Raw genomic sequence first — 135,608 nt, 5'->3', positions numbered from 1 at the left:
AGGGGGAGGGGGTTGTGACCAGGTGACTTTTGACCTGGGAAGCAAGAGGAGGAGCAGGCATGTTGGGGGCCAGGAAGCTGGGAGCGGGACAGTCTCGGCTGGCTGGGGCACAGTGGGAGGGGCAGAACCCTGGCTCTGGGCTCCCCACCCCTCTCAGAGAATTTAACTGAACGCTCCTGTTCCCTGTGCTAACCAGCAACGTCCAGAAACTCCCCTCAGGGTTAGGGAGGCATCAGGAACTAACTGTTCTGGGCCCCCCACCTTGGGCCGCGCCAGTGTCACCTCTGCCCCCATGTCCCAGAATCCCTGGACACTCTTCTCCTCCATCCAATGTTCTCCCCTCGCTGGGGTCAGCTGGGCCGGGTGATGCAGGAAGTGATGCCAGTAACATCACTGGGAGCATCACATGGGTCCCCCCGCCCTAGATAAGGCATCTGCCACAACATTCTCCTTCCCTTTTATGTGGACTGTGTCCATGTCATAGTCCTGAAGGGCCAGACTCCAATTCAGCAATCGAGTTGGTGCCCTTGGCCTTGTGCAGCCAAACCAGCGGGTCAGGGTCGCTCAGCACAGTGAACCTCCTGTTGTACAGACAGGGAAAGATTAAGGCATGGGATAGCTGGGCAGCTGCCCGGGACACCAACCTATGGGAGGCACCTGATGGCAGCTATGAGAGGTGCACAGCGTCTCTTATAGCTGCCATCAGGCGCCGCGCGCCCAGCTCCCGAATTGCGGGCGGCAGCTGCTACCAGTGGCCACCCTGCAGCGGCAGCCTGAGGTGGCGCCACGTTAACCCCCGCAGTGCCATCCAGCACTGCCCTTCCCCCCGTGGCCGCAGGGCCCTGCATGGCCAGGCTTGGCACGCCCCAGGCAGCCCTGGGCTGCATGCCAGCGGCGGTAGCTGGGCTGGGCTGGGCTGGGCTGGGCACGTGCTTCCTGCCACCATCAGCTCCGTGCACCCTCCATCATGTGCCGGACGGGAGCGGGGCTGCACATGCGTCCTCTCCCAAGCGCTGGCGCGGGGGCGGGGCCATGCATGCGCCCTCCCCCAATCCAGGATGCAATTAAATTGTCTGCCCAGGGCACCGGAATGGCTCGGTCCAGCCCTGTGTACAGACACGGTTTGAGCTGCTTGACAGCCCACATTAAGGCATGACACTCCTCAATCGTAGCATAATTCCACTCTGTGGGAAACAGCTTTCTGCTGAGCTACGCCACAGGGTGTCTTTGGTCACCCACCTCGTCCTGCATCCACACCGCCCCCAGCCCGATGTTGGAAGCATCAGTGCACAACAAAAAGGGCTTGTTGAAATCTGGGCTGGCCAGCACAGGTTCCTTGGCCAAGGCATTCCTTGTGCTTTGGAACCCCTGTTCACAGGCCTCCCACCACACCCCCCACTCTGGCCTCTCCTTCTTTGTGAGATCCATGACTGGAGCTAAGAAGTTGCTGAACCCCATCACAAATCCCCTGTAGTGGTTGGCCAGGTCCATCACGACTGGACCTGTGTGGTGTAGTGTCGGTACCTTGCTGGTTGCTATGCTTGGGTGGTTGGCTGTGGGTGACCCCCACTGGCGAATATCTGTGGCATGGCCCAGCAGGACAGCTGCTGAGTCACGTAGGCAAAAGACCCCCAACCTGTCCGACCTGTTGAGGGCAGGGAGGGAGACAATCAGCAGAGGGGCAGAGACCAACTGCAGGTTTTGGGGGAATGGGGTTGCTGTCTAGGAAGCATGGAGAGAGTAGGCTAAGCTGGGGGCTGTGGGTGGTGGACCCATATCCTAGGGGACTGAGCCATCCTGGCCCTGCCCCCGGTAGCCTCAGCAGGGAGCAGCAGCAGAGGCCACAAGAGGCTCAGTGCCCCCAACTTCACCCCAGCAGACAGGGAGCCCCAGGGCAGGCTCAGCAGGGCAGTGACTCCAGAGCTCAGCAGGGAGAGGGAAGAGGTACCCACCCCCACCCAGATAGTAATGCAGTGCCCAGGGAAACTGAGGCACACACCAGGGGTTACTCCAGGACAACAGACACCCCATGTGACAGAACAGAGTGAACAGATCAGGCATCTACCTGGGATGCACAAAGTGGTGGGTTCAAATCCCAGACTAACCTTGGGCAGGACAGGCCAGAGCAGGGGCCTATGACAGTATCAGGAAATGCCCTTGAACTCTGGGGAACTGGAGAGATGATTTTTCTGTGAACGCTCCCTGTGAATTATCGGTGGGGAAATCTGCTGAAAGTGTCTGATCTGAGTTCTGGGGAACTGCACCCCCCTGGCATTGGTGACAGACAAGGGCTGTTTGCTCAGTCACAAGCCCTGAGCACTCGCCTGCCCCAGGGTTGAGGGGTGGGACCAGGGAACCTGTTCAGCGTTGGTGAGGTTGGGTTCTCTAACCCCTCACCTGTGTCAGGCCCGGGGCTGATTGGGGTGCAGGGATGCTGGGGTCTCTGTGGGGTTTTGCTTGTGAGCTTCCTGCTGGCCGGATTGGCAGCTCCAGTGCTCAGTGGGGCCGGTTTGTGACCTACATGGGAAAGGTCCCACCCATGGAGTGCACGCAGCCCTGGTTTTGAGCCATTCGCCCTCTCGGAGGTGCCCAGACCCGGCCTGTTCTATTGCTGGAGCATTGGCCCCTGAGAAAGGCGAAAGCCTCTTCCCGGGCTCTGGCGATGGAAGCTGGCGGGAGGCAGTGGGGGGGGGGGCTGTGCACTCTGGGATGAGCTGTCTACTCTTGTGGCCCTGGGTCCACAATGGTCGGGCATTCCCTGGTTGCCGTGTGCACTGTGAGCGACCCCTACTGGCCTGTGTCTGCAAGCACCGCCCAGCGGGGGTCACCCCTGAGCACAGGCACGTAGGCAATGGCCAGTGGCTTCTCTCCTGGCCAGGGACAGGGTTTAAACAAAGGGAGGGGGGTGGCGACCTGGAGGGAGGAGAGGTCTGGTTTTGAGAAGGGGCAGTCTTGGCTGGGCAAACACGAAAAGAACAGACTAAGCTGAATTCTGGGAGTTCAGGGGCCTGTATACCCCTGTGTACCCCTGCCCCAAGGGGTCTGAGGCTGCCTGCCCCCTGACTCCTATGCCCACATCGAACCCGGGCTGTCCTGTATCTCTGAGAAGCAGTAAACCCTCTCTCTTCTACTGGCTGGTGGAGTCACATCTTGCTGCAGACGGGGGTGCAGGTTTGGGGGTCCCTGACGTGCCGTCACAGCTGGCTCCCCAGGATTCACAGCACCATGGGGATGAGGTCTCTGCACAGCTACAGCATCGACTGTCTCTTAGGCTCAGTCCACACAGCTTTGGGCTTGGCTGGGTCTTTGCCAGTTTCTCTGCCCTAGAGCAGCGGGTCTCAAACTTTTTGGGCTCCAGAGCCCTTTACATGCATAAAAATTTTTGTGGCGTCCCAGCAGTCCACTGATTGTATGTGTTGTAACTATCGATGTTTCCAGTTTGTCAGCCTCGTGGAGCCCCTAGAGCTCCGCAGAGCACAGTTTGAGAAACACTGCCCTAGAGCCCTTGGAAGGAGTGGCGGGGAGGGGGGTTATTAACCCCTCCGGAAGAGCAGAGGACAGGGAGCTGCTCCACCATTTCTCCTCTGCCAGCTTCTCCTTGGAGGTCAGAGGGGAGGGTGATGGGCAAGGTGAGCTCCTCTTCTCTCCTCTCCCACCCACAGAGTACAGGGCAGGGGGCATCTCCCCTGGGGTGGGGCTGGGGAAGAAGGATCCACCTCACATCAGACTGGGCACCAGGCCAGGCAGGGCACTGATGGGGACTGGACTTGCAGTTGTTCTGTGAGGGAAAACCTGGCTGGCTGGGAGGTTGGCCTGCGTGTAGTCCTGCTCCGCAGCTTCTTGTGTGGGCCCGAGCCATGAGAGGGGACTGCACAGCCTCACTGGAGAGCCTCTCTGAGCCATTATTGGATTCTGATAGGAGCAGGTTTTCACCAGCCCTTGTACAAAGTGGGCCAAGTGAGGTGTCTGTCGGAAGCTGATGGTTCGCTGGGTCTCTTTATGCTATTCACAGGCATGTAGCACGGGTGTGCTGGAAGTTATGGGTATCAGCGCTGCACTGCTATTTCCAATGTTTGCCTCTGGGAGACCTCAGCAGGAGGCTGGGCCAGCCTATTGTGAAAGGGCTGCCAGGCAAGGGACTAGCAGCCCTTCACTGACTGTGCACCTGGAGTGGCGCCAATCCACACCTCATGAGCTTTGCTGTGAACGTTCAAACCAGCACGTGAGCCATGGCTGCTGCCTGACAAGGATGGAGTCGTGACTGGACAGGTGAGAGGCTCATGTGACAAACACCATTTTGTAGCTGTAGTTTTCCACAGAGAACAATGGGAATCCCTCCACATGGCCTAGGATACAAAAAGGGCCTCGGAGGTTCCTCCAGTTTGTCTTCAATCCAGTTTCTCACCACTGGAGGATCTTTGCTATGTACTGAAGTCATGACCCATCCTAACAGAGGACGTATGCCAGAGACTTGATCTGAAACAGCAGATTATTCCACCTCTGCTACAAGCCTGCACCAAAAAGTTTGCAACTGGTGTGTGATTTGATTCCTTTGATTTTCTTTCTTTCTTTCTTTCTTTCTTTCTTTCTTTCTTTCTTTCTTCTTTCTTTCTTTCTTTCTTTCTTTCCCCTTTAGCTTCTAAAGCACTGGAAAGAGAGTGATTTTGGTACAGTCCCAGTTACAAATTGACCTGGGAATGCGGCCGGTCCTTTGGGAGCAGAAGAATCTCTTTTGAGTTTGTCAGACCGGTTTACGTCACCTCTTGTCTGTATGGGGAGCGGTGCTCGTGGTGTCATGGGAGAACTGGAGTGTCTGAAGAAAAACGCTGCAGCTTGTATAACTTCTGGTTGGTCAGTGCAGCCAACAGAAGTGCTCTTAGTGGCTGGTTTGGTGCCTTAGAAAGGAGGACATCTGGCTCCTCCTTTCTAAGGCATTTGCCTGGATTCGACCCTTTTGGCAGTAGGGTTGCCAGATGGTTTAACAAGAAATACTGAACATCCCTCTTCCCTTCCCTTCCCCTCCCCCCCCCCCCCCCCCCCCCCAAAAAAACCACTGGGAAAAAATTCTGTTGAGGAAAAAAAAGGGGGAGACCAAAGTTGTGGAGCAAAAAGAAAAGCACGGCATGGCCCCTTTAAAAACGCTTTCCTTTTGAGGTTTTTTTGGCCCTAACAGGCTGACAGCAGCTGGCCGCCATATTACCTCCTTGTGCCAGGCCGGACAGCTCCCCTGTGGAACCCGGTAGGCACCCGAGATTTTCACCTCCTGGTCGGAAAATCTCAGAAAATACCGGACATTTTAGGTGTCTGGTATTTTCTGAATTTTTTTACCGAACAGGAGGAGACAATGAGGTTTATCTAGTTTGAACTAAGCGCTCCGTTAGTTCGAATTAAGTTCGAACTAACGGAGCGCTAGTGTAGCGCCTAGGAAAGTTAGTTCGAACTAACGTCCGTTAGTTTGAACTAACTTTGTAGTGTAGACATACCCTCAGTCTCCTTTCCTTCTTCCCAGCGTTACATAATCTGCAGTAACCCGCTCAAGGTCATTCTTAGCCATATCGTTAGTTCCCACGTGGAGAAGCAGGAAGGGGTAGCTCCCCGGCCAGGAGCATGGGGAAGATGGGCACTGGGGTCAGCAGCACGCCATTCCCAGAATGCCTAGAGCAGGAGTTCCGTGGGCGGGAGTGTGGGTGTGATTGTGCCTGGTGGTTTGGGAAGACAAAGCTTCCCCCGCTTAGGCTGCTGGACATCTATGCTACGCAACTCATCCACAGCTATTTCCCCTTTGGGGACAACTTACACACTGGAGTCAGCGGTGCGGCTATGGGCACTCGCATGGTCCCACAGCGTGCCAGCACTTTGATGGCTGACTTCAAACTATGTTTCCTCAGCTCCTGCCCCCTAGCACTTTTCCGCTACTTATGCCACATTCTCAGCATCTTCATCATATGGCCCCATGGGAAGGAGACCCTTGAAGAATTCCACAGGGATTTCAACAATTTCCACCCATCAGCCACAGCCTGGACCAGTCCACATGAGACAGTCACTTCCAGGCCACTGCAGGAGGAGACTTGTGGCTGGATATGAGTCAACAGTGTGCCCTTGTAGCCAAGAAGGCTGATGGCATATTAGGTTGCATTAAGAGGAGCATTGCCAGCAGATCCAGAGATGTCATTGTTCCCCTTTATTCAGCTCTGGGAAGGCCACATCTGGAGTATTGTGTCCAGTTCTGGCCCCCCACTACAAAAAGGATGCGGACGCATTGGAGAGGGTCCAGCGGAGGGCAACCAAAATGATTAGGGGGCTGGAACATATGACTTATGAGGAGAGGCTGAGGGACTTGGGTCTGTTTAGTCTGCAGAAGCAAAGAGTGAGGGGGGATTTGATAGCAGCCTTCAACTTCCTGAAGGGACGTTCCAAAGAGGATGGAGAAAGGCTGTTCTCAGTACTGACAGATGATGGGGCTGGCTGGGAGGAAGGGGGGGCCCGGAGGAAGGGGGAGCGGGAAGCAGAGCTGGGGGGCGATGCAGGGGGGCTGGCCAGGGAATATCAGGAGGGGAAGTAGGGGAGAACTGGCCGGCCAGGAAAGGAGACTGAGGGTATGTCTACACTACAAAGTTAGTTCAAACTAACGGACGTTAGTTCGAACTAACTTTCCTAGGCGCTACACTAGCGCTCCGTTAGTTCGAACTTAATTTGAACTAACGGAGCGCTTAGTTCAAACTAGATAAACCTCATTTTACGAGGACTAACGCCTAGTTCGAACTAGCTAGTTCGAATTAAGGGCTGTGTAGACCCTTAATTCGAACTAGTGGGAGGCTAAGGCTTCCCAGGTTTCCCTGGTGGCCACTCTGGCCAACACCAGGCAAACTCTATTGCCCCCCTCCCGGCCCCGGAGCCCTTAAAGGGCCACGGGCTGGCTACTCACTTTGTGCCAGTTGCAAGGCTGCAAGCACCCGTGCCTGCACAGCCTGCACCTGCCACAGGATGAGCCAGCCATCCGAGGGCTCCCAGCCCTCCACTGCTCCCCAGGACCAGCCTGGCGGCTCCTGGGAGCCTGCCCGGAGGCGCAAAAGGCAAGCGCCCGCTTGGTCAAGTGCGGAGATCGTGGACCTCATCGAGGTTTGGGGGGAAGCCTCCAATGTCCACGATCTCCGCACTAGACACCGGAACGCGGCCGTCTACGGACGCATGGCTGCCAGTCTGGCCGCCAGGGGCCACCAGCGCAGCCAGGAGCAGGTGCGCTGCAAAATAAAGGACTTGTGGCAGTCCTACTCCCGGGCTTGCCTGCCAGGGGCCGACCCGGAGGCCTGCCCCCACTTCCATGCCTTGGACCGCATCCTGGGGCCTCATGCCGTCCCTGCCCCCCGGGACATGATTGACCCCGGGGCAGAGGGACCGCTCCTGGAGACGGAGGAGGAGGAGGAGGGCTCTGAGAGCCAGGAGCCTGCCGCCAGCCTGCCAAGGACCCGGGACCCCCGAGGCACCCCACAGACCCGCTCGCCTGCATCGTCAGAGGCCGGGGAGGCATCCACCTGTGAGTACCTTCGTGTTCCCCTTATGTGTACGGGGGGCTGGGGCGAGAGGGAGCCCCGGGACCGTGCGCCTGGGCCTTGCCCACCACGGAGCAGCAGCTGGGGATCCTGCAGGGGCCCTGGCCTTGCAGAGGGGAGCTGGGTTTCACACACCTGGGCCCCTGGGGAAATTGACCGCTGGTCTTGTTGCACCACAGCTGCAGCACCTGGGCCTGCAGGGCGCACCACACCGCCTGCAGCAGCCGCCCGCGCCCGGGCAAGCAGGACAGCCAGGAACCAGGAGGACTACCAGAGGCGGCACCTCCGGTTCCTGGACCGACAGCTCCGTCTCCAGGACCACTGGGTCCAGGAGGACCTGAGGCTGCGCCGGAGGAGCTTGGAGGCCCTGGAGGAGCAGGGCCGTGCCCTGAGAGGCCACCTCCAGAGCCTGCTGGACCGCTTTCCATTTCCTCCTCCCCCTGCTCCCCCTCTTACTCCCCCTCTTGCTCCCCCTGCTCCTCCTGCTTCCGCTCCTGCTTCCGCTCCTGCTTCCTCCACACCCCCTGTCCCCTCTGCCCCCCCCTCCACAACCATTCCCCACCAACGCCCCCGGACCCGCAGTGTGGCGAGACGGGAGAGGCAGCCAGACTCCCACCCCTGAGCTTTCCTTTCCCTTCCTCCCTTCCCTCCCCTCCCCTTCCAGCTCCCTCGTCCCAGGTTTCCCCCTCCCTTCTCCCACCTTCATTCCTCCCTCCCCCCCCCACCCCAGTTCTGTGAAATAAACAGACGTTTTTGTTTGAAAAACAGGTGTCTTTATTTGACAGTAGGTAGGGAGGGGAAAGAGGAAGGGGGGGTAGGGTGGAAGAAGGCCCCAGTGGGGCATGCAGGGAGAGGTCAGTCCTCCTCCTCCTCCACCTGGAAGCTCTCCCGCAGGGCTTCCCGGATCCGGATGGCCCCCCGCTGGGCTTCCCGGACGGCGGCGGTGCGGGGCTGACCGTAGTATCCAGCCATGCGGTCAGCCTCAGCCATCCAGGCTGGCAGGAAAGCCTCCCCCTTCCGCTCACACAAATTGTGGAGCACACAACATGCCGCCACCACAGGAGGGATGTTGTGCTCGGCCAGGTCCAGACGGGTGAGGAGGCATCGAAAGCGGGCTTTCAGTTGCCCGAAGGCCCCCTCCACCACGATGCGGGCCCTGGTCAGCCTGGCATTGAAGGCCTGGCGGGAGGGATTGAGGTGCCCCGTGTAGGGCTTCATGAGCCACGGCTGCAGTGGGTAGGCGGCATCCCTCACCAGGCACACGGGCATGTCCACGTCCCCGACCCTGATGTGGCGGTCGGGGAAGAAGGTCCCGGCCTGCAGCCGCTGGCACACGGAGGAGTTCCAGTACACCCGTGCGTCGTGTGCTTTGCCGGACCAGCCCACATTTATGTCCGTGAACTGTCCCCCGGTGATCACACACAGCCTGCAGGAGGATGGAGAAGTACCCCTTTCTGTTGACGTACCGGGACGCCTGGTGTTCCGGGGCACGGATGGGGATGTGCGTCCCGTCGATGGCCCCCCCCGCAGTTGGGGAAGCCGAGGGCGCCGAATCCCCAGATGACGGCGTCCGGGTCGGCAAGGCGGACCACCCTGCGGAGCAGCACCCGGTTGATGGCCTTGACCACCTGCGGAGAGAGACACAGCAAAGCGCCAATCAGTGGGGCGCCCGGGTGGCTGGGAGCGTGCGTGTCCTGGCAGTGCCCCGCGCCCCACTCCCGGAAGCAACCCCCTGGCAGCGTGTAGTACCCCCGGCGGGGCGCTTTCGCCTCCTCCTGCCCCCCCCTTTGTCCCTGGGGCGGCTCATCCCCTCCTCGCAGCCCCCCTCCGCCCCGGCTCGGTGGCCGACGAGCGCCATACCTGCATGAGCACCGCTCCGACGGTGGATCTCCCCACGCCGAACTGGTTCCCGACGGATCGGTAGCTGTCCGGCGTAGAGAGCTTCCAGAGGGCGATGGCCACCCGCTTCTGGAGGGGGATGGCGGGTCTCATGCGAGTGTCCCTTCTGCGCAGGGCAGGGGCGAATCACTCGCAGAGCTCCAGGAAGGTGTCCCTCCTCATCCTGAAGTTCTGGGTCCACTGTCGGTCGTCCCAGCGCTCCAGGACGATGCGGTCCCACCAGTCGGTGCTGGTGTCCAGACGCCAGACGCGGCGGGGCACGCCGGTGCCAGGGCGCCGCCGCGGCTCCTCCACGGCCCCCAGGGCGGCCAGGCGGAGAGGCAGGGGGCTGACGTTCCCCAGGTGGTGCCAGGCAGCCTCGAGCCATTGCTGGCAGGCTTGCAGCAGCAAGTCCAGAACGTGCACCAGAAGGTGCAGGGCGAGCCGTGGCTCCATGTTGCCACCTGTGGCGGCCCCCCCCGAAGGGAAGCACCGACACAGACGGGCACAGAGACCGACGCTTTGCTGTCCCTCGGCGAGGTTGGCAAGCAAGCAGGAAAAGCTGAGAACCGGCTGTCCAGGGGGGGTCCCTTTAAGCACGAGCCTCAGATAGCCTCAGACAGCAGCCACACAAAGCAACTGCTGACCTGATGCCCTGCCAGAACCGGTTTCAGCTGCCCTTAAATGTGTCCCTGCGTCCAATCAGTGTGGACGCGCTAGTTCGAATTAGCAAAACGCTAATTCGAACTAGTTTTTAGTTCTAGATGCGTTAGTTCGAACTAGCTTAGTTTGAATTAACTAATTCGAACTAAGTTAGTTCGAACTAGCGCTGTAGTGTAGACGTACCCTGAGGGAGTTTGGTCTGTTTAGTCTTCAGAAGAGAAGAGTGAGGGGGGATTTGATAGCAGCCTTCAACTTCCTGAAGGGAGGTTCCAAAGAGGATGGAGAGAGGCTGTTCACAGTAGTGATGGATGGCAGAACAAGGAGCAATGGACTTGTTACAGTGGGAGAGGTCTAAGTCGGATATTAGGAAAAACTATTTCACTAGGAGAGTGGTGAAACACTGGAATGGGTTACCTAGGGAAGTAGTGGAGTCTCCATCCTTAGAGGCAGCAGCAGATATAGGGCAAGGCGAGTGGGGCAGCTGCCCCGAACCCCGCGCTTCAATAGGCCCCACACATGTGCCATGTCAAAGGGGGGCCCCGTGAAATTGAGCTGTCCTGGGCCCGGCAAAACCCTCATCCACCCCTGCCTAGAGGTGTTTAAGTCTCGGCTTGACAAAGCCCTGGCTGGGTTGATTTAGTTGGGATTGGTCCTGCCTAGAGCAGGGGGCTGGACTTAACCTTCCGAGGTCTCTTGCAGCTCTATGGTTCTATGATTCCATGATTCCCCCAGTGCTCCGGGGGCCGGAAAGGCTGGGGTATGTGCACACACCCCCTCCCCCAGCGTGAACCTCAAACCTACCCCAGCCCTCCCTGGCTGACCCAGGCCAGCAATCCCTGCCAGCGCACCTGTTCCTTGTGCCTGATGCTGCCCTGGGACAGGAAAGCCCCAGCGGGAGGGTTCAGCTAAAACAAGGGATCAGACCAGCTGCTGCTCCGGTACAGGCTGGCTCTGCAGCAGCTTCACATCCCGACTGATTTGCAGAGCTCAGGGCTGCCCCAGAAACCTCTCTGCTCCCGGACAGCAAAGGGCTCCTGCAGGAGGAAGCTACGGGACAGTTAGAGCATCGGACACCCCTGGGCGTCTCCTGAAGGAAGCCCCCGTCAGGCTTTGCTCTGTCTCAGAACAGCCTGGCCCGGTTCTAAAATCCTGCTGCAACACCAGCTCCCCTGGGCCTCACATGTGTTCTCACGCCCTCCCCGAACACGCACACACACCCCCACACACCCTCTGCAGAGTTCTCCCTGGCTTCTCTTTCCACCCGCTGGGCTCTGCAGACAGAGCGCTATCGCCACCTGCTGGCACAACCCTGCCATGGCTGCACCCCACAGGTTTCCCATCTCCCCAAACATGCCCTCAGCTCCCCCCTCAGACCTGCCCTCCTGTGTCCCCCCAGCCTCACACACCATCCTCCCCCTCATCCTTCCTCTGCATTCCCTGCCTCCCCCCCAACCTGCCCAGAGCCCAGCACTCAGCAGTGGCCTTGTCTAGGGTCAGGGTGGGGGTGCAGTGAGATCCTGCCACGTTCCCATGACTCAGCGTCGCTCCCGTCTATGTCTCCGGGTTAGGGCAGGGCTCCTGGGGGGTCGGTGCTTGGAGTCAGGCCTTGGGCCGTAGGGCTGCCAGGTGTCTGCTTCTCACCTGGTGGAGAAGGGACCCTGGTGGCTCCAGTCGTCTGCAACTGTGCTAAGCCGGCTCTGTCTTGGGCAGGAGAAAGCTGGCAAACCTGGGGCGAGCAGCAGCCTGCAGGTCAGGCTTACGGCACCAGCAGGGCTGGGGGCTGGACTGAGCTAGCACAGGGCTGGGATAGCCGGGGCTGCAGACCAAGGGCCGGGGTCCCCAGTTCAGTGCTGTCCCCTGTAATCACAAACCCCCTTCCCTCGTTAAACCAGTCACACCCAGGGACACTGAGTGCCCCCCTTGCAGCCCTGTCGTACCCCCAGAACTCCCCCACTTCGTCACACCAGGCACAGAAATCGTCACCCTGAGCCAGAGCCAAGCTCTGCACCCCCTCAGCGACTGCTCCGCCAGGCACTGGGAGGTGGCAGGCGCCCCCTAGTGGCCGAAAGGCAGGACCAGGCACTGGAGGGGCCCTAGTGGGTGGTGAAGGCGACTGCACCCTGGCCTCTGGGGCCAAAGGCACCTGCCCGTAGCCTTGCTGAGATCCACAGCGGTGAGGTCCTTGGCCCCTCCCAACTTGTCTAGGATCTCGGCCGTCCTAGGCATGGGGGAGTCGTTGGACGCGGCGCTGGCACTGAGCTCCCGATAGTCCGCAGAGACCTGGATTGTCCCACCTCTTGGGGGGCAGCACCACTGGGGAGGCCCAGGGGCTGGAGAATGGCTGGATCCCGCCTAAAGTCAGCACCACTCTGACTTCTCTCGCCAGGCCCTGGCCTGCTTTCCCAGGGACCCGGAACGGGGTGCACCTGATGGGGGCGGGTGGGCTCCCGTCTCCACCTGGTTAGTGAGCCTGGGCCGGGAGGAGAACAGCAGCTGGTGGGAACACAGCGCCTCTCTGATCTCTGCCTGCTGGGCCGGGGTTAGCTGGTCAGAGAGGGGAATTGACTCCAGTGAGGTACCAGACTCAGTCTCTGGGAGGAGACCCACCAGGGAATCCTCCCCCTCCCCTCCCACTGCCCACACAGCCAGCACCACCATCTCCCCGTCCCATACGGCTTCATCATGCTGACATGGTGCACCTGGCGGCTGTGCCGGTTGGGTGGTTCCACCACATAGGTCACGTCCTTTACCCATCTGATTAAAGGGGCCGTCCCAGGCGACCTGCCGCTTGTTCTTCCTCACCTGGTCCCAGTAGGCACATACAGCATGGCTGTACCAGGCTTTCTGCCTCCTCTGTGCCCTGGCCGGGTCCAGGAGCCCAGCAGATCAGTACGTGCGGCACCACTGATTCTCCATCCAAAGGGGCCTTCCCCTCTTACACATCCCTCATCAGATCCAGGAGCTCCGTCCCACGGGGGATTCCTGGGGTACTTCCCTGTGTGCAAAGAGCAGGGGGGTAAATACGTGTCCCAGTCCTATGGGTGCTAGTCCATAAAGGATTTCAGCATTCACTTTAGAATCACACTAACCCTCTCCACCAGCCCGTTGGACGGGGGTGGTACGCTGAGGCCCAGGGGAGCCGGACCCCACACCTCTCCCACAAGCACCGGAGCAGGGCCAACATGAAGTTGGACCCCTGGTCTGAAAGGACCTCCGTGGGGAGCCCCACCCTGCTGAAAATGGCCAGCAGCACATCAGCCACGGCGTCTGCCTCCCTAGAGGACAGAGCCACGGCCTCGGGGCAATGAGAAATCCACCGCCCCCGGGATGTATTTCTTCTCCAACTGGGTCACCCTGCTGAGGGGTCCCACTTAAAGGCTCCTCCCTGATGGGCAGGGACCTCAAAGCTGCTTTATGGTCATCCCGGCCCTTCCCCCACCGTCTGGCAGGAGTCCCAGGCCCTGCAGGGTTGGTGCACAGTGTCCAAGGCCCCAGGCCAGTAAAAGTTCTGCAGCGGCCTCTGCCTGATGTGCCAGGCTCCCTGATGCCCTGAAAGAGGGATATCGTGGGCCAAGTGCAGCAGCCGGCGCGGCACCTCTAGGAGTCCAGGGCATCACCAGCTGCCTCCTCACTTCCCTGGATTCATTTTACCCTGGGCCAGCTAATTTCCAGCACAGGAATCCCTTCTCCCACAGGAACCGCTCCCTGCCGTCCTCTCATGGGGACCCTGCACTGCTGTGGCCAACCAGGACCCTCAGAGTCCCCAAGGAGGGATCCCTGTGCAGCTCCATCTGGAACTGGGCTGGCGGTTCATGCCTCAGTTGCTCCGCCTTGGGCCTGAGACTCCAGCCTACCCCAGTCTAGCTCTACCCTGGGGTATGTCTACACTACATGGCTCCGTCGACGGATGAGGTTTCTAGACGTAGCAAAATGAAGCGGCAATTTAAATAATCACTGTTTCATTTACATAAAAATGGCTACCCCGCTGTGCCGATCAGCTGTTTGTCGGCACAGCGCGGGAGTCTGGACACTCGGCGGTCGACATCGGAAGCCTTTGTCGACCGCCCTGTTATGTCTCGTGGAAGGAGGTTTACCGGAGTGGTCGACAAAGGCTTCTGATGTCGCCCACCGAGTGTCCAGACTCCCGCGCTGTGCAGACAAACAGCTGATCGGCACAGCATGGTAGCCATTTTGATGTAATGAAGCGGCAATTATTTAAATTGCCGCTTCATTTTCCTATGTCTAGAAACCTCATCTTTCGACGGAGCCATGTAGTGTAGACATACCCTTGGGGCTCAGCTCCCTGCTTTTGAGAGGTCTCACACTGTTCACTGGCTCCAGCTGCGGGTAAGAACCAGGGCGCTCTGAGCATCCTCCAGCCAGTCCTCCAGCCAGTCACCCATTAGCACCTTTCTGGGTAGCTGGTCCTGCACCCCAACCTCTCTGTGGGTATGTCTACACTACAGAGTTAGTTCGAACTAACGGACGTTAGTTCGAACTAACTTTCCTAGGCGCTACACTAGCGCTCCGCTAGTTCGAATTTAATTCGAACTAGCGGAGCGCTTAGTTCGAACTAAGTAAACCTCATTTTACGAGGATTAAGCCTAGTTCGAACTAGCTAGTTCGAATTAAGGGGTGTGTAGCCCCTTAATTCGAACTAGTGGGAGGCTAGCCCTCCCCAGGTTTCCCTGGTGGCCACTCTGGCCACCACCAGGGAAACTCTATTGCCCCTCTCCCGGCCCCGGACCCCTTAAAGGGGCACAGGCTGGCTACGGTGCCCATGCCAGGTGCAAGCCTGCCAGCACCCAGCCAGCAGACCCTGCACCTGGCACAGCTCGAGGCAGCCACCCGCTTCCCCCCAGCCCTCCCCCTCTTCCCGGGACCAGGCTGGCGGCTCCCGGGAGCTTGCCCGGGACTGCAGGAGGCGGGCACCCCCCTGGGCTAGTGCGGACATCGTGGACCTCGTCCACGATCTCCGCACTAGGAACAGGAAAGTGGCCGTCTAGGGCAGGAGAGCTGCCAGCCTGGCCACCCAGGAGCAGGTGTGCATGAAAATCAAGGGGGTCCACTGAGACCCCCGACCCTGAGCCCTGAGCTTACACTGGCTGTCCTGGGTCAGACCAAAGGTCTATCTAGCCCAGTAGCCTGTCTGCCGACAGCGGCCAACCCTAGGGACCTTGGAGGGGATGGACCAAAGACAGTGACCAAGCCATTTGTCTCGTGCCATCCCTCTCCAGCCTTCCACAAACCTTGGGCAGAGACACCACTCCTACCCCCTGGCTAATACCACTTCATGGACCCAACCTCCATCACTTGATCTCACGTCCCTTTAAACTCTGTTCCAGTTCTAGCCTTCACAGCCTCCTGCAGCAAGGAGTTCCACAGGTAGACTCTTTGCTTTGTGAAGAACAACTTTCTGTTACTAGTTTGAAGCCTGCTACCCATTCCTTTCCTTTGGTGTCCTGTAGTCCTTCTTTATGGGAACTAATGAAGAACTTTTCTATATGCACCCTCTCCACCCAACTCCTGCTTTTAGAGACCTCTATCCTATCCCCCCTCCATCTCCTCTTTTCTAAGCTGAAAAGTCCCAGTCTCTTTAGCCTCTCTTCATATGGGACCTGTTCCCAACCCCTGATCATGGTAGTTGCCCTCCCCTCTTCCAGCCTTTCTCTTCCCCTCTCCCACCTCCTTTTCCCAGTCTTCCCCAGTTTTGTTCAATAAAGACAGATTCCATTTTTGAACACAATTGTCCTTTATTTTGTACATCAAGAAAAGGGGCTAGGGAAGTGTAAGTGGAAGGAGGTGAGGGAGGAATGGGGTACGAGCCCCCGATGGGGAGGACTGGGCTGGCTTTGTGAGCTTCTGGGAGTGGAAGCTCTCCTGCAGCCCCCCAATTGCCCCCTCTCCCCAGATGACAGCCTGTGGCAAGTGCAGCCGGTCTGATGGCCGAGTGCTGTGATATGCCCAGTGTGGGTACTCCGGGTACTCCAAGCCAGGACTGCTTTGCAAGCGGGGCACCCCTGAGAACTGTCTGTCCGGGGTGGGGGTCGGGTCCCTTTAAGCGCAGCCCTCGGCTAGCCTGAGACAGCATCTCCACGCTCTAAGTCCTCCTCTGATGCCCTGCCGGCACTGCTTCCGGCCATCCTTAAGCCTGGTTCAGGGTCCACTTAATGTGGACATGCTAGTTCAAATTAGCAAAACGCTAATTCGAACTAGTTTTTAGTTCTAGACGCGTTAGTTCGAATTAGCGCTGTAGTGTAGACATACCCTGGACACCTCCTTGCAGGTGTATCCTCACTACAAGCACCTTTACAGGGGCCTGAGCACTCTCCTCATGGTCAGGCAGGCATCAAGCACTAGCTGGTCTGTGCCCATCATTTCAGGCCATGCCAGTGTCACCTCCGTGCCCAGGGCCCCTGGATACTCCCCCCACTTCAATGGGGATGACGTGACGATTGTTCCTTGGGGCCTGTCCCACACTCACATGGCAGATTGGATACAGCCGCTCCAGGACTGGCGCTTCGCCCTCCCCAGCTGACCTGCCCTGCCAGTGTCCTCCCCTGGCACGGTCCTGTCAACTGCACCCACACCCCCCTCGGGCCAGGGGTGCCTCCTCAGGGGGAGCTCCCAGGCAGATGATACTCTCAGGGCCCAGCCTGGCTGCCATTTCCTTCACCCTCTGGCACTGCGCCACCTTGTGTCCCTTTTGACCACAGAAATTACAGGGTCAGTCTGGGGTGTGAATTGGGGCTCCCAGCGAGCAGCTCCCACCGGTCACTCTCCTCAAGCTGAGCCACCAGCTGCTCCTTAGTGAGCCCCCCACACCCTGCCCCTCCTTCTGCACAGACGTGCCAAGTCGCTCTTATGGGTTTGGCACAGGCCGTTTCCTCACTGGCTCCTTCAACCTCATGGAGGCTCTGAGCACTGCCCCACCCACAGGCGCTGCCCCTGCACCTCCCAATGGCCACGGTGCCTAGCACAGAAGGCAGGGCCAGGGCACAGAGTCACCTGACTGCACCTTTCTTAGGGCTGTGGTCACCAGCTGGTCGATCGTGAGGCGTTCGCCCCCCCCCCCCCACCATTTATCCCCCACCTCCCATTTTCCCCTCACCCCGGAGAAGTCCCACTAACTACCTCCTGCGTAGTGCCAGCTTCCCGAGGGGTGGACGGAAGTCCTGCCTGCACTTTGTGCCACTTCCAGGGGTTCCGGCAATGCGCTGGCTGCTCCCCTCCCTCAGCTCTGTGGTGTCGGCCCTGGAGGAGTGTGGCGGCTTCCCTGCACCACAGGAGGGGCGAGTCGAGCGCAGGGGTTTCCCGGTGCTGCGGGAGCGGGGGTCGGTCCCTGGGTTTGGCCCCAGGGTAGGCGTGCGCGGGGGTTTGGCTGCGTCACAGGAGGCACACGCCAGTCCCAGAGGAAGCACGCGCCGGCTTCCCTCGATGGGGGGGGGGAATCCTGGGAGGAGGCGGGTGTAGGGGACTCTCTGTCCCCACTGCCCCTCTGTTCCCTATCTCCAGCCCCCACTTCCCAGCCCCCTGTTCCCTCTCCCCACTCCCCAGCCTCAGAAACCTGTCCCCACTGGCACCCAATCCCCGGCCTCAGAAACCTGTGCCCACTGGCAGCATGTCCCCACTTCCCTCTCCCCACTCCTCTGTTCCCTCTCTCCACTCCCTAGCCACAGAACTCTGTCCCCACTGGTACCTTGTCCCCTGCCGAAGCTCCCACTAGCACCCTTCCCCAGTACTATGTCCCCTGCTCCCACCAACACAGCTGGGGCCACATTAGTGAAGCTTGGTGTGGGGGGGGATTGGAGGAGCGTTTTTTTACATCTCACTTGTGTGGCCCCAACTGACTTTTCTGTGGGTCAGTGACCCCTGACTCAAAGCAGGTTCCCCGCCCTGCTCAGAAACAGACAATGCAGAAACTTTTTGGCTGTGTCTAGACTGGCCAGTTTTTCCAGAAAAACAGCCGCTTTTCCGGAAAAACTTGCCAGCTGTCTACACTGGCCGCTTGAATTTCCACAAAAGCACTGACGATCTCATGTAAGATTCTCAGTGATCTTACGGAAATACTATGCTGCTCCCGTTCAGGCAAAAGTCCTTTTGCTCAAAACTTTTGCGCAAAAGGGCCTGTGTAGACAGCGCAGATTTGTTTTCCGCAAAAAAGCCCCAATCGCAAAAATGGCGATTGGGGCTTTTTTGCGGAAAAGCGCGTCTAGATTGGCCATGGACGCTTTTCTGCAAAAAGTGCTTTCACGGAAAAGAGTCTGTGCCAATCTAGACGCTCTGTTCTGAAAATGCTTTTCCGTTAAAAGCATTTCAGGAAAATCATGCCAGTCTAGACGTAGCCTACATGTTTGACATAGTATTTTATTTGAAAATGAAGCCTGGCCAACAAACCCCCAATTGGGGCCAAGCCCCCATCTGGCCACAGCATCATAACACTCCTGCACTCCCCTTTCCCCCAGACCCTACAACTGAGCCTATTATACACTGGAACCCCCTGCCTTGAGCCCCTCACATACCAACCCAAACTCCTGAACCCTCACACCCAGAAGTGTGTGGCTTGCTTAGTACCCTAACCCTACATCTGACCCCAACACTGCCCGGCCTGGAGCCCCCTCCCTGAGCCAGTGTCCCCTTCTCCACCTTCTCCTGCATCCAGATTTCCCCCCAGAGCTTGCACCGCTCACCCCTTCCCACACCCAAATCCCTCAGTCCCACCCCGGTGCCCACACATCCTGTCTCAACCCAGCGAGGGTACGGCCAGACTGCAGGAGTTTTTCAGAATTCCAGAAAAACTCTTCTGCATCCAGGGATGCGTTTGTTCTTCTGCTTCTTTTAGTGGAAGAGCAAATATGATCTTTCGGTCACCCCCATATTCCTCTTTCCACAGGAATAAAGGGGGTGCCAAAAGAAGGGGGGGGGTTCTGATATTTGGCCCAGTCTAGACAGGCCACATGTTGGGAAAACCTCTTCCTACAGAAGAACCGGGGGCAAAGCAGCAGCCTAAGGGCTGGGGACAGCAAGGGATGGAGAGGAGAATAGAGGGGGCGGGGCTTCAAGGAGGGGGCGGGGCGGTAGATCTTGGCTGGGTGCAAAGGTCGGAGACCGCTGGTCTGGGAGCTGCTGCTGGGGCTCCGTCTAGCAACCCGCCCTGGCGCTGTGGGTGCAGCGCCTGCCCCTCCCCCTCAGACTCAAGTGACGGGGGAGCGAGGGCAGCGGCGTCAGGGGGGTTACTGAGCATGCGCGGTCCGACAGGGCTCGGTGCCCATGCTGTCCGCGGCCTGTCGGCGGGGGCGGGGACTACAACTCCCAGCGTGCCGCGCGGCGGGGGCGGGGCGGCAGGCGGGAGAGGGAAGATGGCCGAGTACCTGGCCTCCATCTTCGGCACCGAGAAAGACAAGTGAGTGTGGGGGTCAAAGGTCAGATGCACAGGCCGCCTGGGTTCTCGGGGGGCAGGACTCCTGGGTTGTCTGGCGGGGGGAGGGGGCAGGACTCCTGGGGTATCTGGCGGGGGGGAGGGGCAGGACTCCTGGGTTCTCTGGCGGGGGGGAGGGGCAGGACTCCTGGGTTCTCTGGCGGGGGGAGGGGGCAGGACTCCTGGGTTCTCTGGCGGGGGGGGGAGGGGCAGGACTCCTGGGTTCTCTGGCGGGGGGGGGAGGGGCAGGACTCCTGGGTTCTCTGGCGGGGGGGGGAGGGGCAGGACTCCTGGGTTCTCTGGCGGGGGGAGGGGGCAGGACTCCTGGGGTATCTGGCGGGGAGAGGGGGCAGGACTCCTGGGTTCTCTGGCGGGGGGAGGGGGCAGGACTCCTGGGGTATCTGGCGGGGGGGGGAGGGGCAGGACTCCTGGGTTCTCTGGCGGGGGGGGGAGGGGCAGGACTCCTGGGTTCTCTGGACGGGGGGGAGGGGCAGGACTCCTGGGTTCTCTGGACGGGGGGGGGGGGAGGGGCAGGACTCCTGGGGTATCTGGCGGGGGGGAGGGGCAGGACTCCTGGGTTCTCTGGCGGGGGGGGAGGGGCAGGACTCCTGGGTTCTCTGGCGGGGGGGGAGGGGCAGGACTCCTGGGGTATCTGGCGGGGGGGGAGGGGCAGGACTCCTGGGTTCTCTGGCGGGGGGGGAGGGGCAGGACTCCTGGGTTCTCTGGCGGGGGGGGAGGGGCAGGACTCCTGGGTTCTCTGGCGGGGGGAGGAGGCAGGACTCCTGGGGTATCTGGCGGGGGGGGAAGGGGCAGGACTCCTGGGTTCTCTGGCGGGGGGGGGGAAGGGCCGGACTCCTGGGTTCTCTGGACGGGGGGGGGGAGGGGCAGGACTCCTGGGTTGTCTGGCGGGGGGGGGGAGGGGCAGGACTCCTGGGTTGTCTGGCGGGGGGAGGGAGCAGGACTCCTGGGGTATCTGGCGGGGGGGAGGGGCAGGACTCCTGGGTTCTCTGGCGGGGGGGAGGGGCAGGACTCCTGGGTTCTCTGGCGGGGGGGGAGGGGCAGGACTCCTGGGTTCTCTGGCGGGGGGAGGGGGCAGGACTCCTGGGGTATCTGGCGGGGGGAGGGGGCAGGACTCCTGGGGTATCTGGCGGGGGGGAGGGGCAGGACTCCTGGGTTCTCTGGCGGGGGGGGGAGGGGCAGGACTCCTGGGTTCTCTGGCGGGGGGAGGGGGCAGGACTCCTGGGTTCTCTGGCGGGGGGAGGGGGCAGGACTCCTGGGTTCTCTGGCGGGGGGGGAGGGGGCAGGACTCCTGGGTTCTCTGGCAGGGGGAGGGGGCAGGACTCCTGGGGTATCTGGCGGGGGGGAGGGGCAGGACTCCTGGGGTATCTGGCGGGGGGGAGGGGCAGGACTCCTGGGTTCTCTGGCGGGGGGGGGGAGGGGCAGGACTCCTGGGTTCTCTGGCGGGGGGAGGGGGCAGGACTCCTGGGGTATCTGGCGGGGGGGGAAGGGGCAGGACTCCTGGGTTCTCTGGCGGGGGGGGGAAGGGCCGGACTCCTGGGTTCTCTGGACGGGGGGGGAGGGGCAGGACTCCTGGGTTCTCTGGCGGGGGGGGGGGAGGGGCAGGACTCCTGGGGTATCTGGCGGGGGGGAGGGGCAGGACTCCTGGGTTCTCTGGCGGGGGGAGGGGGCAGGACTCCTGGGTTCTCTGGCGGGGGGGAGGGGCAGGACTCCTGGGTTCTCTGGATGGGGGGGGCAGGACTCCTGGGTTCTCTGGCGGGGGGAGGGGGCAGGACTCCTGGGGTATCTGGCGGGGGGGGAGGGGGCAGGACTCCTGGGTTCTCTGGCGGGGGGAGGGGGCAGGACTCCTGGGGTATCTGGACGGGGGGAGGGGCAGGACTCCTGGGGTCTCTGGCCGCGGGGGGCAGGACTTGGGTCCCAGGCAGTCTGGGGGCCCCTCGCTCACTAAACGTCTCTGGCCCTTTTCCAGGGTTAACTGCTCTTTTTACTTTAAGATCGGGGCTTGTCGCCATGGAGACAGGTGTTCCCGCCTCCACAACAGACCCACCTTCAGCCAGGTGAGCTGGGGGGGGCTCCCGGGCACAGAGTTGGGGAGAGGGGATCAGGATGTGACCACTTGTGGGGCGGGGCAGCTGGGGAACACGGACACCTCACTGTGTCTGCATCTCCGTTGTAGACCATCGTGCTGCTGAATCTGTACCGGAACCCCCAGAATACGGCCCAGTCGGCAGATGGCTCGCACTGTGAGTACCGGATATCCCAGTCCCTCCGGGCATGGGGACTGTCTGAGGAAGTGCACAGCCCCCCCGCCTTCCTTTCCCTTAACGCCTCAGTAGGCCCTCTGTTTGCCTACACGGGCCTGGCCACCACTCTCCTTGTGAGGAAGTTCACAGCTTCTGCCAACATCCCCGGCTCCTGGTGGGAGGAGGCCCAGCAGTGTAGTGTGCAGCTAGCCCGTTGTCCGACAGCAGGGTGTTTGTCTCTTCTCCAGGCCACGTCAGTGATGTGGAAGTGCAGGAGCATTATGACAATTTCTTTGAGGTAAGTCACTGCAGGTGGACTGGGAATAGAACACGGGTCCTGGCTCGTTACTAAGCAACTGTTCCCCAGCTGCCTCCCAGAACCAGGTGACCTGTTCCTGGGCAGTGTTATATGTGTCTGTTGCCCGCTACCCTGCCCCAGAGGTGGCTGCTCCCAGGCCTGGGTGACACGTTCCCGGGCAGTGTTGTATACAGCTGTTCCCCACTACCTTGCCTAGGGCCTAGTGAGCCACCTCGTGCGCTGTTACTGGCTCTCTACCTCATGAACCCTTGTTCTGTCCTTGCGCCAGGAGGTCTTCACGGAGCTGGAGGAGAAGTACGGAGAGATCGAGGAGATGAACATTTGTGACAACCTCGGGGACCACCTGGTTGGCAATGTCTATGTCAAGGTAACACCCAGCTCCCCACCCCTACCCTGAGCCAGCCAGTGCCTGCCCTGAGGCTGGATCGGGGCAGGCACCCCCAGCAGGCTGTCTTGACTCTCGTCCCTTGCCAGTTCCGACGGGAGGAGGATGCCGAGCGAGCCGTGGGGGAGCTGAACAATCGCTGGTTCAATGGCCAGGCTGTGCGGGCCGAGCTGTCCCCAGTCACCGACTTCCGCGAGTCCTGCTGCCGCCAGTACGAGATGGGGTAAGTGACCAGGCACGGGACTGGCTCCTCTGGGACTCTGCCTTCATTTAGCCCGCGGGGATCCCATCTCCTGGCCAGTACATGCTGAGCACGCAGGCCCCATGATCCCTTGGGGTCACCTCTCCCCGGGAAGATACCTGCCAGTCACCCCAGCTTTGAGTCTCTCCCCCCCCCCCCCCCCCTCTGGCCGGTACACACCAGATGCCCTGGCCCCGTTAGCCCTGTGGGGACCTCCCCTCCCCAGAAAATACCTGCTGGGTCCCTAGGCCCCATTAATCCTTGGGGATCCCCCTCCCTGGGCAGGTACCCCCCAAGCACCCTGTTCACCCTTCAGGGTCAGTGCCCCTAACCAGTACCAGCCGCCACAAGGTTCCAACCATCCCCCCCTTGTTCTCTGCCCCCAGGGAGTGCACGCGTGGGGGGTTCTGCAACTTCATGCACCTGCGGCCCATCTCCCGGGAGCTGCGCCGACAGCTATACGGGCGCAGCCGGCGGCGGTGAGTGGGGGGCAAGGGGCAGCTGCTCTCCTGGTGCAGGGGTCTTGGGGGCTAGGTAGGGAGGTCCCTGGGCTGTACACATGGGGTACTGGAGCAGAATGGCTGGCAGGTGTTGGGGAGGTACAGGGACTGAGGGGCAATGCCCCAAGGGGGAGATCAGGAGGGAAGAGAGGTAATTCAGGAACCTATGGGGTGAATGAGGAGCACAGCACCCCCTGAGGGGGCTGAGGGAGCTCCAGGGGCCGGGTTTGGGAAGGTTACACAGCATCTACTGGGGTCAGGCCGTGGCCCTGCTGACTCTGCTCTTTCCCCTAGGGCCCCGTCCCCCGCACGCTCCCACGACCGGCCCCGTGGCAGGAAACGACAGTGCTCACCCGACCATCGCTACGGCCGATTCTGACCCCTCCCTGGGCTCCCTGGCTCAGCCTCCCGACCTGCTACTGACCTGGCGAGGGTGCGACGGCTGGAGCCCCCAGACAAGGCCCCCCTCTCTTTACATTCTGCTAGTCTAACCCTGCAGAGCCCGAGATTATATGGGGGAAGGGCGGAGGGGACTCTCCCCAGCTGTGGGGTTGGCAGGACCCAGGCATTGGGGGACCGCTGGTCTGAATTTGGCCCCCGCCCCCGTGCGAGCTGGAATGATCAGAGCTGGAATAAACTAGCCATGGCCCCACCCTGTCTCGTTCACTCTGCGGGCAGCATGAAGTGGGATCACGCTGACGGGCTGGCAGGAGGGGCGCCGTGCTCTGGGGGAGGGCAGGGTACCAGTAGTGACACTGCTGGGGGGAGCCGGCAGGGGGCTTGGCAGAGGGTGTTGGACAGTGGGGTGAGGTCGTGGCGGGGGGGTGCCATGCTGCAGAAGGTGGGGAGAAGGGGACCGTTGTACTGCAGGGAGCGGAGGGGGGAGCTGTGCCGCATGGCAGCAGGCACCATGCTACAGGGAGTGGGATGGGGGGGCCACGCTGCAGGGCTAGAGGCAAGGGACTGGCAGGAGGTGCCGTGCCATGGGGAACAGGCACATGTCTGGTTGGGGGCAAGGGAGCAGCAGGGGTACCATGCCATGGGGTAGGGGAGCAGACCAGCAGGAGGGGCTGAGCAGGGCGGGAACCCAGCAGGGGGCACTGCTCCATGGGGCAGGGGAGCAGGGCAGGGGGCCAGCAGGAGGGGACGTGCTGCGGGGCAGGGGAGTGGGGCAGGGAGTCAGCAGGAGGGGACATGCTGAGGGGCAGGGGGCACCGCACCGTGGAGAAGGGGAGAGGGGCAGGGGGCCAGCAGGAGGGGACGCGCTGCAGGACGGGGCACCGCACCGTGGGGCAGGGAGAGCCGTGCTGCAGGGAGCACAGGAGGGGAACTGACTCTTGTTTTGCTTTTCTCCTGTCGAGTTCCCTTCCCGACGGGAGGTTCGGTCCCCGTGTCGGCTGGCAGCTACTTCCAGCCTTCTTGCCAGCCGGGGGGCTCCTTGTGGCTAAGCAGGCCACTGCCCGTCTTCGCGCCCAGCCCTAGAGCAGCCCAACCAATCAGTGTCTTCACTGTGACTTTTCAAAGAAGCTGCCGACCTGGGCCCGCTGCGTACCCTCGTTTCTGCGGCCCGGCTGCCAAGCACAGCTCCGGAGTGATGCCCCGCCCAGCCCCCCCAGGGATTCTGTCCCCCAGAACCACCCTTCCATAGGCAGCCGCCAGAAGTGGCGCAAACCCTTTGGCCTTTAAAGCACCCTACTGCAGTAGGATCCGCACTGTGGTGGCAGGGCTGACCTGAGGTGCAGCGAGGCAGCTAATTACAACCCAGCGCTTCCTCCCAGCAGCTGGTCACACGGCTCTGTCCCGCACGCGCCCACCCGCGCAGCGCCCCGCCCCGAGCCGTACTCTGCAGTTAGCTCCCCCTGAGTCCGGAACAAAGGAACACACCAGTGTCCCCAGGGAGTCCCCGGCGGCCCTTGGGCTTGGCTGGCCGGCCTGACGTCTCGGGGTCACCATGCCAGTCTGTCACTGCAGAAGCAGCGAGGAGTCCTGTGGCGCTTTGGAGATTCATTTGGGCATCAGCAGTCGTGGGTAAAACCCACTTTGGCAGAAGCATTGCTGGCTGGATCCTAGTGCTCAGTGACTCCACTGTCAGTGACCCCGCAGGAATCCCCCTCTCCGGGCTGGTACCTGCTGGGCGCCCAGCCCCCGGGGAGCACAGCTCAGACACCTGAAATTCACCACGTTCAGGCAGGGACAGATCAGCTCTCCCGAGGGCTGCTGTACCCAAGTCTATTTCCTAATTTAAAATGATCACGTGGGAGGAGGGGGAGGGAAGCTCTGGGGGAGGGAGGGAAGGGCAAAACTGAGGGGTTCAGGTTGTGGGAGGGGGCTCTAGGGTGGGGCAGTGGGGTGAGGGTGCAGGCTCTGGGGTGCAGTTGGGGTGAGAGGGATGAAGCACAGGGGGGACTTAGGGTGGGGGAGGGGCTCTGGGAGGGAGGGTGAGGGTATGGGGGGCTGGGTTTGGGGTGCAGAGCATTTAGGCAGCTCGTGGTCAGTGGCCCAGTGGGACTAAAGCAGCTCCCAGAAGCAGCCCCAGGGGGGCTCTGTAAGCAGCTGCCTTTGCCTGGGGCACTGCCCCAGCAGCTCCCATTGGCTGTGCTCCCAGCCAATGGGAGCTGCGGGGGTGGCGCCTGCAGGCGAGGGCAGCATGCGGAGCTTCCCTGGTCGTGGTCAGCGCCCAGAGCTCCAGCCCGGCGGAGGGGACCTGAGGCTCAGGGCTTGCTGTGGGCCAGATGGAGTTAGGCCAGGGGCTCTCACCCCGGCCAGAGATTTATTTTGAGGGGCCCCGCCTGGCCCTGAGCCCCGGGGTGCAGCCCCTGTAGCCCGTCTGGTGCCAGGCCTGTCAGTGCTGAGTGGTTGGGGGCCACAGGCTGTCTGGAGGGCTCCCCAGGAGCTGCAGCCGTTCCGGCCTTGCCCCGCCCAGCTGCGCGCAGCCCCAAAGCCCAGGCTGCAGCTTCCTGCAGGCCAATGGGAAAGGGGCTCACAGCTGGGAGTCACCATCGGACCTGAACAGCGACTCGGGCCGTGAGCTGTCAGGCTGGGCAGGTGCACCCGCCCGATCTCCAGTCACCCAGCCGTGGGCAGGTCTAGGGACAGGGCCTGCTTGCTGAGTTCCTCTCGGTATCTCACATGGATGCACACACGTGTACCTGTGTGTACACACTCTCCCCTCCCCCCCCCCCCCCCCAGCTCCTGCTCCAGTGCCCATCTCTGCAAAGCCGGGGCCAGGAGCACTGGGAGTGCCAGAAGGGGTGTAGGGCTGGGGAGGCTTCCCGAGCAGGCAGCTCAGTCCCTTCCACAGGCTCTGGGACACACTGGCCCGTCACACTCCCGCCCCACACATCTGGCTGGACGCCCTGTGTGCACGCTCCTCGCTGTGCGTTTCTTCTTCCCCAGAGGGTTAATTGAGGGGCCTGCTCTGTGCAGGTCGGTTTCAACTTCATTTCTCTTCTGTGTTTTTCAGGGGTAGCTGAGTTAGTCTGTTACAGAAAAAACAGCAAGCAAATGGTCTGGTAGCACTTTATAGATTAACAAAACATGAGGGCTGTGTCTAGACTGGCATGATTTGCGGAAAAACTTGCCAGCTGTCTACACTGGCCGCTTGAATTTCCGGAAAAGCACTGTCAATCTCCTGTAAAATCATCAGTGCTTTTCCGGAAATACTATGCTGCTCCCATTCGGGCAAAAGTCTGTTTCTGAAGGACTTTTGCGCGAAAGGGACAGTGTAGACAGCACAGTGCTGTTTTCCGCAAAAAAGCCCCGATGGCGAAAATGGCGATCGGTGCTTTTTTGCGGAAAACCATGTCTAGATTGGCCACAGACGCTTTTCCGTAAAAAGTGCTTTTGCGGAAAAGCATCCTGACAATCTAGACGCGATTTTTCCGAAAATGCTTTTAACGGAAAACTTTTCAATTAAAAGCATTTTCAGAAAATCATGCCCGTGTAGCCGTGGCCGTAGATGGTGGTATGAGCTTTTGTGGGCACAGCCCGCTTCTTCAGATGACTGGAGTTCTGACTAGTGGATAAGAAAACTTGAAATAAATAGGAGAAGGGAAGGGGGGGGGGAAGAAAGATGCTCTGTCGCCCACCCCCCTACCTCTATAATCAGGAGAAACAAAACAACAAATGGTCTGGTAGAACTTCATAGACTAACAAAACCTGTAGATGGGATCATGAGCAAGCTTGGAATTACAGTACATATGCAAATTCAATTCAATTACTAATAGACTTAATTAAGATATGGCATGGTGGACCTTTTATCACGGAAGGTGCTAACAGCTTTCTGAATGGAATCCTTCCTGCCTTACCAATTTATCTACTGACTATGATCTTTATCTGCTCAGGTTTAGCACCCTTTCTCCTGATACTTTATAGCTACGTCTACATTGGCATGATCTTGCGCAAATACTCTTTAACACAAGAGTTCTTGTGTTAAAGTATTTGCGCAAGAGATGTGCTTTTGAGCAAGAGCATCTGTGCCAGTGTAGACGCTCTCTTGCACAAAAAAGCTCCGATGGCCATTTTAGCCATCGGTCTTTCTTGCCCAAGAAATTCATGTTGCCTGTCTACACTGGCCTCTTGCGCAAGAACAGTTGCACAAAAGGGCTTATTCCTGAGCGGGAGCATCATAGTTCTCGCGCAAGAAGCCCTGATTTCACACGTTAAAACGTCCGTGTTCCTGTGCAAAAACTCCCCGCCAGCGTAGACAGGCAGCATGTTTTTGCGCAAAAGCAGCCGCCTTGGCACAAGATCGCACCAATGTAGACACAGCCTAAATGTAGAGATACGGGGGTGGGCGACAGAGCATCTTTCTCTCCCCCATTCCCTTTTCCTATTGATTTCCAGTTTTCTTATCCCCTACTCATAACTCTGGTCGTCTGAAGAAGTGGGCTGTGCCCACGAAAGCTCATGATCCCATCATTCTGGGAGCAGGGAGTTTGAAAATGCCCAGCCAGCCCTGGCTGGAGTCATGATCCCTCTGGGAACGGGACAGACACAGCTCAGCTCTTGGCTTTTGTTTCTACTGGTGGTGCCCATTAATGGGGAACGGCCCCATCCCCAAGCCAGCCCCTGTACCTCCTGCCCCAAACCAACCCTCCTTTCAGAGCAAGTACCTCACACCCTGCCCCCTCTGAGCCATCACCTGTACCCCTCCTGCTCCCCAACACACAGCCCAGAGCCCCTCCTACACCCAGCCTGCCTCCCAGAGCCAACACCCCCCAGCCCCTCAACCTCAGCCCAGAGCCCACATGCCCTCCTGTGCCAGTCAGTGAAAGTGAGCAGGGGCGGGGCCTCAGGGAAGTGGGTGGGGTTGACCCCAGATTGTCCGGCGCACAGGAAGGTCGGAGGCCCCCGAGTTAGAGCCTTGGGCCTGTGTAAGGCCAGCCAGCCTCCCGCGCGCACTTGTCCTGGTGACTTCCTTTGGCTCCCTTCAGCATCCACGCCCCAGCCGCGCTCCCCTGCGCAGCGCACTTCCCAGCTGGGACGGGCCTTGGATCCTTGGTCACCCGCGGGCTGGGCTGGGCGAGGAGGGGATGAGTCAGCGCAGATGTTTCCAAGTTAAACTGCAAAGTGAGCGCCTGCCCTTTGCGCCGGGAGGGCGAGAGCAGCAGAGTCCACCAGGCTAAGGCCAGTTTGAGCAAAACAAGCACCCCCATCAGCTGGTGCGCGGCTGAGAGTCCCACGGGATGTAGCTAACACCTGCCCCCGGGCAGCGCGCCAGGCGCTTACCTTGGGAGCCTGTGAAACACCCCGTGGCGACAGCCGGCTCCTTTCAGCTCTTAGCCCCTGGTCGGAAACTGGCCACGTAGCTTTGCAGCGCTTGGCCTCTCCCGGCTGCCGTAGAGCCCCAGCAAGGACACACAAGGATCTGAATTATCAGCTCCCAGGTGGGGCCACAATTTGGAAAGAACTGTCCCAAAAGGCCAAAGAGGTACATGCCCCTCCCCCCCCTCCCCGAAACTGCATCTGAAATGCTGAGGGTAAAATCCTTTTTCTACCCAACAGAAATTGTAACTGCTGCAGCCACCTCTGGGGCAGAGCAGCCAAGGAACAGCCACATATAACACCACACAGGGCTGGCCTGCTTGGCACTGAGCTGTAGCCACGTGGCTGCTATTGCTATGAGAAGTTTCCACTCGAACGTCATTCCTCCCACCCATTCTCAGTCTGCCCGCACGCCCTGCGTTCTGTGCGCTTTAGCGTCACTTTTCCAGCACTCTCAGCCCCTGGATTTGGCCTAGAGTCATTGGCTGCAAGACCCTCAGAACAAGCCCTGTCTCAGTGCCAGGCATGCCTGTCTCAGTGCCAGGCGTGCCTGCCTCGTGTGGCTGTTCTCTAGCCGCCCTGCCCCAGAGATGGCACTGGGTGGGCCAGCCCCACGTGTGGCTGTTCCCAAGTTGCCCTGCCCCAGAGGCAGCTGCAGCTCAGTGCCAGGTGGGCTGTCCCATGCGGTGTCATGCGCAGCTGTTTCCCTGCTGCCCTGCCCTGACAGTGGTGACATCTCCGCGCTGGCTGGATATTCCCCGTGCGCAGCCGTGCTGATGCGACGTGCTGGTTTTCAGGGCAGCAGGAAACCTGGTAGGGTGGAGACAGGAAACGGGGGGCAGCTCGAGGGAGCCTCACGCCTGCCCGCCATGAGCAGCAAATCAGCCCTACGTGAAGTGCGCCAGCCCAGCCAGCTGTGGGAGACCAGCAGGAAACGGGCACACGCCAGGCAGGGGGGCGCGCCTGGGGGCAGGGGCTGGGGCAGGACGCAGGCAGGGAGGTATGGCGGGAGTGTGCAGAAGGGGCACAGGCCCAGGGAGCGGGCAGGGGCTGAGGTGGCTTTGGAGCTGGGGGTGGAGGGGCTGGATTCAGTCAGGTGTGTTCTGGGGGAGGGGTATGGCCCTGGGGTGGGATGGGGAAGCTGGCAGATGTGGGGGGATAGGTGACCACTAACTCACCCCCCCCCCCCCCCCGTGGCTCCCAGGTCCCAGCCCATCCCCCACACACATTCGGCCCTGCCATGCTGCTGCCCCTGCTGCTCTGCCTGCTGCCCGGTGCCTGCGCCAGCCGCGCCCCCGTGTCCAGCCGCTGCAGCCACCTGCACTTTTGGAACCAGACAGCCCAGGCCTGTGTCCCCTGTGCAACCGGTTACAGCCACGTCCAGCTGCGTGGTGAGTGGGGGGGCCATAGGCTAGGCCATGGAGCTCGGCAGGGGGCACTAGGCTGTGGGGGGGCTCTGTAGCAGGCACTGTGCTGTGGGGCAGGGGCTCAGCAGAGTGCTGTGGGGCAGGGGATGGTAGGGAGTGCTGTGGGGCAGGAGGCACAGCAGGGTGCTGTCCTGTGGGGCAGAGGGCACAGCAGGGTGCTGTCCTGTGGGGCAGAGGGCACGGTAGGGAGTGCTGTGGGGCAGGAGGCACAGTAGGGTGCTGTGCTGTGGGGCAGGGAGCGCGGTAGGGAATGCTGTGGGGCAGGGGGCTCAGCAGGGTGCTGTGCTGTGGGGCAGGGGGCACAGTAAGGAGTGCTGTGGGGCAGGGGGCTCAGCAGGGTGCTGTGCTGTGGGGTAGGGGGTGCAGTAGGGAGTGCTGTGGGGCGGGGGGCTCAGCAGGGTGCTGTGCTGTGGGGTAGGGGCTCAGCAGGGTGCTGTGCTGTGGGGCAGGGAGCGCAGTAGGGAGTGCTGTGGGGCAGGGGGCTCGGCAGGGTGCTGTGCTGTGGGGCAGGGGGCACAGTAGGGAGTGCTGTGCTGTGGGGCGGAGGGCTCAGCAGGGTGCTGTGCTGTGGGGCAGGGAGCGCAGTAGGGAGTGCTGTGGGGCAGGGGGCTCGGCAGGGTGCTGTGCTGTGGGGCAGGGAGCGCAGTAGGGAGTGCTGTGGGGCAGGGGGCTCGGCAGGGTGCTGTGCTGTGGGGCAGGGGGCACAGTAGGGAGTGCTGTGCTGTGGGGCGGGGGGCTCAGCAGGGTGCTGTGCTGTGGGGCAGGGGCACAGTAGGGAGTGCTGTGGGGCGGGGGGCTCAGCAGGGTGCTGTGCTGTGGGGTAGGGGGTGCAGTAGGGAGTGCTGTGGGGCGGGGGGCTCAGCAGGGTGCTGTGCTGTGGGGCAGGGGCACAGTAGGGAGTGCTGTGGGGCGGGGGGCTCAGCAGGGTGCTGTGCTGTGGGGTAGGGGGTGCAGTAGGGAGTGCTGTGGGGCGGGGGGCTCAGCAGGGTGCTGTGCTGTGGGGCAGGGGCACAGTAGGGAGTGCTGTGGGGCGGGGGGCTCAGCAGGGTGCTGTGCTGTGGGGTAGGGGGTGCAGTAGGGAGTGCTGTGGGGCGGGGGGCTCAGCAGGGTGCTGTGCTGTGGGGCGGGGGGCTCAGCAGGGTGCTGTGCTGTGGGGCAGGGAGCGCAGTAGGGAGTGCTGTGGGGCAGGGGGCTCGGCAGGGTGCTGTGGGGTAGGGGGCTCGGCGGGGTGCTGTGTGGCGGGGCGGGGGGCACAGCAGGGGATGTTGGGATGCAGGGCATAGAGCGCAGTGGGGCTCCCAGGACATGGGCGCTGGGCGCTGACCCACTCCCCTCCCACCCAGGGCGGCAGTTCACGGTGAACTGCGGCGTGAGGGACACAGGCGGCCGCTTCGCGTCTCCGAGCCAAGCGTGTCCCCCCGGCTCCTTCAACAACGGGACATTCCTGCTGTGCCAGCCCTGCTCCGCCTGCCCGGCCAGCGTCCCCTTCGTCCCCTGCACCCCTGAGAGCAACACCCAGTGCTGCCCGCCCGGGTACGGCAGGGCCCCGCCTGGGCACGAGGGGCTGGGGGAAGGGAGGCCTAGTGGTTGGGGGGGGACCTGGGAGCCAGCCCTTGGCTCTCTGACCAGGCTGCTCTTGGCTCCACAGGCAGCTACTGGGTCCAGCTGGGAGGTGCCAGGACCGGTGCTGTGTCCCCCCCAAGCAGTGTCCCCCTATGGCCCTAGCCACCAGCAACTGCAGCAGCCCAATGGAGGTAGGTGCTGGGAGCCAGGAGGCCTGGGTCTGGCCTCAGGGAAGGGGGCCTAGTGGTTAGAGCGGAGGCAGGGGAAGCTATTCAGACTGGGAGGGGTCCAGCTGAGTTAATTCTCTTGCCTGGCTCTGCCTTTCAGGCCCCTGCTGCTGTGTCCTCAGGCCCTCCCCCCACGAGCTGGTCGGGGGCTGCCCCTCAGCCCCCCCCGCGCCTTTCAGCTACAGCGGCCACGGGCCAGGCACTGGGCTCAGCTCCAGCCACCACCCAGCTCCCTCAGCACCTGTTCCCCAGCAACCCGGCAGGTACCTGGGCTCTGCCTCCCCGGGGCAAGGCCGGAGTCCCTGGGCCCCCTCCAGGCGGTGCCCACAGCAGCCCCACTGCCTGGGGCCGCAGGCGCTGGAGCTGCCCTGTCACCCTGTCCCCCCTGCAGGCTACGGCATCTGGGTTGTGATCCTGACCACGCTGCTGCTCACGGCGGCCATCGCCCTCTTCATCTGGACGCAGCAGGGTCGCTGCCCCCAGCAGGGTGAGTAGCCAGCCAGCCCCACGGCCGCCCCACTCCCATGGCCGGCTGGCCGGCCAGCCCCACAGTGGCCTCACCCCCACAGCCAGCCATTCTCATGGGTGCCAACCCCACAGCCGCCCCATCCCCACCAGCTACCCCACATCCTCTGCCAGCCAGCCTCATAGCACCAGTCCCACCACCCCCCTATTGCCAGCCAGCCCCACGGCCACCCCACTGCCAGCCAGCAAGCCTCAGTCACCAACCCCACAGCCACCCCACCCCCACTGCCAGCCAACGCCCTGGCCACCCCCTACACACCCACTGCCTGTCAGTCCCCCACCATCCCACCCACTGCCCACCCGCCCCATGGCCATCCCACCCACTGCCTGCCAGGCCCACAGCTGGCCTATCTGCTACCCGTTGTCATTGGAAAGAGGCAGCAGCTAGGAGTGCTGTGGGAGGGGCCAGCCCCCAGGGCAGGGTTGCTCTAAGTACCAGGAGCTCATATCCTGGGAGGCGGGGCTCCTAGGGCAGGGGGTGGGGCCTGACTCTGGGGGCGGAGCTCTGTTCCTTGGCAGCTGTATTCTAACCTCATCCTTGAGGGCCAGGGCTCAACCTCACACCTTCCTGCCCCAGGTTCCTTGCTGAGTGCTGAGGAGACAGCTGGCTCTGCCGGCCGTGCTGGCAGGTGTGGTGCCCCCCAGTCCTGCCCGGCTGCTCCTGGGGCCCAGCTCACCACACCTGCCCCCCCCAGCCTGTGGGGGCTGCCGCTGCAGCACCTGCTGGATGATGCCGACGTGCTGGAGGAACTGATCATGCTGCTGGACCCTGAGGGCAAGGCCGGGGGGGGCACCCGGCACCTGGCCTCCCGCTACGGCCTCTCCGCCACCTGGATCAACTACACCTACTCCCTGCGCAGCACCCGCAGCCCCCTGCGTGCCACGCTGGAGACTGTGGCTGCCCGCCAGCCCGAGGCCACGCTGGGGCAGCTGGCCGGGCTGCTGGACGCCATGGGGCGCAAGGATGCTCTGCAGGTGCTGGAGAGAGTGAGGTGTCCCCCTGGGCCTGGTACAACCCCCAGGGGCCCTGGCTGGAGGAAGGAAACAAGCCAGGCCATTGTTCATCCTGGCGCCTGCACTCCAGCCCCTACCCGTGCTGGGCCAGGCTCCCCACTGCTCCCCCTCAAGCATGGGGCAGGGTTAGAGGGCTCCGGGCAGCCATGACAGCAGGACTGGCCCCTGCTGGAGAGGGGTGAGGGACAAGCTGCCAGACGCTACCTCCCCAGGCTGAGGCCAGCAGGAGGGGCTGGGGACACTCTGCAGACCCTGATACTGACTCCCTGTCCCAGACAGAGACCCACACTGAGCCAGGGCAGGGGCCTGGGAGATGCAGCCAGCCCAGGGAAAACCGCCCAGCACCAAGATGCAGCCACCTCTGGGGTGAGGAACAGCCGCACATACCACCACACAGCACCAGCCCAGAGCAGCAGGCACAAGCCCTCTAGGGGGAGGGGGGAGGGAGCAGGGAGCTGCAGCCGGCCCAGGCCAAGCAGCAGAGTCGTTCCCAGCCCCATGTCAGCACACCCCCTTTCCCAGCCCCGCCCCAGGAAGAGCTCAGCATGTGAAAATGGCCATTTATTTAAAATTATACCAACGGGGCGAGGCTGGGGGCACAGGGCCGACTTGCCACTTTAAATAAAAAAGTGCATAGAAAATAAACAGGTTTAGAAACATCTGTACAAATATCTACAGGGTGGGGGGGTTGCAGGGGGCCTGTCCTGGTCCCCCACCCCCACTCACACCCTCCCCGTACAAAAAGGAAAGCAGCCCCCTAGGGGGCACTGGGAGTCCAGACTCAGGGAAGTGGGGGGCTGGGCACACACCCCACCCCTGTGCCTCTGCTAGTGCAGATTGGGGGGGTTACGGTGCACCCCAGCCCAGCCCCCATGGGGGCTCTGCAAAAGGAGGCCAGACCCTGTTGCTAAGGGGCCTGCCCCACATCAAGTCTTGCTCCTCTGCTGTGGAAGAGGGGGCCAGAGCCACAAGCTGCCCTGGGCTGGGGAGGGGAAATCACAGCAGTCGGAGGCACCGAGCCCTGCCCCCGGGACAGATGCTGGGGCCTCCCGTGCCCGGCCAGCGTCTGGGGGTGTCGAGCAGCTGGACTCCCCCCCCTCTCCTCCACCCTGGGCTGCAGGAGGGCAGGAGGAGAAGAGGGGGAGCGGGGGGAGGTAGCAGGAAGCCAGGAGGCTCTGGAGAGGGCTGATCCCAGCCTCCAGGCCCTGGCCAGGACAGGGGGCGTCCCGAGCTCTGCCCCCCAGGCGGGGGGCTAGTTCAGGAAGCGGCGGCAGCGCTTGGCCCCGCAGTTGCAGGGCAGCTTGGAGCCGGCGTCCTCGATGGGGAACTTGTAGTCGTAGGTGAGCTCCTCGCCGCGGAAGATGCGCCGCAGGGCGAAGATCACGATGTGCTTCTGCCCCTCCACGTGGATGACGCGGGAGTAGCAGTTGGGCTCGCACGAGTGGTTGATGAAGCGGGCGGCGTTGCCGTGCATCGTGGCGTCCACCACGTCGAAGTCGTCGATGCGGAACATGTAGCAGCCGATGCCCTGGGGGAAGGAGGGGGCAGGTCACAGGTGAACCCTGGCCAGCAACCCCCACCTCCCTCGTGGGCCAGAGACCCCCCACGAGCTGGCAACCCCGCTCCCCCGTGGGCCAGCAACCCCCACCTCCCTCGTGGGCCAGAGACCCCCCACGAGCTGGCAACCCCGCTCCCCCGTGGACCAGCAACCCCCACCTCCCTCGTGTGCCAGAGACCCCCCACGAGCTGGCAACCCCGCTCCCCCGTGGGCCAGCAACCCCCGGCTTCCTCGTGGGCCAGAGACCCCCCACGAGCTGGCAACCCTGCTCCCCCGTGGGCCAGCAACCCCCACCTCCCTCGTGGGCCAGAGACCCCCCCACGAGCTGGCAACCCCGCTCCCCCGTGGGCCAGCAACCCCCGGCTTCCTCGTGGGCCAGAGACCCCCCACGAGCTGGCAACCCCGCTCCCCCATGGGCCAGCAACCCCTGCCCCAGCCGCCCCCCTGCAAGCTGGCAACCCCCCCTCTGCAACCCCATCCCGCCCCCCCCCCCCCAGCAGCTCCTCCCCGCCCACACCTTGCCGTCGTAGTACTTCTCCCGCTTGTCGGTCAGCACGGAGCGGATGACGATGCCCGAGTACTCGATGACCATCTCGCCCGCCTCGATGGTGCGCTTGCAGAACAGCCCACGCCCGTGGATTGCCGACCTGGGGGGGCGGGGCACAGGCAGCGCTAGCCGAGCGCCACAGCGCAGGGCAGGCGTAACGGGCCGAGTGTCCCCGGAGCAAACAGAGCAGGGGGCCAGATACCCACGTTCGCTCCCGCCCCCCTCCCCTCCCCATGTGGGTGGAGCCATGGGCATCCCCAGGGTTGGCAGGGAGTCGGGGGTGGGGCCACTACCTGTACACGCCCACAGCCTCCTTGGAGGTTCTCTTGAGGTGCCGGAAGCGCATGGCCATGGGCAGCTCCAGGCTGGTGGCTCGTCTGGAGAGAGTGGGACACTGCCCATCAGACCAGCCTGCTCGTGGCCTGGGCAACCTTCCCCCCCCCCCTCCCCGCAGGCAACCCCAACCCCCCCGGGGCACAGAACCCAGGCGTCCTGGCTCCCTAAGTGGCTACCTGGTGGATTTCAGCTGCACCTCGTCCTCCTCCTCGTCGTAGGTGCCGCCCTCGGGCAGCGTGCGGTGCTGGGACGCCAAGAAGTTGAACATGTCGAAGGTGCATTTCCTGGGAGGGGAGGGGAGGGGCAGGGTTAGAGAACCAGCCAGCCCCCACCCCACCTGCCCCCCCCAGCACACGCCCCTCGGACCCACCTGACGTAGACCTCGGCACACGCCCCTCGGCCCCACCTGCCCCCCCCCCGGCACACGCCCCTCGGCCCCACCTGACGTAGACCTCGGCGCGGGCGCAGCCGCTGGGGTTCAGGGGCAGCGGCTCCTCCTCCTCCTCGTGCTGGTGGTAGCGGAACTTGTACTTGTGGCAGGACTTGGCGCCGTGCAGCTGCTCCACCAGGAAGGTGACGGCGTCGTGGTGCATGCCCAGCAGGCGCACCCCGTTCATGCCTGGGGAGACCCCGTCAGCCCCGCAGGCCACAGCCCGGCTCCCGCCCCTTCCCCCACCTGCCGGAGCCCGGGCCAACCTCCTCCCCCCTATTCCCACCCTGCTGGGGCCCGGCTCCCGCCCCTTCCCCCACCCTGCCGGAGCCCGGGCCAACCTCCTCCCCCCTTCTCCCACCCTGCTGGGGCCCAGCTCCCGCCCCTTCCCCCGCCCTGCTGGAGCCCGGGCCAACCTCCTCCCCCCTTCTCCCACCCTGCTGGGGCCCAGCTCCCGCCCCTTCCCCCGCCCTGCCGGAGCCCGGGCCAACCTCCTCCCCCCTTCTCCCACCCTGCTGGGTCCCGGCTCCCGCCCCTTCCCCCGCCCTGCCGGAGCCCGGGCCAAGCTCCTCCCCCCTTCTCCCACCCTGCTGGGGCCCAGCTCCCGCCCCTTCCCCCACCTGCCGGAGCCTGGGCCAAGCTCCTCCCCCCTTCTCCCAACCTGCTGGGGCCCAGCTCCTACCCCTTCCCCCACCCTGCCCAGAGAACCCAGGGAGCCTGGTTCCTGCCCCCCTTGCCCTCCGAGGCCCAGGCCAGGGCTCTCCACACTCACCAGCAAATGAGAGGTGCTTCAGGCGGGCGTTGGCTCGGGCCTCCTGCACCTTCTCAATCACGGCCTTCCAGGCACCTGGGGAGAGAGCAGGGGGCAGCATGAGCCGCCGGGCTGCCTGGCACCCCCACCCCGCCCTGGGGCTGCTCAGAGCCAGCGCCCCGGTGACCCACGGTACCCTCCACGCTCTCCGCCTGCACGCTGAACCCGTCCTCGCTGCTGAGCTCAAAGCGCAGGTGCGGCTGGCTCTTGGGCGGCGCCTCGTTCTCCTTGTCCTCGCAGTACAGGGCGTCCTCGTCCGAGCTCGACGGCTCCCCTGGGGCACAGAGTGAAGTGGGACGGGGCTGGTACGAGCCTATGTCTCCGCGCCACCTTCCACGGCCAGGACGGGCGCCCGCTCCAGCCCCCAGCCCCCAGCCCCGCTCTGGCCCCCAGCCATGCCTAGCAGCACTGTGCTCCCCAACGCCCCAACCCACCAGCACCCCTCCCCCGGCCCCCCAACCCCCTTCCCTCTGCCCAATCCCCTCGGTGCCCCTCCCAGCACAGCGCCCTAGCCTGCCCGCCCAGGCAGTACCTGCATAGCGGTGCCAGGTGGGCTCCGGCAGAGGCTCCAGGCTGGGATCCGGCCTGCGGGGACTGCACTTCGGGGCCAGGGAAGGATCGGAGGGAGACCTGCAGGGGAGCCAGAGGGAGCTCAGCACAGCTGGGCTGGGGAGTAGGGGCCAGGCAGGCACCAGCAGGGCTGATACTCACCCCGTGCTGTCCCCGTCACTCAGCTCCGCCTGCTCCTTCAGCGCCACCAGGTCCAGGACGCTCCTCACCGAAGGGGTCTTCATCCGCACCCGGCCAGGCCTGCAACACCAGCACAGCAGGGCTCAGAGGGCTGCAGGATGAGAGCAAGGGGCCAGGCCGGGGGGCACCCAGGGCTGGGCTAGCAGGGGCTGTGGGCCGGGAGCGAGGGGCCGGGCGGGGGGAGGGGCTGGGCCGGAGGGCACCCAGGGCTGGGCTGGCAGGGGTTGTGGGCCGGGAGCGAGGGGCTGGGCGGGGGGAGGGGCTGGGCCGGAGGGCACCCAGGGCTGGGCTGGCAGGGGTTGTGGGCCGGGAGCGAGGGGCTGGGCGGGGGGAGGGGCCGGGCCGGAGGGCACCCAGGGCTGGGCTGGCAGGGGTTGTGGGCCAGGAGCGAGGGGCCGGGCGGGGGTCTTCCTGGGGACACCTACCCAGGGCCCGGCGGGGGGCCAGCGAGGCCATTCCTGCTCTGGCTCTCGGGGACACCAGCCGGCGACGCAGGGGGCAGCGGCTCCTCCTCTTCCTCCAGCTTGGGCCGCTTGGGGGGGACGCCGGCCCCAGCAGAACAGCCCCTCTTGGCGCTGGCGGGGGGCTGAGGCACGGGCAGGTGGAGCAGGCCGGAGTTGAGGGCCAGGCGCTGCAGCAGGCAGGGCTGGGGCAGCCCCAGCGAGGGCGTGACCAGGGCCGAGGGGCCCAAGGTGAGCTGCCCCCCAGCGCCCGGCGCCCGCAGCACGTTCACCATGGGCACCATGCTGAGCAGCGGCGCCCGGATGGTCCAGGTGGGCACGGGGCTCTGGGCCACACCCAGCGGGGCGGCGGCGCGGAAGATCACTGTGCCCAGGCCGGGTGGGGCCTGTGGGGGCACGGCTGGGCCTGGCTTGGCGGGGGCACCCGGCCCCTCCAGGCCGCCCCCCGCCGCCGCCTCCTCCCCACCCTGCATCTTGACGAAGACCTGCCCCAGCTTGTTCACCAGGATGACCTTGGAGCCAGGCTTGGGGGGGGCAGGCACCTCGGGGCCCAGCACCCGGACGCCCGGGCTGCCCGGCACCCAGCCCAAGGCGTGGGGAGGGTCCGGCGCGGGGCCCGGCTCGCCGCCATTGACGCTGGGCTCTGGGGCTTTGCCCTCGGCCAGGTTCTTCAGCACAAAGTCCACAATCTCCGAGGGCAGGTCCTCTGGCGGGGGGGCGGGGCCAGCCGAGCCCTGCTCCGCCCCTGGCTCCGCCCGCTTGCTGCTCGCACCCCGCCCCTCTCCCTCCCCATCATCCACCCCGTCCAGCTGGTCGATGTGGGGCAGCGGTAGATCCAGTGGGTACGGCGGCAGGTCCAGCTCCCGCGTCACCACCGTGCGGGGGAAGCGGAAGTAGCGTCCGGTGCCCCCAGCACCTTCCTCTTCCTCCTCCTCCTCGTCGCTGGGGCCGGGCAGGGGCAGGCCAGGTGAGGAGCAGGGCCCCCGCCCCTCGCCCCCCTCCTGGAAGGACTCGTCCAGCAGACTGTCGTCAAACTCCAGGTCTGAGACATTGAGCTCGTCGAAGGCCAGCTCGGGGGGCACGCCGGGGGGCGAGGGCGGCGCAGGGGAGGTAGGCGGGTGGGCCGGGGGCTGGCTGAGCCCGGCTGAGGTAGGGGGGTGCTGTGGGCTGCTCCCTGGGGGAGCAGCCCCTGCCCTGAGAGAGGTGGCACCCAGCAGTCGAGTCCTGGTGGGGCGCGGAGGGGAGGGGGCTCGGCGGGGGGGTGGGCGCGGCGAGAGGGGGCTATGGCGCCGGGGGCGGCGCAGTGGCGTGAAGTCCGGGTCGCCCACTGTCAGGATGTGGTGAGCCATGGACGAGCTACCTGGGGAGGGGGGGGGGGAGAGAAAACTGGGTCACACGCTGGCCCTAGACAGGAACTCCACATGCCCCTCCCAAACAGGATCAGACCCCAGGAAGTCCCCCACAATCCCACAAGGCACAACCCTGAAGGGATCTCCCAGCATCTCATAGACTTTAAGGTCAGAAGGGACCATTATGATCATCTAGTCTGATCCCCTGCACAGTGCTGGCCACAAAATCTCACCCACCCCTCCTAGAATAATCCTCTCACCTATAGCTCAGATAGTGAAGCCTTCAAATACTTTGAAGACCCCAAGATGCAGAGAATCCTCCAGCTGTGATCTGTGCCCCATGCTACAGAGGAAGGCGAAAAACCTCCAGGGCCTCTGCCAATTTACCCTGGAGGAAAATTCCTTCCCGACCCCAAATACGGCGATCAGCTAAACCCTGAGCATGTGGGCAGGACTCACCAGCCAGATACCCAGAAAGTTCTCTATAGTAACTCCTATCATCCCTCCATTGACCTATTTAACTCTGATAGTGAAAGGTCAATTAGTTACCAAGATCCTGTTATCTCATCAAACCATCCCCTTCATAAACCCATCTAGTTTAATCTTGAAACCAGATAGATCTTTTGCCCCCACTACTTCCCTTGGAAGGCCGTTCCAGAACCTCACTTAAATAATTCCTCTCCCTCCCTGGTATTTATCCCTCTAATATATTTAAAAAGTGCAATCATGTCCCCCCTCAGCCTTCTTTTGGTTAAGGTAAACAAGCCAAGCTCCTTGAGTCTCCTTTCATAAGACAGGTTTTCCATTCCTCGGATCATCCTAGTGGCCCTTCTTTGTACCTGTTCCAGTTTGAATTCATCCTTCTTAAACATGGGAGACCAGAACTGCACACAGTATTCCAAATGGGGTCTCACCAATGCCTTGTATAATGGCACTAACACCTCCTTATCCCTACTGGAAATACCTCGCCTAATACATCCCAAGACCGTATTAGCCTTTTTCACGGCCATGTCACAATGGCGGCTCATAGTCATCCTATAATCAACCAGGACTCCGAGGTCCTTCTCCTCCTCCGTTACTTCCAACTGGTGTGTCCCCAGCTTATAACTAAAATTCTTGTTATTAATCCCTAAATGCATAACCTTACACTTCTCACTATTAAATTTCATCCTATTGCTATCACTCCAATTTACAAGATCATCCAGATCTTCCTGTATGATATCCCGATCCTTTTCTGAATTGGCAATAGCCCCCAACTTTGTGTCATCCGCAAATTTTATCAGGACACTTCCACTTTTGGTGCCAAGGTCAGCGATAAAAAGATTAAATAAAATTGGCCCCCATCTTGTGGGCCATAGCCCCTCACCCACACACAGGACCCTTGGAGAGGCCAGGCCATGGGCAGCAGCCCCGCTCTCCTGTCCCTCCCGGCCAGAGGGTGGCACTTACCGGGCGACGGCAGCGGGCGGGAGGACACCCCGGCCAGGGGCCGGCGCGTGGGCGAGTAGTTGGGCACTTTGATGCGGGCTCCGCCCAGGGAGCGGGGCACGGAGGCAGCGGCCGGCTCGGGGGGAGGCAGGGGCCCCGGGATGCGGGAAGGCGAGTGGCGCTCTGGTGCCAGCACAGCAGGCGCGGTGCCTGGGAGGTGCGGGTCCCCGAGGTGAGCGTCTGAAACAGGAGCAAGGACACGCCACCGATGGCGGAGACCTGACAGCCCGGCCCAGGGACGGCTCCCCCGGCGCCGAGATGCAGCCACCTCTGGGGCGGAGCGGCTGGGAACCGCCACAGTCTCCCCCAGCGGCAGTGGGTCTTATCCTCTGCCAAGCCAGCCCCGCCCCCTCGAGCCCACCGGGGCAGCCCCCCGCAGGCCCCCCTCACCTGTGGCCGGGCTGTGCGCAATGGTCCGGTTCTCCTCCTGTCCCCCCAGCGCAGCCGGCTCCTCCAGGCTCGGCCGAGGCCGGCACTCCAGGATGCGACACTTGTACCAGCAGCGCCGCCGGGCGTCCACCGTGCTCCAGTACAGCCGGGTGCACCTGGCGGGGGTGGCTGGTGAGCTGCCAGAGCAGGGCCACGGGGCCGGGCTGGCACTGCTCAGAGCCACCTGAGCTCCGGGACCCCCCCCGCCGAGCCCAGCCTGGCTCTGTGCTTGTGCTGCTCGGGGAGATGGGTGCTGGGTGGGGTTCCGGCATCAGCTGCCAGATCTCCCCTCCCTACATGCCGGGTGCCCCTTCCCCTGAGTGGCTGCAGCTGCCCCGTGCCACGTGCCCAGGGGTGGAGCGACTGGACATCAGCTCTGTGCTCGGCCTTGCGGCCCCCCCTCCGGGCGCTAACTACCCTCCCTGGCCACCCCCAGCTGCCTGCTCGGCCCCCCAGGGGGCGGCACTCACTGGTAGCCCACGGGGAAGAGGCGGCCGTCGCACTCCGACAGGTCCGTCAGCAGCCCCAGGCTGTTGATCTTGATGGAACCTAGAAGAGGGGACGAGGTGAGAACATCCAAAGGCACCTGGGGCCAGATGGGGGCTGGCAGCCCAGCGGGGAGAGGTTCCGGTCCCAGTTCCCGCCCCAGGGGCAGACGGGGGCGAGGCCCCACGTCCCAGCCCCCCACCATGGGGCAGGGCGAGGCACAGAAGCCCGGCACCGCACTCACCAATCATCATGTTGATGGTGTCGGGTTCGAGACCCACCATGAACTTCCTCTTGAAGCTGATGCCCTCGAAGTCCACGTAGACGCGGCGCAGCACGTGGAACCCGTCCTCGGTGACGATCTCCTGGGGCAGGAGAACGGGTCAGCGCGGGGCAGCACCCCCTGCCTGGGAGCAGCCTTGGGGGCCCCCGAACACACTGGAGGGTCCTTGGGGCCCGCCCCAGAGCCTCCCCCAGCACCGCCCCTCACCGTCCCGTCCAGCAGGTCCGTGTGCTTCTGGCAGAAAACCTTCTTGTCCTCCTGGAAGGTGCAGTGGCGCAGGCGGGCACACATGAAGTGGTAGTTGCTGAGACAGGCCGAGAGGCAGCAGCCCACCGTGGCGCCAGTGCGCTGGCAGTGCTCACAGCGCTGGGGGCACAGCAGGGGTGAGGGGCAGCCCCACAGCCCTCCAGCACGAGGCCCACCCCAGCCCCAAATCCTGCCCCCCACCTCCGCCACTCCCAAACCCCCCAGCACAGGAGGCCCACCCCTCAAGGCCTCAAACTGCCTCCCTGCTGGCACACAGCCTCCACCAGCCCCGAACCCAGCCCCCCACCATTAGCCTGCCCCCCCGGCCTCAAGTACCCCTGTTTGTGGGACAACCACAGGCCTCCCCCGCCCCGGCGCTCGCCCCTCACCATCTGGCGCCCCCGCACCACGGCGGCATGCACGTTCTTCAGCGACCCGTCGTTCTCCTCAAACACCTCAGCCGACCAGATGGCGCAGTTGACATGGGTCCACTCGTTCTGGCCAATGTACAGGAGCCGGCCTGCGTCCTGGCAGGACGAGGGGGGGGGGGGGGAGAAGAGAAGATCAGTCTCGCCAGCCCCCCAAGGGTCCCCAACCCTGCCCTCCCCTCCTGAGGCAGGGCACCAAAGCCAGGAGTGCACCTGGCAGGGCCAGGCCTTACCTTGGAGGGGGCGTCCCCGTACTGGAGACACAGGGCGCACTGACGCTTGTCCTCCGCACTGCTGCCTGGCCCCTGCTTCCAAGGCACCGCCTCCTGGCCCTTCCCGCCTGCCAGGAGAGGAGTGAGAGCAGCGCCCTGCCCCGGCGCCCCCCAGGACACCACCCGGCGCCCTGCCCCGGCGCCCCCCAGGACACCACTCGGCGCCCTGCCCCGGCACCCTGCCCCGGCACCCCCCAGGACACCACCCGGCGCCCTGCCCCGGCACCCCCCAGGACACCACTCGGCGCCCTGCCCCGGCACCCTGCCCCGGCGCCCCCCAGGACACCACCCGGCGCCCTGCCCCGGCACCCTGCCCCGGCACCCCCCAGGACACCACCTGGCATCCTGCCCCAGCGCCCCCCAGGACACCACCCAGCACCCTGCCCCAGCGCCCACCCCAGCACACTGCCCCAGCGCCCTCCAAGGGCTCTACCCAGCACCCTGCCCCAGCACCACACCCCTAGCATGTCCGCCGGCTTCCTGCCCCATTCCTTATCCCAGAGCAGCACCCGGGCGCCCTGCGCTGTCCCCGTACTCACTGGTGCCGGTGGCCTCAGGGGCCAGGTGGCCGTTCTCAGGGGCACTGGGCTCCTCAGGCTGGCGCCACTGCGCGTACATGTGGTCAGAGGAGGGGGGCAGCACGGCGTCAGGCAGCATGCCGCTGGGGAGACAGCAACAGAGTGAGCCAGGGAGCCCCCCCAACCCCCCCAGAACCCCACGGCGTCCCTGCCGCCCGCCCCCCGGTACTCACTTGGGGAGGCCGCTGCGGCACTGCCAGCGCTTGGCGTCCTGCGCGTTGAACCAGCTGAATGTGCGCCCCATGAGCTGTGGGAGAGAGTCGAGCCATGGGGCTGCGTGGGGTGCCAGGGGCCCTGCCTCCACCCTCCGCACCCCCTTGGGGCCCTGCATCTGCCCCTCCCCCACCCACAGGGCCTAGGCCCCATCCCCCAGCCTTCTCCAGAGGGGCCCAGCTTTCAGCAGCCATCCCTCCCCCACCCCCAGCCCCCCACTCCGGGCACAGCCTGCCCCGAACCCCCCTGGTGGTACCTCGATGTAGAGCGCCTTGGCCGAGGGGCTGCCCTGCTCCTCCGCGGGGCCCTCCCGCTCCTCCAGGGCCCGCAGCAGGATGCCTACCACGTCCTCGCTGAACCCGTGCTGTGGGGGGGGAGGGAGGGGGGAGAAGAGAGACCATGGGGCGGGGCCGACCCACGGCCAAGCCCCCAGCCCCGCCCCTTGTGACAGCCATACAGCCTCCATCCACCACCATATCCCCCTCCCCTGCACTGCACCCTTGCCCTGCTCCTTATACCCCCTGTCCAGCTCCCATCGCACCCTGCCCTGGCCGCCCCGATCCCCTCCCGCCCCACTCCCTGGCTCCACCTGTGCCCGTGCTCCTCACCACAGAGCCGTAGTGGCCCTGCTCAAAGAGCTTGCTGACAGTGCGCAGGTCGCAGGGCCGCCGGTGCACCTTCACGCCGTCGTCCAGGCAGCACTGCGGGGAGGAGGGGTTCAGCACACAGAGATCTGACCCCTCCCCCAAGCTCCACTGCCCCAGATTGGGACTTCCCCCCTCCCCCCCGGCCACGAGGGGAGGGGAGCAACCACTGTTACAGCAACAACCCGGACTAATCGGGGTGCTGGGAGCCAAGACTTCTGGGTTCTAGCCCCAGCTCTGGGAAGGGAGTGGGGACTCAAAGGACAGAGCAGGGGGCTCTCCCAGCTCCCAGGGCCGTACCTGGGCACGCAGGGAGGAGAGGGGGCCGGGAGCCAGGCGGCTGGGGCTGTCCGAGTTCCAGGGCCGTACCTGGGCGCGCAGGGAGGGGAAGGAGCCGGGAGCCAGGGCTGTTCCTGGGCGTACAGGGAGGGGAGGGGAGAGGAAGGGGCTGGGAGCCAGGCGGCTGGGGCTCTCCGGGCCCATACCTGGGCGCATGGGGAGGGGAGGGGAGGGGGCTGGGAGCCAGGCGGCTGGGGCTCTCCGGGCCCATACCTGGGCGCATGGGGAGGGGAGGGGAGGGGGCTGGGAGCCAGGCAGCTGGGGCTCTCTAGGCCCATACCTGGGCACATGGGGAGGGGAGGGGAGAGGAGGGGAGGGGAGGGGAGGGAGCTGGGAGCCAGGCGGCTGGGGCTCTCCGGGCCCATACCTGGGCGCATGGGGAGGGGAGGGGAGGGGAGAGGAGGGGAGGGGAGGGGAGGGAGCTGGGAGCCAGGCGGCTGGGGCTCTCCGGGCCCATACCTGGGCGCATGGGGAGGGGAGTGGAGGGGAGGGGGCTGGGAGCCAGGCGGCTGGGGCTCTCCGGGCCCATACCTGGGCGCATGGGGAGGGGAGTGGAGGGGAGGGGGCTGGGAGCCAGGCGGCTGGGGCTCGCCCGTACCTGGGCACATGGGGAGGGGAGGGGAGAGGAGGGGAGGGGAGGGGAGGGAGCTGGGAGCCAGGCGGCTGGGGCTCTCCGGGCCCATACCTGGGCACATGGGGAGGGGAGGGGAGAGGAGGGGAGGGGAGGGGAGGGGAGGGAGCTGGGAGCCAGGCGGCTGGGGCTCTCCGGGCCCATACCTGGGCACATGGGGAGGGGAGGGGAGGGAAGGGGGCTGGGAGCCAGGCGGCTGGGCTCTCCGGGCCCGTACCTGGGCGCATGGGAGGGGAGTGGAGGGAAGGGGGCTGGGAGCCAGGCGGCTGGGGCTCTCTAGGCCCATACCTGGGCGCATGGGGAGGGGAGGAGAGGGGGCTGGGAGCCAGGCGGCTGGGGCTCTCCGGGCCCGTACCTGGGCGCATGGGGAGGGGAGGGGAGGGGGCTGGGAGCCAGGCGGCTGGGGCTCTCCGGGCCTGTACCTGGGCACACTGCAGCAGGGGCTGGGTGCACTGGAGGCCAGCAGCCCCTGCAGGACACTCCGCAGGCCCTTGCGCAGCTCCGAGCTCACCACGTCCCGCCACTTGGCCTTGTCACTGCCCGAGCAGGGCCGGCAGGTGTAGACCACACTCTCCGGCAGGTTGGACAGGATCTCGTAGTCCTCGTCTGGGGAGAGAGCAGAGGGGTCAGACAGCCCGCCCCACGCAGCTCCCACACGGGCAGGGAGCGATGCGCAGGGCTAGGCCTTAGCTGGCAGCCCAAGGCAAAGGAAGGGTGAGCTCAGGGGCCAAGGGGGCAGAACAAGGGGCGCTGAGCTGGGGGGTGTCTGCGGGGGGCAGAAGGCGCCGGGGGCACTGGGCGGCGGCGGGGACGGGTGGGTCTGCGGGGGGCAGAAGGCGCCGGGGGCGCTGGGCGGCGGCGGTGGGTCTGCGGGGGCAGAAGGCGCCGGGGGCGCTGGGCGGCGCCGGGGACGGGTGGGTCTGCGGGGGGCAGAAGGCGCCGGGGGCACTGGGCGGCGCCGGGGACGGGTGGGTCTGCGGGGGGCAGAAGGCGCCGGGGGCGCTGGGCGGGTCTGCGGGGGGCAGAAGGCGCCGGGGGCACTGGGCGGCGCCGGGGACGGGTGGGTCTGTGGGGGGCAGAAGGCGCCGGGGGCACTGGGCGGCGGCGGGTGGGTCTGCGGGGGGCAGAAGGCGCCGGGGGCACTGGGCGGCGGCGGGTGGGTCTGCGGGGGGCAGAAGGCGCCGGGGGCGCTGGGCGGCGGCGGGTGGGTCTGCGGGGGGCAGAAGGCGCCGGGGGCGCTGGGCGGCGGCGGGTGGGTCTGCGGGGGGCAGAAGGCGCCGGGGGCGCTGGGGCGGCGGCGGGTGGGTCTGCGGGGGGCAGAAGGCGCCGGGGGCGCTGGGCGGTGGCGGGTGGGGTCTGCTCTGCGGGGGGCAGAAGGCGCCGGGGGCGCTGGGCGGCGGCGGGTGGGTCTGCGGGGGCAGAAGGCGCCGGGGGCGCTGGGCGGCGGCGGGTGGGTCTGCGGGGGGCAGAAGGCGCCGGGGGCACTGGGCGGCGCCGGGGACGGGTGGGTCTGTGGGGGGGCAGAAGGCGCCGGGGGCACTGGGCAGCGGCGGGTGGGTCTGCGGGGGGCAGAAGGTGCTGGGGGCACTGGGCGGCAGTGGGGACGGGTGGGTCTGTGGGGGGCAGAAGGCACTGGCCGGCGGTGGGTGGGTCTGCGGGGGGCAGAAGGTGCCGGGGGCGCTGGGCGGCGGTGGGTGGGTCTGCGGGGGGCAGAAGGCGCCGGGGGCGCTGGGCGGCGGCGGGTGGGTCTGCGGGGGGCAGAAGGTGCCGGGGGCGCTGGGCGGCGGCGGGTGGGTCTGCGGGGGGCAGAAGGCGCCGGGGGCGCCGGGGGGCAGAAGGCGCCGGGGGCGCCGGGTGCAGCGGTGCCAGACTGACCTGACAGCCCCTCACACTTGGCGTGAACCCAGTGCTCGCACTTGGCGCACTGCATCATCTTGCTCTCGTAGTCGTTGTCCTCGTAGCAGTGCGAGCAGATGGGGCAGTAGTTCCCTGGGGGCCAGAAGAGTTAGTGCTGCGCATGGGGCTGGTGTCCCTGAGGCTCCTTGCCCCCCAAGCCAGCCCCTGCCCTGGGGCCAGACGGAGCTGGCGGCCCCGGGCCCAGTCCCCACCCCACACACCTTGGTCATAGAGCAGGGAGCAGGGGGGGCAGAGGCTGTAATCCTGGACCACTCTGTGTCCCAGTTCTTCCCCGGGGCAGCCCCACAGCTCTTGCAGCGGATGCAGGCCGAGCAGATCTGGGGAGCCAATAGGAGCATTAGTGAGGGACCCCCTGGCCCACAGACACACCCCCCCCGCTGGCTGCACCACAGACCCCCCCTCCCCCGCCCCCACCGCGCTCACCAGCCCCTCTTCTGGCGGACGGGCTTGCTGGGGTAGTTGGGACCCAGGCAGGCTGGGTGGTAGCAGTTGCGGCAGCGCTCGCACTCCAGCAGCGGCTGTGAGGGGGCAGAAAGGAGAAGGCAGATGTGAGACAGATGGTGCCCCCCCACCCCAGCATCCACAGGGCCCAGCCCTGGAATGGTAGGGGTGGGGGTGGGGGTAGTTGTGTCCGCAGTCGTAAGGACAGACAGGGCCCAGCCGGCTCTGGGGCAGGGGGAGGGGGCGGCGACGTGGGCAGGGCCCAGCCAGCTCTGGGGCAGGGGGAGGGGCGGCGACGTGGGCAGGGCCCAGCCGGCTCTGGGGCAGGGGGAGGGGCGGCGACGTGGGCAGGGCCCAGCCGGCTCTGGGGACGGTGCGGACAGGGCCCCCTCGTCAGCACCGAGCCAGGGCCCTGTGCCTGCTGCCAGCTGCGCGGCCTTGCCAGGGCTGACAGAACCCGGGTCAGGCCGCCCAGCTGGGTGGCTGGGGAGGACGGAATCGCCATGGGGGGCCGGAGGACGGGTTCGCACTTGGCTTTCCGCAACCCGGGACTGAACGTACCCCGGAGAGCAGGCTGGGCGCACAACACAGGAGGCAGACGGACCACAACAGTGGGCACGGGGCCAGCCCCGAGCACCAGCCCCCCCACAGCACAGCACCCCATGGGCACCGGGCCAGCCCTGAGCGCCAGCCCCAGCCCTGCCCCCGCAGCACAGCGCCCCCTAGGGCTGCTCTGGAGTACATCCTCCCGCCCAGGCACCTACCTTGGAGACCTTGTTCTTGCGCCCACACACGTGGCAGAATTTGCAGCGGCGGCAGCACCAGTTCTCCTCCTGCTCCCGCTGCGGCTGCTCGTCCTCCTCCAGGCAGAAGACGTGGAAGGGGTCGCAGCAAACCTGGCAGAACACCAGCTGGGGGCGGGGACAGGCCCATGAGAGCTCTGCCCAGAGTCCCGGCTCCCGGCCCCCGGCCCCGGCCCCGCGCTCACCTCGTGGAAGCCCTGGCTGGCGCAGAGCAGGCACATGAGCTGGGCAGTGACGGGCACGGAGGTCAGGACGCTGAGCCCGCCCATCAGCCACACGTTCTCCAGGTCGCAGTCCTCCTGCAAGAGATGCGCCCGCCCCGCCACATGAGCCCCCTGCCCGCTGGCTGGGGCCACCCAGACCCACAGCGCCTGAGGCGGCAGCCATGCCCCCTGGGACTCTCCCACTGTGGGGCACGGGCTGCAGAGTCCACCCACCCCAGTGCTGACCCCCCTGGCGAGGAGCAGCCCCAGCACACCTGATGGGGCTGGGTGTGGAGCCCTGAGGGAGCAGGATGGCCCCCACCCAGGCCCCTGTCAGCCCAGAACAGGAAAAGCTCCTTTGCTGCATGGCCCTCATGGGCCTGAGCTGCCCCACGACCCTGCCCCAAGGCCAGGAGCCGGTGCCCCCCCCTCCTCCCGCAGCTGGGCCAGGAAGCGCCGCCCCACCACAGCTGCCCCCTCACCTTGAAGTCAACGCGCAGTCGGTGGATCCCGTCAGTAGATTTCTGCTTCCCGTTCCAGCCATTGGGGAAGGATGGGAACGAGCCAGAGGACAGCGAGTCCTGGGGGGCAGAGAGTCAGGAGTCGGGGGGGGGGGGGGGGGCGGAAGAGGCAGGGGACTGGGATGGGAACAAGCCAGAGGGGGGAGAGTCCTGGAGCGGGGGGGGGGGGGGGAGGGGCAGGGGACTGGCACCCACTCCATAGGGCCCGAGGGCAGGGAGTGGCTGGCTCAGGGATGGGCCATGAAGTTGTGGGGAGGCTGGGATGGAACAAAGTGCCCCCCCCCCCCCCCCCGCCCATGACTAGCCACGACAGTGGCAGTTGTGGGATCCCAAGCTCCTCTCCCTCTGCTCTGGGCCTGGCTCCCTCCGGGCTAAGGGGGAGGCAGGGGCAGGGAATCAGGGGGACTGAGCCCCGTGCATTGCTCAGGGTCACCTCACCTTCTCCAGCCTCCGCCTGGCCTTGAGCTGCACAACGGGCTGCAGCGGGGTCCGCCGCGGCCGGCTCTGCTCCTCCGCCTCCATGGGGAGCAGGTCTGGGGGTCAAAGAGTGTTAGGGACCAGAAGGCCCAGCCCCACCAGGCCCCACAGCACAGGGAGCCAGGCTGGGGCCCAGACAAGCAGGGCATGAGCGGGGGAGCTGGCAACCGGACAGGGGGAGAGGGAGCAGCCCCCGTGCACCGGGGGAGCTGGCTCAGGCGAGGGACACAGGCCCCAGCGGGGCAGCTCACCCGAGTCGCGGGAGGGCTTCCTGCGCGGCGTAGCAGAGCCCGGCTGGGGCTCGGCTTCCGAGTCGTCTGTGGACTCGAAGATGTCGTAGGAGGGTCTCTGCTTGACACAGCGCCGGGCCGACTTGCGCTGCAGCAGGGCCTCCTGCTCGGCCGTCTCCGTCGCCCCCAGCATCAGCTCCCAGGGCGCCGGGAACTCCTCCTGCGAGTCCTCAGAGTCCCGCGCCGGCGCCAGCTTCACCGCTGCACGACCTGCGGGGCCGAGACACGGACAGGGGCCGCCTGCCCTACGGCACGGGCTGCAGGGCCGAGACACGGACACGGGGCCGCCAGCCCTACGGCACAGCCTGCAGGGCCGAGACACGGACATGGGGCCACCAGCCCTACGGCACAGCCTGCGGGGCCGAGACACGGACACGGGGCCGCCAGCCCTACGGCACGGCCTGCGGGCCCGAGACACGGACACGGGGCCGCCAGCCCTACGGCACAGCCTGCAGGGCCGAGACACGGACACGGGGCCACCAGCCCTACGGCACGGCCTGCGGGGCCGAGACACGGACACGGGGCCACCAGCCCTACGGCACGGCCTGCAGGGCCGAGACACGGACACGGGGCCGCCAGCCCTACGGCACGGGCTGCAGGGCCGAGACACGGACACGGGGCCGCCAGCCCCACAGCATGGCCAGCCACGTCACCACGTGACCAAGACACGGAAATGGGGCCACCAGCCCTACGGCACAGCCAATCCCGTTACTGCAGGGCTGACACACGGACATGGGGCTGCCAGCCCTATGGCACGGCCAGTCCTGTCACCATGGGGCTGAGACACGGACATGGGGCCACCAGCCCCACAGCACAGCACAGCCAGCCCCGTCACCACGTGACCTGCAGGGGCAGAGACACCAGGACAGCCCATGTTTGTCATGGTGGTGCACATCTACACATGCACTGGTGCACAGAACAAAACTTATTCTGCACATGGGTGGAAAAACTTCTAGGGAACCCAGCCTGCTACCACATGGCCCACGGGTAGGCGGCCATGCCTGTCCCACACGACTTGCAGGCAGCCCATGCATCAGTCCCACGGCAACAGGCAGGGCCCAGCCCCCACAACCCAGAGGGATCAGCCAAGACATAGGCCCCGCAGGCTCAAGGGAGCAGCAGAGACAGACATGGGCCCCACAGTCCCAGCAGTGGCCAACCTGCCAAGAGCCAGACACCTCCTGCAAGGGGCAGGCCCCGCCCCCACTACCCAGCTCCTCTCAGCGGGCGCACCCCACCCACCTCATGTGGCAGCCTCCTGAACCGTCCCAGCTCCCAGCTCCGCCCAACACAAGCACCTGGCTCCTGTCTGCCCCCAACCCCCCGGCCAAGGTCCCACCTCACATCTTCCCCCCCCCCCCCAACCCCCGGCCAAGCACCCGGCCCACGACTGCCCCCCCCCCCCAACCAAGCACCCGGCCCACGACTGCCCCCCCCCCCCAACCCCCGGCCAAGCACCCAGCCCACGACTGCCCCCCCCCCCCAACCCCCGGCCAAGCACCCGGCCCACGACTGCCCCCCCCCCCAAACCCCCGGCCAAGCACCCGGCCCACGACTGCCCCCCCCCCAAGCCCCCGGCCAAGGCACCCGGCTCACGACTGTTCCCCAACCCCCGGCCAAGCACCCGGCTCACGACTGTTCCCCAACCCCCAGCCAAGCACCCCGGCTCACGACTGTTCCCCAACCCCCCAGCCAAGCACCCAGCTCACGACTGTTCCCCAACCCCCAGCCAAGCACCCGGCTCACGACTGTTCCCCAACCCCCAGCCAAGCACCCGGCTCACGACTGTTCCCCAACCCCCAGCCAAGCACCCGGCTCACGACTGTTCCCCAACCCCCCGGCCAAGCACCCGGCTCACGACTGTTCCCCAACCCCCCGGCCAAGCACCCAGCTCACGACTGCCCCCCAACCCCCAGCCAAGCACCTGGCTCGTGTCTGTCCCCCCAACCTCCTGGCCAAGATCCCACCTCACATCTTCCCCCCAGACCCAAGCTCCCAGCTCATATCTGCCCGTGCCCAGCCCCCCCACCCCCGTGGGACCAAGCTCCCGAGCGGGCACATGGCAGGCTGGGCTGCCAGGTCACCCCAAACCTTGAGCAGACCCTGAGAGGTGCACACAGAGGGCAGGGCAGGCAAAGAACCGGGGTGCCCTGGCTCTCGGCCTTGTGCTGGAAAGGGGAAGGGGGGCAGGAAGCTGCACTCTGGCTCTGAGCAGCTCCCCCCCCCAGGGCTTTGCTCTTCCTCCCCCTCAATGACACCGCCTAGATCCACACCCCAGCCCCACAGACTCCACCCACCCAGCCACATGGCACAACAGCTCCATCCCGTCTCCCCCCCCCACACACCCAGGTACCCCCCACAGGCCCTGAGCCTTGGCCCACCGGCTGCAGGCCAGGCCCCCACCCCAGCTGCACCTCCTGTCGCCCAGCGCTGCCCAGCTGAGCTGGCAGGGAGCCCAGCAGGGTGCTTCCCACTCACTGCCCTGCCAGGCCGGCTGGGAGAGCTGGGGGTGGGGAGAGGGCCGGGCTGGGCTACTCCCAGCAGGATGGCTCAGGTATGGGGCCCACACACCTTGCCGGAGCTTGGGGGCTGCCCCTCCCCCAGCAGGCGCCACACAGCAGGCAAGGGGGGATCCCAGCAGCACTGGGAGAACACCCAGCTCTCCCCTGTGTCCCTGGCCACCGATCTCAGCCCCCACAGCGCCATGGCCCTACCCCAGCACAGGTGGAGAAACGGGCCCAGGGGCCATGACAACTTGGCCCTCACCCAGCAGGCCAGAGGAAGAGCTGGTCCCTATCAACAGCGTGGTCTGGCCCTGCCCCAACATTAACTCCGTCCCCACCCAGCGAGAGACGCATGAGTGTCAACCCTGTCGGCCGACGGCCCGTTCCCCTTCCACACCCCGCCCACCGCCCACCTCCCCTCCGCACCCACCCCGCCGGGACCATTCCCCTTCCACACCCAGCCCACCGCCCACCTCCCCTCCGCACCCACCCCGCCGGACCGTTCCCCTTCCACACCCCGCCCACCGCCCACCTCCCCTCCGCACCCACCCGCCGGACCATTCCCCTTCCACACCCAGCCCACCGCCCACCTCCCCTCCGCACCCACCCCGCCGGACCGTTCCCCTTCCACACCCCGCCCACCGCCCACCTCCCCCTCCGCACCCACCCCGCCGGACCGTTCCCCTTCCACACCCAGCCCACCGCCCACCTCCCCTCCGCACCCACCCCGCCGGACCGTTCCCCTTCCACACCCCGCCCACCGCCCACCTCCCCTCCGCACCCACCCCGCCGGACCATTCCCCTTCCACACCCAGCCCACCGCCCACCTCCCCTCCGCACCCACCCCGCCGGACCGTTCCCCTTCCACACCCCGCCCACCGCCACCTCCCCTCCGCACCCACCCCGCCGGACCATTCCCCTTCCACACCCAGCCCACCGCCACCTCCCCTCCGCACCCACCCCGCCGGACCGTTCCCCTTCCACACCCCGCCCACCGCCCACCTCCCTCCGCACCCACCCCGCCGGACCATTCCCCTTCCACACCCCAGCCCACCGCCCACCTCCCCTCCGCACCCACCCCGCCGGACCATTCCCCTTCCACACCCAGCCCACCGCCCACCTCCCCTCCGCACCCACCCCGCCGGACCGTTCCCCTTCCACACCCCGCCCACCGCCCACCTCCCCTCCGCACCCACCCCGCCGGACCATTCCCCTTCCACACCCAGCCCACCGCCCACCTCCCCTCCGCACCCACCCCGCCGGACCATTCCCCTTCCACACCCAGCCCACCGCCCACCTCCCCTCCGCACCCACCCCGCCGGACCGTTCCCCTTCCACACCCTGCCCACCGCCCACCTCCACCCCGCCGGCCCGTTCCCCTTCCACACCCAGCCCACGGCCCACCTCCCCTCCACACCCACCCCGCCGGCCTGTTCTCCCTCGTCTCCGCAGCCCCTCTGCACCCACCCCACCATCACCTTCTCCCTCATCTCCAATGACCCCTCCACACCCACCTCACTGCCCACCCTGCTGTCGCCTTCTCATCTCCAATGGCTCCTCTGCACCATCCCCCACCCAGCTGAAGGCACCCCCAGGCTCTGCTGTAGGAAGGCTCTGCCATGCATCAGGCAGCCCCCCCAACGTCTGCAGCACCCAGAGGCCATGGGCCTTGCCTAAAGGGTACTCTGCAAGTGCCTGCAGAGCCTGGGAGGGCCCCTGGGAGTCCTGGCTCCCAGCCCTGAGTCCCTAGGCACGGGCGTTACCTTTCTTGGAGAGCCGCTCCATCTTGCGCGCCTCGATCTTATCGCACTTGCGGTACCTGCGGGGCAGAGAGGCCGTCAGCGCGGGGGCCACCTGAAGGGCAGCGGGGCAGGAGCGTGAGTTCTCCCGGTGCCATGGGGCAGCCGGGGGCTGCACAGGGAGTTCCAGCAAGAGACGACTCGGCTAAGCCACAGGGACGCAGAGCGAGTGCCCGAGTCCTGGCCCCGCCCCGCCCCGCGCCCGCACTCACACGCAGCACTGCTTCTTGGTGTTGGGCCCGCCGAACTTGGGCTTGTCCAGGCAGTTGACGCAAGACCCGCAGTCCTGCAGCTTCAGGCAGCCCTTGCACTTCCCGCACCGCGCCATGCGGTTCTTCCTGCCCGAGTGGTGGTGGTGATGGTGATGGGAGGTGGGGCGGCGTGTGGGGGGCGGAGCCTTGACCGCCACTGGCTCCGCCTTCCCCCGCCGCACCCGCCCGCCCTCACTCTCCGAGGCCGAGGAAGTCTCTGCGGGAGAGGTGAGAGGAGCTACCGTGGGCACCTCACTCCATCTGCTGCAGGACACCCCAAAGCGCAGGGTCCCACTTCGAGCCCCTGCAGCTCGCTCGCCCCCCTCCCCCGGCACCCCGAGCCTGCTTCCGCCCCGCCCCCCCACGATACCCCCAGACCGCTCCCTCCCTGCTCCCTCCCCGCCCCGGCAGCACGGCACCCCCAGCCTGCTTCCACCCTGCCCCCCCACGATAGCCCCAGACCGCTCCCTCCCTGCTCCCTCCCCGCCCCGGCAGCACGGCACCCCCAGCCTGCTTTCACCCCGCCTCCCCACGACACCCCCAGACCACTCCCTCCCTGCCCTCACAGCACAGCACTCCCAGACTGCTCCTTCTCCCTCCCCTGGCAGCATGGCACCCCGAGTCTGCTTCCTCCCTGCCCCCCAGACCGCTCCCTCCCTGCCCCGGCAGCACGGCACCCCCAGCCTGCTTCCACCCCGCCCCCCCAAACCGCTCCCTCCCTGATCCCTCCCCACCCCCGCAGCATGGCACCCCCAGCCTGCTTCCACCCCGCCCCCCCCAAACCGCTCCCTCCCTGCTCCCTCCCCACCCCCGCAGCACGGCACCCCCAGCCTGCTTCCTCCCCGCCCCCCCACGACACCCCCAGACCGCTCCCTCCCTACTTCCACAGCACGGCACCCTCAGACTGCTCCCGCTCCCTCCTCGCCCCCCGAAGCACGGCACCCCCTGCCTGCTTCCACCCTTCCCCCCACAACACCCCCAGACCCTCCCTCCCTCCCCGCTCCCTCCCCACCCCCACCCCCACAGCACGGCACCCCCAGACTGCCGAACCACCCCATAGTGCAGTTACCCCTCCCCACCACCACTTCCCATGCAGCCCCAGGCCTGCAGCGATGCTGGCAGAATATCTCCCTCCCGGGGCAGCCCCCTGGCTCACACTCACCCTCAGCGGCTGGCGAGGCAGCAATCTCCTCCCGCTCACGTAGGGGCAGGGCGCTCAGGCGGGGCACGTCCTCAGGCACCATGGCGCGCGACTGGCCCAGCGCCACTGCCGCATGCCGGCACACGTGCTTGATCCGGGGACCCTGCACCGGCGACTCCTGGCCCTGCAGGGACATGAGGACAGAGGAAGCACCGGGGCTGAGATCCCCGCCTACGGGTGTGCCAGGGGCCGGCAAACCAAGGGAGCAAGGCAATGATCAGCGCGGGGGCAGGTACATCCCCTCCCCGCCGTGTTCCCCCGCCTGCCCTCGTCCCTGCACACAGCCCCAGCTCTCGCCCAACATACCAGTTTCCGGGTCTCATTCCTGTCCACACTGGCCTGGTCCAGCTCGCCCTCTCCCAGTGCAGCTTCCACACTCTCCTCCGATTTGACACTGGGTGACGGCTGCGGGCGGGAGAGAGATGGTAACTGGGCAGCCAGAGCTGCAGGGACCCAGCCCTCACCCCCTTTCCCTGGCTTTGGGGTGGGGGCTGTGGCTAAGGCACCAGGGGCCAAGCACTCCTGAGTTCTCTCCCTGGCTAGGGGAAAGGAGTGGGACCTAGAGGTTAAAGCAGCGGGCTGGGAGCCAAGATATCGCGAGCCAGGGAGAGGAGCCAGCTCCTTTCCCCCTCCCCCGGCTTACCTACTGGAGCCCGTTCCCCTTCCAGAGCTGGGGAGAAAACAGCTCTGAGCTCACGTCCATTCCAGTCGGGTACGCGCCCCACGTGCACTGGCACCAGAAGACTTTTCCCCAGCTGCATCAGCTCCAGTGCCCCTGGAGTTGGCCTGGTGGATGGGCACCTGCTGACCCACCCCCTCCTCCCTCTTTGCCAGCCACTGCCAGAGAGGCGGGGGGCACAAGCAGCCCGCCCCAAAGAACAAGCGTTAGGCCAAAATCAGGAACCGTCTTCTTCCTGGAGAACCTGCTCATGTGCCGGCCCCCAGGGACCCGGGCCACCGTCAGCCAGTGGAGGCAGAGTTCCTGGGGTACGTGGAGGGCGGCATCGTGCCCTGCTGGCTGTGTACGGGCTCAGTGCACCGTGAGCTTGTGACTACCCTGCAGACAACGGCCATCAGAGCGAGCCCTGCGCCCCGCCAAGGCCTCTGACCACATGCAGTGCGCTGTTCGGTGCGGGAGGGGACCTTGGCCAGGCCATAGTGCATGCAGCGCGCGCAGTGGGGTGCGCTGTTCGGCGTGGGGAAAGAGGGGGCCGGGCCAGAGCGCGCGCAGTGGGGTGCGCTGTTCGGCGTGGGGGCCGGGCCGGGCCAGAGCGCGCGCAGTGGGGTGCGCTGTTCGGCGTGGGGGCCGGGCCGGGCCAGAGCACGCGCAGTGGGGTACGCTGTTCGGCGTGGGGGCCGGGCCAGAGTGCATGTGGTGGGGTGCGCTGTTCGGCGTGGGGGTGGGGCGGGGCCGGGCCACAGCGCATGCGGTGCGGTGTTCGGCGTGAGGGCCGGGCCGGGCCAGAGCGCGTGCGGAAGCCGGGCACTATCAGGGAGGAGACCGGGCCACCTTTCATCCTCCCTGCACCAGCAAGGCATTCCGGGGCGGCCTTCCGAAGGGTTCTTTCCATCTAACGCCCACAGCGCAGCCTCTGCTCCTGTCCAGCACCACGAGGGTCAGGAGAGAGGACTGGATGTGTCCCAACTAGGGTGGAAAGGCACTTTCGGAAGGAAAGGCAGAAGTGGATGCACCTCAACTTAGTCCTACAAGATGGTGACATAGGGCAGCTCGGAGGTGAAGGCCCGGATCCAACATTCTCCTGTCAGAGGGGAAGGCCACCCAAAAGGCGGTCTGGTTTTCCCGGAGAAATAAAATGAGGGACGCGTTGCTAGCAGCTCGAATGGCGTCCCTATCAAATGGTAGCACCACAGAGAGCAGCAGAAAGATCCCTACACACAGCAGGACCAAGCACAGACCATCCCTGACAGGTGTCTCCTGGGCCTGCTCTAAATATCTCCCGTGATGGGGACTCCACAACCACCCTGACAGGTAGGAAGTTCTTCCTAACGTCCAACCTAAAGCGCCCATTGCTTCTTGTCCGATCTTCAGAGGCCAAGGAGAACAATTTGGCTCCCTCCACCTTGTAACACCCTTTTAGATACTTGACAACCGCTCTCGTGTCCCCCCTCAGTCTTCTCTTCTCCAGACTAAACAAGCCCAATTCCTTCAGCTTCCCTCGTAGCTTCTAGGCCTTTCATCATTTGTGTTGCTCTTCTCTGGACCTTCTCCAATTTGTCCACATGGTTCCTGAAACGCGGCGCCCAGACCTGACAACACTCCAGCTGAGGCCGAATGAGCACGGAGTAGAGGAGAAGGATTTCTCGTACCCTGCTCGCCGCGCTACCGTTAATACATCCTAGGAGGTTTGCTTCCCAGCCCTCCTCCCAGGGTCCATGTCGCTGGATCAGCTGTTCCGGCTGAGTGGCTCCCCGGTGTCGAACTCAAACACGTCTCCATTTCACACAGCCATGAAGGCGCCGAGCTGGCAGACCGGGGCACTGGGAGTCCAACTGGTGCATTTATCGAGAGGCCCAGCAAGGCAGTGATGCAGGGCTGGCACAGCCAGCCCGGTGCTGGGAGACCCACAGGGCTGGGAGGTCAGATCTGGCTGCAGTGGAAGACCCACTGGTGCATTTATCATGAGGCCCGCAGGCCGGCGCTGGGAGACCCATGGGGCTGTGTCCCTTGGAGCCCAAGGCGCCCTGTGGCCGAGGCTGTGGGAGGAAAGGTGCACAGCCCTCATGGCACATGGAAAGCAGCCAAGAGCCCCGCATGCGGGAGCAGAACTGGGGGCATTTCCTGTTGATTCTGGCTGCAAACAGGTCTCCTAGGGAAGTCCCCATTCCAGAAAGGCCGGGCGGTAATTGGGGCGGGGGCCAGGAGCCAGCTTCCAAGGGAATGGGCTAAGCAGCAGCTTCGAGGCCAGGGCAGAGGGCCAGGCTCCCAGCTGTGTCCACAGAACATGGCTGTGGTGTGCGGCAGAACACAAGCCAGACGGGACACGCTGCCCCTCGCTCCCTGGCTCCACGTGCAGGCGTGTCCAGAGACCCTGTGCCCCAAAGGGCCTCAGGCGGCCAGAGCCAGCCCATCCATGGGACAGACCAGCACGGCCCCATGCTTTGGGGTACCCCACGTTCCAGGGGGACAAGGGATCAGGACAGCTTGGGGGCTTAGCACAGGCAGTGAGTAGCCATGGGGAGGGGGCAGAAACTGGAAAGAGGCATGGCGGAGTTCAGGGGAAGGGGTGCAATGGGGTGGAAAGAGGCAGGATGCAGCCTGGGGCAGAGGAGGGCTGTCCCGGGGCCCACACCCCATAGGGTTGGCCCTATGTGGGGCCTCTGACCAGCTCAGCCACTGGTGCGGGCCGTGCCAAGGGAAAGGCTGCACAGACTAGGTCTCAACCCAGCCCCACTGAAAGGTGATGGGATGGGGAGCACTGCTCCGCGTAGCGGGTGATGTCGGCTACGCTCGCAGCTGCAGAGGGCCATGCCTGAGACTCTCACCTCCAGGCGCAGGCCACGTGCCCCGGGAGCTTTCAGCAGCCGTTTGCCGTGCGAGGGGGCACTGCCAGGCCTCCGGCAAGGAGGCTTTGCTCGTGGCGAGGACCGGGGCATGCCTGCCCCTCGCTTGGCAGTGCCAGGCGCTGGAAAGCAGATGGCACCGTTTCCACAAGGTGTCCCACAAGCACCTGGGCCCCACCCTCGGCAGCCAGTTGGCCAGGCCTGCGCCCAGCATCCTGGGGACGCTCATGGGCTGCCGGCAGCCAACGGGCGGAAACACGAGAGGCTCCCGTTTGCACAAACCAAAGGGCCTTCTGTGCCCCGGAAGCAGGCAGCCCGAGAGCAGCAGGGCATCCCCTGGCTCCGGGAATGGAGGAATCGCAGCCAGGCAGAACATGAGGAACTTCAGCCTCCTTAGCAGCTGGTTGAGGCTGCAAGGCCTATACTAGACCTGAGCACCTCACTGACCTATGGGATCAGGAAGCAGCAAAATTAAACCCTTTGCCTCTTAGTTCCCTGGGAACCTTCTCTACTGCTCCCCCCCCACCCCCCACCCCGCACCTCCTGGGCCGGGAGATTTCATGAGAAGGGGCCCTGAAGAGGATCCCACTGCAAGGCGGATCCCACTTCCACTGCCTGGAAAAGTGGGAGACAGCCCACAAACGGGGGGATGAGATCTGGGTTCTGGGTTGGTGCCCCCTCAAGCTGTCTGTTGCCTGACGACTGTTTCACGGCTGTAAGGACCAAGGGACCTGTCCCCTCCATCGCCTGTTTGGAGTCTGGTGGGACTGTAAGGCCAGCCCACAAGCTGCAGCCGAAAACGCTCCCGCGCAGGGCTGGAGTGTGGCGCTCCAGAGAGCCACTACCCAGCAAAGCTCACGCTTCTCTATCTGCCACAGGACTCGCTCTTAACGTTACCGACTAACCCAGCAGCCCTGAGACAGACTGCAAGGTCGGCCCGGGATCTTCAAGGGTGGCGGCGTGTCCTGACCGCCCTTCGAACAGGAGGCCCTGAACAGGCGGCTGGACCTCAAGGGGAGGCCCGTTGACTGAAGCCAGAGACGCCCAGTAGCCATTGCCTAGCCATAGCATCCAGGGCTTCACGGAGGGGCAGCCTGGCTCTGGCCCTGCCCTGGTATGACGTAGTGGGGGTACCTGGCTGGTTTCTATGCTGCTGGCTCTGGGGTAACCCTCACTGGCTGCCGTGGGTACCACGACCTAGCAAAACAGGATGAGTCACTATGCAAAGGGATCTCTCAACCAGTATGGCCAGACACCCCCCATGGAGAGGAACAAAGGAAGGTGGAATGCTGCCCTAGCTGGGGGGCAGGGCTGGAAGAGTGTTGGTTAGTTGCTGTCTGGGAGCATGGAGGAGACAGCCTAGGGAAAGGGGCTGGAGTTTAGGGGCCCAGTCTCCCCCATCTCAAGGGGGCCTGAGGCATCCTAGCCCAGCTCTGTGACCAGATTACATCTGTGCTGTATCCTGGAGAGGCAATAAACTTCCTCTATTCCACCGGCTGGTGCAGTCTGTTTGTGCCATTTCGGGGTGCAGGAGACGGGGGACCCCCAATGCGCCGTCACACCTGGCATCAGAGGGCAGGAGCTCCTGGGATTTCCAGTCCACCGGCCAGGAACTGAACTCCACAACGGCAGAACCCCAGTGGGCGGGTCGTGCCCACAACCTGGAGACCTTCCTGTGAGGAGTTTTGCCCCAGGAAACACAAATCTACTTTGTCTCTGGCCTTGGGCCCTGCTGCCTCGGCCTCTCCTCCTCAGAGCCGGCACCACAACCAAGGAGGCCAGTGGCGGAGAAGCATAAAGATTTGTGGAACCCTTCGGGACGTTTGCCCTGCACCCGCTTGGCCGTACACTGGAGAGCAGCCAGGGTCTGCCATGAGGCCCTCCCTGGCCGCAGAAGGCCCTTGTCCAGGGGCAGGGCCACAGGGACTGGCCCCCAAGCGGAGTTCGCCACCTCCTCTGGCGGGAGGTTAAAGCTTGAGCCGCCTGAGGGAGCAGCACTGGGGGCGTGGCAGTGTCCTGCGTCAGGGGTACAGCCTCACCCGCCACAGCCCCGTCAGGCCCTGCACTGTCGCTGGTACATGGGCCTCCTGGTGTGACCAGCCCTGTCCTCCAAGGAGCTGCCTCCTTCCAATGGGGACGGAGGGCCCCCCCAAGCGAGTCCTGCAGCGGTGGGGCCGCCTCCCAAGGAGCGTTCAGGCTGGTCCAGGGACAGCCATGCCAGGCAGGTTCTGAGCCGCCCACAGGCCACTGGCATCAATGGTGCCGCCAGGGTCATGCCCTTCGACTGGCCCGCCCAGGGCTGGAGTCAATGGCGCCAGGTCACTCGCACCCAGCTGAGCGGGGCTTGGCACAGATCGCACTCCCAGGGCGAGCGACGAGCTGCTCCAGGGGCACCAGAGCCAACACGAGGGATCCCGCTTGGGAGAAACCACCCCGCACTGAACGGACACGAACGAGCACTAGGAAACCAGGAATCCTGGCTCCCAGCACCCCCTGCGGTAACCGCGAAACCTGCTACCCTCCCAGGGCCAGGCAGAGTGCCCAGGACCACCCCCAACCCCATTAATGCGGGCTGACAGGTCAGCATTAACAGGGCCCCACCCCCCAGCATACAGCCTGCTGCCACCCTTCCCCCCTCCCCCGACCCACCCAGAGACCCGGGGCCTGTCTCTCACCGGGGCCGATCGCAGCAGCTGCTGCTGGTCGATCTTGAAGAGCTGCACCTTGGCCCGGGTCAGCAGGCTGTAGACTTTGTCCATGCCCGACAGCTGGGCCGGCTGAGCGGCAGGTGCCACCTCTGCCCCGGTGACCTGCTCCTCGGCCTCAGAGCCCTCCTCGCCCTCGGACTCGTTGGTGGCCAGCGAGGCCACGTGGCGGATGGCCACCTTGCGCACCACGCCCGGCGTGTCCACGTCCTCCATCTTGATCAGCTCCGTGTCCGGGGGGGTGGGCGCGCACTGGGGGGGCTCCCCAAAGAGGGGCAGGGTCAGGTGGTTGGTGCGGCCCAGCAGCCGCTTCCCACTGCGGGTCACCACAGGCTCATAGTGCGGGGAGGAGGGCTCCGGCCGCGGCACAGGGGACAACGGCGCCTCCTTCCCAGCCTCGCTGAGGCACACGGGCTCCAGCTCCTCCGCCGGGACAGTCAGAGACTCGTAGATCTTCAGGTGGGCCTCGCTGGGGGTGAACTGAGGTGCCCGGAGCAGCGGGGGCCGGCGGGCCGGCGGCGAGGGGGCAGGGAGGGGGCCCGGCGGGAAGAGGTGGGGCTCCTCAGGGGGCAGCCGGAAGAGGGACTTGCCCGCCTCGGAGGGCGGCGGCGAGGCGCTGAGCGAGGTCCAGCGGAAGGTGGGCTCCCGCAGGATGGAGCGCCGTTTGCTGGGGAGGCTGGGGAGCGGGGAGGCTGAGGGCGAGAGGCCAGGGGAAGGTGGGGGTGATGAGAGGGGGGAGGAGTGCTCGGGGGGTGAGCGGGGTGGCTGGCTGGGCACCCCCTCCTGGCCAGAGGCCTGCGGCGGGGCTGGGGGCTCCGCCCGGGGCACAGGGGGCTTGGCCCGGGGTGCTCGCCGTGGGGGCTCGTCCAAGAAGCGCCGGGGAGGGCGGATGAGGCGGCAGGAGCGGGCGCTCACTACGGGCATGATGAACTGGCGGATGTTCTTCAGGAAAGTGGCCTTGTGCCCCGGCGGCTCCTCGCCTGCCCCGCCAGCCCCCTCCCGCTGGGCAGCCGCCACCCGCTCTGCCCTCTGGCTGGGAGTGAGGGGAGGCCGGCCCCGCCCCCGCTTCAGGCACTGCGCCCGCGTGGAATGAGCGATGGAGGCCGGGGCAGCCGACTCCTCCTCCGCCTGGGCCGGGCGCGGCGAGGACTCCGGCCGCTCCTCCTTGGCACCCTCGTCTGGGGCCAGCTGCTGTGCTCGCCTCCGCCGCTTCCAACGGGCTCGGGCGGGGCAGGCCGGCTCAGGCAGCACTTCAGGCAGCTGCTGCTGTGGAGGGGGCGCAGAGGCACTGGGGGAGCCTCGCAGGGGAGCCTCCCTCCTCTTCCTCGGGGGACCGCTCTTCCTCCTCTTGCGGCCCCGCTTCTTGCCCCCGGGGGGCTTCAGCCTGGCACAGGCCAGCGCCACCCGCCCCGACTTCAGCCGCTTGGCTTTGGAGACAAACTTGAGCATCAGGGGCAGTTTCTTGCGCCCACGCCCAGAGCCCTTCCCCTGGGAACTGGGGCTGGCACCTGGGGCCAGCTGCTGACTCTTCCTGGGTGGAGCTGGGGCAGCGCCGGGAGCCTTGGTTCCCTGCCGAGGGGCTCCCGGCTTCTTCTTGAAGGAGCCCCGGGGACGGCCCCGCGGCCGGTGGGGTGGCGGGGGGTCCTGGCTCTGCCCCCTGGAGGGGCTGCTGGGAGATGGGGAAGGGAGAGTGGCCTCTGAGGGCCCTGGGTCCTGCTCAGGAGGAGTCCTGCTGGCTTGGGTAGGGCTGGCGCCCAGAGGTGGGCTTGGCCTGGCTGGCGGGGGCCTGGATCTCTGCAGCAACTCAGCCAGGGCCTTGACCATGCGCTCCCGCTGGGCTTCACCCTTCCTCGGCTTGGCTGGCACCTTGGAGGGGGGGGCAGGCAGGGCCGCATCCGTCTTCTTCCTGCCGCTGGCTGGGGGAGACGCGCCTGCAACAAGAGAGGGAAGAGGGTGACTCAAGACCCCACCTGCAGCACCACCACGCATTTCGCCAGCCAGTGAGCAAGGGAGGTTACCATGGCAACTCATTGCTGGGGCACCAGCAGCTGCCACCCCAACTAAGGCCCGGCTTCATGGGGGGGTGCAGCGTGCCCTGCAAGTGACTGGAACCCTGTGTACCATGGCACCCCCAACAGAGTGTGCCAGGCACTGCTCAGACCCCCCCATACACACACCTATTAGAGCAGGGTCCCCTCAGCATGCTAGGCCAGAGACAGGCCCAGCCCCAGCTGGGATCAGGGTCCTGTTGTGCCCAGCTCTGCCCAGACACAACCAGAGACAGGCCCTGACCTGCGTGGATTCCCTGGTGGGTGCCGCACAGACAGGACCTGCCTAAGGAGCTCTCAGTCTCAACAGCCAGGTGTGGATTCTCCCCATTTCACAGATGGGTAAATGGAGGTCCAGGAAGCAGTCACCAGCTCAGGGTGGCATCGGCAGTCAGGGACAGAACACCAGCACATCCAGCATCCCTTCTTCCAGCCACCCCCACTGCGCCTGTCCCACCCCCCCATGCTGCCAGCAGGCTGGAAAGGCAGAGCAGGGAGCTGAGGGGGCAGGGTACAAAGCGAATGCAGTATTCTCTGGCTGGGCCCTCGCTGCACTTCGGGCAGGAGAGACACGGCCGTAGGGAGTTTATCCGCCGCCATGTCCACGCCCTAGTGAGCTCTGTAGGGAGAGGCCAGACCAGCACTCCCTGTAAACTGAGTGGGTGGGCAGCCACCCCAGAGCGCTAAGCGCCCACCGCTGGCAGCCTGTGTCTGCTGGCAGTGCACAGCCGCATGCATTCTGCACCTAGAACCAAGGGGGACCTGGGAATACAGGAGAACACCACAGTAATTCCCCGTTCCCCACTGGCGTTACCCTGGGACAGTAGGTAGATCTGTATTCAGGCCAGGCCCAGGTCTGCGATGTGAAGGCAAGGCCCAGCTGGAAGTCAGTGTGGAGGTGCAACACCAAGCTAATGCCCGCCAGCCCCCCAGAGCAGCAGGTAGCAGCTCAGCTTGTCCTCACAGGGCTGCCCCGCTTAGCTTTCACTCCCTGCACAGTGCTGAGGGCTGGTGCCACAGCCCGGCACCCCACCATGCCCAGTGAGTGGGGGGAGAAGCTTGTCTTGAGCGTCCAGCTGTTAGTCACTGTAACTGGACCAGAACCCTGCCCACGGCAGTGTCCAGCAAGCCCCGCAGGGTGCAGGTGACATCCAGGCAGCAGCTCTGTTGCAGCTGGAGACAGCCAGGCCAGGTCCCTGAGACACCACAGGAGGCTGCCGGAGCAAGGGAGCCAGCCCCCATGGAGAAGCAGGGCACAGGAGATGTGATAGGGGCATGAGCAATGGGTGAAGCTGCTGCTTGGGGAGGCCAGCGTCACAGACTGTGACCCACCCCATGCTCTGGCCAGATCCTGCCCCTCCCCACTGTCTCCTCCTCTGCTTATCCCTTCCAGCCAAATCCCGGACCCCAAATGGAGCCAAGGACATGTGGGAAAAGCAGGGGCGGATATAGGGCAGGGCGAACGGGGCGGCCGCCCCGGGCCCCGCGCTTCAAAAAGCCCCGTGCATGCGCCGTGGCAAAGGGGGGCCCCGCGAAATTATGCTGCCCGGGGCCCCGCAAAACGGTAATCTGCCCCTGGGGAAAAGCACTCTTCCAAAATGTCTTTCTAAAGAAAACAGCCTGTTTCCCACCACCTGCCAGTCTGTGATGGCTGGACACGCAGAAGATACCTAACTAAAAGCACAAACTTCGGGAATAAAAAATGCCCGGCTCAGGTTTATGGCTATACCCTGAAGTGAAATCAGAGATTTAATTGCAAAAACTTTGTAGAGGGAGCAAATCAGCTGTCCAGCACGTACAACAGTAAATATTATGGGACACCTAGTGCAGCCCTTCTGCTTTTCATTTGCTTCATCTGTATTTCTAAGCTGACTTTAAATTTTAAACCTCTCTCTTATTGCACATCTAAAACTATCATGCTCAAAGTAACTGAAACACACACATCATAATCAGCAACAGTAGCTAAATTTTAGTGTGTTCGTAACAAGGTTCATTGCTTTTAGGGACAAGAAACACTCAGTTTTTGTATGCTTCTCATAAAAGGATATTTTATATAGGTCACTATAAGTTTATGTTAAAATACATACCCTAACAAAGGATTTTGGTGGAGAGTTCTCTGAAAACTAGATCTTCAAATAGTCAAGAAGTAAAAGAGACTCATTTGTTCAGCCATCTAGAAGATCAAGGAATGGTGTCCCTTTAAGGGCTCTCCTCAAGGGTGTGTGTGAGAAAGGAGAGTCAGGAAGAACAGAAAGGACAGGAAGACTTTGGAAGCAAGTTTTTGCACTGTAGAAATTAAAATTAACACGTGTATTTTAGATAAGGGGGGATCTTTTGAAGAATGTATTAAAAATCTGTATCTCTGAAGAGCCAAGTGTTTAAGACTGAAGCTGAATACTCAGATTGTGCATCCGAATCTCTCTTCAAGGAGTTTTTAGAGACGTGGTTTTAGAATCTTCAGCCACAAACTAATGAAATATTTAAAGCACGTCTTATACTAAGGTCCGGTAGACACAGTAACACACAATTGGTTTTGCCAGTAAAAGCAGGGTTGGCACATGCCTGTGAAATGGCTTCGTTACCACTTAATGGCTCTGTCACAGGCTCAGTGTTATGCCAATAGCTCTGGCGAGCTGGAAGGGTTTAACAGCTCCACCTGGGGGGAGAAGAGTCACCAGTCTGCAACAGCCTGTTAGGGGAGCCTGCAGGAACAGTCAGAATCGGGCTAAGATGGAAGTTGAGCACTAAGACCCAGGGGAGGCACTGCCTCTCCTTGCCTCTTTGGACTTGGGAGGCCATGGCAGACACCTCCCCAGTGCCGACGGAGGGGCCAGGTGGACCGGTGCCCTCACCTCTCTGGGAGCGCAGGGCGGCACGCAGGGAACTCTGGGAGACAGGCTCGTCAGGAGGGAAGCCCAGGAACTCCTCCTGCGGGGAGGAACAGAAAGAGCTGTGGTTAGAGCAGCGGACGGCAGCCCGCGCCCGCATGTGCCCCAGTGGGTTTGTGTGGCCTGCAAGACATTTGGCTTATCATATGCAGGGCTGCCAGATTTCTAAGTGACACTCACATAAAGGGCCCATGGTGCAAGGGGCACACGGATTGCACCAGCACTGACGGGGGGGGGGGGGGGGGGGGCGTGCGCTCGCTCTGCAGCCAATCCACATGCTGCTACGGCTCCATCGGCTCACCCGCGAATCCGAGGTGCCCAAGCACAGTCAGCAACTCTACCCTACCCAGGGAGGCCATCTGGGCTCCCACAATCTTGCAGCCACTGAGCTGAAGGAGGCCACTCACAGGGTCCACTCCCTAGCTAAGGTTGCCCATTGCCGGGTTAGCTGGAGGCTACTGACCTGCAAGCCACATTCCCAAGCTCCACCCCCAAACATGAGCCTCACCCTCTCCTTGCCACACAGAGCTGTGGCAAGTAGAACTCAGCTGGCCCAGCCCCCAGCGCTGCCCATCCATCCCCCCAGGACAACCCCACGCTACACAGACCTGTTCCAGCCACCCCTCTTCCTACTCCTGCACTACATGGCTGGCAGCAGGTGCCCAGAGCCCCCGGAGCATCACTGGAGCACTGCCAGGCCAGCATAGGGGGCAAGGGCGCCTGGACTGCCCCACTACAGCTATGGAGCAAGGGGCTCCCCATCAAAGAGATACAGTCTCCCCGCAAAGTGCCAGGCAGAGCAGGCTCCTCACCCATTCCCAGAGGGACTGGACACAGGGCGAGGCCTGGACTGGCCATGGGGATTGATTCCCACCCCCCATGCTGAAGCCAGCCCTCCTGCCTCGGCAGCCCCAGGCTGGGACAGGTGGTGGAGCCCATGCAGCAGTTGCAGGGAGCAAGCCAGCATTTACCACTCAGTCACTCTCGCTTGCTGGCTTCCTGCTGCTCCCGCAGAGCCACCTGGCTTCCTGACTGCAGAGAGAAGAGCCCATTGGGAGGCCCTCGCATCAGGCACAATCAATAACCCCTGGATGCCCAAGATATGGCCTAGCATTAAACTCACACCAAGGGGAGCACCTGCTCCAGTGTCTGGGGGGAAACTGAGGCACGGAGCGATTTAGCCAGCAGCCCAGTCAGGCACAGAGTCTGCACCACCACCCCGGTGGGACACAACTGAGCCATGGGGAGGGGAGCATCCAAAGGGAAGCACTGACATTTCCCAGCAGCACAAAGAAGAACAGCACGGAGCTTAACAGACTGCGTCACCCCACTGAGATGCAGCCACCTCTGGAGCAGGCAGCTGGGGAACAGCTGCATACAACACGACACAGGTGCTTACCCAGTGCAGAGGCGCAGCTGCCTTCACGCTGGAGCATGGCAGGTGCACAAGGCAGGAGCACTTCAGCACCGTGCAGCAAACACCAGCTACCGCAGCCCAGGGGGAGCTGCACACAGCAGGGGCAAAGTGTCACACAGACTGTTCTCCAACTGCCCCGTCTCAGCGCCAGACGAGCCATCCCCGGGTGGCGTTGTGTGTCACTTCCCCAGCACCCCAGAGGTGGGTACATCTCGGCGCTGGATGAGCCGGGCCTGCGTAACAGCCCCAGCAGCTAGGTATGGCGAGCAGCAGCCCGGGGTATGAACCCCACAGAGCTGCGCCTGCTCTTCCCTGCCCCTCAGGCAGAGCCCCCCAATCACAGGCACTTCACAATGGGCTGTTCTGGCAGCTCAGAGCACCCAGTCCAGGGCAGCGCAGGCTCCTTCCACCAGGCTCTCCCTCCACCTGCCGCTCCAAGCAGCAGCCAGCACAGGGGGCATCTCACGTGCCCAGGGGAGGCAACATTCATCTCTGCTGGGGGAGAGCCGGGGCCTGCCCACGGTCGGCCCAGGCACCATGCTCAGACGTGCCCAGCAGGAGAGCATGGCCATGCTACTGCTAGGCAACCTCCTTGGGGCGGGCGCCAAGACAGCCCGCCAGCCACTGGTAACCCCGCCCTGGGAGCAAATGGAACTGGCCAGCTGGAGAGCCGCACCCGCCTCCGCAAGCCCCAGGTGGGATCCTGCCCTGGCGCTGGCAGAGCCCAGAACTAGCAGGAGCGAGGAAAGGGGCAGGGGTCAGGAACACGGGGCCTAGGATGAGGAGCCTTTCGCCTCTACAGGCACCAGCTTGGGGGCAAGGAAGGGGCCATGGCACCTCTCTCCTCCGCAGCAACCTCATCCCAGGTGTCTCGTCTCCCAACACCCCTTGCAGAACACTGCTCTGCTCCCGCCACCTGCAGCCCACCCCAGGCTCATGGACCCGGGACACCCTGCTCCCACAGGCAGACACACGAGCCCATTCGAAGGGTGGGCTCATCAACCTCTGGCCCCCTCCCAGCCCACAGGAGCCATGGACCGGCCCAGGCCCGAACGCTGCCCACTCCAGCAGGGCTGACGTGCCTCTCCAAGGCTGGGCTCCCGGAGTCCCGTGACCAGCAAAACACAGAGCTTCCCTCTCCAAACAGGAAGGGCAAGTTCCGTGGCCCAACAGACAGAGAGCTGCGGAAGCGAGGATTCAGCGTCCGAGGCCGAGACTGGTGCGTACAGCAGTCTCACAGAGGGGCCTGTTCTGGCCAGGACCCCCATACGCTAAGACAGCCCCACTCCTCCAGCTGTAAACCTCAGCCTCCTTAGACAGGTGGGGAAACTGAGGCATGGCCTGGGGAGCAGGCAGAGCCAGGGCTGAACCCCACTTCACCAGAGTGCCAGTGCTCCATCTGCTAGACCTTTTGTTTCTTACTCCAGCGTAGCCCCCCCCCCCCACCCCACCCCACGGCGCTCCAACACCACACTGCAGGGGAGGCCAGCACAGAGCCAAAGCCAGCCCTGGAGCCGTAGGCCCGCACATCTCAGCCAGGCAGCCTGACCACAAGGAAAAGCTGCCCACCCCGGCTGACCCAAACAGGGGCACGACAACAAGGGGTAGGAACGCTGGTGCCAGGGCAGGCTGGGGACAGAGACTTTGTGCCTTGCTGGCCCCTAGCCACAGCAGCTGGCAGCTCACAGGGTCCCCCAGTTGAACCCCCACCTCACTGTATGTAGGCCCAGGCACTGGGGGGTGAAGAGGGAGCCATCTTTTTGTGCCCCAGAAAATGGGCCCACCCAGTGAGATGGGGATGGGCGAGAAGCAGTTGATGGTTCCAGGGGAGATGCCAACTGGTTCACAGTGATGCTCCATCCCCTACTGCACGGGGAGGACTCAGAGCAGACCTGTTCTTGGGACAGGCCAGGAAGCTGCTGGGCCTGCTGGTAGCCACCCCCAGCCAAACTCTGGCTCTAGAGGGGGCACAGAAAGGCTGGGAAGTGCCGACCCCAAATTACCCCCAGAGGCTGGGGTCCAGGGCAGGGGTACAGCCAGCCAGCACGAGGAGGGCACTGTGTGTGGCCCCTGATGCCCAATTACACACTACAGTAAGGGGGTGAGACAGAGACTCCTCCCCAGCAACACTCTGCCCTACCCCGCCCAAACTATTCGGGCAGGGGGCACCCAGTTCTTTCTTTGGGATGCTAGGGAATGGTCAGGTTCCACCTCTTCTCACACAGCAGCCAAACCCCCGTACATGGCATCCCACACATCCCTAGTCCCACAGGCAACTACCTGTTCCCTCAAGCAAAATCCAACAGTGTCCCAGGCCCACACAGGGGAGCCGCTCAACCCAGCTCCGGAGTCCTATAATTCACCTGAATTCCCCCCTCCCCACCAGCCCCTGCACTTCCCAATTCCCCTGCAAGCTGTTTAGTCCTGCTCAGCCCTGAGGGGCCAGTATCCTGCTCCTCAACCTTGTGCACCTCCAGGGCCTCATCTCCCAACCCTCTCCCCCAGCAGCCACCCAACTGCCCCCGCACTTCACTCCAGCTCCACCTCCCACTTCCCTCTCCATAGCTTCCCCAGCCGCTCCCGCTGGCTCACATACCACACACTAGGCCCCCAGATTCCCAGACCTTTTCTCATGGGCCGCCCTGCATGAGCTCACACTTCCAGGTCCCTTCCAACCGACCCCCCCCCCTCAGCACCACTGCCCCAATCCCCCCCAGTTCTACCCCAGGCCCTTCAACACCCGGCTCAGTTCAGCTCCCACAGGCCAGGGCTGCAGCCCTAGCACAGAGCACAATTACTCCCCGGGCCCCAAGCTGCTACCTCAAGCCCCTCAACTCCCAGCAGTGACCCCCCCACTCAAATCCCCCCACTCCTCCCCCAGCTGCCCGCCCCCTTTCTTCACTTCCCCCAAACCCCTGCCACACTCCAGCCCCCCCCGGCTCCCCTAGAGCTTCTACCCCCACATCTGGCCCCGCCCCCTTTCCTCACTTCCCCCAAACCTCGGCCTCGGCCTCCCAAGCCCAGCTCCTGCCCCCCCGCGCTCACCGGCTCCTCCTCGCTGCTGCCCCCGCCCAGCAGGCCCTGCAGGCGGCGCAGGCTCCAGCCCAGGCCCAGGAGGCTCCGCAGCGCCGGGTCCCCCAGGCCGGGCCCTTCCCCGCCGGCCCCGCCGCGCAGGGGCAGCCGCACGCGCAGCCCGGCCCGGGGCAGGGGGCGGCCCCCGCCCGGCCGCCCCGGGAAGCGGCCCCGGGCCCAGGCGGAGCCGCCGCCGCCCGCCGCAGCCGCAGCCGCCGCCATCTTTAACCGCTGGGGGGGGCTGGCCCGGGAGGGGGCGTGGCCCCCGCAATAACAGCCCGGCCCGGCCGCCGGGTACCCTGGGGGATGGAGTCCAAGTGGGGGCGGCGCCCATTGGCTAGAGCGGCATCGGCACTACGACCCCCAGCAGAAATTGCGGCCCCGCTCTGGGCACGTGCCGGTCGCGTTGCACACTGGGGGATGGAGTCCAGGAGGGGGCGGCGCCCATTGGCCGCAGTGGGGTTGGGACTACGACCTCCAGAAGGCATTGCGCCTCAAGCCCGGCCCGGCCGCAGGGCACCGTGAGGGACAAAATCCGGGGCGGAGTGGCGCCCATTGGCCAAAGCCGAGCGCGACCGCAAGCCCCAGCAGGCATTGCGGCTTAGCTCTCGGCCCGGCCGCGCCGTACCCTGGGGGATGGAGTCTAGGAGAGGAGGAACAATAGCTCCCAGCAGACTTCGGTTCCAACAAGCTGCAGGGATATGCCGCATTGTATCATGGGGATTGGAGTCCATGGTGGCATGGCTGCAGTGCACCATGGGAATTGTAGTCCGTGCACTCTTCAGCTCCCAGAAGGCATTGCTCCACTTGCTGAGACGCCGTGCATTCTGGGATTGGTGTCTTCAGTAGCATGAAAGAGACTCCCAGCAGGCATTGTGTTACACACTGGCCCCAAGGCATCATGGGGTATGGAGTCCGCAGCGTCATGTAACTGATCCATGAGCAAGAATGTGGACTACAGTTCCCGACAGGCATTGCAGCGGCAAACTCCTGGGGGTGGAAACGGAGACCGTGTTGCATTATGGGGATGGTGCCTATATTCTGCAAAGCACTGTGGAAGTTGTAGTCTTGTGTGGCACTTAGCCCAGGAGAAGAGGGCAGCTGCCAGAAGGTATTGCCCAGTTAGGAGACCCAATGCATGCTGGGATATGCTTTCCCAGCTCCCTTTTCCTCCCCCTGGGGCAACTCAGGCCTCAACCCCTGCAACTCTACAGCCATTCAGCCTTAGCAGCAGTGCACCATGGGAAAGGCTGTCCTAAAACCTCCCTTACCTCGCACAATGGCAGGAGTGGCAATCAGACTATAACTCCCAACATACAATGGGCTCATTCCAGTCTTGCTTAGGCCAGGTCATAATGGGAAATGTAGTTCTGAAATAGATCACTACCAGCCCATTGCCAGCACTCAGAGGGCTAAAGGGGAGAAAGTTTACAATTCCCAGAAGGCATTGCACTGCATGAGACTGCAATACACTATGGGAAATGTAGTCCTGAGCCAAGCAGCACCCTGCCCAACATTTAGCAGCAGTTGGGCAGCCAGCAGACATTACACAAATCCATGTGTCAAAGGCCATTGGGGATTCTCCTTGAGGACATCCCACTGCTTCGAGCAGGGGGATATGGCAGCAGAACCTGCACTCTGCAGAGCATTCTTTTATTGGAGAGGACCCAGGCAACAAATATCTTTTGCAGAAGCCGCTTTTTAACCAGCCTGCAAGGAACACTGAGGAAAGTGGGCTCCAGGGCGCTGGACAAATGTAGCAGAGACCCTTGCAGAGCCCTGCCAGCTATGTTCCCAGAGGGTGAGAAACCAAGTGTGAATGGCTTTGTGAGAGTCTCTGCGACCACAGGACCCCCAGAGCTGAGTGCCGAGGGGGGGAAGGTCCATGCGCAAAGTGCCACCACAGAGGGGCCTGCAGACAGAACTATTGTGATCAAAAGAAAATAATGGAGACTTTCATTACCCCTGAGATGTTTAATAGGAAACTAAGATCCCCCTCCCCCACACCACCCCGCCCACAACTTGTGGGACCTGGCCACAAAGGGGTGAGGATGGGATGCAACACAGAATGGCCATTGGTACGGCCACACAGCCGACAAAGCCAGGCTGAGGACTGACAAAGGGCTGTCGGGAGGGCAGTGGTAAAGTGAAGGCTGTGGCCTTAGTTTCCCCAGCTTTGAAATGGGGAGACTCCGCCTGTGTAGATCAAAAAGGTCTTTGGAGCAGGGAGCTTCTCTGACTCAGTGTTTGTGCAGGGCCCAGCGTGAGGAGGACCTGGTCTTGTTGGGAGGGTCTGTGCAGCACCCCCAGTGACAGGGAGTCAAAGCAGGCCATGAGAGGGCAGTGGTGAGGGGCAGGGGGACAGGCTAGAAAGGTAGTGCTAGATGAACTCCCAGCTGCCCTCCCCTCCCTGTTCTAGTCTCTGCCTTGAGGCCAGTCTCCCACCTCTCCCTGGGTAATTTCCCAGTTCTCTGATTGTTATTCCACTCACTTTAGCAGCCCCACCCCACTGCTGGTTTAACGAACCCCTCCTCCCCCATGTTAGGTAATGACCCATGATAATCAAGGCAGGCCTTCCCCTGCCGCTTGTGAATCCAGGACATTGCAGCCTGGGGCGGGCAGAGTCCCCACCACCACCACCCTGGTGAGCAGGGTGCCCTGCCAGGCTAGTGGCTGGTGCTCCCTGCCCCAGTGAAGCTGCTGAGTGGCAGGAGCCCCCCGTGTGCAGCATGCGATGGGCAATCCGTGTTCTGCAGATCTAGCCATGGCCAGCTGTTCCCGCTCCCTGCACCAGGCACCGTCAGGGATCCATCTCTCGTACTGATGGTGGTCCCTGCCCGCTCCCTGCGCCACTTGCCCACGCTGGTCCTGCCCGCTCCCTGTGCCACTTGCCCACGCTGGTCCCTGCCCGCTCCCTGTGCCACTTGCCCACGCTGGTCCCTGCCCGCTCCCTGCGCCACTTGCCCACGCTGGTCCCTGCCCGCTCCCTGTGCCACTTGCCCACGCTGGTCCCTGCCCGCTCCCTGCGCCACTTGCCCACGCTGGTCCCTGCCCGCTCCCTGCGCCACTTGCCCACGCTGGTCCCTGCCCGCTCCCTGCGCCACTTGCCCACGCTGGTCCCTGCCCGCTCCCTGCGCCACTTGCCCACGCTGGTCCCTGCCCGCTCCCTGTGCCACTTGCCCACGCTGGTCCCTGCCCGCTCCCTGTGCCACTTGCCCACGCTGGTCCCTGCCCGCTCCCTGCGCCACTTGCCCACGCTGGTCCCTGCCCGCTCCCTGCGCCACTTGCCCACGCTGGTCCCTGCCCGCTCCCTGCGCCACTTGCCCACGCTGGTCCCTGCCCGCTCCCTGCGCCACTTGCCCACGCTGGTCCTGCCCGCTCCCTGCGCCACTTGCCCACGCTGGTCCTGCCCGCTCCCTGCGCCACTTGCCCACGCTGGTCCTGCCCGCTCCCTGCGCCACTTGCCCACGCTGGTCCCTGGGCCAGGCACAAGTCTTCCCATGCCCACAAGTCCCCCGGTGGACGGGTAGGCCAGCGCATGCGGCTCAGGAGGAGGTGGAGCAGGAGTAGAGGTAGGTGGTCTCAATCGTCCAGTCTGAGGGCAGCTCCTCGGGGCAGTGGCCCTTCATGTGCTTCTGCATAGCGGCCAAGCTGGGGCAGAACTGGCAGCAGAGGGTGCAGCGATAGGGGGCGGCGCCGCCGTGGGTCCGCAGGTGCTTGATCATGGCAGAGTAGTCACGGGAGCGCTGGGGACAAAGCTTGCACTGGAACGGCTTCTCGCCTGCAGGGGGCAGCGCAGTGTGAGGGGGCAGCCCAGCCCTAGCTCCCTGCCCCCCTCCTCCAGCCTTACTTTCCCAACTGCAGCACAGTGGTTAGGGCTAGAGCTGGAGGCAGGGGCAGGGGCAGGACCTAAGGCTGCCCCCGCACAACCCAAGGAGATGGGGGAAGGCCAGGAGGCAAAGCCCCAGTCTGCAGGGGCACAAGACAGATGTACATCGGGTCCCTAGGAGTAAAGAAGGGTGCAACACGACAAAGGAGCACCCCAATTCCCAGCACTACCTGGGGGGCTGACCTGAGGGGCGTGTGGCACTGACTTCTGTCTGGGGGGGATAGGGCACACAGCGCCAGGGAGCTGGCACCTGTGGGGGAGGGGCAGCATGTGGCCTTGGCCCAGGAGGAAGCTGGTACCCACAGCAGAGAGGTGCACAACACTCAAGGGGGCTGGTGCCCACAGGGGAAGGGCATATGACACTGGGGGGAGTTGGTGTCCATGGAAGAGGTGCCCAAGGCACTGGGGAGCTGGTGCCTATGGGGGAGGGGCATGAGGCACTGGGAGGGACTGGTGCCCATGATGGAGGGGCACGAGGCACTGGGGGGGGCTGGTGCTTGCAGGGGAGGGGCACACGGCCCTGGGGGGGTAGGGCTGGTGCCCACCGGGGGGGGGGGGTCCACTCACCTGTGTGCACTCGATAGTGTGTCTCCATCTGGTGCTTGAGGGTGAAGCGCTTGCTGCACTCGCCACACTCATAGGGCTTCTCGTCCAGAGGCACCCGCCGGGGCCCCCGCAGCCTGGCCTGGAACCCGCGGGCACAGAACTCCGCCTGCGCCAGTCGCTGGCCTGCAGGGACACAGGGGTCACGGCCACGGTCGGCAGTGAGGGGCTGGCAGAGCGGCGGGTGGGGAGCCCAGGGCTGGCGGAGCAGGGGCCGCGGGGGGTGGGGAGCCCCAGGCTGGCGGAGCAGGGGCCGCAGGGGGTGGGGAGCCCCAGGCTGGCGGAGCAGGGGCCACGGTCGGGAGTGAGGGGCACCGGCTGGACAGGGGAGGGGCCTGGCTGTTACCCATGTGGCTGCGGCCATGTTTGCGCAGCGCGGGCTGGCTGGGGAACCGCCGCTGGCACAGCTGGCAGATGTAGCTCCAGGCACTGGCCGGCACGGCCCGGGGGCTGCACATCAGGTACAGGGTGGGTGGCTCCGTGGCAGCTGGCTCTGGGGAGGAGCAGGAGACACGGCTGTGATGTTACTTAATTTTGTAGATGAAAATACAAAACATTGTTGCAGCCACTGTTCTGTGTTTGCCCCAAATCTCGCGCTAAGTGGGCCAAGTGAGGTGTCTGTCAGAAGCGGAGGGTTTGCTGGTCCTGTTTGTACCACTCCACACAGGTGGCATGTGTGTGCATGAAGCCGAGAGTTGGCTCTGTGCTTGTATTGCAGGTGTTGGCGTCTGGGAGACACCGACCAGCTGGGCCACCCTCCACTGACATTCCTCCAATCCACAGCTGAAGCCAGGGCTGCTTCCTCTTTGTCCTCCATCCTGTCTCCAGTGCCGCCCCTCTGAGCTGAGCCTGAGCGAGCAGCTGGCCCAGCCAATTCCAGAGAATGGTTTCAAACAGCAGATTTTTCCACCTCTGCTCAAGCCTGCCCCAGGAAAAGACAGTTCCCTGTTCTTGGAAGGGGTGTTCTCCGAGATGTGCGGTTCACGGCCGTTCCAAGCAGGTGTGCGCATGCTGCGTGCACGAGTGTCGGAAACATGTCCTCTAGCAGCTCCCATCGGGTGGATTGTAGAGTGGTGCCTCTGTATCAGTGCGTACATACCACAACTGACCCTACCCTCCCTCGCTTCCTCCAAAATCTCTATAGGGTCTTTGGCCGCTTCACCGGTGTCCAATGTCAAGGGGGAGTTCAAAACCTGCACCCGTCTCATGTCTCTTGGTAACAGGTCACATGCCGGACGCGGCGGCACCGGTTCCGGGGCCAGAATCAACGGGACGCCTTGTACCTCTTGCACTGGGGACTTCTGCTGTGCTTGGTCCTGTCCCTGCCCCCGTCCTCCCTCCTGCCTCACGGGGCCAGTGAGGTGGACAGGTGCCTCGGCCCTGCGGTCTTCAGTACCGGAGAACCCTGGCGCCAGGAGTCTTTGGCCATGCTCTGCTTCTGCGCCGTATCACGCATGGAGGCTGAGCACTCCGCACGGAGCTGGCTGTGGGCTGTTTTCTCGTTGGGGTTGTAGCGCTGCTCCCATGAGGAGTGGTTGGAGCCTGTGCTCCCCGTCCTTTCCGGTGTGGGGCTTAAGGCTTCGACAGCTCTTTGTCTCAGAGCGGCGTTCTTCTCTGGCACGTCGTGCGGGGCGCTGTGGGCACAGGCGCACACAGACTGCGTTACGCATGCCCAGCGCCCAGAGGGCATGTGCCCTCTACCTGTTGCCTCTGAAGACTGCTCACACTGACGAAGACGACAATGAAGGGCGAGAGCTAGGGACGAGACACTTGCCGGGCCAAGAGCTGGGGAGTTCCAACGTCGCCCCAGACGGCAAGACGAGCTGAAGGAGGGCGGGGTCGGCCGATATAACGGCGCCACTCTATGGTCTCCACAGACGGCCCTACGGGAGCTGCTAAGGGAACGTTTCCGACGTGCAGGCACCTGACTGGAATGGCTGGAAGAGCTTTGCAATGTGTGTGTGTGTGATTTGAGTCCATTAACAACTGGGCTCTCGCCTTTTCCTTTCTTATTGTTGATCACCCGTCAGGCTTTGGATTCCAAAGGACGTGCTCTCTGGGGTAAGGTCTGAGGCACAAATTGACCTGGGGCCGGGGCTGGCCCTGTGGGATCGGAAGAACTGGTTTGGCTTGGGTGGGATTGGTTTCCGTGCCCTCTCGTGTGTGGGAGGAGCGGGGCTGGCAGCGGCACAGGAAGCCGGAGTGTCGAAGGGGGTTGCTGGTGAGACTTGCTGGCCAGTGTGGGGGACAGAAGTGCTCTGTGTGGCTGCTTTGGAGCCTTACGAGGGGGGACCCCCAGTCTTGGGCTGTAACTAGCTCTGGTTCTATGCATTTCACCCTGATTTGACCCTCTCTTCAGTGCCCCCCAAAACCTCCTGCATCACCGTGGCTCAGACACGGAGCCAGTAGGCCCCACCTGCTCCTCCCCAGTGGACCCAGCTGCAACCCCACCCCCACCAGACCCATGGCCCAGCCAACCTGGGTTTTCCAGCCCCAGGGGACCCTACAATTATAAGCTGCCCAGCACAAATAACCAAAGCATCCAATTCCTCGCCACTGCTGGGCCAGACCCCTCCCTGGCCCCTGGCTGTGACTGACCCTTGCGGACTCCCCCACTGTCCCTGGACCCCCATCCCTGTCCCCTAGAGTGCCCCAATTGTCAGTGCCCCCCGTCCTCTCCTCCTGCCCCCTTACCTCCTGGGGGCGCTGTGCTCAGGGGCGGCAGGTCACTGTCACCGCTTTGCTGAGTCCAGCATGGAGGGCGGGGGGGTGGCTGGGGCCCTGGGGAGATGGAGCAACTGTCAGACAGCGAGTGGAGCAGGCAGGAACTGGGGGAGGGGAGGGAGGAAGGGAATTGAGGATCTGGGAGGGGAGGGGACAGTTGGGCTTGGGCTGGAGGACTCAGGAGACAAGGGCAGGATGGAGGTGGCTGGGAGGTCGGAGGAGCTGGTGGAAAAGCAGACGAGCCGGGGGAGACTGGGACTGGGGGAGGGGATGAGGCAGTCGAGCCTGGGGGCAGGGATCCAGGAGCTGCTCATGGGGGAGTCAGGACAGTGGGTGAGGTCCACACAAGGGTAGCACAGGAGGGACTGAAGTGGGGAGGGGGACGGGTACCTGGGTAGCGTGAGGGGAGCATACGTGGGGGGCACAGTGGAGTGGGGGGCACGTACGTGGGGACACAGAAGGGTGGGGGTGCGTACATAGGTGGCAGAGCTGGGTGGGGGGTGCATACGTGGGTGGCATAGCAGGGTGGGGGGTGCATACGTGGGTGGCACAGCGGGGGGGGCACCTACGTGGGTGGCACAGCGAGGGGGGCGCGTACGTGGGTAGCACAGCGAGGGGGGGCGCATACGTGGGTGGCACAGCAGGGTGGGGGGCGCGTACGTGGGTGGCACAGCGAGGGGGGCGCATACGTGGGTGGCACAGCGAGGGGGGCGCGTACGTGGGTAGCACAGCAGGGTGGGGGGCGCGTACGTGGGTGGCACAGCGAGGGGGGCGCATACGTGGGTAGCACAGCGAGGGGGGGCGCATACGTGGGTGGCACAGCAGGGTGGGGGGCGCGTACGTGGGTGGCACAGCGAGGGGGGCGCGTACGTGGGTAGCACAGCGAGGGGGGGCGCATACGTGGGTGGCACAGCAGGGTGGGGGGCGCGTACGTGGGTGGCACAGCGAGGGGGGCGCGTACGTGGGTGGCACAGCAGGGTGGGGGGCACGTACGTGGGTAGCACAGCGAGGGGGGGCGCATACGTGGGTGGCACAGCAGGGTGGGGGGGCGCGTACGTGGGTGGCACAGCGAGGGGGGCGCGTACGTGGGTGGCACAGCAGGGTGGGGGGGCGCGTACGTGGGTAGCACAGCAAGGGGGGGCGCATACGTGGGTGGCACAGCAGGGTGGGGGGGGCGCGTACGTGGGTGGCACAGCGAGGGGGGGCGCGTACGTGGGTGGCAGAGCCGTGGGAGGCGCAGGGCGTCCGGGCGCCTCGGGGGACAGACGTCGTGGTCGGAGCTCTTGGCCGGAGCCGCCAGCAGCCTGAGTTGAAGGAAACAAAAGGGTTAAAGGGCCAGTGACCCACAGACTTCATGGGGCCAAGTAGCATCTCCCACCCCATACCCCTGCCCCCACCCTCTCTGGCCCTATTGTGCCCCCATTGCCTGCCAACCCCCCCATCATCCCATTACCCCACCCTCTCACCCATCACCCCCGACCCCCACCACTCTGACCCATCATCTCCTGACCCCCCCCACTGCTCTGATCCATCATCCCCTGCCCCCCCCCCCACTGCTCTGATCCATCATCCCCTGGCCCCCCCCCCCTGCTCTGATCCATCATCCCCTGGCCCCCCCCCACTGCTCTGATCCATCATCCCCTGCCCCCCCCCCACTGCTCTGATCCATCATCCCCTGGCCCCCCCCCACTGCTCTGACCCATCATCTCCTGACCCCCCCCCCCCACTGCTCTGACCCATTGCCCCCCCCCCCCGCATTCAAACAACTTGTGTGCCCTGGGTTCACCGCACATCCCATTGCTCCCAGTGGGGGCTGGAGAGCTGAGTCTGTGTTCGCAGGAGATGGGTTGGGGGGGGGGGTCACTGCCTGTCCCAGACCTGGGGTTATTCTAGGGCTGGCCCGGACCCACAGTGATGGACAAGCTGAGCAGCCAATGGAACCCGCCTCCCTGACCCCTCCTGGCCACAGGACTCTCTGGCACCCCCACCCAGAACAAAGCATGGGAGGGGGCCTGGCAGGGGGCAAAGCCCCAGAGTTGGGGGCAGGGCTGGGCCTGTGGCAGGGACTGCCTAAAAGGGGCAGCCTAAAAGCGGGGGCCCAGCCCCAATCCTGGACCCATTGCAGCTGCTACTCAGAGCCTAGGGGCGACAGTCTCTCTCCAGCCCTGGCTCTGGACCCGGTTACAGCTGGGGTGTGCCGGTGGATGGGATCTCAGCACCGCCCAGCTGGGCTACAGCTGCAGGGCTGTTTCCACCTGCGCCAGCGCCCCGGGGTGTGGGCGTGTCCTGAGCTGGGCACCCCCCATGCGGGTGGCACAGTCGGGAGCAGGGGGGTCCATATGTGGGTAGCACAGAGGGGAGGGAGCTGGCCACCAGATGGAAACCTGACTGCACATCCTGCCCTGGCCCCAGAACTGGTTGGCCTGTGCCCCCATCCAGCAGCCCCCATGGTTTACCCTCGAGATCCCCTCCCCACAGAACCTGGTGGCCCCCACACTTTGACCCCCATCGCCCCAACCCTCCGCCCCCTGCTCTGACCCTTAAGACAAAAGTGTGTGTCCCGGGTTCACACACATCCCATTGCTCCCCTGTGGAGGCTGGAGAGTAAAGTCTGTTCACAGGAGATGGGGGGGATACAGATCCCCTCCCCCTAGACCCCCACAGCCCCCACGGTTCATCCTCAAGATCCCTAGAACCTAGAAGATCCCTTCCCCCCAAAACCTGACAACCCCCTGTGAGGAAGTGGGGAGTTTTGGGGGTGTTGCATACAGGGGGGCACTCAGTGCCCAGCAGTTACTGGTTTGACGTGAGAAAGGGGGGGAGTTTGCTGTTTCAGAGCCGGGGTGTCTGGGACCCTGGTGCCCCCAGCCCCGCTTAGAGGACAGACAATGGGCTGCAGAGAGGGAACCTGGCAGCTGGCCCAGCTGACCCCCAGCGAGGGGAGAACACTGGATGGAGGAGGGAGGCGGAGAAGAGGGGCCAGGTGACCCTGTTACCTGGGGAGAAGACAATGGATGGGGGAGGGGCTGTTGCTGAGGATGTTGGAGGCTCTGCTGGGAGCCGGGGGCTGTTTTCTGGGGAACTGAGGGCAGAGCAGGCAGGACTCTCTGGCTGCAGGAGAGACTGACGTGAGGCTGAGGGCCCAGGCTGACCGGCCTGAGAGATTCTTTGCTGCCTGTGTTCAAAGTTCAATAAACCCTCCTGTTTGGTGCTGGCTGCCAGTTGCTCTGGTCTGGAGAACAGGGGGGCACCATTCCACCTGGGAGTGGAGGCCCCGGGGTCCAGAGGGAGTGGACCCCCCGCGAAGGGGCTCACGGCGGAGGCAGGCGGCTGAAGGCCCTGAGAAGCACCATCCTGGAGGTGGAGGGTCGGGCCCCCCAAGAGAGGGCTGCTGGACTGGCGTGGGTGCCCTGAGAAGAGGCTGCTGCACTGAAGAGGGGGGTCCCGCCAAGGGGCTAAGTGTGGCCACGACCTGTGAGCTGTGACACCCCCATAGTTCAGCCTGCTGGTCCTCCTCCTAGAACCTGTCAGCTCCCATCAAATAATCTGGAACCCAGCTTCCCCCATCACATGCCACAAAACCTGGCTGTGTCCAGCACATGCCACTCTAGAACCCAGGCACCTCTCGAGTGCAGAAAGCTTCTAGAATCTGGCTGCACATGTCACTTTAGCACATGGCAAACCCCCATGCAGCCCATGTGAGAACCCATCCGTTAGTAGCGCTGAGGGGCACTCTAGAACCTCACCACATCTGATTGGAGTAGTTCTAGAACCCACCCAGCCATGACTTCTGCTCCAGAATGGGAAAGTGATGTGCTGGTGTAATCTAGAACCCAGTCACATCCAAATCTGCCTCTAGAACCCTCTCAATTTGTATGGTGCTACAGGATGCAACTATGCTGTTCCTGCATGATCTAGAACCCCTTGCCCATGTTCTGCACCACACCCAGCCAGCCTGCAGCCTGGCCCTCTACATCCTTCTTTTCCTGGCACCCTAGAGCTGTGGCTGCAACTGGTTTTGGTAGGTGCAGATAGCTGGAGCAGGCCCCATGTGTGTCTGCTGGATGTGCAGCACTATGGCAGTTGAGCCCTTGGGGGCTGCCGAGCCGAGGGCACTGCACAGCAGAAGAGATGTGGGGAGCATCCCCCTGTGACGATGTGGCGATTTTTGTAACCTTTTCACGTCCCAGATACGTTCCTCAGCTTCCCCTAGGCATGGCTGCCTTGAAGGGAGGCTTAGAGGGGGAGCCGAGTTAGTCTGTAACTGGAAAAACTTAAAGAACAACAAATAGTCTTGCAGCACCTTAAGGACCAACAAAACATGTACTGTAGATGAGATCATGAGCTTTTGTGGGTTCAACCCACTTGTTCAGATGACTGGAATATTGAGACTGTGCAATGTGGTGCCCATCCCCAGCTTGGGCACTAGAGGGCTCCATGTACCAACAAACCTTAGCTGGGAGACAGGCTCTGCAAAAAAATGTGAGCAACCCTTAGGAATTGCTTGAGAACACTTATCTGGGTGCCAGGAGAGCCAGACTGAAGCACAGCCACGCTGGTTCTGAAACTGGCTTAGAAGAGGAGAGCAAGTGGCCCTAAAACACAGCAAGGGGATGTATAAGAAATGAGAGAAGAGGGGAGCAGAGAGCAATGACTATCAGTGTGAAACTTGCAATTGTAGAACCTGGATAAGGGAACCAAAAGGATAGCAGGAGTGACCCGTGGTCAGCAGAGAGAAGGGCAATGAGCAGGAGTTATAACGTATTTTGGGAACAGAAGAGAACCCTGAATGCTCTTGGGCCCTGCGCAGTTTGACCTTTTTAGCGATGACCTGGAGGAAAACATAAACTAGTCCCTGATAAAGCGTCTGACGAGGCACAAGCTGGAAGAGTGGGAAATACCATAGAGGGCATGTCACAGATTCAGAGGCTTGGTAAACTTAAATACAGCTAAATGTCAGTGTCCTCCTGGGACCACGCAGCGCCAAAAAGGACTTAGGGGACATGGCAGAGAATCAGCTGCCCACGAGCTTCTCGTGCGACACTGGGGCCCAAAGAGCTGGGGCAACCCTGGCGTGTATAAACAGGGGAAGGTGGAGAAGGTGGACAGCACGTCTCTGCTTGGCCCTGGAGTGAGTACAGAGGTCCTGTGCGGCCAGTCCGGGCCCCGCTTCCACAAGGGCTGTGGGGGTAAGTTGGAGAGAGGTCAGAGCGGAGCCCGAAGCGTGAGTCCCCAGAGGAGACTCCAGGCATAGGATGGATTTCGCTGGCCACAGGGCAGGTTGAGGGGCGACTGGGCTGCAGTCTGCGCATGCCACCAGGCCCAGCTCAATAACTGCCTCATCAGAGGAAGATCTGCCCAATGGAAGGCTGGAAGGCAGCTCAGAAAACAGGCCTCCCTTTGGATGAGGGTGTGGGCCAGGCGCTGTGCAGAGCAAGGAGTGAGGGGGCTGGCCCCACGGTGAGGGGCCGGGGCATGGCTGGGCGGAGGAAGGGCAGACAGTAATCTGTGTGTAATGTATGCTCCTGCCCCATGGCTGGGAACAGGAAAGAGACACTGAGCGATCCCTGGCCCCCAGCTCCCTACAAGGGGGGAAACTTCTCGCCTTCTAACCAGGATCTGGAGGTGACAGCTGCTCAGCCCAAGCTGGTGGGTCTGGTCGGGGGGGGGGGGGGGGGGGAGGGCAGAGCATGCTCAGGAGGGGCCCTTCTGACCTTACAGCTTATGGCTGTGAGATGTTGAGAACTGGGGCTGCCCAATATCCAGCTGCCTGTAGGTAACCCCAGATCCACCCCACACCCCAAATCCCCCTGCTCCCTTGCACACCTATGCTACAGACCCCACATCTACACCCCAGATCCCCTGTCTGGATCCACCCCAACATCCCAGATCCCGCCACCCAAATCCACTGCTACATCCCAGATATCCCCACCCCCTAATCCACCCCTACACCCCAGATATGCCCTGCCCCCTAATCCATCCCTACACCCCAGATATGCCCTGCCCCCTAATCCACCCCCACACCCTAGATCCCCCACCCCCTAATTCACCCCAACATCCAAGATCCCCCTGCTCCCTTGCATACCTATGCTAGAGACCCCCACATCTATACCCCATATCCCCTTGCCCGGATCCTATATCCCCCCAGTCCCTAATCCACCCTGACACCCCAGATCCTCCGGCCCCAATCCAGCCCTACACCCTATATCCCCTTGCCCCCATCCACCCTTGAACCCTGTATGCCTGCCCCCTTCTTCCCAATCCATTCCTATAGCCAGATCCCTTCTACAGATCCCCCTGTCTCCTACACTTCAGATCCCCCTGCCCCAACCCAATGCTACACCTGCCAGGTGGGCTCAGGGTTTAGGGATACACCCCTAACCCCCTAAGCCCTATAGCTCCCTGTCCTTCCAGCTACACCCCTACAGCCCCCAATAACTCTTTCCTTCCCCAGCCTCCAAACTAAGTGATTTGCTCTGAAGGAAAATGTTAAGGGCTTGGGGGGAGGGGGAGAATGTGTCATCTAGGAACAACTGGTCCCTTTGAAGTCAGGCATGTGGGTGCGGGGCCGGCTGGGGGAAACCCCATGGACGAGTCATCCGCCCACCCCCTCCCGTGGAGCCCGTTTCATCTCGGGGCACTGCTGCTCGCAGGGCTCAGAGTTTCTTCATCACTGGGGGAGCAGGGGGCCCTGAGCCGTGACTCGCACAAGTGCAAACCAGAGAGATCAGGGGAATTCCCCCTACAGCGCCAGGCCGGGGCTGGGGTACTTGGGAGGGCCCCCCCCAGGCAGTGCTTCCCATACCAGGGCATCCCCCACTGCAGTGCCCCTCCCCCAGTTTGATCTAGCTGGCCTGGCGCTGGGGGTGAGGGGCCTCTCACCACGACTGCAAAAGCTCAGGTGTGTGGGGAGGTGCAGGTATGGCTGGCCCCTGCCTGCCCCGCTCTGAGCTGCAGTAGCACCCACTGCACCTGCTTTCAGGTGGAGGGTGCCCTGAGGACACCAGGCAGGAAACAAGCCATGCTGCCCCTTCCCATGTAGCCAGGCCCGCAGCCAAGAGTCAGCATGTCCCAGAGCTGCTGGGGTTGGGGGGGGAGGATGGCAGCAGCCTCATGGCCATGAAGCATCCCCCCAACCCCCCTGCTCTAACGCACCACACCCCACTCCCCTCCTAGGGATAGAACAAGGAGTCCTGCCCCTCCCGTCACTCACGGCTTCTTTCCCACACCCCGTGCTGCTCACCTCTGGTTGTCCAGTTGCTTCTCCCTGCCCGCCATCCCAGCGGGGGTGCCTGGCTTCCCCGTTTCCAGCCTGCAGGGGACGGGTCGGACGTAGCCATGGAATCCCACCGACGCCGAAAGGGCCATGTGCCCAGGCCCCAGGTCACCCAAGGGGGAAGGCAGTGTCCGCAGCTGGTAGCTGAGCAATGGTGGGCAGGGCTGGTAGCCAGTGACCACCCCATCTGGCCCCCAGAGCGCCTCCGGTGGCCAGGGATGGGCGCAGCGTTCCTGAGGTAGAGGCCGGGCTGTGGCTGCAATGACGCTTCCCCGCGGTTTGTGGGAGTATTGTTCAAACAGAACCCAGCTGGGTGCCAAGCCGCCATCTTGGAGTTGGCTCCCCTGGCTGTCTGGCCTAGCCAGGCCAAGGCAGGGCCCATCAGCCAATAAAACTAGCTCCTGATTGCCTGGCACTACAGTCTCGCCAACAGGGCTGGTGACCAAAGACTGCATCTGGGGCATCCCATCCACTGTCTCCTTCCTTGAGTCTTGGTCACCCACCCCATCATGGCCTGCAGCCCCATCATGGCCATCAGCTCTATCGCCGATGGCAACCCCGTCATGACTGCCAGTTCCGTCACCAATGGCAACCCCATCATGGCCACCAGCCCTGTCACCGATGACAGCCCCATCGTGGCCACCAGCCTTGTCACCAGTGGCAACCACACCATGGCCACCAGCCCTGTTGCCAACACCTGTCCCATCGTGACCTCCAGTTCCCAGCACCCTGAGACATGCCTGCTCCAGCTCCTCCATCTCCAGGACCCGGGCAGTGGCCAGGAGACTGGCAAGCTCCTCGGCCGCCACTTCCAGGCTGCCGGAATAGGCGAAGTCCAAGGCGTGCTGGAAGGTGGTGGGTGTGAGGAAGTCCAGGCTGCAGAGCTTGCTGGGGCCCTGTGGCAGGAGGAGCCGGGCCAGGGTGCGGCTGGCACTGGCCAGCACCAAGCTGTGGGCTGGGAAGTCCTGCTGGCCCACACGCACCAGTGTGTCACACAGGGCCCGCGCACGCCTCAGCTCACTGGCCCGGTGCAGCAGCAGCTCTGGGTGCGAGGGGCTATGCAGCCCAACCCGCCGCGTCATCTCCCGGCTACAGGGCTCAGGGACACTGCCAACGGGGGCGCAGCTCCTCCATCAGCCCCGAGGCTCTTCCTCCTGGGGTCAAAGGGAGAGAGAGAGACCGTCAGTGGAGGGGTCAGGGGCTGCACAAGATGGCCACCAGGCTTTCACATCCAACATTGAAGGGTGGGGAAAACATGGCTGTTGAGAAGCATTTGGGACCCCCCCCCCCATTTCACTTTACTTACACAGACATTTGGAGGCTACAATTATCCCTCATCTCCCTCACCCCTTTCCAGCCCTGGGCAGGGCTGTGCCTGGAGGGGAGGGGTGCATGGAGGGGGCCGGGTGTGGGGAGGGCAGAGGATTGCTGGGGTTGCGTGGAAGCCTAGGATCTGTCTTCCCCGTCGGCGGTGCTTGCGGCTCCCCCAGACTCTGCCCCCCTTCCTACTTATGGCCCTCCAGCTAGTCCGCCTCGAGCTCCCCAGCCAGCCCAGAGACAGGAGTGGGGCGCCCTGGTGCATAGATGGGGGCTGACAGGAGGGGGAGCTTGGGAAGTGTGGGGGGAGGGGATGGTGGGAGTAGGGGACAGATGGGGTCGGTGGGGGCAGGCTGGCAGGAGCGGGGGCTTAGTACAGCTATGGGTGGAAATGTCACTTGCTTTAATCTGGGTGGCTGGGGAACTCGGGGGAAGCATGAACCCATTGGCTGGGCAGCAGGGTCTGGGCAGGGGGGCGGGAATGGGGGGGATGAGCCAGGCCTGTAGCAGGGGCAAGACCTGGGCTGGCTGTGGGAGGGGAGGGGAATGAGTATGACCTGTGGGGGAGGCAGGACCTCTGCTGACTGGGGGGGGGGGACAGGAGGGGCTGGCTGGGGGGGCAGGACAGGGCTGGCTGAGGGATGGTGGGGGAGGGGAGTGAGCCCAGCCCATGGGGAGGGAGGGCCTTTGCAACACAGCGCTGTGGGGTTTGGGGTTTTCGCTTTGTTGTCTGAGAAGCAGGAAGCTGGGGGGGGCAGCGCTCCGGTCTCTCAAGTGCACAAGATAGTGTCTGCCCCCCCCCCCCCCATCCCTGCTCTGCTCCCACAACAAAGGCAGTGATACCAGCGCGGGTTCGGCACATGAAAGAGGCATTGGGGGGGAGCAGGGCACTCCAGATTGGGGGGGGGGGCGGGTGGCTGGGAGCCAGCACAGGGATCTCTTTCCCCGTAAGTCCTGAGCCCCCCCCCCACACACACACTTCCCTTAAAACTCCTGTGGAGAGTATCCCACTTCCCTCCCAGCACCAGCATGAGAATCCAGGAGTCCTGGCTCCCAGACCCCCCACCCCCACTCCATAACCACGAGACCCAGCTCCCCTCTCAACACCAGGGAGAGAACCAAGGAGTCCTGGCTCCCAGACCCCATAACCATGAGACCCCCACATCCTCCAGAGTCAGGGAGAGAACCCAGAAGTCTGGGTCCCCCCACAGACACATTTTCAAATGTGCCCTGAGCTACTCTCCCCATCCCATGGGGTCCAAAATTTCCAGTGCCCAAGTGTTTTAATGAGGCCCCGATGGAGGGGAGCTTGGCACAGGACCCCCTTTGAGCTGTCATGCTTCAGGCACCCCAAAACCTCTAGTCCCATTTCAAGAGCAGTGGCCAGACATGCCCCCAGATACAGGGGGCAGAGCAGAAGGCAGGGAGACAGGAGACTCCAGGAGTCAGCTCCACCCACACCCTGTGCCTGGGCTGCTGGGGGATGCTCCCGGGCCCCTGCTGTTCTTGCAGGGATGCTCTGTGGAGTACGAAGGTCCTGCTGAGTTCGGCTGCCAGCAATATCAGAGGCCCCTTGTGACCAACTGAGGGCCCCTGTTGGGCCAGGCGCTGGCCAGGCCCCCACTGAGATCAGGGCCCTATTGGGCCAGGCACGGCCCAGACCCCGACCGAGGTCAGGGCCCCGTTGGGCCAGTTGCTGCAGACATACAGCAAGTGATTCCCCTCCATTGAACAGCTCACAATTCAAATCAACAGTGTAGCCAAAAAGAAGGGTACGGACTCCACTGGGAAACCGAGGCCCAGTGACAACCCCTAAGTGCCACGGGGATTCAGTGGCACAGCTGGAGATTGGGCCCAGATGGGCTCATTTTGGTTATTATTAAATAAAAAACACACAACTCCCCAAAAAACCAAACCCCACAACCACCCACTCCTGTGAGTCACACACTTGCAAAGCCTCCTTCGCAGGGCGTGTGCAGAGACCACCGGGTGAAAGCTGGGGGACCAGGCCTACTCCCGGTATTGCAGCAACCACCCCGCCCCCGCAAATACCAGCCCCAGCTGCTACCAGAAAGCTCCAGGAACAGAGGTCAGGGCCCTTCATTCCCCCCAGATTTCCCCACATTCCAGGGCACCTTTGGGGTGACCAAACAGTGCCCAGCCCTGGGGGTCCAGTAGTTCAGCCATGTGGTCCCTGCTCAGCATCCATTAGCAGCTGTGGCAGCTGCAGGCTCAGTACATTCTTGAATGTTTGGGTATAAAAATCTTTCCTCTTTTCCCAGCACTCCAGTAAACAAAGGGCAAGAGGAAGGAGATTGCAACTAATTCATGGGCAGGGTAGATCCCAGAGGCCTGCCGCGATCATCATTAGACTGGAAAAATCCCCTTTGGGAATCAGTAGTATAGGGCACATGACACACACACCAGTGGGGCAAATGGAAAATCTTCATTACTGGCCTTGATGGGCCACTGACCTGAGCTGAGAGAGGGGACAGGGCTGGCCAGTCCTCCAGGGCTAGTCTGGGGCAGTGCCATTGGGGTGTGAGGGTGCTGGGTTTCTGCCCATTCCCCAGTCATGCTGCTGTAATGCGGGTGGCTCCCAGGGGTCATTAATTCAGCCTGGGGCTCGGTATCCCCCAGAGAGGACCGGCCCTGGCTCGGGGCCAGACGGGGAACAGGCTGCGCACCCCGGTCACTGGGGACCCCAGAACTGTCCTGAGGGCAGGCAAATGGCATTGGGCACAACGGGACCTGGGGCTGGGGCTGCCGGGTGAGGGACTGGGGAGAAAAGCCCCCCCTCCATTATGACACAGCAGCGGGGAGAGGGCCCCTGAACATGACAATAGCTATTTTGCTGGGGGGAACCCCAGAGCGCCCCGTGGGAGGGGACAGGAATCGGGGGAGGGGTTAAAGTGGGTCCGGCGGGCGCAGCCCACCCAGGCCAGGGTTCAGCGCAAGCGGCGCTACCCACGCAAGGCAAGCTCAGGGCCCAGTGATGACGCCGGCATAGGGCACATGCCCATGGGGGGCTGAGATCGGGACCTGCAGCTGGCACCTGGGTAATTAACAGTCCAGGAGTTAATTACACTGGGCGGGTAAATTCCACAGGGGGGCCCTACCCCAGTTTCCTCTCCTTCCCAGTGGCCAGGAGCGGGGGGCCTGGGCAGCTGGGTTGAGGGACAGGTACAGCCCCTGTGCCAGTCCAGGTGCTGTGAGAACAAGTGGGGCTAGCGCAGGGGGCAGGGGATGGGCCATGGGCCTGTCCCCTCGAGGGGGTCCGGGCCCTGGCGCAGCCCAGGAACACAAAGCTTCCATGGGTGGCACAGGCAGGCGCAGCCCTGGCAGACAGGTTCTCCGCTCACTCAGCAGGGACCAGGACAGAGTCCCCCTGGGGGCGCAGCAGCGGGGGGCTGGCAATTCCCACAGCTGCTTTCCCTGCTGCCCAGCCCCCGGGCTGCCCCCGTCGGAAAGGGTTACGCATGCCGTGGCGGGGAGACAGCAAGCGTGGGACATCCTGTGCGTGACACGAGGAAACAGACGTGCCCAGAACCCGGAGAGGAGGGAAGAGAAAGTGCACGGCGCGGTGGAAACGGGCAGCTACCTCCCCAGGGGATTGTCCCTGGTCCTTCCCCTGCAGCGCACCAGAGCCCAGGTCCTGTCACTCACCCTGCCTGGGGGCACCGAGCCAGCCCGGTCCATCCTTCCCTCGCAGCAGATGCCTCTTCCACTGACAGCCCCTGTCAATCAGGTATCAAGGTCTTGGGTCCCGTCTAAGTGCTGGGGAGACCCACCCACCCCTACCATTGGCTGGGGGAGGTGTCTGGTGAGCTCACATTGGACAGGGAGAGCTGTCAGCGAGAACCAATCTGGCACCACCCAGAGAGACTTGACTTTTCAGAGAAAAATGATATTTTCTTTGAAGGGGGACTTGATTTTTTTTTTTTATGTGGAGCTAACATGCAGCCACCTCTGGGGCGGGGCAGCTGGGGAACAGATGCACATAACGCCACATGGGAACAACTTGCCTGGCACTGAGCTGTAGCCACCTCTGGGGCAGGGCACTTGGGAAATAGACTTTAGACATGGGGAGAGCTGAATGTGACTCTGCCACTCTGTCCCCCTCCCTCCAGTGCCTGGGAGGAGAAGTCTTGGGATCCCATTTCTCCTGCCTCTCCCCCAGTTTGAGCAGGACCCCATGCAGGGTGGAGGGGCTATTTGTCCCATTGCTGCCCTCACCACTGGGGGTGCCAGGCTGAGCCGATGCCCAGCAGTGTCTCATCCCCAGCATGGCAGCCAATGTTGGGGACTTGCGGCTGCTGCATGGGAAGTTGTTTCTTGCCCCCAGCCCAGACTCCCCCTCCAGCCTGATCCCTCTGCCCCCGCCTATTCACACACTCACTGCCCCAGCCATGCCCTTGCACCCCTCTGCCTGGCTTGGGGGCAGGGAGGGGTACAGGTCCCTACCTGGGCTGGCTCGTGGGGAGGCGGGGGACAGATCCAGGCATTCTGCCTCCCCCCAGAAATGAGAGGGGCTGGTTTTCGTTTTACCGAGAAACAAAAGTGAAGGGTGGGGGTAGGGGGAGCCGTGGGGCCACCTGCGGATGAATCAGCGCCCAGGGCTGTGGGAAGGGGGACAGGGCGAGTTTCCACCAGGCAGAGCGGGCTCCTGCTAACACATCCCTGGGCACAAGGGGCCCTGCCTTAGCAGAGTGGACGAGTGGGACTGGGGCCACCAGCAGAGCTGGGGAAAGCCCAGGGCTGGGATAGTGATGGGGGGAGGGCTGCAGACCCACAAGTGGGCTCCTCTCTAGACTGTTGGACCCTAGTTGTGATTTTTAGCCACTGAAATGTTAAAGCAGCAGAACATGGCTGAGCACAGCATGAAACCACTTCCGAGAGAATTATCTTGCCGGAGCCTGGGTTCTTTCCCTGGCCCTGTGAGGAGAGAGGGGTGTAGTGGTTAGAGCAGAGGGGCTGGGAGCTTGGACTGCTGGGCTCTTTCCCTGGCCCTATGAGAAGAGTGGGGTGTAGTGGTTACAGCAAAGGAACTGGGAGCCTGGGTTCTCTCCCTGACCCTGCAAGGACAGTGGGGTGTAGTAGTTAGAGCAGAGGACTGGGAGCTTGGACTCCTAGGTTTTTGCCCTGCGAGGACAGTGGGGTGTAGTGGTTTTGTTGGGGGGGGAGCGCTGGACATCAGACCATCTGGCTTCTTTCGCTAACTGTGCTGTGTGAGCTTGGGCAAGTTTCTTGCCTTGTTGAGCCTCAGTTTCTCCTAGGACAGGAGGGGCCAGGCTGTATGTGCCCCTCAGCGGGACCTGCTGGGGTTTTGAGCCCTCAGAGGTGCGGGCCCCTGCGCAGGGCCAGCCTCTCCCTGGGCTGATTCATAGTGAAAGGAAGATGCAAATCGAACGGCTCTGGGCCTGTAACTGTCTGCGAAGGGGAAAACACAGGGGGTGAGCAAGAAACTCAGCAATCCGCCATCGGGCTGGTGTGACCCACGGCTCCCCCATCCTGGTCTGGGGCTGGTGTGACCCACGGCTCCCCCATCCTGGTCTGGAGCTGGTGTGACTCATGGCTCCCCCATCCTGGTCTGGGCTGGTGTGACCCACGGCTCCCCCGTCCTGGGCTGGGGCTGGTGTGACCCACGGCTCCCCCATCCTGGTCTGGGCTGGTGTGACCCACGGCTCCCCCATCCTGGTCTGGGGCTGGTGTGACCCACGGCTCCCCCATCCTGGTCTGGGATGGTGTGACCCACGGCTCCCCCGTCCTGGGCTGGGGCTGGAGTGACCCACGGCTCCCCCGTCCTGGGCTGGGGCTGGTGTGACCCACCGCTCCCCCGTCCTGGGCTGGGGCTGGAGTGACCCACGGCTCCCCCGTCCTGGTCTGGGCTGCTGTGACCCACGGCTCCCCCGTCCTGGTCTGGGCTGCTGTGACCCACGGCTCCCCCGTCCTGGTCTGGGGCTGGTGTGACCCACAGCTCCCCCATCCTGGTCTGTGGCTGGTGTGACCCACGGCTCCCCCGTCCTGGTCTGGAGCTGGTGTGACTCATGGCTCCCCCATCCTGGTCTAGGGCTGGTGTGACCCACGGCTCCCCCGTCCTGGTCTGGAGCTGGTGTGACTCATGGCTCCCCCGTCCTGGGCTGGGGCTGGTGTGACCCACGGCTCCCCCGTCCTGGTCTAGGGCTGGTGTGACCCACGGCTCCCCCGTCCTGGTCTGGAGCTGGTGTGACTCATGGCTCCCCCGTCCTGGGCTGGGGCTGGTGTGACCTACGGCTCCCCCGTCCTGGGCTGGGGCTGGTGTGACCCACGGCTCCCCCGTCCTGGGCTGGGGCTGGAGTGACCTACGGCTCCCCCATCCTGGTCTGGGGCTGGTGTGACCCACGGCTCCCCCGTCCTGGGCTGGGCTGGTGTGACCCATGGCTCCTCCATCCTGGGCTGGGCTGGTGTGACCCACCACTCCCCCGTCCTGGGCTGGTGTGACCCACAGCTCGCCTGTCCTGATCTGGGGCTGTTGTGACCCACGGCTCCCCTGTCCTGGTCTCGGCTGGTGTGACCCACGGCTCCCCCATCCTGGTCTGGGCTGGTGTGACCCACTGCTCCCCTGTCCTGGTCTGGGCTGGTGTGACCCACGGCTCTCCCATCCTGGTCTGGGCTGGTGTGACCCACAGCTCCCCCATCCTGGTCTGGGCTGGTGTGACCCACAGCTCCCCCATCCTGGTCTGGGCTGGTGTGACCCACGGCTCCCCCATCCTGGTCTGGGCTGGTGTGACCCACAGCTCCCCCATCCTGGTCTGGGCTGGTGTGACCCACGGCTCCCCCATCCTGGTCTGGGCTGGTGTGACCCACGGCTCCCCCATCCTGGTCTGGGCTGGTGTGACCCACAGCTCCCCCGTCCTGGTCTGGGCTAGTGTGACCCACGGCCGGTTCTGTAGCCCCCAATGACTGACTCAGACCCTCTTGCTGGGAGGTTTAGGGACCGTCCCCAAGGACAGGAACTGGCTGAGTCACCGTTGGGCTCCCACCCGCCAGGGTACCTGTGCGGAAGAAGGGGAAGCCCCAGGGCCTCCTGGCTGAAGGGGACCCTGCTGTATCCCCCGGGGGATTCTCTCTGGGGCAGGGACTCCCCCCAGCCCCTGGCCCAGCCACTAAGTCCCTGTGGTTCCCAGTACAGGGGCTGAGCAGCATCAGCACTAGCTGGCTCAGGTGGCGGGGAGGGGCCTGTACCCCCTTCTGGGGGGCTGGGTCCCATCTGGCCCCAGGCCAGGGACTGGCTGGCTCGGAGGCAGGGGTTGGAGCTGGGCAACTGAACCCGTCCACCGTAGATGTCAAGGAAGTTTTGTGACTGGGTTTGGCCTGTGGCTATAAACTGCCCCCCCCCCCAGCCCTTCCTGGACAACCCTCAGCACCCCCAAGTGCCCCTCCCCCATACTCCAGGCAATCTCCCTGGGTTCCCCCCACCACCTGCTACTGAAGGGACTTTTAGCTGCAGCTGCTATGTCAACCCCTCTGCTCCTGCCCCAGGCATCATGGGCTGCATGGGAGCCTGAAGAAGCAACCTCCAGGCTTGGCAGGGGGCACTGGGCTGCAGGGTGGGGGCTCAGCAGGGGGCACTGGGCTGTGGGGTGCCAGGGGTGGCGGGTTCGAGCCCCAGGGCAGGCACCCACTGACAGCTTGCCGGGCAAAGCCAGTGCCAGAGAGAAGGGCAGCAGGATAAAGCATGTGGGATGAGTCCTGTGGTGGCCTAATGATAAGCTGGGGGTGGGTGGTTCAAATCCCCCCCCCCCCCACCGGCGCGGGAGCTGCCTGTCACCCAGTGCCAGCTTGCTGAGGCTGGTGCCAGGCCAAAGGGGGGGCAGGTGGGGTGGGTCCCCCTGTGGCCAGAGGGACAAGGCACCTGCCTCCCAAAGCGGAGCGGCTGGGCTCAAGTCCCAGCCAGCGCCGGGAGCTGCTGTCCGGCCGAGGCAGGAGCTGGTGCGAGGGTGAAGCAGGATAAAGTATGAGGGGCCAGGCGGATAGCGGGGGCTCTGCGCAGGAGTGCTCTGCGCCAGGGGGCGCTCTGCCCCGCGGTGAGCCAGGGGGCGCTCTGCCCCGCGGTGAGCCAGGGGGCGCTCTGCCCCGCGGTGAGCCAGGGAGCGCTCTGCCCCGCGGTGCGCCAGGGGGCGCTCTGTCCCGCGGTGAGCCAGGGGGCGCTCTGCCCCGCGGTGAGCCAGGGGGCGCTCTGCCCCGCGGTGAGCCAGGGAGCGCTCTGCCCCGCGGTGCGCCAGGGGGCGCTCTGTCCCGCGGTGAGCCAGGGGGCGCTCTGTCCCGCGGTGAGCCAGGGGGCGCTCTGCCCCGCGGTGAGCCAGGGAGCGCTCTGCCCCGCGGTGCGCCAGGGGGCGCTCTGCCCCGCGGTGAGCCAGGGGGCGCTCTGCCCCGCGGTGCGCCAGGGGGCGCTGTGCGCCAGGGGGCGCTCTGCCCCGCGGTGAGCCAGGGGGCGCTCTGCCTGCCCGGGATTCCGCTGTTTTCATTTGCAGATTCCTAAAACTTCTGCTCCGCCCAGATGGGGGAGGGGCCGCGACTCCACAGGGGCTCTGGCCCCGGCGCAGGGAGCCGGGCCGGGGGTGACTGGCTGGGGGGGCAGGTCAGCGAAACGCTGCTCGCGGGGTTTCATTTCCTGGAAAGGGCCCCGCTGCCCGGCCGATGAATCAGCCTGAGCCTGAGCCGGGGCGCGGGAAATGCTGCCTGGCCCTAGGCGGTGCCCGGCCCCTGCGCCCTGACTCACCGCGCGGCACAGTCACCGCGTCCCGCACAGGCTGGGGACCGGCCGCGAGCGGGGGGCGCCGGCCGGGGTGGGGGGGATCCAGGGCGGGGGCTGAGCGGGGGGCGCCGGCCGGGCTGGGGGGGATCCAGGGCGGGGGCTGAGCGGGGGGGGGTGTTGGGGGGGATCCAGGGCGGGGGCTGGGCGGGGAGGGGGGTTGGGGGGGATCCAGGGCGGGGGCTGAGCGGGGGGTGCCGGCCGGGCTGGGGGGGGATCCAGGGCGGGGGCTGAGCGGGGGGGGGGTGTTGGGGGGGATCCAGGGCGGGGGCTGGGCGGGGAGGGGGGTTGGGGGGGATCCAGGGCGGGGGCTGAGCGGGGGGTGCCGGCCGGGCTGGGGGGGGGATCCAGGGCGGGGGCTGAGCGGAGAGGGGGCTGGGGGGGATCCAGGGCGGGGGGGTTTGGGGGGGATCCAGGGCGGGGGCTGAGCGGGGGGGTTGGGGGGATCCGGGGGGGGGTTGGGGGGGGTCCAGGGCGGGGGCTGAGCGGGGGGTGCCGGCCGGGCTGGGAGGGGGTCCAGGGCGGGGGCTGAGCGGGGGGGGGTTGGGGGGGATCCAGGGCGGGGGCTGAGCGGGGGGGGGCTGGGGGGGGGTCCTGAGCGGGGGGGGGGTTGGGGGGGATCCAGGGCGGGGGCTGAGCGGGGGGTGCCGGCCGGGCTGGGGGGGGATCCAGGGCGGGGGCTGAGCGGGGGGGGGATCCTGAGCGGGGGGTGCCGGCCGGGCTGGGGGAGGATCCAGGGCGGGGCACCGGCCGCTGTGCTGCCAGAGGAGCCACTCGCTCCCTTGGGACCCGCGGATGCTGCGGCGCCGGAGCCCCGGCTCCCCCTCGTGGACATGCTGGGGAACGACAGACGGCTCCGGCTGCCGGGTTAACTCTACCCAGGGTGGCCCCCCTGCCGGTGCCTGGCTGTAGCCCCTGCTCCAGCTGCATCCTGGCCCCCCCTCCGCCGGCCTCTTTGTAGGGGGCAGGTGCCAGCCTCAGTCCCTGCCCCGAGCCCTCGCTGCCTGGATGCCCCACCGACAGGTGCATCGTGCCCCCCTGGAGCCTGGAGAAGAGGACTTTGCCCTGTCACCAGTAATCCCCTCCAGGCCTGGCCCTGGGCTTCCTTTCAGCCCCCCTGCAGTGCTGGGGCCAGGGCCTGGGGGGGTCTGGGACAAGTGTCCCCTCCCCCCCACCAGGGACTGAGGCCAGGCCAGGCTTCCTGCTGCAGCGGGTCCCTGCCCAGACAAGCTGAATGCCACTGGTCCCTGTGGGGCTGTGGTTCGGGCAGTGCCCTACGCGGTGTCACCAAGGGGTGGGGAGTCACTGGGCCCTGCGCCCCCATCCGCAGCCAGATGTGACTCTCAACTGGTAGGCAGAACAGAAGGGTTATCGGTTCACAGGGACACGGCGTGGAACAGGCTTGTCAGCCCAGGAACCAGGAGCAGCCAGCACAATCCATCTTGGGGATGCCAGCTGAGACCCACTCACACACCCAGCAATCAGTCCAAGCCAGCAGGCAGCCCCACCCCCTCCTTTATCCCCTTCCCAGGCAAAAGATGTCCCCTGGTCGCACCCCTACCCCAGACTCAGGTTACTCTGAGCCTGAGCCATTGTGAAGGTGCTGGGCTGGGCAGCCTCCCTCACTGAGTCACACCCAGAATTCCCATCCCCATCTAGCTAGTAGGGCAGTGCCCAGGGAAACTGAGGCAAGCACATAAAGGCTACGTCTACACTGGCCCCTTTTCCGGAAGGGGCATGTAAATTTCACCAGTCGTCGTAGGGAAATCCACGGGGGATTTAAATATCCCCCACGGCATTTAAATAAAAATGTCCGCCACTTTTTTCCGGCTTTTAAAAAAGCCGGAAAAGAGCGTCTAGACTGGCCCCGATCCTCCGGAAAAAGTGCCCTTTTCCGGAGGCTCTTATTCCTACTTTGAAGTAGGAATAAGAGCCTCCGGAAAAGGCCGCTTTTTCCAGAGGATCGGGGCCAGTCTAGACGCTCTTTTCCGGCTTTTTTAAAAGCCGGAAAAAAGCGGCGGACATTTTTATTTAAATGCTGCGGGGGATATTTAAATCCCCCGCGGATTTCCCTATGACGACTGGTGAAATTTACATGCCCCTTCCGGAAAAGGGGCCAGTGTAGACGTAGCCAAAGAGTTACCACAGAACAGGACAGTAGAAATCACATGCAGCACAACCAGCAAATAGACTAAATGCAATCCCCACTTTATCACAGCCGGGTCCTGCTGCCAGCCCAGGGTTTTGCCTCTCCCAGGCAGCTCCGGCCAGTCCCACAGACGGTCAGGAACTGGCCCTGTGGGAGAACGGGATGGAAGCGGATCTCACACAGTTGTTTCATAAGGGGACCCAGGGTAATTCCAGGCCACCTGGTCTGATACTGACCTGGCAGAGTCAGGCAAGGCCCACACCAGCCAGGACTCAAGGGGATGCTTGAATGCCAGTTGAAGGGGAAAACGAGTCCAGCACAGACCACAGGGGCAGAAACTGGAGCAGGTGGTTGACATGATGCCACACGAGTTTCCATTCAGAAACTAGAGCCTCGAAAACGGACGTGGCCCAGAGCAAGTGGGTGAGAAACTGGCTGATGAGCCATGAGATAAGTCAGCAAACAGAACCATCTCCAGGTGGGCGTCTTTCCAGCGGGGAGCGGTTTTGGGTCCTGCGCTGTTTGCGGGGGCTGCGGGGAGCAGCTCTGGGCCCTGCGCTGTTTGCGGGGGCCGTGGGGAGCGGCTCTGGGCCCTGCGCTGTTTGCAGGGGCCGTGGGGAGCGTCTCTGGGCCCTGCCCTGTTTGCGGGGGCCGTGGGGAGCGGCTCTGGGCCCTGCGCTGTTTGCGGGGGCCGTGGGGAGCGGCTCTGGGCCCTGCCCTGTTTGCGGGGGCCGTGGGGAGCGGCTCTGGGCCCTGCGCTGTTTGCGGGGGCTGTGGGGAGCAGCTCTGGGCCCTGCACCCAAATAGGCCACAAACCAGTCACACTGAGCACTTCAGCTTATGCTCCTACACTTCAGTTAGTCTATAAGGTGCCACAGAACTCCTCGTCGCTTTTGCAGATTCAGACTAACACGGCTACCCCTCTGATACTGAGCACTTCAGCTGCCAATCCGGCCAGTAGGGAACAAAACCCCTGGTGTACATCCTATGTAAGATCATAGAATCATAGAGCTGAAAGAGACCTTGGGAGGTCATCAGGTCCAGCCCCCTGCCCAAGGCAGGACCAATCCCAACTAAATCAACCCAGCCACCTGCTGGGGAGGTACCAGGCTTGCAAAGGGAGAGTAGCTGTTGCTAGTGCCAGGCAGAGCGCAGGGTCCCACGCGTGGGCCACGGTAACTGATGTGCAGCGCCAGACACTAAACCCCCCAGCTGCGTGCTGGTCCTGCTCCAGATGCTGACAGTGCCTGGGGCCGGGCAGAGCCAGGGAATCCCACGCTGCCCTGCAGGGTGTCCAATCTCTCTAGGAGCGGGTGACACAGAGCAAGCTGTGGCCAAGGTTCCTGATGCCACATGGCTCGCAGAGCGGTGGCCACGCACTGACTACAAGGCAGCACAGCCTGCGCAAAGGCAGAATGGACAGGACTGACTTAGCTCTCTGCACCCAGCCCATCACGTTACCCTGGGTCTGCGCACCCCAGTGAGCGAAGGGCTCGCTGAGCTGCCCCTGGCTGGGGCGTGGTGGGATTCAGAGAACCTATGGCTTCTCAGAAGAGTCAGCAGCAAGAGGCATTCAGGGGAACTGCAGGAACCAGGCATTTGAAGGCCACAAGGGCAAGTTGGGTCCATAAGAACATAAGAACGGCCGTACTGGGTCAGACCAAAGGTCCATCTAGCCCAGTATCCTGTCTGCCAACAGTGGCCAGCACCAGGTGCCCCAGAGAGGATGGACCGAAGACAATGATCAAGCGATTTGTCTCCTGCCATCCCTCTCCAGCCTCTGACAAACAGAGGCCAAGGACACCATTTTATCCCCTGACTAATAGCCTTTTATGGACCTAACCTCCATGAAATTATCTAGCTCTCTTTAAACTCTGTTATAGTCCTAGCCTTCACAGCCTCCTCTGGCAAGGAGTTCTACAGGTTGACTACACGATGTGTGAAGAAGAACTTTCTTTTATTAGTTTTAAACCTGCTACCCATTAATTTCATTTGGTGTCCTCTAGTTCTTCTATTTAGGGAACTAATAAATAACTTTTCTTTATCGGCCCTCTCCACACCACTTATGATTTTATAGACCTCTATCATATCCCCCCTCAGTCTCCTCTTTTCTTAACTGAAAAGTCCCAGTCGCTTTAACCTCTCCTCATATGGGACCTGTTCCAAACCCCTTTCCAAGGCCAAAATATCTTTTTTGAGGTGAAGAGACCACATCTGTACACAGTATTCAAGATGTGGGCGTACCATAGTTTTATGCAGGGGCAGTAAGATATTCTGGGTCTTATTTTCTATCCCTTTCTTAATTCCTAGCATCCTATTTGCCTTTTTGACCGCCGCTGCACACTGTGTGGAAGTTTTCAGAGAACTGTCCACGATAACGCCAAGATCTCTTTCCTGATTTGTCGTAGCCAAATTAGCCCCCATCATATTGTACGTGTATTGGGGTTATTTTTCCCGATGTGCATTACTTTACACTTATCCACATTAAATTTCATTTGCCATTTTGTAGCCCAATCGCTCAGTTTGGTGAGATCTTCTTGGAGTCCCTCACAGTCTGCTTCTCTCTTGACTATCCTAAACAGTTTGGTATCATCCGCCAACTTTACCACCTCACTGCTTACTCCTTTCTCCAGATCATTTATGATCCAGATCTGGTCCAGGTCTGGCTATGCCCAGGCTGGTGTCGTGTGTGGGTCTGTCCAGAGTCACCCCCAGAAATCGTGGCCATGTGACTGGGGTGGCCGTAGGCCCACTGGCTCCCCCCAGTGACAGATGTGATCTGCTAAAACGCGCAAGCTTCTTAGAAAGCCACCGAGTCTCAGTGTCTTCCTTGCAGGGGGTACTAGAAGCATGATATGGTGCTGTACCCCAGAGAATCCAAGGACAGGAGCATCCGGACACCTGCCCCAGCGCCAGTCCCAGAACAGAGCTGTTGGAAAGCCAGCTGGTGACAGAGAGTCTGCCAGGCCTCTGGGCATGGAGGGACTTACTCTCCTTGTCACAGTTACACCTTATTGCTGAACAGTGATAGAAATGTAGCCGTGTTACTCTGGTGTAGCTGAAACAAAAAACAGGACTATGTAGCACTTTAAAGACTAACAAGATGGTTTATTAGATGATGAGCTTTCGTGGGCCAGACCCACTTCCTCAGATCAAATAGTGGAAGAAAATTGTCACAACCATATATACCAAAGGATACAATTAAAAAAAATGAACACATATGAAAAGGACAAATCAAATTTCAGAACAGAAGGGAGATGGGGGGGGGGGAAGGTAAATGTCTGTGAGCTAATGACATTAGAGGTGATAATCCTTGTAATGGGTAAGATAATTAGAGTCTTTATTCAGACCCAGGTGTAAAATGTCAAATACCTGGGTCTGAATAAAGACTCTAATTATCTTACCCATTACAAAGATAGCTTCCCCAATTATCACCTCTAATGTCATTATCTCACAGACATTTACCTTCCCCCTCCCATCTCCCTTCTGTTCTGAAATGTGATTTGTCCTTTTCATATGTGTTCATTTTTTTTAATTGTATCCTTTGGTATATATGGTTGTGACTACTTTCTTCCACTATTTGATCTGAGGAAGTGGGTCTGGCCCACGAAAGCTCATCACCTAATAAACCATCTTGTTAGTCTTTAAAGTGCTACATAGTCCTGTATTTTGTTTCAGCTTATTGCTGCTTTGTCTAGCACCACTTCCCAGCCCTTGGATCGTGTTCAACCTCCCTGGGCTAGGCTGAGTGAGGGACCCTTCCCTCGCTGTGGGGCTCAAGTCACCCCATCCCTCGCTGTGTTCAGCTGGAGCCACACACCCTCAGGCAGCGTGTCCTTCTCCTGGCTTCTCTCTTACACAATTATCGACATCCTTCCGTAGCAGTGAGCACCAGGACTGCACCAGGGCCCATCTAGAAGCCAAATAACCTCCCTGTGCTCCTCAGAATCCCTCCATGTCTGCATCCCAGCTCTCTTGCCCATGGCTCGTGCTCAGCTGATTAACCCCACGAGCCCCCCAGTCTTTTTCAGAGTCACTGCTTCCCAGGAACAACTTAAAAAACAACAAATAGTCTGGTAGCACTTTTAAGATTAACAAAATAGTCTTTAAAGTGCTACCAGACTATTTGTTGTTTTTTAAGTTTTTGCTGTTACAGACTAACTCGGCTCCCCCTCTGATGCTTCCCAGGAGAGTGTCTCCCCTCCTGTAAGTCCAGCCGGTCTTCTACAATCCTGTATTGACCTTCAGCCTTATTAAAACTCAAATGATTTGCTTGCAGCTGGATCACTCGTTGTCAGTGCCCTGTGCTCTTTGGTATTTCCCAGGCTGTATCAGGGAAGGTTCCATGTTTCCTTCGGTAGCCAAAATGTAGTATTTGAGTGCTGGTATAAGAACCTAAGTATAATCCGTATGCTTCTGCCTCTCCTGGTTAGACAAGGCCTGCTAGAAGATCTTGCTTCTTGTTAGCATCACAAAAGAAGTTGTGTCCCTTACCTGAATTGCAAAGGAAGTTCTGGGAAGGTCTTTTGGGAACTTTGTAGCCGGTGGACAGGAATGCAAAACTACTTGGTGCGGCTGAAGAATGTGTGTGAAGCCATCGCACTCGTCCAAGTGGTCAGACAGACTTGGGCTAAAGGAAGACTTGAGAGAAGATAATCAGAGAAGATCCATTGTGCCCGAGGCTGAAGGAATTAGCAGAACAGAGGAGCCCTGGAGACAGGCAGACACTCCCAAAGGTGAGACCACAAATGAGATAAGGGAGCCTGGCCAGAAACATCAAAGGAGAACAGTGGGAACCCCCCAAGAGGAACACAGCAAGGATGGCAGCATGACACTGCCAAACCCACAGACCCCAATGGGATCTCCTAAGTGTAAAAATGGGGGGCTGTTGCCATGGGACACTGGATTTGGTCCTGCAAGCCAAGCCTCCAAGGAGCCTTGAATCACGATCGAGAGAATCACTCATGTCCGATCTTGGCCTGTAAGGTTGACTTGAGCCACGACAGACTGGTTACTATCAATCACCTGCAGGACCTGTGTGTGAGAGAGAATGCAGATGCTGCTTTTCATGCTGTAATTTTAACAAAGGTGGCATGCTGCCTCTTTCCCTGAAAAAGATCCTGCGCGCTTCTTACGAGCATGACACTTCCAGTCATTGAGAGAGATGGAAAACAGCACCAGGCCCAGAACCGCTCCTGGGGGATACGCTGGAAACATTTCTTGGTTACGGTTACATGAAAGAGCATGTTTCATGGCTCGGATAGCTGGCGTGTTAGCCTCATAAAACAAAAGTACAAGTTGATTAAACTCAGAAATCTGAAACTACCGGTTTTAAAAGCAAGTGAAAATATTGTCTCCACTGGATGTTTAGTAGAGGGACAAGGTGGGCCAAGTAAGTATCTTTTACTGGACCAACTTCTGCTGGTGGAGACAAGCTTTCGAGATGGGCATCTTCACATCAGTGTTGCTTCTGCACCTGCATGTAGCTTGAAGCAAGAGAAGATAGTCCAACAATATCCTGGGACCAACAGCCAAAGATTTTTGGTGCTTTCCCTCCTTATCACAGCCCTCGCAAGAGGAAAGCAACGTGTCAGCTGGCAGCTCTGTGGTAACTCACAAGGGCCAGCGAAAGGAAGTCTTGTTCTGTGGTCAAAGGCAGCTGGCTGTGTGCTCTCTGTGCTTCTCTCGAAAGCAGTTGCAGAGTTTCTGCTTACGGCGCATTTCTAGACAAAACCACGTGGCATCTCCAGGTGCCGGGCTGTCTGGTAGGACAAGACTGGTGTCTTGTACTCCGATCGCTGCACTTCCCACATGTTGTGCTCGGCAGACGCGCTTGCTCGCTACAACCAGCAGATTTTGCCTTTGTCAGTGGGTTGGGCACAGAGATGTCTGTGCCCCCCGACCGGAATTGTCTCTTCTCAAGGAAAGGAGGCCCAGTTCTGTCAATGGCCTCTCTGCGTTTGATGTCAGGCAGTTTCTTTCTAATGGCCGTTGCCTCCTTTTTCTATGCGATCCTGCTTCACCCATGTCACATGCATCTTCTTTCCTTGATTCCTGACACATAATGCAGCAACTGTCCCAAACGGGCACAGCTCTCGGGAGATTTCTTACTGGTTCTATTGCTTAGTTACAACTGGGCCCAATAATGAGTGGCACAAACCATTGGTTCATCTAACTGCTATTACTCCAATGGTAAAAGAAAATACCATCCCCATCACATCTGTGTGAACTGGAGTCTAACTACAAAGCCTCAGATGCAATCAAACAAAAACAGGTTGGACCTCCTAGTCTGGCACCCTCGGGCTCCGACTGGTCCTGGATAAGGGATCTTTCTGGACCAAGGGAAGTCATTTCTGCACACACAGCCCTGCTACCCCCTTCCTCAGCCCTGCACTGGCCCTTCCCCCACTGAGTTTCCTGGCTCCCTCCCACAGCCGAGCTGGAGATATCCCCACGTGCTCCCCTTCCCCCTGATGGCACAGTGCTGGGCTCCTGGCACCTCCACCCCCTACAGGGCACTGGGACTCTCTGATCCTGGGACATGTGTGGTCCTTCCCAGACCAGAGAGTTCCAGTTTATAGAGGTGCAACCTGTGAGCCGGTGAGAAAATGAGACAGTGATTTCACACACACAGAAACTAAACTCTCTGGGCACATTCCCTATCACCATCGTGGTCAGGTGGTCAGTAATATGTCCGTAGCTGTATTCTTACTATTAGAGCATGGAATTATTATCTGTGGTTTAGTTTGGCTCATTTAAGATTTTTACTTCATTTGCTTGTCTGCTTTCTTTCACATATAAGGGTTGGGTTCCCCCACCAACATGACCTGGTCTGTCCTGATATACTTTGTACCCTGGTATGACTGTGTCCTCAATTCACCAAGATTCTGGGATGCCTATTACCTCTGTATCGGTGTTTAATAGGAGGCTCTCCATCTTATTATTTTGATTTCTAGCACTTGTACATAAGCACTTTCAAACCTTGTCACTTTTTGGCTGGCTGCCATTGCTTGCTGTAATTTGAATGGGGCTCTTTTTCAGGCAGCAGATTTCAAACAAACCAAAGGAAATAGTTCACACAATGCAGTCACCCTGTGGAACTTATTGCTAGGGGATGTTGTACGTAAGCGAAACAGTGACTAGGTGATAAGTTTCGGGGGGAGGGGGGGGGAACTGTGTGAGTCTGTTTCAGCAAATACGAGGAAGCCTGTGGCTCCTTAAAACCTCACACATTTGCTCGCCCATAAGCTTTTGTGGGCTAGAGCCCACTTTTTCCTGTTTACGCCCAAATCAGCATGTGAGTCTTGATGGTGCCTCCAGACCGTTCAGTGAATTTACCCCATGGCAGAGGGTAAAGGCCTACGTCCATTTAACAGGTCGTACATAACCAATATCCTTGGGGGCCCAGGGGTTATTGTGATTTACCTTTGATAACCTTTGGGGGGAAAGCGCCAAGGAAGCCTCTTGGTGTGCGAAAGACCTGGGGGACAGGACAGTGGAAGCACGAACAGGGCAAACCAGAGCAGTTGCTGGCCAGCGATAAGCTTGGTAGCTTGGGTGTTGCTAATAGGCAGGGAAGCTGCAGTGGGGATTTGCTGTGTGACAGTCCGAGGAGGGGTGCAGACAAACACAGGCTGTGGCCAGAGACGTGCCTTGCTGCACCCTTTAGCTTGAACAAAAGACAGGATTATGCAGCACTTTAAAGACTAACCAGATGGTTTATTAGTTGATGAGCTTTCGTGGGCCAGACCCACTTCCTCAGATCAAGTTGTGGAAGAAAATTGGCACGACCATATATACCAAAGGGATACAATCAAAAAAATGAACACATATAAAACTGACAAATCAGATTTTAGACCAGAGGGAGGTAAGGGGGGAGATTAGTGTCTATGAGATAATGATATTAGGGGTGATAATTGGGGAAGCTATCTTTGTAATATAGTGATAGAAATGTAGCCGTGTTAGTCCGGTGTAGCTGAAACAATACAGGACTATGTAGCACTTTAAAGACTAACAAGATGGTTTATTAGATGATGAGCTTTCGTGGGCCAGACCCACTTCCTCAGATCAAATAGTGGAAGAAAATAGTCACAACCATATATACCAAAGGATACAATTTAAAAAATGAACACATATGCAAAGGACAAATCAAATTTCAGAACAGAAGGGGAATGCGGGGGGGGGGGGGGGAGGGAAAGGTAAATGTCTGTGAGCTAATGATATTAGAGGTGATAATTGGAGAAGCTATCTTTGTAATGGGTAAGATAACTAGAGTCTTTGTTAAGACCCCGGCGTAAAGTGTCGAATTTTAGCATGAATAACAGTTCAGAGGATTCTCTTTCAAGTGTAGTCTTTAAAGGCTTTTGAAGCAGGATGCAGGTAATTAAGTCATTGAGACTATGTCCTTTCTGGTTGAAACGGCAAGAAACTGTGTTTTCTTTGTGATCCTGTCTAATGTCTGTTTTGTGGGCACTGATCCTTTGGCGAAGTGTCTGAGACGTTTGTCCAATGTACATAGCAGACGGACACTTTCGGCACATGATAGCATAAATTATATTTCTGGATGCGCAGGAATATGTGTTCTTGATCTTATAACTCACTTGGTTAGGTCCAATAATGGTATCAGCAGAGTGAATATGTGGACAAAGCTGGCAACGGGGTTTGTTGCAAGGGAAGGTACCAGGGTTGGTATTAGTGTGGTATGTCCTGTGGTTGTTGGTAAGAATCATCTTGAGGTTAGGTGGTTGTCTATAGGGGTATGTCTACACTACAAAGTTAATTCGAACTAACGGACAGAGACCAGAAACTTCAGGATCTCTACCAAGCATTTATAAACCTCAACTACCCACCCTGAGAAATAAAAAAACAAATTGAAAGAGCCAGACGAATACCCAGAAACCATCTACTTCAAGACAGACCCAAGAAAACCAACAATAGAACACCACTTGTCATCACCTATAGCTCCCAACTATAGTCTCCTAGGGTACGTCTAGACTACATGGCTCCGTCGACGGAGCCATGTAGATTTGTTGTTTTGGCAAAGGCAAATGAAGCCGCGATTTAAATGATCGCGGCTTCATTTACATTTACATGGCTGCTGCGCTGAGCCGACAAACAGCTGATTAGCTGTTTGTCGGCTCGCGCGCTAGTCTGGACGTTCCCCCTGTCGACATCAAAGCCCTTTGTCAGCAGCCCTGGTAAACCTCATTCCACGAGGAATAACGGGGCTGCCGACAAAGGGCTTTGATGTCGGCAGGGGAGCGTCCAGACTAGCGCGCGAGCCGACAAACAGCTGATCAGCTGTTTGTCGGCTCAGCGCAGCAGCCATGTAAATGTAAATGAAGCCACGATCATTTAAATCGCGGCTTCATTTGCCTTTGCCTATGTGTCTAATCTACATGCCTCTGCCGACAGAGGCATGTAGTCTAGACACAGCCCTATAGACAACCACCTAACCTCAGGATGATTCTTACCAACAACCACATGACATACCACACTAATACTAACCCTGGAACTTTCTCTTGCAACAAACCCCATTGCCAGCTTTGTCCACATATTTACTCTGCTGACACCGTCATTGGACCTAAGTATGTTAGTTACAAGATCAAGAACACATATTCCTGTTCATCCAGAAATATAATTTATGCTATCATGGGCCAACCTCTGTTCTAAAATCTGATTTGTCAGTTTTATATGTGTTCACTTTTTTTGATTGTATCCCTTGGTATATATGGTTGTGCCAATTTCCTTCCACATATTGATCTGAGGAAGTGGGTCTGGCCCACGAAGCTCATCACCTAATAAACCATCTGGTTAGTCTTTAAAGTGCTGCATAGTCCTGTCTTTTGTTTCAGCTACACCAGGCTCACGGGGCTACACCTCTATTACTACCCTCCTTTAGCTGAGAAAGGGCATCGCCCCACAGGCCGGCCTCCCAATGGCCCTTCCGCCCCTCTGTGCCAGGCCAGGAGCTGCTTTTAATGATGGGGGGGCACAGGGTGATGGGTTAGGAAGGATGCGGGGCGGGGGAGGGGGGCACTGGCCCAGCCTGACCCACCTTTCTCCTAGCCCCACCCCAGCCTGCCCCACCCTCCCCTTAGCCCCGCCCCTCCATCGCCCCTCCCCCAGCATGCCCCGACCTTCGCCTAGACCCGCCCCTCCCCAGCCTGCCGTACCCTTGGCATAGCCCCGCCCCTTCCATGAGGCCCCGCCCCAAGCCCACCTCTTCCCCGCCCCTTTTAGGACACACCCCCTTGCCGTTCTCCGAGTCCCCACTCGCTGTGCTGAGGCCCCGCCCTTTTCCTAGTCCAGCCCCCTTATCGAGGCCCCGCCCCTTGCTCCTGGGCTCGCTCTCCCCACTCGGGGGTCGACACCTGGAGACCCCAAAGGCCGGTGGGGACCGAAGAGCGGAAAGCGACTCCCGCAGCCCCGCAAGAGATCGGGACTACAGCCCCCAGCAGGCAGTGCGGCAAGATGGCCGCCCGCCATGCGGCCTCGGCCTGCACTGTGGGGGTGGGAATGGCCGCCCCGCGGACCCAACCAACCGATCCCCGGACTACAACTCCCGGCGTGCAGCGCGGCGGGCGCATGCGTTGAGCTGGACTCCGGAAGTCGGGTGAGTCTCACTGGGGGCTGCTGGGGCCCGTCTCCAGTATTGGGGAGGGGGAGACGCGGGGGGGCTCTGGGTTCCCAGTGGGGGAGGCGCGGGGGGGCTCTGGGTTCCCCAGTGGGGGAGGCGCGGGGGGGGCTCTGGGTTCCCAGTGGGGGAGGCGCGGGGGGGCTCTGGGTTCCCCAGTGGGGGAGGCGCGGGGGGGGCTCTGGGTTCCCAGTGGGGGAGGCGCGGGGGGGCTCTGGGTTCCCCAGTGGGGGAGGCGCGGGGGGGGGCTCTGGGTTCCCCAGTGGGGGAGGCGCGGGGGGGGCTCTGGGTTCCCAGTGGGGGAGGCGCGGGGGGGCTCTGGGTTCCCCAGTGGGGGAGGCGCGGGGGGGCTCTGGGTTCCCCAGTGGGGGAGGCGCGGGGAGGGCCTGGGTTCCCAGTGGGGGGAGGGGTGTGACCCCGAGGTGACCCCCCCCTGCTGCCCCCAGCTGCCCGTGGGGCCGGCGCCGGGATGAACCTGGAGCGGGTCTCCAACGAGGAGAAGCTGAACCTGTGCCGGAAATACTACCTGGGTGAGCCAGCCTGGGGGGGAGGAGATGGGGCCCGGGAGGGGGGTGGCCTGGGGGGGCAGAGGAGTTGGGGCCTGGGGGGGAGAGGAGATGGAGCCCGGGAGCGGGGGCCTGGGGGGGAGAGGAGATGGGGCCCGGGAGCGGGGGCCTGGGGGGGAGGAGATGGGGCCCGGGAGGGGGGGCCTGGGGGGGCAGAGGAGATGTGGACGGGGGGGGGAGGAGAGGAGATGGGGGGCCCGGCCTGGGGGGATCCGGAGAGGAAAGGGTGTGGCAGGTGCCTGGGGATGGGAGAAGAGGGGGCACTAAGCTGGGGTTCAGAGAGGAGGGGGGCTGGCAGTGTCTCATGCATGGGGTTGAGAGCAAGCTGAGAGGGGACGTGGTGGCTGCTGTGGGAGGTGGGGGGGCAGTTGTGATGACCAGGACATTAATGGGTCCCAGCTACGTTCATGGAGGACTGGTCCATCAGCCTGGCTACTAGCCATTGGGTGAGGAGAGTGCTGGGAATTGGTGACGGGACGGATCACGTCACGATTCCTTGCTCTGTTAGCTGCCTCTGGGGCAGCTGGCACTGGCCACTGTTGGCAGTTGGGACACTGGGCTGGATGGACCTTTGGTCTGACCCTGTCTGGCCGTTCTTATGGGCATGGTGGGTGCCTGGGGGCGAGGAGAGAGAAGAGGGTGTGAGGCTGTAGGAGTGGAAAAGGGGGGAGGTGCCCTGGCATGGGGAGAGTGGAGCTACCAGTCTGGGGGGCATGGAGAAGAGGGAGCATGGGGAGGAAGCTCCAGGCTGGGAGGTCAGAGAGGAGAAGGGGCATGGTGGCTACTGTCATATGACCCCAGTACTGCCACTCGGAGGGCTGCGAGCTTCCCAGTAGCCATGTCCCGGTCTCTCCCCGGGGCTTGACCCGTCTCTGCTGCCCTCCCCCCAGGTGGCTTCGCCCTCCTTCCCTTCCTCTGGCTGGTCAATGTGCTGTGGTTCTGCCGCGAGGCCTTCCTGGCGCCTGCCTACACTGAGCAGCCGCAGATCAAAAGCTGTGAGTGGGGCAGAGTCTGCTGGGTGGTGGGTGGTGAAGTGCTGCAGTGGGCAGGGACCTGGGGCATGGCAGATGGTACCTGGAGGGGGCAGGAGCGAGAATCAGAGGTGCAGCTAGTGAGCAGGGTCTAGGGCATGGAAGGTAATTCATGGGGCTGGGAGAGGGCCCTGGGAGCTTAGCTGGGGGCAGGGCCCTGGGGACTCAAGTGAGAGGAGTTACTGAGGCAGGGCCCAGGGGGATTGAAGGAAAAAGCCACTTGGGCAGGGGCTAGGAGGGAGGGACCATCAGGGCAGGGCCCAGGGTGAGGTGGGCGGGAGGGACCCCGGGGGCAGGGTCCAGAGGAGGGAAGGGATGGAGGGGCCACGGGGGCAGGGCCAAGGTACAATGGGCATGGCACTGAGCCCTGTCTCTTTTTCAGACGTCCAGCGCTCGGCTGTGGGGCTGCTGTTCTGGGTGGTCGTGCTGACCACATGGGTCACCATCTTCCAGACACACCGGGCCCGATGGGGTGAGCTGGGTGACTACCTGTCCTTCACCATCCCCCTGGGCATCCCCTGATGGCGCCAGGCACACTCAGAGGGCAGCCAGGGGGCCCCCTCCAGCTTGGATCAGCGGGGGTCCCATCCCTGCCCCTCCTGCCGGAGCTCATCCCTTGCTGGCTGCCCCCTGCTCCGTGAGAATCAATAAAGTTTTTCACCCTGTCCCGCTGGCTCTGCGGCTGTGGGGGAGCACTGGTTGGGTGAGTTCCTGGGGGAATTTGTAGGGGCGCAGAGCAGCAGTGAGCACAAGGGTGGGCAAGGATGCTGCCTGCAGTGATTCAAGTCACCTGAGGTGGGGGAAGATGGCATGTGATGAAGGGGTTCTCCCCCAATGGCCACAGCTCCTGCCTTTACGTGGGGGTGGAGAGCACAGATGTGCCCTAGAACTTCACCTGGGTGAGAACTGGCAGCACGGTCGTACAGCCAGGGATGAGGGCAGGGAGTGCTGGGACAAAGCCACCTCTGGGGCGGGGCGGCTGGGAACAGCCACGCAGTGACACTCCAAAGGGAGCTATGCGCTCTCCCTACCATTTAAACAGCAGGAGCCAGGAAGGAGCCCTGGGTTGCTCGTGATGTTGAAGGATCCTCCCATCTAGCCTCTTATGAAAAGCACCTGGGACCCATGTACAGCACCATCCACACAATCCCCTGCAGCACAGCACCCCTTGCAGCTCTGCTTCCCTGTGGCCTGCACTGGGAGCAGGGGGTGGGAGGGAGAGGAGAGCAGAGATCAGCGGGCTCTGCTGTGGGCTGTGGGACAGCTGAGTGGGGAGAGGCCTTGGGGGCTGGGCTACTCTTGAGCACCGGCCCTGTTCTCCAGCACAGTGGTATGTAGGGTTATGTGCTCGGGAAGGAGGTTGACGGACACTCGGGTCCTCTCGTGCCTGACCTGAATGGACAGGAAGGGAATGATCACTGAGAGCTCCTTGGAGCCCTGGGTGCAGCCGCAGAACGAGGAGCATATGAGGGTAGAAAGTTGTGGGTGGCCACGGAGAAGCGATGTCACGCTGGGCCTGGATCTGGGCAGGCCGTAGTGCTGGATATGGAGTGGCAGGAGTTAGGTGGGGATCCATAAATGTGGGTTTCACCCCACCTGGTGCCTGACTGTCTCCATTCTTGACAGTCATGTCTACCACTTGGCCATGGCTTGAGAAGTGGCTCAAATGGAGATTTATGGGAGTTTAGTGGCCGGGGGGTGGAGTGTGGGGGGGAAATGGGAGTAAAGCAGTAGCCATTTGCATCTTGCTGGCACTGTTGTTAAACAATGGTCTGACACCCCACTTTGGGATCCCCCCGCTTTCTCCCAACAGTGACCATTTAAAATGATAGAAAGAGAGGAGGGGCTTAAACCCCTGAATTTTGTGCCACTGTGAAAACTTAAGCCCATAAAAATGTTTTGAAACTCTTACGACCTTGCCAGAATGATCACAGTAAGAATGGGATTCTGGTGGCCCTGGGAGATTATCATATACATAGTAGCCCAGTGTCTGTGACTCTGTAATGCTGGCTGTTCCTCTGGGTGGTGCTGTTGCCTCCTGCCGTGGCACTCAGCTGACTTCTGCGCTGGTCAGCTGGGCCACTGCGGGAGCAAGCAGCTGTTTGGGGTCCATGCTCCTCATGCAGCACGGAGGTGCTATTTGCTCCTGCGCGGCGGCCTAGCTGAGCAGCGCAGAAGTCAGCCAAGCACCACGGCGGGAGGCAACAGCGCCACCCAGAGGGAACAGCCAGGGGCGGGGCCTGGACGAGCATGCGTCAGAACATCAGGAAAGGGCGCCGGCTTCAAAAGGAGGAAAGTGGAGCAGGCGTGGAGAAGACAGAGAGGAGAACGGAGGCGGCGGAGGACAGCAAGAGAGAGAATGAGAGAGACGCAGCAGGAGGAGGAGAAGAGAAACACAGAGTGAGAGGTGGGAGGGGGGAAATAGAAGGAGAGAGAGGCAGGAGGCGGACAGGAGCTGAGAGGACGAGGAAGTAGGAGAGAGAGGCTGCTTGCTCCTGCGTGGTGGTCCAGCTGAGTGGCACAGAAGTCAGCCAAGCACTATGGCAGGAGGCACAGGGGGGCAGGAAGGTGAGGTACATGCCCCGGGGGCGTGGGCGGGGCCTGTACGAGCGTGCATCCTTGATGGAGACAGAGGAGAGCGGAGAGAGAGTGAGAGTCAGGAGAGGGCGAAGAGAAAGCGAGAGATGGAGCGGAGAGAGTGAGAGCAGGAGGAGGAGAAGAGGGAGAGAGAGGCAGAAGGCAGAGGAGAGCTGAGAGAGAGAGGGGAAGGGAGGAGGAGGAGAGAGACGGAGCGAGAGACCGGAGGCTCAGGAGAGAAGACCGACGTGGAGGAGAGACCTGAAAATCCCGTCTTATGACAGGCTAATTGCCTAGTTTTATAATGTTGATGCCGAAGATAAGTTTCTTATTTGCTTTTTTTATTCTAATTTTTACTGCTTTACATTTTCATGGTTGCATGAGATTTTGGGGGGGGGTCACCATTTTTGTTATCTTCATCAATTGAAAATTCACATTGCAGGAATTGCGGTGGGGGAGTCCGGTGATGGCACAAGGACAGTAGCCCCTGAGAATGAGAGTTCCAGCTTTATAAAGAGTTAAAATACAAACAGTCACCGTTACAAGTCCAAACGTTCCCAGGGCATGTCTAGATAGCGGTGCTATTTTGGATACTCCTAGTATCCTGAAATAGCGTTTTCTGAGTCTTCAGAGCACGCCCGTTATTTCAAATTAGCTTTCAACATAACAGGTACGCTATTCCCACGTCCCTGTAAACCTGCTTCCCCGAGGGTTAAGGGACATTTGGGAATAGTGCTCGATTTGGAAATTAACTCAAAATAAGCTATGCGATTTGCATCGCTCAGATTGCATAGCTTATTTCGAGCTAAGGGTGCAGCGTAGACACACCCAAAGTGAATACCTTAAACCACCCATTATACCTGTATGACTGTTCGGGGCCAGTCTGCTTGTAACAAGTCTCACTCCAAAGTCTAAGTCCCTGGACTTTGACAATGTTTCTGACTTGCCTGCCTGTAACTTGTGATTATCCTGCATGGGGGTGCGGTGGGGGCAGGGAAACCCCCATTTATCAAGGACAATCTAAGCTAGCCAAGCCTACTTGTACAGCAGCAATGAGGAGACTTTGGAGGGATCACAGACAATGGTGTGAATAAAACACAAGTGATTCACAGTGTTGGGAGGGGCTCAGTTGGGGGGGATGAGGGCTCTCGGTGGGGGTGCGGGCTTTATAGAATCATAGAACTGGAAGAGACCTCAGAGGGTCATTAAGTCCAGCCCCCTGCTTTAGGCAGGACCCAATCCCAACTAAATCAACCCAGCCAGGGCTTTGTCAAGCCGAGACTTAAACACCCCTAGGGATGGAGACTCCACTACTTCCCTAGGTAACCCATTCCAGTGCTTCACCACCCTCCTGGTGAAATAGTTTTTCCTAATATCCAACCTGGATCTCTCCCACCACAACTTGAGACCATTGCTCCTTGTTCTGCCACCTGTCACTACTGAGAACAGCCTCTCTCTATCCTCTTTGGAACCTCCCTTCAGGAAGTTGAAGGCTGCTATCAAATCCCCCCTCACTCTTTGCTTCTGCAGACCCAAGTCCCTCAGCCTCTCCTCATAAGTCATATGCTCCAGCCCCCTAATCATTTTGGTTGCCCTCTGCTGGACCCTCTCCAGTGCATCCACATCCTTTTTGTAGTGGGGGGCCCAGAACTGGACACAATACTCCAGATGCGGCCTCACCAAAGCTGAATAAAGGGGAATGATGACATCTCTGGATCTGCTGGCAATGCTCCTCTTAATGCAACCTAATATGCCATTAGCCTTCTTGGCTACAAGGGCACACTGTTGACTCATATCTAGCTTCTCATCCACTGTAACCCCCAGGTCCTTTTCTGCAGAACTACTGCTTAACTGGTTGGTTCCCAGCTTGTAACTATGCTTGGGATTCTTCCGTCCCAAGTGCAGGACTCTACACTTGTCCTTGTTGAACCTCATCAGATTTCTTGTGGCCCAATCCTCCAATTTGTCTAAGTCATTCTGTACCCTATCTCTGCCCTTAAGCGTATCTACCTCTCCCCCCAGCTTAATGTCATCTGCAAACTTGCTGAGGGTGCAATCCATCCCCTCATCCAGATCATTAATAAAGATATTGAACAAAACCAGTCCTAGAACCGAACCTTGGGGCACTCCGCTGGAAAACGACCTCCATCCTGACATTGAACCATTGATCACTACCCGCTGGGCCCGGCCTTCTAGCCATCTTTCTATCCATCTTACCGTCCATTTATCCAATCCACAATCCCTTAACTTGCTGGCAAGAGTATTGTGGGAGACCGTATTAAAAGCCTTGCTAAAGTCAAGGTATATCACATCCACTGACTTCCCCATGTCCACCAAGCCAGTTATCTCATCATAGAAGCTAATCAGATTGGTTAGGCACGACTTGCCCTTTGTGAATCCATGCTGACTATTCCTAATCACTTTCCTCTCATCCAAGTGCCTCAATATGGATTCCTTAAGGATCCCTTCCATGATTTTTCCAGGAACCGAAGTAAGACTGACCAGCCTATAGTTTCCTGGATCGTCCTTCCCTTTTTTGAAGATGGGCACTACATTTTCCTTTTTCCAGTCATCCGGGATTTCTCCCGATCTCCACGACTTTTCAAAGATAATAGCCAAAGGCTCCACAATGACATTTGCCAACTCCCTCAGTACCCTCGGATGCACTAAGTCCGGACCCATGGATTTAAGTACGTTTAGCTTTTCTAAATAGTTCCTAACCTGTTCTTTACCCACCACGGGCTGTCCATCTTCATCCCATCTTGCGTCACTTGGCGCAGAAGTCAAGGAGCCGACCTTGTCCGTGAATACAGAGGCAAAGAAAGCATTGAGTACTTCAGCTTTCCCCACATCATCTGTCACTAGGTTACCTCCTTCATCCATTAGGGGCCGCACACCCTCTCTGATCACCTTCTTCTTGTTAACGCCTGTAGAAACCTTTCTTGTTATCCTTCACATACTTAGCCAGTCGCAATTCCATTTGCGCTTTCGCCTTCCTGATAACCCCCCGGCATTCTCGAGCTATACATTTAAATCCCTCCCTAGTCATTTGTCCAAGTTTCCACTTTTTGTAAGCTTCCTTTTTGTGCTTAAGTTCACCAAGGATTTCCCCTGTAAGCCAGTCCGGTCTCCTACCATGTTTGCCTCTCTTGCTACGCGTCGGGATGGTTTCTTTCTGTGCCTTCAATAAGGCTTCTTTAAAATACTGCCAGCTGTCCTGGACTCCTTTCCCCTTCATGTTAACATTCCAGGGGATTCTGCCCATCAGATCTCGGAGGGAGTCAAAATCTGCTTTTTTGAAGTCCAAGGTGTGTATTTTACTACTCTCTTTTCTTCCTTTGGTCAGGATCCTGAAATCTACCATCTCATGATCACTGCTTCCCAGGTTGTCACCCACCTCCACTTCCCCTATTAGTTCCTCCCTGTTTGTGAGCAGAAGGTCAAGCTGCGCACGGCCCCTGGTTGGATCCTTCAGCACCTGTGTCAAGAAGTTATCCCCAACATTCTCCAAAAACTTCCTGGATTGCCTGTGTACTGCCGTATAGGTTTCCCAGCAGATGTCAGGGTGATTAAAGTCCCCCACGAGAACCAGGGCCTGCGATCTGGAAGCTTCGCTCAGTTGTCCGAAGAAAGCCTCATCTACCTCATCCACCTGATTCGGTGGCCTGTAGCAAACACCAACCACAACATCAATGCTGTTGTTTGCTCCTTTAAACTTAACCCATAGACTCTCAACAGGTTTTTCCTCCCTCTTTATACTGGAGTTCAGAGCAATCTTAGTGCTCTCTTACATATAGTGCAACTCCTCCTCCTTTTCTCCCCTGCCTGTTCTTCCTGAACAGTCTATACCCTTCCATGACAGCACTCCAGTCATGCGAGTCATCCCACCAAGTCTGTTATCCCAATTAAATCATCTTTCTTGGTCTGGGCCAGGGCCTCCAGTTCTTCCTGTTTGTTGCCCAGGCTTCTCGCATTAGTGTACAAACACTTCAGGTAACCAGTTGATCGTCTTATCTTTTCCATTTGAAACATGGGTCCTCCTTTCTTGCCCCTTCCTCTCTGCATTTCTTCCCGGTATCCGACTTTCCCACTCCCCTCAGGGTTTTGGTCACCGTCCCCCGACGAACCTAGTTTAAAGCCCTCCTCACTAGGTTTGCAAGCCTGCCCGCGAAGATGCTCCTTCCTCTCTTCGTTAGGTGGATCCCATCTCTTCCTAACAATCCTTGCGCCCGGAACAGAGTCCCATGGTCGAAGAAACCAAAGCCCTCTCTGCAACACCATCTGCGCAACCACACATTTACGTCTTCAATTCGACGATCCCTGCCCAGTCCTTTCCCTTCAACAGGGAGGATGGAGGAGAATACCACTTGCGCTTCAAATTCTTGGATCCTTCTTCCTAGCGCTACATAATCCGCAGTAACACGCTCAAGATCATTCTTGGCCGTATCATTAGTTCCCACGTGGAGAAGCAGGAAGGGGTAGCGATCTGAAGGTTTGATCAGCTTGGTAAGCCTCTCAGTGACATCCTGAATGCGAGCTCCCGGTAAGCAGCACACCTCTCGAGATTCCAGGTCCGGACGGCAGAGGGATGGCTCAGTCCCTCTTAGGAGGGAGTCCCCGACCACCGCCACCTGTTGTTTCCTTTTGGGCGTGGTGGCCGTGGAACCCCCATCCGTAGGACTTTACGCATCCCATGCTTTCCAGTAGATGGTGTTCCCTTCTGGTTTCTTCCTTGTGAGGTCCCTTCCAAAGCTTTCAGCACTGCAGAGCCTGTGGAGAGAGCTTGAAAGCGATTGCTTACCTCTATAGCATCGGGGGAATCCTGTGCTGGCCTTTTTCCCCTTCTAGAAGTTACATGCTGCCAGTTCTCTTCTTGGTCACGCACTGCCCTCTCTGGCTCTTCTGCCTTCCGTGCTTGAAGGATTAAATGCTGCCTTCTATCGAGGAAGTCTTCATCCTCTCTGATCAAGCGTAGGGTCGACACTTGGGCCTCCAGTCCTCTTCCAAAATGTTGACCAGCTTGCACTTGGTGCAGATGAAATCCGTTCTTTCTTCTGGGAGGAAGACAAACATGGCACACGTTGTGCAGGTAACAACAGCAGACCCATCACCAACCATCGCTGCTGTCCTGGAAAAGGGATTTAAAAAGAAAGGCAAGAGAACCTCCCGCCCTTCCCAACTCCTTCTCTAAACTCCCTGTTAGCAATCACCTGTTCACAAGCTCCTTGGTCGCTTGCCCACTGCCTTATAAAGCCCCTCCCCCTACCAAGGCTCAGCCAATCAGCAGAGGCTTCTAGAATTCAAACTTTAATTAGAAGCCAACAGTTTCCACCTGCCAATCACAGCACAAAGTCCATCAAGGAGAGGGGGAGAGGAAGGGGAGAAAAACAAACAAAAAAAAGGCCTCACTCTCAAACACAGGGGAAAATAAATAAACAAAAAAGAACACCCACCAACCCTCACTCACAAACACAAGCTCAGCACACAGCAAGAAAGCCCCAAACACAACACCCACTTCCCTCAAGACTCCGGTATCTGCTTCTCTACCTGGAGAACTCCCTCTCTAAAGCCTCACTCAAACAGGGAAAGAAAAAAAATAATAAATAAATAAATAAATAAGACCAGAACCACCACACACCAAACAAACACAAGCCTTATAAAGCCCCCCCCTTTGAGTGGGGCTGGAGATGAGTGGGTTGGGATGTGGGAGGGGGCTCAGGGCTGGGGGTGCAGGCTCTGGGGATAAGAGGCTGCTGTGCAGGAGGGGGCTCCCCGAGAAGGGGCTGTCGCACTGGAGGGGGTTCCGCTTGCAGACTGTACGGCCAGGCGTGGGCACAACGTGAGAGGCCGCTCTGCCTGACTGGAGCAGGGCTTGGCCATCACGCTGGAGGGGGCTCCCCGAGAAGGGGCTGCCATGCTGGAGGGGGTTCCACCTGGGGACTGTACGGCCAGGGATGGGCACAACGTGAGAGGCCGCTCTGCCTGATTGGAGCAGGGTTTGTCCCCATCCCTAACTATTCCAGCTGGAGTCTCTCCGGCTCCGTGCTGATAGCGGCTTGTGGAGAGAGGTATGGTGCCTAGGCCTGCACGGACGCCGCTTGCGGGGGACACGCGAGCCTACCTGGCGAGACCTCAAGCAGGGCTGGGGACAGGCCCGGGCTGAAGGCTCCGTTTGTCTGGACGTGGGCTGTGGCTGGTTTGCTTTAAGCAGTTTTAGCCTTTCCAGTCCCCCCCAGTGCCTGTCGCTGTGAGCTGCCCCTCCTGCCCATCAAAACAGCCCTCGAGACGCTGAGCAGAGCCGCCGAACTCTGTACTTGGGCACAGGCCATGGCTGCAAATGTCCCTCGTCAGCAATGGCACCTGCTGGCTCCAGCTCTGCCCAGGGAGCAGCTTGCAGGGGGGCCCCCCAACCCCTCACCCAGCTCCCCAGAGCAAGTGGCTCTCAAGGGGGGTGGCTCGCACCAGGTGCTGGTGGAAGGAGGCTGAATTGCCCAAGGAGGTGTGGCCAGCTGGCAGCGGGGTGTTGCCCTGACTCTGAGCAGGGTGGGGTGCTGTGCCCCAGGGCCCTGGCTGGAGTCTCCTTTGGTTAATCTCTTCATTTAGCAAGATTGGCCCAGCGTGGGTGGGTGAAACCTGCTGATGTTACACGGGGCGGGGGGCACCTTGGGAACCAGGAAGGGGGTGAGCGTTGGGTGACCTGCTCACAGCAGGGTGTGTGGAGCCCTGCGCAGACACAAAACTGCATCCCCGCCTGCCTCCCTTCGGCACAATGATTTGTGGGTGCGGATACTTGAGGCAAGCGGGAGAGCCGCCGGTCTGCAGAGCTCTCGGGACGCGACAGGGCCTGGCATAGGGGCCACAGGGGTGGCGGGAACAGGCATACATAGCCGGTCAGCAGTGGTAGAGCCGGGGTAGCACTGCTGGCCAAGGGGTGGCTCAGAGCCCAGCAGGACGGAGCCAACTCAGCTCCCGCACGCTCTGGACGCGGGGTCCCACTGGAGCGAGTGCAATGAGCGGCTGAGCCCAGGCATGGGGAGCCTGTCTCATGGAGGAGCCAGGATGGACGTGCCTTGCTCAGGCAGGCACCGTGCAGGCTGAGAACAGCTGTGGGGCTGGCTAGAAATGCTGTGGGTGGCACCAGGGATGCAGAGAGGTACTGCCAGGCAAGGGCGCTCAACTTCCTCTCCTGCTCCCTGCAGCTCAGTGCCCCTACCAAGCTCCCCACAGCCTCTCAGGGCCCCCACCCAGCCCTTGCCCTTCTCGCTGCAGCCCAGCGCCCCCTGCTGAGTCCCCACCCTGCTCCCTACAGCCCCACAGCGCCCCCTGCCAAGCCACGTCCCCTCCCTGCAGCCCAGTGCCCCCTTGCTGAGTCCCCACTCTGCTCCCTGCAGCCCCACAGCTCCCCCTGCCGAGCCCCGTCCCCTCCCTGCAGCCCAGCGACCCCTGCTGAGTCCCCACCCTGCTCCCTACAGCCCCACAGCGCCCCCTGCCGAGCCACGTCCCCTCCCTGCAGCCCAGCGCCCCCTGCTGAGTCCCCACCCTGCTCCCTACAGCCCCACAGCGCCCCCTGCCCAGCCCCGTCCCCTCCCTGCAGCCCAGCGCCCCCTGCTGAGTCCCCACCCTGCTCCCTGCAGCCCCACAGCGCCCCCTGCCGAGCCACGTCCCCTCCCTGCAGCCCAGTGCCCCCTGCTGAGTCCCCACTCTGCTCCCTGCAGCCCCACAGCGCCCCCTGCCCAGCCCCGTCCCCTCTCTGCAGCCCAGCACCCCCTGCTGGGTCCCCACTCTGCTCCCTGCAGCCCCACAGCGCCCCCTGCCCAGCCCCGTCCCCTTCCTGCAGCCCAGCGCCCCCTGCCGACCCCCGTCCCCTCCCTGCAGCCCAGCGCCCCCTACTGAGTCCCCACTCTGCTCCCTACAGCGCCCCCTGCTGAGTCCCCACTCTGCTCCCTACAGCGCCCCCTGCCCAGCCCCGTCCCCTTCCTGCAGCCCAGCGCCCCCTGCTGAGTCCCCACCCTGCTCCCTGCAGCTCCACACCACCCCCTGCTCAGCTCTGGCCCCTCCCTGCAGCCCCACAGCGCCCCCTGCCGAGCCCCCGCCCTGCTCTCCACAGCCCGGCACCCCCAATGGGCATCCCGAGGGTTTCAGGACCTACTTGGGACGCCATCACTTCCTCAGGCCAGGGCCTCTGGGGAAGCGCAGGGCTGATCAGCGTGGCTAACTGGAAGAGAGCTCTCCGCCTGCCTGCCTCCCAGCCCCCCACTTCCTGTCTCCAGGGAAACTTCCTGCTCTGTCTGTGTCCTGGCTACCCCTCCCCCACCCCCTGTGGGGTGTGGGGAGCTCATCCCTCACTTGGGGCTCTCAGAGCAGCATGGCCCCCTCCCACTTCCCAGGACTGTACCCCGGTCTCTGCCCAGCTCACCGGTCCATGCGATGGGGGCCCCTCCCCCTCCCCAGTCACCCCCTCCTGCCCGCTCCCTGCACTGTGGGCGGTGGCCCTGCCAAACCTTGGGGGACAGACCCCGTGCCAGCAAAGACCTTCAACAGCCAGGGCCTGGATGTCTAGCTGGACTGCTCTAGTCCCCCCCACGCCCTGCCCTCCCCTAGGCTGGGCCTCATCTCTCCTACCTCTGGGCAGCAGGCAGGAGCAGGCAGCCATGGCAGGGGCCTGGTGCTGCCCCCAGGGTCCCTGAAGCCCACCCCCAACCTCCATATGGCTTAGGGTAGATGCCCCCCTCAGGAGCCTGGCCCATGGCCTGCGCCTGCCCCCAGCCTCTGGGGGACTACAGGCAGGGTTGGTCACTGGGAGCAGCAACCTCCATGGGCCCTTGCACCTGAAGAACAGCCACCACAGCACCCCCTTTCCATAGCTGCCCCTCCCTGGGCTGTTGGGGGGATCTCCCCTCCAGCCTTGCTCAGTGTCTCCACCCTGTCAGCCCTGCCCCCGGTCAGTCAGCAAGGCCCATGGACCTGGTTGTGCTGATGCCCTGGGTTAGAACTGGGGGGAGGGAGAGACAGACACGCACATGCCATGTGTGCACACCAAGAGACACCCCCACAGCCTGCCAATGCACACACGGACACCCCCCCAACACGTGTCCATGCCAACACGCCCCCTGCATGCTCCCCAATGGCCCCTCTGACAAACCCCCACAGAGGTCTATGAACACCCCACCCCTCGCTCACACACACAGGCACCCACCAGGCTGATACATGCCCACACAGCCCTGCACACATATCCCGGTTGATATACGCCCCCGTGGCCCTGCATCCCCCAGCTGATACATGCCCCCCTGGCACTGAACCCCCCAGCTGATACACACTCCCGTGGCCCTGCACGTGTAGCAAAAATGTATATTTTAGTATTGGTAACTTATAGATTATAGTATGATGTATAATGACTTGCCTGCTTCTATTTCTCCGTGTCTCTCATGATTAGATAATAAAACAAATAGCCTAGTAGCAAGTAGCACCTTAAAGACTAACAAAACATGCAGGTTGGATCATGAGCTTTCATGGGCACAATCCACTCTGAAGAAGTGGGTTGTGCCCACGAAAGCTCATGATTCCATCTACGTTTTGTTAGTCTCTAAGGTGCTACCAGACTATTTGTTGTTAAGTTTTTCCTGTTACAGGCTAACTCTGCTCCCCCTCTGAAGCTTATGATTAGATAATGTTACAATAAGGCCTTGCTCCCTCTTAGCTTTACGGATCAAATTGTACCCTTGTCTGCATCACAAATGAAGTTGTGCGAGATTCCTTTCTTTCTGCTGTCTCTTTAATTATTAATCTTGTCTGAAAGTCTGCAAAATTGTGTTGTGTGAGGGGAGAGGTGTGAGTGTGGCTGCCATCACAGATGCTCCAGTGATCAAGAAGAAGTGAAAACTTTGAAGATAACGAGGAAACAGTCGTGTCTGAGGCTGAATTGAACGAGCAGCATTGATGAACTCTGGAGACGAGACGGCAGAGATCCCCAAGAGTGAGAAACGCTAGTAAGCCTGACAGTCACCATCAAAGGGTAACTGGAAAACACAGATTCACACCTCCTAAGGGTGGATGGCTGCAGCATGACACTGCAAAACGCACAGACACAGATGGGAACTGAGGTGTATAAGAAGGGAAGCTCTTGCATGGGACGCTGGGTTCAGTTCTGCAAGCCAAGCCTCAGAGGTGTATCAGAGGAACCCCGACTCCTCGCTCAGTCAGCCTGGCCTGGCCCGGCCCGTAAGACTGACTTAGCCACCATGGACTAACTATGCACCATCTGCAGGACGAGCGCGTGTGTGTTTATAAAGCATCTGCTAACTGCTTCTCTACTGTATTCTTAATAAACGTGGCGTTTTGCCTTTTCCCCTAAAAAAGATCCCATGTGCTTCTTATAAGCATAACACGTGTCCAGGGCCGGCCCGAGCCCTTTTGGTGCCCTGGGACCGGGTGTGCGGCGCTGCCCGCGGACGCAGGGCGCATGCACAGGCCTGCCTCCCCAGGGTGCGTGGGCCAGCCCCCCCAGGTGTGCAGGCTTGCCCCCGGGGTGCATGGCGCATGCGCGCATCGGCCATGGCCGCTGGCGTAAAGCCCGGGGCCCGCCCCTGGGACGCTCAGCACATGCGCGGGCCAGTCATAGCCGCTGGCACGCAGCCCGGGGCCCGCCCCCGAGGTGCATAGCACATGCGCTGCCCGGCCCAGCCCAGCCAGCATTGCTGGTGCACGCGCCAGGCCACGCAGGGCCCAGCAGCCGTGGGGGCAAGGGTGCTGCTGTCCGGCGCCACAGGGCCAGCGCTGCGGGAGCCGGGCGTGCGGCTCCTGCGCATCCCTTACAGCTGCCATCAGGCGCCCCCCATGGGTTGGCGCCCTGGGCAGCTGCCTGGCTCGCCCCTGCCTCCATCCAGCCCTGACACGTCCCCCCTGCCCTGCACACGCCCTCCCGGGCCTGCACACTCTCTCCCCCCAGCTGATACACCCCCCTCCCATCCCTGCACACTCCACCCCGGCTGATGCACGTCCCCCCTGCCCTGCACATGCCCTCCCGGGCCTGCACACTCTCCCCCCCCCCAGCTGATACAGGCCTCTCCCACCCCGCACACTCCCCACCGGCTGATAAACGTCCCAGTGGCTTTGCACATGCATGGTTCCAGTGGCAGTTGCCAATTTCCACTCATCTATTTTGGGCACTAATTAGGGTACTGCCCAGCTGGGAACCTTGGCTCAGCCTCTGCTCTCCCCTCCCCCCGCACTTGGAACCAGCTGCAGAAAGCAAGGGGGGCTCAGGATCCTCCCCTTGACCAGCCCCGGAAAGATCCCACCCCAGGGTGTGGGCCGTGTCCTGCTGCTACCCCACGTGGGCAGCGGCACGTTCTGCAGCCGCTATGCTAGCCAGCTGCCAGGCTGCCCTGGCCTGGGCCAGCACTGAGTCACAGGCCCCTGTTTACCCGCTGACGTCCCCACCCGTCCTGTGATGGGGAGCTGAGGCACAGCCTGGCAGCTGGAGCTCCCTGGGGTCCCCCGTGGCATTAGAACCCAGGCATCCTGACTCCCCCCATTCTACCCATTAGACCCTGCCCCCTCCCAGAGCTGGGGCTGTGCCCAGGGGGCCTAGTCTAGAGGACAAGCCCCTGACTCCAGGGGGACGCAGCAGCAGGGGTGTCTGGGGCGGGAGGCACCAGGACCCAGCCTGCACCCCAGGCCGGGCTGCTCAGACAAGTCCCGGGCAGGCGTTAGGCCAGTGCTAATTACAGGGCCCCACAGCTCCTGCATTCAGAACAGGTGAGACAATGGGCCCAGCCCCGGCACATCAAAGTGGGAAACAGGTGAACATCCCGCTGCAGCCGCCCTGCTCCCCGGGCTGAGGCCCCACCCTGCACCACCCAGGCGGCTGGGCCCAGCTGCTCTGCCACCAGGTGTCAGTGTGTGTTATATGCACCTGGTGTTATATGCAGCTGTGCCCAGCTGTCTTGGCCCAGAGCTAGCTGCATCTCTATGCCTGTCCAATCATCCCTGTGCAGCACCACGAGGCAGCTCTTCCCCAGCTGCCCTGGCCCAGAGGTGGCTGCATCGCCAGGCTTGCCGTCCCTCTGGGGCATTATGTGCAGCTCTTCCCGCCCGCTCCACCCACAGGAGTCTGCGTCTGAGGGCGTTAAACCCCGTGAGAGAAACATTACAACAGTGATTGTGAGAGTGAAACGTCCCGGCCTCCGGCACAATTTTATGGTCCGGGTTTGAGCTGAGTTAGTTCAGCGTTTTTGTATTAGGGAGAAAACAACCCTTTCCTGGCCAGAATGCAGGGCAGCCAACAGCCTGCAGGGCCCCTGAACAAGGTAGGGGGCAGCTTCATGCCCCCGCAAGGGGTGGGCTGGGGGCAGCTAGCCCTCAGCACTGCCTGGTGCGCAGCTCCATTCCCTGCTCTCAGAGCCACACAGAGCGCATGGCACCGGGCTCCGGCGATGATTTAAAGGGCCCACAGCTCCAGTCCCTGCTGCTACCACAATAGCAGTGACAGCAGCTAGAAGCCCCAGACCCCGGGCAACTGCCCCCTTTGCTCCCTTGCCTGCCCCATTGGCAGGCCTGCCAAAAGGCAATGCTAGAAAGGGGGAGCTGGGACTCCTGGGGTCGATGCCAGCTCTGCGAGGGGAGCAGGGTCTAGTGGTTAGAGCAGGGGGCTGGAAACCAGGACAGGTGGGTTTTAGCCTCAGCTCTCCTCTCCCGCACCGGATCTGCACTGCCTCCCTGCTTCTGGGTCAGCCTAGCTCTGACGGGCCTTTGGCAGAGGACGCCCCACAAGCAGGGACTAGGCCAGAGCCTGGAGCTTTGCACTGGCTCTTGTGCCATTACAGCAAACTGGCTGGACCGGGGTGGGAGAGACAGACGCCCACCAGGCCAGCAGGGTGGGGTTGCTGGGGCTTTCAATTCTGCTGGGGCTCCTTCTATGTGGCTGGGCTGCGTGTGCACCGGGGCTGGGGCTGGCTTCGCTCATGTTTCAGGGCACTGGCTTGGCTGTTGTGTGCCTCACTGTGTTTGCAGCGGTGTGGTGCGTGTTTGCCTGTGTGTGTTTGTGGCTGGGTGTACTTGCAGCTGTGTGTCTGGCTGTATCTGCTTGTGGCTGTGTGTCCACTGTATGTGTGCTTGTGGGTGTGTGTTTGGCTGTGTGTGCTTGCAGCTGTGTGTGTCTGTGTGTGTGTTTACGGCTGTGTCTGGCTGTGCATACGCTTGCAGCTGTGTATCTGACTGTGTGTGTGCTTGCGGCTGCGTGTGCTTGTGGCTGTGTCTCCAGCTGTGTGTGTGCTTGCGCCTGTGTGTCCAGCTGTGGGGCTTGGGCTGTGGTTGGGATGTCTCTAGCTGTGTGGGGCAGAGAGCCAGGTAGTGCGAGGCTGGCTGTGGTTCTGGAGGTGGGCTCTTGTCTGGCATGGGGCAGCATGCAGGACTCTCTGTGGTGGGGCCCGCCCGGGGTGTTGTGGCTGCTGTTGCTGTGGGGGGTAGGAGGGGGCCTGCAGAGAGCCTTGTGCACATCCAGGTGAGTGGCCACATCTCAAAACTACAGAGCTATCAAATCACACTCTTCCTGCTGGGCGGGGCCCAGACCGGAGCCGGTCCCCCTTCCCCCGCCCCCGCGAGAGGACAAGACTCTGCTCCATTTCCCCTCCCCAGCCAGCCCACCCCCATCTCTCTCGCAGTGCGCAGCAGGCGCGCACTTTAGCCACAGTCCCTTGGCAGATGCCTGACCCATGGGCTCATCTCTGAGATAGTAACATGAGCACATTTGGCCTCATGCGTTGGGCACAGAATCCTGCTGGGTGGTACCTGGGCCTGGGGGTCTTAAAGGGACCCCCCACTTTATCCGCCTGCCCACACTGCCCCCTCAGAGCCGGAGGGAGCAGAGGCATCCTGCCTCCCGGCTCTCCCCCACTTTAGGCACTACACCCGCTTTTGAGTAGTCAAGCTAGCCAGGGCACTGCTGCTGCGAGCTTCCCCACCGCAGTGCCCAGCTGATACCCTCTAGCTGCGAGCTTCCCCACCATAGTACCCAGCCAGACAGGGCCATGGTGCTGTGAACTTCCCCGTGGCAGTGCCCCAGTGCTGCTAGCTTCCCTCTGGGAGCGTCCAGCCCTCCAGGACGCCAATAGTGCAATCTCCGAAGCAAGACTCCTTTGTTCTGTTCCCAAGCCCCTCCCGCGAGGCTGGGTCTGTCTCCAAATCACCCACGCGCCTCTGTGCCCGGTGGGCAGCTCCCTGCCCTGACACAGCCCGGCCTGGCTCTGGGGCACAGCTACATGAAAGGGAGCAGGGAGGCTGGGAAGGAAATGGGCCCATGTGCCCGGGCAGGTCGCCAGGTACCCACCCCACCCCACAGTCCCACCCCCTACCCCATGCAGCTGGCCTGCCAGGGCTTGGAGGAGAGGGAGGGGAGCTAGGTCCCACTGGGGTGGGGGGCCCAGGCTGAGTTGTGTCTGGCAGCCGGTCTCCCAGAGGGGCAGTCATGTGGAGGGGTGTCTGTCCGTCCATCGCACAGGAAGAGGGGGGCTGAGCCTGGGGTGTCTGTCCATCCTCCACTGGAGGGGCTGAGCTTGCTGCTTGTCTGTACTCATAGCCACCCAGGTCCCCAGAGCAGGAGGGACCCCATCCCAAGATACTGCTCCCCCTCCCCTCCCGGACCCAGGCTGCTAACTTGCTCCAGACTTGGCCCGCCCCATCCACCCTTCTCTGTCCATCCGTCTGTGCTGGGCCTGCCTGGCCCTGCAGGCCTGGCAGGCAGCCCGGCCCTCCCCTTGGCCCAGAGCCCAGCCATCCTCCTTGCCCAGGCTTCTAGCGCCTTCCACGCCCGTGGGATATAAAGCCCCGGTGCAGGGCGGGCACAGACGGACACCCCGACCCGGCTGCCATGGACGTCACCATCCAGCACCCCTGGCTGCGCCGGCCCCTGGGCCCCAGCCCCTTCCTCGCCAACCGCCTCTTCGACCAGCGCTTCGGCGAGGGGCTGCTGGAGAGCGAGCTGGCTGCCCTCTGCCCCGCTGGGCTCGGCCCCCTCTACAGCCGGCTGCCCAGCGCGGCCCTGCCCGACACCGGCCTCTCCGAGGTGGGTCAGGGGCGGGGCAGGCACCTCTCGTGCCCCGATCCCAGCTCCCCTTGCTGCCCCGATCCCAGCACCCCAATCCCAGCGCCCCTCGCTGCCCCGATCCCAGCGCCCCAATCCCAGCGCCCCTCGCTGCCCCGATCCCAGCGCCCCAATCCCAGCGCCCCTCGCTGCCCCGATCCCAGCGCCCCTCGCTGCCCCGATCCCAGCACCCCGATCCCAGCGCCCCTCGCTGCCCCGATCCCAGCACCCCGATCCCAGCGCCCCTCGCTGCCCCGATCCCAGCGCCCCGATCCCAGCGCCCCTCGCTGCCCCGATCCCAGCGCCCCGATCCCAGCACCTCTCGCTGCCCCAATCCCAGCACCCCTCGCTGCCCCGATCCCAGCACCTCTCGCTGCCCCGATCCCAGCACCTCTCGCTGCCCCAATCCCAGCGCCCCAATCCCAGCACCCCTCGCTGCCCCGATCCCAGCGCCCCTCGCTGCCCCAATCCCAGCGCCCCAATCCCAGCACCCCTCGCTGCCCCGATCCCAGCACCCCCATCCCAGCGCCCCTCGCTGCCCCGATCCCAGCACCTCTCGCTGCCCCAATCCCAGCACCCCAATCCCAGCGCCCCTCGCTGCCCCGATCCCAGCGCCCCTCGCTGCCCCGATCCCAGCGCCCCAATCCCAGCACCCCTCGCTGCCCCGATCCCAGCACCCCCATCCCAGCGCCCCTCGCTGCCCCAATCCCAGCGCCCCGATCCCAGCACATCTCGCTGCCCTGATCCCAGCACCTCTCGCTGCCCTGATCCCAGCACCTCTCGCTGCCCCGATCCCAGCGCCCCGATCCCAGCGCCCTTCGCTGCCCTGATCCCAGCGCCCGATCCCAGCACCCCTCACTGCCCCAATCCCAGCGCGCTGATCTCTGTGCTCCCATTGGCCCTCAATCATTGGGCCCTCCAACTAGATACATCTCTGCACCCCTACTGCCTCTATCCCTGCACCCCAATCCCCCCCACTGCCTCCAGGCCCGGCACTCCTAATCCCTGCACCCCCCACTGCCTCCAATCCCTGTACCCTTAAACCCTGCATCCGTAATCCCTGCACCCCCACTCCCTGTACCCCAATCCCTGCCCCCTTACTGCCTTCAATCCCTGCACCCCTAAACCCTGCACCCCCTCATTACCTCCAATCCCTGTACCCCCACTGCACCAATCTTGCCCCACATTCCTGGCTCACCCTCCCTGCATGCCAAAATCCCTCCCATTCACTGCTCCCAAACTCCCAGCATTATCTTTGCTGTACCCCAAATCCTTGTACCCCCTCACTGACTCCCAATCATTGCACTCCTCACTGTGCCCCCAAATCCTGCACCTTTCACTGCCCACTGAGCTCCTGCACCCCCACATCACTACATCCCCTCACTGCACCGGTCCCTGCCCCTTGCTGCACCCCAAATCCTTACCCCATCCCTGCAACACCTGCCCTGCCCCCCCACCACCCCCAAGCTCTCTACATCTCCTCACTGCTGGCTCCCCCAGGTAGGTGCATGCTCCCCTTCCTCCTACACAGCCCCACCCAGGCCAGGAATGTCCCCCACTCTCTGTGCACCCCTAACTCCATGCACAGCTCCCCACCCTGTACTCCCAATTCTGGTCATGGCCCCTTGCTGCCCCCTATAACCCACAGCCCTTCTGTCCCTCCCCGCACCCCCTTCACAGACTAGCCTCTGCTCTCCGAACTCCCAAATCTAGGTGTTTCCTGTGCTGCTTGTATCCCCAGATCCATGCGTCAGCTTCCCTACACCCCCACATCAACGCATGGCCACATTCTCTCTGCTCCCCAAACCCTGTCTGCCAGCCCCGTACCTCAAATACCCCAGGGGCTGCCAGCTCCCCCGCGTTGGGCAGGGTGCTGCTGTACACAGGCAGACTGGAGTGTGGGTGCCCACACCCCTTGGGGCCCCGTGAGGGGGGGAGCAGGGGAACGCAGAACCTGCCCTATTAAGGTAACATTCCTGTGCTGTGCAGAGCCTGCTGCCAGCTGGTCAGGCTGCCTGCCAGGGGCAGGACAGCCAGGTCCTGAGCCCCCCACCCTGCACCCCACTATTCCACCCTCCCTCCCTCAGGCTGAGCCCCTCACGGGCAGGGGCAGCCCCATGTGCGACAGACAGGACCCCAGTGCTGCGAGCTTCCCTCCACATTGCCCAGCCCTGGCTCCCAGTGCGGCGAGCTTCCCTTGGCAGTGCCCAGCCCATCCCCCCAGTGCGGCGAGCTTCCCTTGGCAGTGCCCAGCCCATCCCCCCCCCAGCGCTGCAAGCTTCCCCTGGCAGTGCCCAGCCCATCCCCCTCCCAGCGCTGCGAGCTTCCCCTGACAGTGCCCATCCTCATCCTCCAAGCGCTGCGAGCTTCCCCTGGCAGTGCCCATCCTCATCCTCCAAGCGCTGCGAGCTTCCCCTGGCAGTGCCCATCCTCATCCTCCCAGCGCTGCGAGCTTCCCCTGGCAGTGCCCATCCTCATCCTCCCAGCGCTGCGAGCTTCCCCTGGCAGTGCCCATCCTCATCCTCCCAGCGCTGCGAGCTTCCCCTGACAGTGCCCATCCTCATCCTCCCAGCGCTGCGAGCTTCCCCCTGGCAGTGCCCATCCTCATCCTCCAAGCGCTGCGAGCTTCCCCCTGGCAGTGCCCAACCCCATCCTCCCAGCGCTGCGAGCTTCCCCTGGCAGTGCCCATCCTCATCCTCCCAGCGCTGCAAGCTTCCCCCTGGCAGTGCCCATCCTCATCCTCCCAGCGCTGCGAGCTTCCCCCTGGCAGTGCCCATCCTCATCCTCCCAGCGCTGCAAGCTTCCCCTGGCAGTGCCCATCCTCATCCTCCCAGCGCTGCGAGCTTCCCCTGGCAGTGCCCATCCCCATCCTCCCAGCGCTGCGTGCTTCCCCTGGCAGTGCCCATCCTCATCCTCCCAGCGCTGCGAGCTTCCCCTGGCAGTGCTCAACCCCATCCCCCCAGCGCTGTGAGCTTCCCCCAGCACTGCCCAACCCCACCCAAGCATTGTGAGCTTCCCTAACACTCAGGTCTCCCCCCAGGTGTCGCTGGACAAGGACCGGTTCTCGGTGCTGCTGGACGTGAAGCATTTCTCCCCCGAGGAGCTGAGCGTGAAGGTGGTGGGCGACTACGTGGAGGTGCACGCCAAGCACGAGGAGCGCCCGGTATGGTCCCCATCCCAGGGCGCCCCCAGCCCTTTTCCCTCCCCACCCCTCTGACGCCCCCTCTCTTGCCCCCAGGACGAGCACGGCTACATCTCCCGTGAATTCCACCGGCGCTACGGGCTGCCCCGGGGCGTGGACCCTGCCACCATCACCTCGGCCCTCTCGCCCGACGGCATCCTCTCCATCACGGCGCCCACCAAGCCAGAGGGCAAGGCCCAGGAGCGCACTGTGCCCATCGCCCGGCAGCAGACCCCTGCCGTGACTGGGAAATAGGGGCCAAGGATCCGCTCCGCTCCCCCCCCCAGAGCCTGAGGCCCAACTCCCCTGACTCGGGACACCCCCTCGGGACTACACAATTGCAGGGGCTCCCCTCCAGGCTAGGGGCGCGGAGAGCCGAGTGCGTCCCAGGGCACAGGGAGCCGGGGTTTGCTCCTTACCCCAGCAGCTGCTTGGCGGGGTCCTGGATTTCCTACGGGGGGTACTGGTTCTGCACGGAGCCAGCGCTCTGCTAATAAACACCACTCACCTGCTGGACCACAGCTCCCTGTGCTGTTTCTAGGGGCGCTGCCAGGGGGGGCTTCACCCAGGGGTGCTAGAGGGACGGTGGATTCAGCAATGGGGGCTGTGGGAGGCACCTGTGCCCGGCTGGGAAGGTGGGGATGAAGCTGATTGGGGTTGGGTGGCAGTGGGGGCAGATGGCACGTAGCAGCCAGGATGTAGTGGGGAGCACATGGTGCCCAGGGGGTAGGGAATGCAGAGCTCTGCACCCATTAACATCAGAACTAGAGGGTCACAAAACAAAATGGATTGATAACAGGTTTAAAACAAGCAAAAGGAAGCATTTTGTCAAACACCACAGTCAACTTGTGGAACTCCTTGCTGGAGGAGGCAGTGAAGGCCAAGACTTTCACAGGGCTCAAAAAAGAGCTAGCAAAGTTCACGGAGGATAGGTTCAGAAATGGTTGGTAGCCGGGGAGGGCATCCTCTGTTTGTCAGAGGCTGGGAATGGGTGACAGAGGATGGATCACTTGGTGATCCCCTGTTCTGTTCACTCCTTCTGGAGCATCTGGCCTTGGCCGCTGTCAGTTGACAGGACTTTGGTCTGACCCAGTGTGGCCATTCTTATGGCGGGGGCAATACCCAGGGCCCACAGCTGTGTGTGGCAGGTGGGGGGCAGTGCCCAGGGCTGTGCATGGCAGGGGGGCATGCCTAGCCTCCAGGCCTAGCCCCTGGAGAGCACAGCGCGCCTGTTACTTGGTTCTGACACACAGCCGGGGCGGTGGAACGGCACACATGCCCATGGTCAGAGGGGCGGGGGATACAATACGGTTCCCTGCTCAGTCTCACCTTGGGGTGGGGGAAGAGACAAGGCCCCAGGGTCTCCCACCCGGCACCCCGGAGACCTGTCCCATGGCGATGGGCTGCCAGATGGGGAGGGCCCTGCCATGAGGGGGAACCCAAGGCAAATGCCCTGCTCCAACCCATCTGCACCAGTGTGGGCCAGTCCTTCCCTACCCCAGCCAATGGGAGCCCAGCAGCACATCACTAGGATGTGCCTAGTGATTAACCCCTTGTGGAACAGCCCATGGTGAGTTTACCAGGGTTTGCTCCACCTGAGCCTCTATACCCCTCAAGGGCCCCATCCCCCCCCCCCCTGCATTGACCCAGCCATGAATTCTCTTCCCCTGCCCTGCTGCAGGGTAGCACCTCCCCCCCCCCCCCACATACACACACACACATGAGCCTGGCATCAGGGACTCTGTTTATTGGCTGTTGGAAGGGGGGCGGAGACAGGCTGGGATGGGAGACTTGGCACCCTTTCATGCACTGGCTGCTGCCTCCGCCAGGGGGCGCCCCGGCTGCTGCACAGTCCAGCCAGCAGGGGCAGTGTGGGGACATAAGGTGCTACCCACCCCACCAGCCAGGGTACCAGGCTGCTTCCCACTGGGAGTAGCCCCACAGAGGCCGGACTCAGCACAGCCCCACCCCCAGGGGCGGGGCTTGAGCAAGGGGCAGGGCTCATCACTGCCGCTCGTACATCTCCTTGAGGATCTTCATGCTCTCGGCGTAGCGCAGCTGGTTCCGGTGCGATGCCTCCTTCCACCTGTGGGGGCAGCAGAGCACAGATGGGGGTGGGGCAAGAACCTCTCTCCCTCCCCTCCCTGCTTTGCAACGCCCGCCCCCGCCCTCCCCCGGGGGCACACCCACCGCTGGCGGGTCTTCTTCCAGCGCTCCATGTTCCTATAGATGAGCGACGACATCGAGGGCAGGGGGCCGGCAGGCTGCAGAGGGAGAGAGAGAGCATCCGGGGATGGACCCCAGGGGCACAGTCAGCCAAGGAGCATAGTGCTGGGCAGCTGGGGAGGGCAGTGGTGGAGCTGGGGGGCAGCAGTCCCAGCAGTGCAACCAGAGCAGAGAATGGGGGCAGGCTGGGGCAGAGGGAGGAGGCCAGAGCTCAGCTGGCACAAAGCCCTGGGCGGGGCAGGGCTGAACAGTGGACCCAGCTGCCTGGGGCCCCTTCCTCACCGTGTCTAGGCGTGGTCCCCCCTCCTCAGGAGGCAGCGGGGAGGGTATCCTGGTACTCACCACCTCCCCGCCCGCACTCTCTGGGCCGGCACACGGAGGAGGCAGCTTGTACACGTCCTGGCTCTTCCCGTTCAGCCCCTCGGCCCCCTGGGAGCACAGAGCAGTCAGGGCAAGGGAACCCCACACCTCCCCTCGGCCCCCTGGGAGCACAGAGCAGTCAGGGCAAGGGAACCCCACACCGCCCCTCGGCCCCCTGGGAGCACAGAGCAGTCAGGGCAAGGGAACCCCACACCTCCCCTCGGCCCCCTGGGAGCACAGAGCAGTCAGGGCAAGGGAACCCCACACCTCCCCTCGGCCCCCTGGGAGCACAGAGCAGTCAGGGCAAGGGAACCCCACACCGCCCCTCGGCCCCCCGGGAGCACAGAGCAGTCAGGGAAGGGGAACCCCACACCGCTCCTCGGCCCCCTGGGAACACAGAGCAGTCAGGGAAGGGGAACCCCACACCGCTCCTCGGCCCCCTGGGAACACAGAGCAGTCAGGGCAAGGGAACCCCACACCGCCCCTCGGCCCCCTGGGAGCACAGAGCAGTCAGGGAAAGGGAACCCCACACCGCTCCTCGGCCCCCTGGGAACACAGAGCAGTCAGGGCAAGGGAACCCCACACCGCCCCTCGGCCCCCTGGGAGCACAGAGCAGTCAGGGAAAGGGAACCCCACACCGCTCCTCGGCCCCCTGGGAACACAGAGCAGTCAGGGCAAGGGAACCCCACACAGCCCTCCCCCACCTCCTCATCCTCAGGCAAGGCAGGCAGTGGGGGGCTGGGTGAGCGCTCCCTCTCGCGCACGGCGGGGCTGTTCCTCATCCAGGCCCGGCAGATGGGGTACAGCGGGGTGCTCTCTGCAAACTGCGCCAGGTCCACGCTCCGGTCAAACAGCTTGATGATGTAGGTGTCTGGGAGTGAGGGCAGCAAATTCGTCAGATAGGAACTAGGAAGCCCCCCCTTGGAGGGAAATGCCCCATGTCCCATTCCCTGCCCCCCAGCTGGCCAGCCCGGCCCTGGGGTCAGCTAGAGTCAGCACCCCCAGGGGGGAAGGCTCATGTTCCACACCCACTTACTCTGTCTCTGCTGGCTGCCCTCGGTCAAGCTATCATCGGTCTCCTTCCTCTTCTTGCGCCGGTGATGGGAGAACCGGGCTGAGGGCCTG

General features: G+C 62.4%; 7 protein-coding genes across 19 annotated transcripts in view; 4 read left to right on the top strand and 3 right to left on the bottom strand.

Annotated features, from left to right (window-relative positions):
* The first annotated feature begins 19,347 nt into the window (after nt 1-19,347).
* U2AF1L4 (U2 small nuclear RNA auxiliary factor 1 like 4) lies at nt 19,348-23,867 on the top strand. The gene is made up of 8 exons (XM_075907810.1): nt 19,348-19,494; nt 21,497-21,584; nt 21,704-21,770; nt 22,019-22,068; nt 22,358-22,456; nt 22,564-22,697; nt 23,102-23,194; nt 23,510-23,867. Exons 1-8 carry the CDS (start codon nt 19,451-19,453, stop codon nt 23,592-23,594), a joined length of 660 nt encoding a protein of 219 aa, XP_075763925.1. The 5' UTR covers nt 19,348-19,450; the 3' UTR covers nt 23,595-23,867.
* A 5,328-nt stretch (nt 23,868-29,195) lies between these two features.
* On the top strand, nt 29,196-34,136 carry IGFLR1 (IGF like family receptor 1). Of its 8 annotated transcripts, none has more exons than XM_075907804.1 (7): nt 29,196-29,794; nt 30,186-30,372; nt 31,752-31,941; nt 32,057-32,162; nt 32,299-32,461; nt 32,590-32,685; nt 33,301-34,136. In XM_075907804.1, exons 2-7 carry the CDS (start codon nt 30,222-30,224, stop codon nt 33,885-33,887), a joined length of 1,293 nt encoding a protein of 430 aa, XP_075763919.1. In that variant the 5' UTR covers nt 29,196-29,794; nt 30,186-30,221; the 3' UTR covers nt 33,888-34,136. The 8 variants fall into 8 exon arrangements, with proteins under 8 accessions (XP_075763919.1, XP_075763918.1, XP_075763924.1 ...); XM_075907803.1 differs by having other exon boundaries at nt 29,794-29,930; XM_075907805.1 differs by lacking the exon at nt 29,196-29,794 and adding an exon at nt 29,846-29,981 and having other exon boundaries at nt 32,590-32,667.
* Nucleotides 34,137-34,283: 147 nt separating this feature from the next.
* LOC106731641 (histone-lysine N-methyltransferase 2B) lies at nt 34,284-72,312 on the bottom strand. Its single transcript, XM_075907798.1, is given in 39 exon segments — nt 34,284-35,265; nt 35,813-35,942; nt 36,136-36,219; nt 36,355-36,462; nt 36,620-36,797; nt 37,381-37,455; nt 37,556-37,693; nt 37,952-38,049; nt 38,131-38,229; nt 38,595-39,990; nt 41,429-41,647; nt 41,858-42,012; nt 42,367-42,445; nt 42,627-42,747; nt 42,873-43,031; nt 43,301-43,438; nt 43,573-43,679; nt 44,151-44,272; nt 44,363-44,436; nt 44,659-44,766; nt 45,011-45,103; nt 46,439-46,467; nt 46,470-46,622; nt 47,892-48,005; nt 48,134-48,178; nt 48,181-48,251; nt 48,357-48,451; nt 49,139-49,285; nt 49,363-49,476; nt 49,863-49,961; nt 50,340-50,434; nt 50,630-50,878; nt 54,936-54,991; nt 55,184-55,439; nt 56,385-56,547; nt 56,730-56,828; nt 62,621-64,581; nt 67,551-67,626; nt 72,049-72,312. Coding segments are annotated over 39 exon segments (8,028 nt in total). The 5' UTR covers nt 72,298-72,312; the 3' UTR covers nt 34,284-34,989.
* A 347-nt stretch (nt 72,313-72,659) lies between these two features.
* ZBTB32 (zinc finger and BTB domain containing 32) lies at nt 72,660-91,715 on the bottom strand. Of its 3 annotated transcripts, none has more exons than XM_075907799.1 (8): nt 91,551-91,697; nt 86,535-87,721; nt 83,743-83,886; nt 80,504-80,595; nt 79,262-79,348; nt 76,914-77,060; nt 76,532-76,693; nt 72,660-75,856 (listed from the first exon to the last, which is right to left on the bottom strand). In XM_075907799.1, exons 2-8 carry the CDS (start codon nt 87,647-87,649, stop codon nt 75,621-75,623), a joined length of 1,983 nt encoding a protein of 660 aa, XP_075763914.1. In that variant the 5' UTR covers nt 87,650-87,721; nt 91,551-91,697; the 3' UTR covers nt 72,660-75,620. The 3 variants fall into 3 exon arrangements, with proteins under 3 accessions (XP_075763914.1, XP_075763915.1, XP_075763916.1); XM_075907801.1 differs by having other exon boundaries at nt 75,679-75,821; nt 91,551-91,715; XM_075907800.1 differs by lacking the exon at nt 83,743-83,886 and having other exon boundaries at nt 72,664-75,856; nt 91,551-91,664.
* Nucleotides 91,716-109,178: 17,463 nt separating this feature from the next.
* Nucleotides 109,179-111,727, top strand: PSENEN (presenilin enhancer, gamma-secretase subunit). The gene is made up of 4 exons (XM_075907427.1): nt 109,179-109,442; nt 109,910-109,993; nt 110,920-111,024; nt 111,443-111,727. The coding sequence occupies exons 2-4, from the start codon at nt 109,933-109,935 to the stop codon at nt 111,580-111,582; spliced, it is 306 nt and encodes a 101-aa protein (XP_075763542.1). The 5' UTR covers nt 109,179-109,442; nt 109,910-109,932; the 3' UTR covers nt 111,583-111,727.
* Nucleotides 111,728-128,450: 16,723 nt separating this feature from the next.
* Nucleotides 128,451-132,413, top strand: HSPB6 (heat shock protein family B (small) member 6). Its single transcript, XM_025182203.2, has 3 exons — nt 128,451-128,698; nt 131,757-131,879; nt 131,955-132,413. Exons 1-3 carry the CDS (start codon nt 128,504-128,506, stop codon nt 132,150-132,152), a joined length of 516 nt encoding a protein of 171 aa, XP_025037988.2. The 5' UTR covers nt 128,451-128,503; the 3' UTR covers nt 132,153-132,413.
* A 1,209-nt stretch (nt 132,414-133,622) lies between these two features.
* The window catches only part of LIN37 (lin-37 DREAM MuvB core complex component), a 21,625-nt gene continuing 19,639 nt past the window's right edge, over nt 133,623-135,608 (bottom strand). For 3 of the 4 annotated variants that reach the window (XM_075906979.1, XM_075906978.1, XM_075906977.1), the window contains exons 6-10: nt 135,520-135,605; nt 135,188-135,354; nt 134,406-134,552; nt 134,088-134,161; nt 133,623-133,983 (exon numbers count right to left, since the gene is read on the bottom strand). In XM_075906979.1, the coding sequence (XP_075763094.1) occupies nt 133,902-133,983; nt 134,088-134,161; nt 134,406-134,552; nt 135,188-135,354; nt 135,520-135,605 (556 nt within the window). In that variant the 3' untranslated portion in view covers nt 133,623-133,901. The remainder of the gene's footprint in view (nt 133,984-134,087; nt 134,162-134,405; nt 134,553-135,187; nt 135,355-135,519; nt 135,606-135,608) is intronic. The other variant, XM_075906980.1, reaches the window with a different exon arrangement.

Source organism: Pelodiscus sinensis, chromosome 24 (genome assembly GCF_049634645.1).
Source record: "Pelodiscus sinensis isolate JC-2024 chromosome 24, ASM4963464v1, whole genome shotgun sequence".
Lineage (NCBI taxonomy): Eukaryota > Metazoa > Chordata > Testudines > Trionychidae > Pelodiscus > Pelodiscus sinensis.
Note: the sequence above shows the minus strand (reverse complement) of the source record. Positions and strands in the feature narration are given on the sequence as shown.

Bases quoted from the DNA above. Each gene is read 5' to 3' on its own strand.
- U2AF1L4 (XM_075907810.1), top strand. From the start codon at position 19,451: ATGGCCGAGTACCTGGCCTCCATCTTCGGCACCGAGAAAGACAA. The intron at 22,457-22,563 runs GTAACACCCAGC...GTCCCTTGCCAG, and splicing joins TTGGCAATGTCTATGTCAAG to TTCCGACGGGAGGAGGATGC. The intron at 22,698-23,101 runs GTAAGTGACCAG...CTCTGCCCCCAG, and splicing joins TGCCGCCAGTACGAGATGGG to GGAGTGCACGCGTGGGGGGT.
- IGFLR1 (XM_075907804.1), top strand. From the start codon at position 30,222: ATGCTGCTGCCCCTGCTGCTCTGCCTGCTGCCCGGTGCCTGCGCCAGC. The intron at 30,373-31,751 runs GTGAGTGGGGGG...CCTCCCACCCAG, and splicing joins CAGCCACGTCCAGCTGCGTG to GGCGGCAGTTCACGGTGAAC. The intron at 32,686-33,300 runs GTGAGTAGCCAG...TTCCTGCCCCAG, and splicing joins GGGTCGCTGCCCCCAGCAGG to GTTCCTTGCTGAGTGCTGAG.
- ZBTB32 (XM_075907799.1), bottom strand. From the start codon at position 87,649: ATGACGCGGCGGGTTGGGCTGCATAGCCCCTCGCACCCAGAGCTGCTG. The intron at 80,596-83,742 runs GTTTGTTGGTAC...CCTTCAACTCAG, and splicing joins GAGCCTGTCTCCCAGCTAAG to GCTGCTGGCGGCTCCGGCCA. The intron at 77,061-79,261 runs GTAAGGGGGCAG...GCTCCTCCCCAG, and splicing joins GAGCACAGCGCCCCCAGGAG to AGCCAGCTGCCACGGAGCCA.
- PSENEN (XM_075907427.1), top strand. From the start codon at position 109,933: ATGAACCTGGAGCGGGTCTCCAACGAGGAGAAGCTGAACCTGTGCCGG. The intron at 109,994-110,919 runs GTGAGCCAGCCT...CCCTCCCCCCAG, and splicing joins GTGCCGGAAATACTACCTGG to GTGGCTTCGCCCTCCTTCCC. The intron at 111,025-111,442 runs GTGAGTGGGGCA...TCTCTTTTTCAG, and splicing joins GCAGCCGCAGATCAAAAGCT to ACGTCCAGCGCTCGGCTGTG.
- HSPB6 (XM_025182203.2), top strand. From the start codon at position 128,504: ATGGACGTCACCATCCAGCACCCCTGGCTGCGCCGGCCCCTGGGCCCC. The intron at 128,699-131,756 runs GTGGGTCAGGGG...GTCTCCCCCCAG, and splicing joins CCGACACCGGCCTCTCCGAG to GTGTCGCTGGACAAGGACCG. The intron at 131,880-131,954 runs GTATGGTCCCCA...TCTTGCCCCCAG, and splicing joins CCAAGCACGAGGAGCGCCCG to GACGAGCACGGCTACATCTC.